General features: G+C 43.0%; 2 protein-coding genes across 2 annotated transcripts; one reads left to right on the top strand and one right to left on the bottom strand.

The window, feature by feature from the left end:
* The first annotated feature begins 42018 nt into the window (after nt 1-42018).
* LANCL2 (LanC like glutathione S-transferase 2) lies at nt 42019-71165 on the top strand. The gene is made up of 9 exons (XM_075705703.1): nt 42019-42222; nt 53510-53627; nt 56453-56660; nt 58887-59034; nt 59642-59788; nt 63382-63564; nt 65647-65823; nt 69194-69266; nt 71050-71165. The coding sequence occupies exons 1-9, from the start codon at nt 42019-42021 to the stop codon at nt 71163-71165; spliced, it is 1374 nt and encodes a 457-aa protein (XP_075561818.1).
* An 11417-nt stretch (nt 71166-82582) lies between these two features.
* VOPP1 (VOPP1 WW domain binding protein) lies at nt 82583-106676 on the bottom strand. Its single transcript, XM_075705016.1, has 6 exons — nt 106534-106676; nt 106049-106136; nt 104079-104137; nt 88291-88368; nt 86092-86228; nt 82583-82764 (listed from the first exon to the last, which is right to left on the bottom strand). Exons 1-6 carry the CDS (start codon nt 106674-106676, stop codon nt 82583-82585), a joined length of 687 nt encoding a protein of 228 aa, XP_075561131.1.
* Between the last annotated feature and the right edge of the window lie 29025 nt (nt 106677-135701).

Genomic DNA, 135701 nt, shown 5'->3' with positions numbered 1-135701 from the left:
GCTTCATAGTATAAATTAATCACAGCAGCAAAAGCTGCTACCCTTTCCAGAGACCTGTGATACAGAACTTCAGATTCTTCCATCATTAACATTTCTTATGAATGTAGGAGGACTAAAATGCCTAAAGTGTGAATTTAGTCAGTAATTTAGACTCATCCCACAAGCAGCTTGGCAGTGCTATTTTAATCAAACCACTAGATCAGAAAGCAAATGCACATTTGGTGATTTTGGTACAAAGGCCCTTTACTAGTTGAACACTGGCAACTTGCTTGAGGGTAGCATAAGCAGCTGAGTTGGAGAGGATATGTAGTCTATATTAAGTAGCAAGAAATAGTCAAATTTATGCCACCACTGTGTTTTGAATATATCAGTATGTGTTTCAGTTTAAGTATTGCATCTGGAGTCCAGGATCAAGCAGCAGATCCTCAGAACATTGTTTTTACAGATTTATTGAGGAACAGAGGAGAGGAACGGGCATGTGAAATGACCCCTTTTATAAGTAACACGGTGTAAAATGCATTAGCAGCTTGTGTGTGTGCAGTAGTTCATCAGCCACGCTGCAGTCTAGGGTTGAGCAGTATATTGGGTCAAAATCCAAAGATTGTCCTGCTTGGTACATCTGTGTCACCATGATCGAGTCCCAGGCACAGCGGTATGGAGGATGCAATGTTTGACTTTGATTATTACTGGGCTTGTGTTTAAAAAGCTAACCAAAATTCAGTTCCCACATCCAATTAGTGGCAGATTTCTCCTTGCGTTCCTGAGAGCAGATTTGTTGTGTTGCTCTCACAAGCGTGCAACATGTACGCACAGGCAGTGCTGCTTTTCTCCACCCACAGCCCCGGAGGAATGTACATAAACCCAAAAAAAGATCTTAACAGAAATCACAGATAATTTTCAATTTGCTAAATCTGTTATGTCTCCAAGCAGAACACTAGAAAATCACATAGTGCACGTTCTCCTGCAGAATCTTTCCAACACTATTGCACAAAAGAATTTATTGATGTTTTGGTTTAATCTATTAGCTAAAACAAGAAAGTGACTAAGAAGTAGCAATATGTATCACCAGCATTATGTAGCATGAACATTATTTAATAGAGGTTAATGTGCTTGCCCATAAAAATTTAGAAGGGATTCAGTAGCAACTCATTGCTAGAAACAGAGAGATTCATCTAGAAATTAAGCAATGTAAGTCTGGAACAGCATCACTTTTTGAATGTATTGCTTTTGATGAGAAAAGTAGGAAAGAGGATGTAGGACCACAAACTCTCGATACAAATGTACAGATTCCAGATCGATGGGATCAGCTATATTGTAAAGTAGTTCTGGTAAACAGGCATCCTGTAAGCCATGATTTGTAAATCAGCAGCTCAGTAATGATTCAAAAGCCAGCAAAAAATAAAAACTGGGCAGTGTGCTCTAATCTGTGGCCAGTGCCTGCAGGGGCAGATACAGCAGCAGTGGGAGTGGATGGGACCGCACAGCTGCATGGCTGTCGCTGGAGACACGGGTGCTACACAGGGTGATGCTTGTACGGTAACAGACGTTAGCGATGTACCAAATGATTTCCACTGAGATTAAAAAAAAAAATCAATAAGCAGCTGAAATGGTCTGGTTTTCCCACTGCAGCTCACTGACCATGTAACAGCAAGGAGCCTCATGCGGATCATAGGTGCTCATAAAGGTGAACATGGTTACATGGGACCTTGCTGATGCAGTGTTGCATGGAATTTAGGCTACTGAATGGGATGTAAAAGTTGTGGTTTTACAAATATTAGAAAAAAGAAACACACTGCATCTTGAGAGCTCACATAAATCAGCATCCAAAAATAACTTGAAAGTTCTGCTGTTGCCTCTCAGGAGGTGTGGGTAGAAAATGCTGATTTTTAAAACGCAACTAATTAGGGACATGTAGCAGGCCACAGCCACTTTTAAAAGCTAACAGCATCTTACCAATCAAGAAAACAAAAATTTTCCTTTTTCTATATTTCTTATGGAAGGCAAAATAAAACCACTCACAAGTTGGTGCTTAGTGTCTCTGAATCATAAAGCAGCAGTTAATATGGAACTGCTTTTGCAATAATAATTTAAGACTTTTAATAACTGCTAAGTATATGAAAATGTAAGTTAAGTCAAGAGTCTTCATCTTACTTTGATGTTTGCCAGTGATCTGTGTACAGTGTCAGCGCACTTGACTTCATTTGGGCCTTGGGTTGTTTTCTTCTGCTGCAAAGGGAATTGGCTTGAGAAATTTCCTTCATGTTGCAATTGGTCTTGTCGGGTAAATTCATCCGAGAGGCTGGGGGCTTGCTTTTGTTTCCAGCTGGCAGGCAACAATGCAGTGAGTTTTCTAGGGAGATGGAAACAGATGGTGGTTTCTGGAATGCCTCAGGGTGAATGCCCTGTCCCACCAGCGTCACGGTCAGACGGCCACATGAAGCCCTGGTGTTAAAAAATATGGTTTATTTGAAAGGAAGGGGCTTGTGTAGGGAGAGTAATGCCAGGGAAGTGGTGCAGCCAGCCAATCCATACCTGAGACAGCTGGCAAATTTGCCCAGGGACATCATGGAGGCCATTGACTGTTCCTACAGGTATGGGTGAGAATAAACAGGTGGCTTCTGTTCCTGCTCCTGGCTTGAAGCGAAGCCTTCTTGCAGAGATTGCTTCTGCAAAAACCAATGTACACGGCATTCATACTGTGGGGTGAATCTCTTCTCTTCCCTAGGAGAGGCAGTTAGGGTTACAACAATGTCACAGGACCCCAAACAGCTTAAAGAGGTCCCATCACAAGGCACCTGGGGTGTCCTTGGTCTGTCTGGGGTGCTCCAGAGTGCCAAGGAGAAACTTTGCATTTCCAGACAAGCGCTCATTTTTCAGATTCAGAGTTCAACATCGTCTGTTAGTACGACTGCTGCCTCTCCAAATAAGCAGTTAAGGTACTCTGGCTTTTGTTTCCCCCCAAGTTTCTCTGTGAGAAAACATCTGAATCAGGACAAAGTGTGAAAATATACCTGTGTCCTCCTTCCTGATGGAAACTGTATACTGATGAAATGTCAAACTCTGTATAACACTTAGCAAGAATGCTTTGTAATGTTTTATCACCACTGGTTCAAATTTTTATATTGGGATCCCATTTTCTATCTTTCTTTTTGTAAGTGTTACCTCTTTATTCTGACATAAAACTTTTAAGGAGCCTTTTTAAAATAATAAAAAAAATTATAGAAAAAAAAAGTTTATACAAAAGAGAAACACGACACCTTCAAGTAGCTTGTCAAATGGGCTGCATTAGGACCAAAGATGTAATGTCTTGTTTTCTTGCTTTAAAGGAATAGGGTATTGATCACCACTTCCACAGCCTCTCATTACAGGGAAAAGCTACAGATATCCACTCTTCATTGGGGCTGGGCCAGACCTCCACTGAGCCAAGAGGCCTTGACAGGAGGGTGAGGCCTGTCCATAGAAAACCAAACCAAATATCAGGACCAGGTATCGCTTCAGGGCCAGACCTACAACCTCTACTCCATTTTGATTCATTTTCTACTCAATGCAACAGCCAAACAGGGACACAGTCAAGAAAAAAGAAACAAATACGTGATGTTTTGGCTCAGTATCAGGAAAAAATACAATGATGTGAAGATGAGACATGATGAGATAACTGCTTTTTATGTGAGGAAGTGTGTAGGCAGGCAGTGAGACTTTAAACTGATAACATTTTTGGTTGTGTATTATTTTAATTATGTGGGGGAGTTAAAATCACGGCGCTTCCATGATAGGCTTTACTTTCTGCCACGTGTCCTGCCTCCATTCGACATTGTGTGTTTTGGCAGATCACCTGTATTAGCATGGTTACATCGGTTGGTCAGAGGTACCGCATGCAACCCCTCCTTCTTATACAGGGAGAGAACAGTGAGGCGATAGTAGGCTGTACCACAGTTAGTGGTCAAGCAAACCCTCAGTAGCATCCAAAAAAGGGTTTCCCAAGGAAAAATTGATAACTGGAGACCTAGCTGGCAAAATATCCACGGCTTGTTGCACCACTGAAGTCAGCAGGCAAAATGCCTTCAGCCAAGATTCGGGGCTGGTGCTCCACCAACTTTGCTCTCATCCTCTTACGTGGTGCAGATGGGGCTGTCTGGATGCACGACAGCACGGGCCTTGTGGTCTCTCTGTACCTCTCATCTTGAAGTAATGAATTTTTCTGATTAATAAGGTAAAAACCAGAAATGAAACCCACCGCTAACGACTGGACTGGCTAAGGTGTTGTTCCTATGTGGCTGATATGGTACATCATTTCCAGTCGCGCTGGAATTTATCCAGACCCTTCTCCTTACCTCTTGTAAGCTAGCTGGAGAGTGTGCATTTGCAACCACCATCAATGTTATCCTCATATTTTATGAAAGGGAATAAGTAAAGTAGTTGTCTACAACAGTAGGAGGCTTGGCTCACATACCTAGGTTGCTTTTTTAATCCTGTGTTCCTAATATCATTCCCCTTGAAATAATGGAATGTTTAACTTGATTACACTGAGAGTATAAAACAAGGCTAATGTTGAGTGATTTTTGAAAATCCCTCGCAATAATCTGAGATCCTATGGATCCATTGCCCGTTTTAGGCTGCTTTGTATTGATGCAATCAACTGAGTATAAGGTATAATGTCTTGGTTTTAATAAACTGTCAAGCAATATATCCATAGATACAGACGGTACCCTCGCAGCATTGTAAAGTTACTCAACTATGAAAGCACTATTTGTACAATAAGAAACTCTTGACTTTTATATGGTTTAATGGTTTATACTGTTGATCAAAGATTGTTTGTATATTGAGCGATAAAAATGAGGTGTATATTATTCTTTTTAATTGTTTTTAATTTTTGGAGAACTTTTATTGTAATATACAATATTGTTGTATTTGTATTTGGGGGGAAGAAAAATCAGTGGCTAGCTTGTAGGGTTTGTAGCCAGAGAAGAACTCACATTAAGGGTTCTTTATTGATGGACTTAGATTTTTTTTTTCCTGGTAAAAGTTTTCACCTTAGGGATTTATCCAGAGCTTAGTGAAGCTAATAACAAGACCCTTTCCTCTCTCCAAGACTCTTTGGCTCTCTGCATGCACAGTGCTGGAGTTTCATAATGTGAGCAATAATATAGCTGACACTTGTGACCATTGGAAGTGCAATATGAAAGCCCAGGTGCTGCTTGTCAGGACGCTAATAAAAGCTGTTCTTTCGAATTGCATGGCAGGTTCTCACTTCACTTCTATGATAATAGCAGAAGCAGAGTCAAAGCAATCCCTCAAAAGCTCATCCATGTGACATGTGGAGTATGAAACCATACTGCTGGCCATTTCCGAATTGCACAGCTATGAGCTGTGCAACAGCAACGCAGGACTCCCTTGTAAGGAAAGGCAAAATAAAGTCTCGACCAGAGTCACACTGGTGACTTAAATTGTTGTACTGCACTAGGCAGAAAGAGAAATTCTGTTAGCAAAGCCAGTCAAATGAAGCCCCGGCATCCCCTGAGTATTGGTGTTTAATTATCCAATTGGTGGAACACATAGCTGACAAAGATTAAAGGAATTACAGGGTCCTCAACATAACAGAGCAAAATACACTGGGTTGACAAGACAGTAAAGAAGAGAGGAGCTGGAACTGTCACTACACATTCAGCCTGGATAAGTCCCTGGTATCACGATTAGTAAATTAAATCATTTTCGTCTTTAAGGATGAACTTTGTACACAGAAAAAAAAGCCACTACAGCACCTTTCTCATTTTCGTCTTTCCATCCAGTCCCTTCCAATAAGTAGGCTGCATGTTTTACCAGCTCAACCTATTTTATGCAGAAATGACGTAGTCTTAATCTTCATATTACTGGTTCTCAGAGACATCTAATGCGTATTAATGCATGATATTTTTATTTTAATAAAAGTAATTAAATAAATCTTTGCTCTTTTGGCACATGATTTCCTCCTCCCTTCTTTAGTGATCAGCTGGCTTGGGAAGATTCTATATGAATTAGCATTGATATTATGAAGAATAATAATTAGTATTAATATCAAGAAGGAAACTGAAATATATGTATGTGAAGATCAGAAAACAACTTACAGGTTTGAAAGTCTTTATCAGACAGGAAACTGCTGTTCTCCTTATTTCACAGATAGGATAACAGCTGCAGAGCAATGCCTCTGTACTTACCCCAGAGAGGAGGGGACACTGATGGGGCTAAATCCCACTGTCAAAGCACTGAGAAGAACTTAAAATGAAGAATGGTGTAGGTATAGAAAAGCACAGGTATTTGGGAAGGACGAGCATTCAGAAATTCCACTGAGCTCAGTGTGGCCAACTTCAAATAAGCATAAAAGGTGACAAAGGGTGCAAGAGGAGAAGACAGACAAAGAAACACAGCTGCATTTTAACCCGTCTGCCTGCACAGGATATGGTAGGTTAAGATAAGATAAAGAAAATTGCTATTTAAAGATAGGGGAGGAATACAAGTCTCTTCCACATGCTCCGTCATTAGCAGCAGCAGCAGCACTAAGCGAGCCTCACCCTTTAGTGCTCCTGAGCTCGACCCAGGAAAGCAACAAAGCCAGCCTCTAGGGAACTAATCTGAATGCACAATAATTACATCAGGTCGTGTAAGAAATTTCCAAGGCAGCCAATAAAAGAGCCAATGTGCTCTGAGGAGGCCCGCAGCAGTAGTCGGACCACCTACCACGGCACCTGGGACAGACCTACATGCCTACTGCAGCACTGAACAGGGAAGGGTCTCACCGTTGCTCTTTGGGGCAGTCACGTTTCAGCAGTAACTGGTCACAGATGGCCTTGCTCATTGCTGTCCTAAGGCTGCTGACTGGGGCAACACTTCTGCAGCAGCATTTGATAAGGGGTATTTGTACTGGGCATGAGTCTGGCAAGAAAGAGGGACCTTGCCAACTACCAAAGGCAGGTGCTGGGAACTGCAGAGGATGTGACTCGGCCTCCTTAAAGGTGCATTATGTTTGCTGGCAGAGATAGGCTCAGCTCCTATGTCAGCACCCACCTGAGTCAGACCCAGGGCAGACCCCCCAGGAGGGGTGCCACTGGCACGACAGGTGCCAAGGGACATGTCCTGCTCAGGGTGCTCAGTGGGGTGGCTGATCTTGCTCCCCACATCCCTGCTTACAGGATGAGGTGGCCTGCTTGGAGCCCACCTGTAAGTATGTATGGGGGAGTAAACCCCCACTGCCACAATGTGGATTATTGTTGCTGTTTAGTTGAGAGAGGAGCTGGACTTACAGATCAAGTGGTGATTTAAATTGTTTGTTGGGAATTTAAATCTCTCTAATAAGTACCATCTGTGTGAAGTTCAACACCAGAGCTCCTGTTGCAGAAAGCATTTTACTTTAAAACCTGTTTTTTTTCTAAAAAGAGCAGAAGGAATGTTATTTAATGCATGTGTTAACCCCAGAGACTGCTGCCTGCAGTGAGTTACAGCCTTGTGAAACTGAACCAGTGCAATGTTTGTCATCTTTATCCAGCATCATATGGGCTGGTTTGCACTTCCCCCCCCCCCTTTTTTGGGGGGAGGGAGCACAGACTTATGGATTGCACTAGACTTCACTGGACAGTGTCACTCTCAGGTAAGAATGAGGAGCATACAAAAGATGGTTATTCTTGTCTCATAGACAGCTTTTATTTAGCAGTATTTCTACTGACACTCATTTAACAAGCCAAAGTACAGCTAAGAAGGGTCACAGCTGGTTGTACAGGTTTCCATCTAGCTGTTGGACCCTGTTAAATCATCAAAAGCAGAGGAACTGCATGTGAGTTTAATGCTCATGGATAAGAAATACAGCAACACATGATCACTACCACTGCGCATGGAGACCAAGCCACGCTAGGTCAAACCAGGCTGGGCTAGGCATAAATGTAACTAGGATTCAGCTCTGGCACAGCACAGTGGTGAGGTCCTCCAGGTGCAGCCCTCTCCCCTGCAGCCAGGCCTGCCACGAGGCAATCGTAGAAAGCACATGCAGCTATTTGAGATTTCCAAAACGAAAGCAAGCTTGCAAAGTCTGTGTAGCTTCTGGTGCCTGTGCCTCTGGCTCAGCACTTAGGGCGCAGCCAACAAGACTACTACAGTTACCTTTGCTTCAGAGAGCAACAGAAGGAAAGCTAATAGTGCCCTCTCCTGGAAGTGAAAGAAACTCTGTCGACAACATAACATAGCTTTAAAATAGGTCTCCCAGCAAACAGAGCAGAAAAAACGAGCTTGCATAGGCGATTTATTTTCCAGTCCATTTGGACTACAGGTTCATGGTACATTTAATCCAACCTAAGCCACGGGCTGCTGGTGGAAAGGGTCGCCGCACTGATCCGGTGGAAAATTAATCCTTCTCTTCGACAGTTTAGTTTAAGTAGACTTGCAATGCAATTGCATGCATGCATGATAGAGCTGCCATCCGACATGGCAACTTGCATCTGAAGGACATGACTGTACCCCTTGGTGACAAGAGGACAAGTGACAAGATTGTAACAAGTATGACATCCTCCTGCCCTCTTGTGCATGTTACTTGTGAAGCACTCAATTTCCCTAATGCTCAGTTGTTGCGTTTCTTCATGTCTTGCAAGAAAAACAATATTGTGCAGATGATGCTGTGAAGAGTCTTAAAATAACACAAATAGGCTGTGTCAGGACAAAGATATTTAGGTTCATTTTTGGATTGTGATCATTAAAATGCTGGTGGGAAATAGTCTTTCTCCAGCCTTTCTGTTTCATATGAGGAGGCTCCAGCCCAGGTTTAGCCCACTGCAGAAATAAAAAAGGCTATTTTCAGTGAATGGCAGTTTTAGAAAAGCCATGGTCTTGCCTAATGTAAATAATGCCTCCATATATGTTTCCAAATTCTTATATTGGTCCCTGGGGCTTACTAATGCACAATTATTTCTAGCACTTGTTTTATTGGTTCAGAATCCAACAGAGATTTGCCTAAAAAATCTGGTCGCTCTATGTTTTGCTGTGAATAATGATGCTGGAATAGTCTTGTAAATAGGTAAGGCTCTGAGTTGTTCTCGGGTTTTGGGTGGTCAGCCAAAAAAACCTAAATTCCCTCAGACATCAGTTGTGTAAGTGGGCAAAAGTAACAAAATGCCTGTGTACCAAAAACTGAGATCTTTGAGAGCTTAGCTTTCTTTTGTATTTATAGAGGGAAACAGGCATGCCTCTAAGGCACATCTCCCTGAATGATATATAACATTACAAGAGCACACACAGCTGCCTTCCTCCTGAAAGTCAGGCTGCTTTCTGCCCAGTTTCATATCAAAGCAAAATCATGCTGATACCCCTCCTGAGGAAGTCTTTGTATAACAACAGGGTGTTACCCCACCATGGGGTAGGCAGCAGCAAGGTACACCTTCAATAGTTACTCAACGGTGAGGCTACTTCTAAAGGGGAACTTGAAACCAACACCAAAAGACAGGTAGGCACCAGGCAGTTCCTGGGAGAAAGAGTGATCTATACATGATTAAACAAAATGTGATTAGGCAATAGTTATTAGAGGTAGCACTGATCCCAAATTCATCTTTGTAAGCATCCTTGTCAGAGTGCTAATTGCATTGGCTTTTCTAATGCTTCCCTTCAATAGAGGCTGGTTCAGACCAATAGGTCACTTCTCCCAGGGGGACAGTGCTCACTGGGAAGCTTGAAATCATTATTTAGCCAGACATGAGCCCATTCAAATGCTGGTAGCTGGGCCAGCTCAGAGGATTTCCACCAGGCTGGTTGCAGGGGCAAGCCATTAACAGGAGGCAGGAGGGTGGAGGTGGCACATTCAGACTAGCCAAAGTAATCCTGCAGAGATCTCCACTGTGGGCCTGGCTGGGTCATGGCATGTGACACAAATTTAGCCTCACAAAGACTCTGGGAGGTAGGAAAGCATATTACACACAGGTAGGGAAGCAAGAAAAAGGCAAACTGGGCTGGTGTGGAATGGCCTAAAGGGAGGGGGCAAATAGGTGTTGGTGGGGCTGCACAAAGGTCATCAGGATGGAAGAATAACAGCTTTCTTAAGGACAGAAAGAAAACTTGGAGGAGGGATGCGCTAAGAAAAGACATGTCAGAGGCTTCTTGACTGGCTTGAGAAAACTGGCATTTTCTTTAAAATAAATCTGCATCAAAATTTGGTCACTGTTGTTGAGTGTATTAATGCACCCACCCACCATTTTATTTCCTAAGTTACTAACTAAACCCCTTTATGCATGTTGTTATTTTGTTTTGTGACAAAGGTTTGAGCCTTCTGGAGATGTTTTGGACAGGTTTAGGTTGACTTGCTCTTCAGATGGTCTTTTGGACTTGTTTTCTTCAGTAGAGGAGGATGTAGCAAGTGGTATTTTGGGCAGTGCCGCAGGAAGACAAGTGCCTGTAGATCCTACCTGGAAGTGGGGAGGAGAAGCACAGGCTGTAGGAAGAGGCAGTGTGGAGGAACTACCTATAGAAGTCAATTTTTGAGCCCATGTTTAAGATTTCAGCTGCAGTGATTGCAGCCTTTTATACAGCTCCTTTAACAAAGGGCCAGTTCAATTTCACAAACATTAACGCTGTAGCTGAACTGCTGTTTTGTGTACTGCATGTTTCTTAGCAAGGTTTCTTAAGTACCCAGCTCAGTTAGGTCACTTTGAAATCAACCTGTTAGACTTTACAAGGAAAAGAAGACCCCTGTACCAAATGTGACTTCTACAAAGAGGTGCTGGATATGTGGTCTTCTGGTCTAAACTTTCCGTGCAAAGAAGTTTGCTCAGCAGGTAGAACAGGGCACAAGCACATATATATCCTCTTGCAGGATGCAAGTTCCTATTTAGCAAGCCTGTCAGCTGCATACATAGAGAATCATAGAATCATTTAGGTTGGAAAAGACCTTTAAGATCATCCAGTCCAACCATTAACCTAACATTACCAAGTCCGCACTAAACCAATCAAGGGTAGACTAGACTAAACCATGTCCCGAAGTGCCACATCTACCCGTTTTTTGAACACTTCCAGGAATGGTGACTCCACCACCTCTCTGGGCAGCCTGTTCCAATGCTTGACCACCCTTTCCGTAAAGAAATTTTTCCTAATATCCAATCTAAACCTCCCCTGGCGCAGCTTGAGCCCATTTCCTCTCGTCCTATCACTAACTACTTGGGAGAAGAGACCAACACCCACCTCACTACAACCTCCTTTCAGGTAGCTGTAGAGAGCGATAAGGTCTCCCCTCAGCCTCCTCTTCTCCAGGCTAAACAACCCCAGTTCCCTCAGCCGCTCCTCATAAGGCCTGTGCTCCAGACCCTTCACCAGCCTTGTTGCCCTTCTCTGAACACGCTCCAGCACCTCAATGTCTTTCTTGTATTGAGGGGCCCAAAACTGGACAGAGTATTCAAGGTGCGGCCTCACCAGCGCCGAGTACAGGGGCACAATCACCTCCCTGCTCCTGCTGGCCACACTATTCCTGACACAAGCCAGGATGCTGTTGGCCTTCTTGGCCACCTGGGCACACTGCTGGCTCATGTTCAGCCGGCTGTCAACCAGCACACCCCCAGGTCCTTTTCGGCCAGGCAGCTTTCCAGCCGCTCTTCCCCAAGCCTGTAGCGTTGCATGGGGTTGTTGTGACCAAAGTGCAGGACCCGGCACTTGGCCTTGTTGAATTTCATACAGTTGGCCTCAGCCCTCAAAGAGTGTTCAGTGGGCTCATAGGTGACATTTCACCCTGAATACTGGGTTACCAAGTATTGAGTTTATCATTCAAAATGTTTGCTTAGAAAACTTTCTTGTGTGAAAGACTTCTATTCTATTAACATATATTTCAAACTAATTTAATGACCACAACTTAAATTTATGCTTTCTCACACAAAGAAACATCAAAAAATTACCCAGAGGCTATCAGGAAATGAATAAATAGATTCATTACAAACTGAATTACCCCAAGAGTAAACTTGCCCTCTTTCTCACACGCTTTCCTTGAGCACCTACTTTTAGCCACTGGGAGAGGAAAGATATTTTGCTATATAGACCTTTGGGTCTGATGACACCCAGACAGAATTTTAATAATACTGATGGAAACCAGAGGGCAAGACTGGCTCCAGCCACCCTTGAAACACTTTTGGCAGTTCACTCCCATTCACCAAGCAGAAGAGTTATTCCCTGGTGCTGGGGCTGCTTCAGTTCTCCAGTGAGCATGAAGCAATGGGGTCCGATTGGAGCCCTGCTGATTTACATCCACTGAGCCAGCAGTGCTTTATATCCGTTTATGGATTTATGGCTTGTCCTTTATTATGTTGACTATGATTTTTGCCTTGAAATATGTAATAGGGACACTCTTTATATTGAAAACATAAATATAGAAAGAGCGACTGCTTACGCATAGGTGGTGAGAAATTAGTGCTCGATAAACTTGCAGTGATAATTTATAATATAATTTCAAGAAAAAGAGGGAGAATTATTTATGTTGTATAAATGCCTTCCCTCCAACACAATAAATATTTTAACACAAGTTGGGCTAAATAGGCTTCTGGGCCATGAATTTTTTCTTTGCTTGGGAAGTACATTGTTTTTTCATTTTGCAGGGAGCTTGTACCTTTAGAAAATTCTCACTCTATGCATTGTTCTGTCTCAGTACAAACTCTCTCAGTAACACTGCTGGTTTGCACTAATAATGGTTTTCTGTCATAATGCTCTGGATGCTTTTTGTAGGGAAGGTGCATTTCACCATATGGAGAAACAAAGCAGGCAAACAAAACAACAAGCAATCAAGTAACTAGCAGTGGCTAAGATAAAGTTTAACAGTTGCTATTTGCTCTTCTCAAGGTATCCTCATGTCTCATCTGTAAACACATTCGAATGTGTAAATGCCCCAAAACGTATTTGTACCAATAGAACCTATTTTGTAAACCTACTTATATTAGGTATAAAAATTTTCCAGTACTACAGTGGTCTACCTTAATGAAAGCTTAGTAAGTTAGGCACATCAAGATTGCTGGCAGAATAACATTAGCTAATTTTATTGAATATGAAAATATACTAACTTGTGTGATGAAGGAGACTGCTGTTTGCCTTGTTCCATGCTTCAGTTCCTGTGGAAGCGTATAGTAGATAAAGAACAACCTAATGAGTCTTATGAAGACAATGGGAAGTTTCTTTATTAAAACGGCAGAAAGCTTTGAGAATTAGATTCAAAGCCTATTGTTGCTGCTGAGCTCCTGTGTTTAAATGAATAAGATTCACTACTGCAGACTGTTTAGCACTTGGCTCTTTACTCTAAATATTGTCATTTTGTATGGGATTTCATGGAAAGATGGTTTTGTGAAACTTGCCAGTGGCAAAGCTGTTGTCACATCTTTTCTATCTTGCCAGGGTAGGATGTATTATGCTAAGCAGAACATCAGTGTGAGTTGCCTTTGTGGATGAAAAGAGTTAGACTCACAGATCTTAATTTCCTGGGTTGCAAGGTTATGTTTCTGTTGCTTGTTGAAGTCAAGGACAAACTCTGATGGACTTTAATGTTAAAAAGAGGAAGGTTCTTCCATTTGGCCCACAGTGGGGGTGTGCAACCTGGCACTTGAGCCCAGCCTCCTCCTGCAGCAGCAGGCACCCTTGGCACTGCTGGTCCATGGGAGAGGCAGCAGCATAACAAAAGACAGCAGCAGGTACACTGACAAAGCAGAGCAGGTAAACTCGCCACAAAAAAATCTGGCAGCAAACTGGATTCATAGCAAACCACTTCAGTGTAGCATGAAAAACAAGGAAGCTGTCAGAAATCCCACCTTCATAATCATCAGCTTGTTTAGCATTAAAAAAAAAAAAAAAAGAAAGAAAGCTTTTAATCTTCAAAGTCCTTTATAAACATTCGCTAATTAACCTTCCATGTCTCAGTATTGCAGCTATCGTGGGAAGGGCCTCAGGGGAACCAGTAGTAAAGTTTCTAAATATCCCCTTAAGATGTGGATTGAAGCACAGATTCCTTTTTTTAAACTCACCACTGAATGCAAAGCACTTCTATAAATACTTCAAATAGCACTAACAATGCTATTGAAATGTATATCTGTGTATACAACCTGTATAAAAACTCATGCATCATTTATGTCCCTTCTAAGTCTTTAAAACATGACTAAGGGCACATTGGCCCTCTCTGCTGGAGTGAGTTTCTCCAGGCGGGTCTGCAAAGACTTGCATACATGATTAACTTTGTAAAGTAGTCCCACAGAAGCTCAGTGAAGTTCTTCCTGATGTAATATAAGCATGCAACATTTGCATGAGCAAAGCCGTAATGAGTATAAATTGGCAGTTTGGACCATTATTCTTGTTGGCATAGATAGGCCTTTACACACAGGTAGGTCCTTCAGCCCTGCTGTGCTTAATACTCTCACTTGTTTTTTTCTGGGCATCCTTACATCCTGGGAAGGCAACTTTGCTGCTCACTTGGAGGCCCAAGCTAGAGTGTGCCCCAAAAAGCCTCACCGCAGCAGAGTTTTCTGCCATGCCACTGAAAAGAGCATCAATCATCTGTGCATGTTATAAAAGCTGAGTTCAACTCACTAGCTGATGATCATAATCCAAAAGGTAAAACCGCAGTAAAATCTGTATTTTTAAAGACACAATTCTGTGTATATATGCTCTTAGATTTATGGACATCAAAAATACTGTATTGCATAATGTAAATCCATTTATGAAAGCTCAAAGAAATTAACTTCTAAGTGGCTAGGTCTCTTTTACAATGGGATTTTTGAATAACCAGATCACTTAGGACCCAATTCTTCAAAGTACACATACACTTAGGCATTTAGATAGACTCCTAGCAGATGGATTGGATCTGACTCTCACTGCTTTCAAAATGTGGTCCTGATTGATTTATGGAATCTTTTCCTTGCCCCCTCATAAAACTTAAGCTGTTTTAGGAAAGTGGCCATAAAGTTTAGTTTCCCATAATTGGCTACAGTAAGGTCTGAGAACCCACCTAAAAATAAATACCGAGTAATGTGTTCATAGGAGGCATTTCATCCTCCTCTGAACTAAACTGTAGCTGATTTACGACTTTCTCATAGATTTCTGTGACTGCTTTAGTGTCGCACAACTTTGCTGAAGACTATATTACTTAGTTCATTTCAAATGCAAATTTTTAAAGGCTCTGCCACGCTAGACTCCCTGCATGTCTTCAGTTTTTGAGCTTCTGTGGTGACCACCATGACAGAGTGACAAAATTATCATAAGCAGGCATCACTGACAATTAAACAAGAGCAGCAGGATTTTCTATGTACTAGTCCAGTTGCAATTTTTACCAGTTTCAGCAGTTTCAGTCAGTCAAGGGTAACTGTGCAAGTGGAAAACTAGATCCATAAAATTGTGGGTGAGTGGAAGCATCATAAACTTCTCTTTGAGCATGGTTTGCTAACAGTGTTGGAAGCAAAGCAGAATTGTCCAAACAGGCTATGACCTTTTCTGTTTTGTGGTGTGGAAACGGTTGCAAGACACACACTGAAACACCAAATGGGCTACTATAAATGGGATTTTTCTCTTTAAATTTCCTGTGGAAGAAGGGTACATCTGTTGCTATAGATGAAAGCTTTCGTGCAGGCCTGCACAGAGGGACCTCAAAGTTCATGGTATTCACTTTCTTGAAAAGTTTTCACTGAAGCTTTTGTCTCAGCTTCACACAAGGCAACCTCCACATCTTTTACTTCTTTGAGGCATGTAACTATTTGTTTGAATCATATAAAGGGTTTCCTCATCCTTCAGGGAAACTTTCATCACCAGGAAGTTCAAAGAGAGCTTGAGTTCCTGTTGCACAGCTGAAGGGCACCTCCTTACCTCTTACAAATCCACACCATCCCTTCCTTCTGCAAAGCTCTGCGGGACTACTGAAGGTCCTAGACTACCAGCACATTTTCCTGTGACAGTTGTTTTCCACAGTAGGACAGTTTCACCCGACTTACAGGCTTGGCCTGGAAGTTAGCAGTGCTAATGTATACCGGTTGGGTATCTGGGAATATCTGAGTTAAAATTCCTCTCCCAGATGTACTCTTTTTAAAACTTTCAGGCCTTGAATAAGTCCATGTAAGTTTTGATCCACTGTTTCAAAAGTGCAGAGCTATTGTTTCAGAAAGTTCAGTATGGTACAAAAGTTTATGTTGATTTCTCACTGTGCAACAAGGAGCAAAACACAGCAAAGTTCAGAGCCCTATCTTCACTCCTTCCTCTAAGCAATTAAGCATTTTGTTATCAGACATATGCTAGCACAAGCACTGTGTGTTTCCTACTGTCTCATCAGCTTTCAGAATCTCATATTATCTACATTATCATTTTGGAGGCTTTTATTTTTAAAGCCTCTCCTTCCCTGTTTTGCCCCCTCATCTTCCAGTCCTTGAAGTGGTAGGTGAATGCTTGCTGTCCTCAGAGCTGCTACCCATTTATCAGCAGCACACACTGAAGCACACACTGCGCACAGCTACACATCACAAAGACAGCCCACTCAGGAAGCAAGCAATTTTAGGAAAAAAATCAAATCAGTGCTAATTCTGAAAAAATAAAGGTTCAGTAGTAGGAGATGAGGCTAGATAAGCTTCTTAAGAGCTTACTTCTTTAATCTGTTGAGGACACTTTATCCAGGTATTTACCAATAGCTAGAAACCACACAGCATTTCCTTTTTATTTTTTCTAAACCCTCCATCTGTATATATTCAAAACCAGAGATAGAAATAAAGAGAGAGAAATATTCATAGAGAGATATGGAAAACCCACGGAATTGGTAGGGGACTAGAATATATTTCTAAATTAGTGGTACATAGCAGCTTTGAATTAGAGTTTGCTGAAAGCTGTCTTCTGATGACTGTTTGCCGTATGTGAAGTAGGTAGATGGATATCAGTTTAATTGTTAGAATAAAATGGTGACATCACCAAAATGCTGGACCTAATCATCATGAAGACAGACCTGTCAATTTATCCCAGGAAATAGCCCTAGGAGACCTTAGTACCACAGAAGCTTGCAATGTCTGATTGTACCTGAACATGAAAGATTTCAGCCTCTGCAGCTACCAGAATTAACTTCTGTGGACATTAAGATCAATACACGATCAAGAAAATATACCTATTATGCCCACATCTAGGGTGGGAATGGAGGCATCAATCCACTCTTTCCTTTTTCCCATCCTGCAACATCTTTTGGCTCACAAATATCTGAAGTGGTACGAGGAAACAATTCTGGTGAGAGGAGCACACCTCTCCTTCCCATCCCACCTCGCCAGGCTTGGGCTGCTAAATCTGTACCACTCATGCCAGCAACATGTCTGGTCATCTTGTTCCACTTGACACCATCATCTTCCTCATCACATCTCAAACAGCTTGGTATAATCCTAAAAAAACCACTTTCTGCATCCATTATCTTATTCCCTGAGCAAGAAGCGCCTCTCTGGCAATGTCCCCAGGCTTTTCATTTTTCTCTCACTCCATTCACACCACTCATTTGTGTTACATGACCAAAGAACTCCTCCTGGCCAAGACCAAGGAACTTTTCCTGGCCAAAGGTAGGAAAAGGTTGGCGGTTTTCTTCTCTTCCCCCCCCCCCCCCCCCCCCCCCCCCCTTTTTTCTCCTTCACATCCTCAGTCTACTTGCTCTTTAGGCCACAATCATCATCTCCACCTTAAGGGACCCTGTACCCACTTCCCACCTTTCCTTCACCTCCTCAAACCACCCCCCAGCTCTTCGGCTTCACACCACTTCCCACTCTCTGACCTCAGTGCTGTGCTCTTTCATATTAACATGTAGCCCTAAATAGTGCCGTATGCTCTTAGGGAGGCCAAATCTGACACAGCTCCAAGGAGTGTGCACCCTGCTCAGGAGGAAGATCTCATAACCAAAGCTTGTAGCTATCTCCATCCTGTCAGCCACTGAATTTGTTATGCCCAAGCTGCCTTCTCCCCTCAGGGCTGCTTTTTTTGAAAGACTTTTTTTTTTTTTTTTTCCCCATGGAAAGCTGATAGCTTAAATTACTTAATGAGGCACTTTGCAGCCTGATGACTGTGATTTATTCTGCTTCCCAAATGGTTTAATTCTGCATCGGTTATCCTTGATTTGTCAAAAAGGACCAGTAATTGGGGGGGGGGGGGGGGGGGGGGGGGGGGGGGGGGGGCTTTTCTGGTTGTATTATTTTTTCACTGTCTGCCAAAAATACTTATTTTTGTTAAAATTTCCAGAAAAAATAGCTCAGCAGTTTGGAGCAAGAATGTTGTGTCAGAGGTGAAAGGAAGGATGGAAGGCATCTTGTGAGCAAAAACCATCTCATGCTTTTAACAGCTGAAAAACAAAGCAGCCACTGAACTAGGCTTTCCTCAGCTACCGTGCTTTTAGATCTCAGAAGAGAAACTGATTCTGAATGAGCATATTCTTCTGCTATGTTACTAGGCTGTGCATGTCAGAAACGGTTCACTGCACCAGACTGGATGCAACATTTACTGGGCTGTGAAGTCTGGCCAGATGCTGTCAGGACATGGAGGGCTGTTGGGAGACCTCCATCCCTTGGAAGGCAAAGAGATCCTCCCAGCATTTCATCAAGGTAGGTGCTGATTTGGAGATGTGCCCCATGAACATCACTGTGCAAAATCTAAAATAGGTCTTCTGTCACATATTGCTGCTGCGGGAGCCATCTGAGCACAGATGTCTCCCTCAGACCAAGTCAAGTGAGATATCACTGCTCATTGTTGTGACAGAATGAGGAATAATGGATTTAAACTAAAGAAGAATAGATTTAGACTAGACATAAGAAAGAAATTTTTTACAATGAGGATGGTCAAGCACTGGAACAGGTTGCCCAGCGAGGTGGTAGAGGCCCCATCCCTGGAAACATTCAAGGTCAGGTTGGATGGGGCTCTGAGCAATCTGATCTAGTTAAAGTTGTCCCTGCTTACTGCAGGGGGAGTGGGCTAAATGACCTCTAAAGGTCCCTTCCAACCCAAAGCAATCTATGATTCTCTGATTCTATGATTAGAGCCTGGACACCTTGGGGTGCTTTCTGATGGACTGGCTCCAGTGTAAGTGAGATGAACAGGACTATAAGAAAACTATTTTTGTTCAAGTTTGATTGTTTCACAGAAGTAGAGCCCTAATTCTGTTCATGCTCAAATACTCGAAGATTGAGATGGTACAAGTCCAATATTTCATGGCTGGGCATCGGTCAGTTGGTGGTGAGCAACTGTTTTCATTTGCATCACTTGTCTGTCTTGGGTTTTATTTCTCTCTCTTTGTTATTTTCCCTTTCATTACAATATTATTACTATTATTATTATTACTACTACTACTACTACCACTTTATTTTATTTCAATTACTAAACTGTTCCTATCTCAACCCATGAGTTTTTTCACTTCTACCCTTCCAATTCTCTTCCTGCCCATCCTGCCGTGGGGGGAGTGAGCAAGCGGCTGTGTGGTGCTTATTTGCCAGCTGGGGTTAAACTACAACAGTTCTTTCTGGCACCCTGGATAGGACTCAAAGGTTTTAAGATAATAACAGATTGACCAGAACGTATTAGAAGGGATTTATATCTGTTAACAGTTGCAGGACATGATATTGATTCATCTGTTCTCAATATTAGTTTATCTGATCTGTGCCATGCTCTTCTTTTTTGCTGTACATGTTAAAGATTGGTGTTGGCTTTTGCAGTTTGCTGTGCTCTGCAGTGATTAGTGATGTTTTGCCTGGGAGATTCGTTATTAAAACACTGACCTTGAGCTTAATCTGGTATTTGGGCTCTGTACTGAAGCCATTACTGTACTTTGGGTACCATCTCATGGAGACAATTAACAATTATACTTCTTCCTCTAAGAGGTTTTTTGTGGAGGAAATACAGGATGGCACCTTTGCTACCTTCTTCTGTGATGTTTTCTCCCTTGTTATAATAATGTCTCAGTATCTTGAACATCCTTGGGTAGTTAAAATATTTCTATTGGTATTTCTTGGGAATATTGCTTTGGTTTTGTTTAAGGTTAACAAACAATTTAGGAATATGACCCAGGCTCCACGAGAGTAAGGTCATGGCATGTGGGAGAATATGGACAGGTATCTAGAGAACTTCTCACCTCCAATAGTCTGGAACTTCACTTCTAAACAACTGCAGGGTCCTGATGAAGTGATAGAGTGCTTGAAAAAAAAAATGCCATGGCTATTCCAAAGAGGCACAAATTACCACACTGTGCTGGGCCGTGGCCAACATCTACCAAACACTGCTCAATATTATGCAGCAGCTTCAGGGAAAAGAGAGGGAAACATAGCAACAGACACAATGGGTAAATCAGACCTTATATCAGTCACCCCGATAACTAAAAAGAAACAATGGAAGGGGAAGTCATCTCATTTAGTAAGGGATGAAGAAACTTCTCCTAAGAGGGAACAGGAGAAAGCATCAGAAGAGGCAGACTGCTCTGCAGCAGAGCAGTCACAAGAACAGGAAGAGAAAGAGACTGATATCATAAATGAGACAGAAGCCATCCAATCCCTATCCCTAATTGAGCTGCGAGATACGTGAAAAGATTTTAGCCGTCAACCAGCTGAGCTGATTCTCAGCTGGTTACTCTAATGCTTGGGATATTGGGGTCAGCAGTCAGGAATTAGAGGGTAAGGAAGCCCGGCAGCTAGGATGCCTTGCTAAGGATAAGGCCATTGACAAAGGGATGGGAAAAAAGGCAGGAGTCCTCAGTCTTTGGCAGTGACTCCTGCCAAGTGTGAAGGACAGGTATGCCTTCAAGGAAGAACTTGCAAATTCCCAAAGCAAATGGACCAACATTGAGGGAGGTATCCAGTATCTGAGAGAATTAGCCATGTTGGAGGTGACCTATAACAACCTGCATGACAACCAGGCATCCAAAGCCCCAGCTAAAATTCAGTGCACATGGTCCATGAGGCGAAAGTTTGTATGAAATGCACCAACGTCATACACCCACACCCTGGCAATAATGTGCTGGACAGACATGGAGGCACCAACTATAGATGAACTGGCCAGACAGCTCTGAGGATACAAAGATAATCTCACTTCCTCCATGTGGGCCTGTGTCTTGGCTGTGGTCAGACTGACTCAAAAAATGTTCGAGCAAGCTGAGAAGGGCAGGTCTTCCTCATGCACTCCAACCAACGCCTCAGCTATTAAGAGTCAGCCTTTTTCTGTTCAAAGGAAAGGGTACTGGTGGCACACACCACATGCAAGCCTGTGGTTCATCCTGTGTGACCAGGGGGAGGACATGAGGAAGTGGGATGGTGAACCTACCTGGAGACTAGAAGTTCGGGTATAGAAACTGCAGCAAAAACAACAGCCAAAAAGCATCCATCCAGGAAAATTACAGCCCCAGTGTCTGTTGGGCAGAGTAGAAGGGCTGATTGTACTTTTGACCCTGATGAAGGGACTTCTGTTTTGCAGTTAAAAAAATCAAGTAATGAAGACTGTGACCAGGAATAGAGGGGCCCTGCCTTCAGCCAGGCGGAGGAAAGGGACAAACGGGTTTACTGGACTGTGTGGATTTGATGGCCTGGCACATCAGCCCCACAGGAATATAAAGCTCTAGTGGACACCGGTGCACAGTGTACTCTAATACCATCGGATTACAAAGGGGCAGAATCCATCTATATTTCTGGAGTGATGGGAGGATCCCAAGAACTATCTGTGTTGGAGGCTGAGGTAAGCCTAGCTGCGAATGAGTAGCAAAAGCAACAATTGATATTGCCAACACATTTTTCTCGATCCCTCTGACAGTAGAGTGCAGGCCACAGTTTGCTTTCATGTGGAGGGGTATCCAGTTCCCCTGGAATCAACTGCTCCAGGGTGGAAACACAGTCCTACCATTTGTCATGGATTGATACAGACTGCACTGGAACAAGGTGAAGCTCACAAACAACCAGCAGTATATTGATGACATTGTTATGTGGGGCAACACAGCAGAGGAAGTGTTTGAGAAGGGGAGAAGAATAATCCAGATTCTTTTGAAAGCTGGTTTTGCTATAAAACAAAATAAGGTCAAAGGACCTACACTGGAAATCCAGTTTTTAGGAATAAAATAGCAAGATGGGCATCATCATATCCCAATGGATGTGATCAATAAAATAAGAGCTATGTCTCCACCAACTAACAAAAAGGAAACACAAGCTTTCTTAGCTGTCATGGGTGTTTGGAGAATGCATATTCCAGTTTATAATCTGATTGTAAGCCCTCTCTATTGAGTTACCTGGAAGAAGAACAACTTTGAATGGGGCCCTGAGCAGCAGCAAGCCTTTGAATAAATTAAATGGGAGATAGTTCATGCAGTAGCATGTGGGCCAGTCCAGACAGAACAAGATGTGAAAAATGTGCTTTACACCTCAGCCAGCGATAATGGCCCCACCTGGGCCTCTGGCAGAAAGCACTTGGAGAGACTCGATGTCAACCTCTAGGGCTTTGGAGCCGGGGATATAGAGGATCCAAAGTCCATTACACTCCTACTGAAAAAGAAATATTAGCAGCATATGAATGAATTCAAGCTGCTTCGGAAGTGATTGGTACTGAAGCACAGCTCCTTTTGGCACCTCAATTGCCTGTGCTCAGCTGGATGTTCAAAGGGAGGGTCCCCTCTATGTATCATGCAGCTGATGCTACATGGAGTATGTGGGTCACACTGATAACGCAATGGGCTTGAATGGGAAACCCCGACCACCCAGGAATGCTGGAAGTGATCATTGACTGTCCAGAGGGCCGAAACTTCGGAGTGTCGCCAAAGGAGATGACTCACGCTGAAGAGGCCTCTCTATATAATAAATTATCAGAAAATGAAACGCAATATGCCCTGTTTACAGATGGATCCTGTTGTATTGTGGGAAAACATTGAAGGCAGAAAGTTGCTGTGTGGAGTCCTAGACAACAAGTTGCAGAAACTGCTGAAGGACAAGGTGAATCCAGTCAGTTTGCGGAGATGAAAGCCATCCAGCTGGCTTTAGATATTGCTGAACAAGAAAAATGGCCAGTACTTTATCTCTATACTGACTCATGGATGGTGGCAAATGCGCTGGGGGGGTGGCTATAGCAATGGAAGCAGACCAACTGGCAGCACAGAGGTAAACCCATCTGGGCTGCTGAATTATGGCAAGATATTGCTGCTCAGGTAGAGAACCTGGTTGTAAAAGTGCATCGCGTAAATGCTCACATACTGAAGAGTTGTGCCACTGAAGAACATTGAAACAACGAGCAGGTGGACCAGGCTGCTAGAATTGAAGTGGCTTAGGTGGATCTGGATTGGGAACATAATGGTGAGCTATTTATAGCTTAATTGGCCCATGACACTGTGACAAAGCGTTCCCAAGGATCCCTATGAAATTGCACGGCTTCTGACCAATGCTATTATGGACTACGTCCAAGTAATACAGTTGAGCTTTGGCAAGATTTGCAGCCAAACTCAGAGCCACTCATCTTTAGGTTAGAAAATGCTCAGAACAAAAGAAAACTAAACTACAAAATGTGCTGTGATCAGATACCTTTTATTAGTTTGAACATGATACTGACTTCCAGTGTGGTGATGGTAGAAAGCATTAGGCATCAGAAAACACCCACTTGAATACTGGGTGTTTAAAAAAACAAAAAGAATTGGCAAGCAGAACACATCTGACAATTCTGTTAAAACATAAATCACAAGTTCTGCTCGTCCTGTACTTAAGTGAACTCCTGTCTTGAAGAAAGATGTAATGAATATGTGTATTCCCTAGTACTCTATATAACCAGTAAGTCAATTCAGTCTGGGCTTGAACACAAATTCTATTCCCAGATGATATGCCTGTGATTCTTTTGCACCCTGAGGCGCTTGGCAAGAATCCTGACAAACAAGGTTAAACTCAAAAGAGACGCAAAATACCTGAGGCAGTGGGTTTCTAAGCCTTGATCAACTGGAAAAGAGGGAAGCATTTCTTTTTTCAGGGAGAGAAAAAAGAACAAAGAGAGGTCATTTAAGTAATGCAAACTCAACACAGATACCAAGAGTACAAAAAAAAAAACCAAAACAAACCAACATTGACAAACCAGGAGGCAGCACGCAGAAAATAACACATCACTAATGTTGTTAGCAGAACCAAAATAGCACAGGAATGAATTTCCTCCGAAGGCAAAGAAAAATCTGGGGATGGCATAGACTGTAACCAGCTTTAGCAAGCAGTGAACTCTGATTGGTCACCACCGATAGCTGTTTGGCATTATTAAGAAATAATGGTTCCTCTAAAAGTAATGTGATATCTTTGATAAGGGAGGGATTAAAATGAATGTCAATCTTTTCCACTAGAGGCAGATCTTTTGGAGAATAAATATCCTTTTTCTATATTTTACTTGATACTGTAAATTCTGGAATTGTTACAAGAACAGTATATCCATGATATTCTTTTATCAACATGTCTAATGAGAGGCCAGGCCACAGCAAAACAAGCTGCTTTTCTTGTTGAAGCAATGCCCTTCAGCTTTGACCCTAGATGAGAGGGTAGCATCACAAGGATGCCTGTGTGCCCGTTTAGCTTTTTCTTGAGATTGCTACTGGGGTACTACCAGGTGTGGAGTTAATTAATACCATCAAGATACTATACATAAAATGCACATCTTAACTATCATAAAGTTAATGTATCTTTTTATTTAGAAGACGAGTAATACATATGTATTTCAATGAAAGATATTTCTGTTGGCATATTGACACACTGCTAAAAGCCAAAATACCTACACATAAGGACTGAGGTAATTGACCAGTATTTACAGCAGAGAGAAAAGCAAGCCAGGATGCCTTTTTAAAACATGCTGTAATTCAAAGTTAAGTTCTCCACTAGCTGCAGAAATTGCTGTGTGATGCTCTTTCATTTGCATTACTTAGGAAGACTGATGCACCATTTTAGCCATAAAAATCTGAATCTCCAAGATTAATTGGTAAAACCTATAAGCAAAGAAAGAAGTCATGAAAAAAAATCTTACTATATCAAAATACATTCTGAGTCTTCCCAATTCTTTCTCACAATACTTTTATTGTCAGTGAAACCAGGAAAGTAGACATATATATAAGATGTTTCTTTATTATTTAGCTGGTCTTACACAGGCACATATTCAGAATCTTCTGTGCTGATTTGAAGGTAAAAATACTGTTGTTTGAATCTTAGTCCCATGAGCTCCAAAAATGCTATACAGCTAGGAAAGCACAAACCAGATTCTAACTTGCCTTGCTTTTCATTGAGACAACTGTTTCATTAAATCCCAGCCAAAAAGATTCTACAAGATATAGGCAAGTTTTAATCACTGGTGATGATGATTAAGCTGGGGAAAAAAGAAATCACGCTCAGTTCTTAAATACCATGTTGAATTTTTCAGGATTTACAAATTATCAACGTCTTCTTGTTACAAATCCTTCCTCCCTTCTCTGCAGCACTCCTGTTACAAAAGATGTTCAATTTATTGTTAGATAAATAGGGCTTACACTGTTTCAGTTTGCATCTTAGACTAGGCATCTGTTCATTTCAATAGCTCCTGATATGAGGAAGATAAGCAGACATGTTCTTCGGACAATGTGCTGCTGGGTATTGACTACATCTCCACCCATCTTTAGTGCCACATCTACACGTCTTTTAAATACCTCCAGGGATGGTGGCTCAACCACTTCCCTGGGCAGCCTGTTTCAGTGCTTGACAACCCTTTCTGTAAAGAAATTTTTCTTAATATCCAATCTAAACCTCCCCTGGTGCAATTTCAGGCCATTTCTTCTTTCCCTGTTGCTTGTTACTTGGGAGAAGAGACCGACACCCACCTTGTTACAACCTCCTTTCAGGTAGTTGTAGAGAGCAATAAGGTCTCCCCTCAGCATCCTTTTCTCCACGCTAAAAAACCCCAGTTCCCTCAGCTGCCCCTCTAGACCCTTCACCAGCTTCATTGCCCTTCTTCGGGCACACTCCAGCACCTCAATGTCTTTCTTGTACTGAGGGGCCCAAAACTGAACACAGTATTCAAGTTGCAGCCTCAGCAGTGCTGAGTACAGGGGGCAATCACTTCCCTAAAGGTACAAGATAAATGGTTGCCTTGAATAACATTTCAAAGCCTCAGGCATTAGAAGGCAAAGATGCTGACCTTATGACTGCTTCTGCTTCTTTTCAGAAATCAAGTGGACATATTTAAGACTTACAGGTCACTGCCTCAGGGTCCAGCTCCATTTCATCCCCAAGCATACACCACATGAGATTCTTGAGTCCCTGTAAACTAGAGTAGACATACATCAGATATTTCAGGCATTCTGCTTGTCTCAGTTAGATGCAGAGAAATCACTTTTTTTTTTTTTTTCCTTCCTTTCTCAGTAACAGCAGGAGTCTGGTTAAGGACATAGAATTAACAAATCCCATCTGCTAAGGACAGTTACCTCCCTCACCTGACCCTTATTACCCACCATCTATTGCTGTTCCTCCAGGGTGCAAGTCAATGGGTGTGTACACCCATACCTCTGCTCAGAAGGGTAAGAAGGGCATTTGCAGTCACTGGTGCTCTGAGGATAATGACTCCAGATTAATAGCCAGGAGATTAATGTGGAATAAAGCTAGAACTCATTCAAACTTAATTCCCTTTGCTTCTGAAGCTTTCTCAGAAAACATACTTTCCTCAGAACAGCTTTTTCCTTCCCTCCTATTCTGTGCCTTTTCTCAACGCATACTGCAGCAGATGCCAGGGTTTCTGCTAAAGAGTGGAAACCTCATTGTAATGGGTCTTTTGCTATCAGACATCAAGATTCAGGATGCAGTGGGGAAAGGGAAATCTTTGTGCCCCGGGCCATGGGGCAGCTCCATTTGCATCCCTGACAAGCTGCTTGTCTTGGTGGTCTCCACTTGCCTTCCCCATATGAAAGGAGGCATGGAATCCAGGCTCAGCCCCAGGACTCACGTCTGATGCAGAGATCCCAAGGCCCCTGTCCTTGGAGGAGTGCTGCTGCAGAAGAGGGGTTCAAACACATGTGCATGTTGCGATGGGGAAGCATATGGGGGAAGGAAGAGTTAGCACCAAACCGTAAGGCTCCTGGTTGCTGTGTCCCTAGGCAGGGAGAGAAGAGCTCTGTTCTTTTTGCTGCTCCATCAGCTCATCTCTGGGGATCAGTTTAGACTGGGGTGAGGCTGCAGTGCCTGGGGGAAGAGGAACCAGGAAGGACGTTGTGTCTGCACAGACACTTGTTCTCTGCACTGCACATAAAGCACCCCTAAGTTGGCTGGCAGAGGGCTGAGTTGGTGACACCAGCCAAAGCTTTGCCTCAACAGTGGCAGCAGTCAGTAAAGCCTCCCCCCTTCAAGGCTGTCAGCAGCATTCAGAGCCACTGAATGGTGTACGTGGATCCAGCAGCTAAGGAGAGCACTACATTTCCCAGTTTGTAGGTAACTCCTGTATTACATCTCAAGTCTGGGGCTCCACAACTGGCATTCAAAAACCCAGAGCTTTTCTGATGAATGCACAGTCTGTAGTAAATATCAAGCAATGCCCTTTGCTGCTGCTGCATTACAGACCCGACTGAAACCAGCACTGGCACAATCTTTACATACAGACCCTTTATTTGGGAGTGCTCTTACGAACAGAGCAGGACTGAAGTGACAGCATGAAGTCAGGTTTTACACTCCCAGCTTCCCAAGAGGATTAGGGTCATAGGTGTCCAGTGACCACTGTACTAGACCACATGGTTGGAGAATGAGTAAATTATAACTTTGGAAGCCTTTACAGTCTCTGCCTTGGTTAATAAACACAAAGCAGATTTGGGGCTTAAACATATTTCTCTGCTATTGCTTCTGGTTCTTGAGGTCTTCAGGATTCCTACAGCCTGCCCTCACCTCTTCTTGCCTTTCAGTTTCTTGTATGCCTGGTCTTTCACATTAAGGTTGTGTTCTGTCTTATCCTCCATTTCCTCTTCCACAATAATCATAAGAATAGTCATTCAGGGTACATGCAATTAGCCTGATTGCCAACCAGGATACCAGCAAGACCGGCCTGCTGAAGTTATTGGGATTTCATTATACACACCAGATTTAATTCTTTACAGGCCTCCCACAGTTCCTTAATTACATCTTTTTCTCCACATATCATTATTCTATTCCTTAACTGGCCCCAAATTAAAGTCAGTTTTAAAAAAATATTTAATCGCATTCCTTTCTTACTTGTGGTTGTCTAACATCCATATAAAACAAAAGAGGCTTTATAATAGCCTTGTATATTTGAAGCTTGGAACTGAAAATTATCTGCAAAGATAATAACAGTCAACCCTGCTGTGTTCCTGGTCTTAATTTAATAGAATAATGGCAATGCAAGCCTGGTAAGGACCTCCTGGGATCACACAGTCCTTTCTCTTCTCTGAAGGATAGGGCTATTAAACCTAAACCATGTCTAATAATTTGTCTAGCTTGATCTTAAAACCCTTCCATAAACAGTCCTCCTCTGTGCAGCATATTTAGGCACTGCACCACAGATACTTCCTAATACCAAACCCCAAAGTATCTCCAATGCAAATTCATTGAGTTCATGACAGCCTATTTGCAAGGGTCTTTGAGAACAAATTACCACATTTCTGTTTAACAGGCCTTTGAATACTGGATTATTATTACATCTTATCTCTATTCTTTTCTTTCTTATACCAAACAAAGCCATCTCCTTCAATCTTTTCTCAAAAGTCATGTCTTTGGGTCTTGTTTTCTGGCCATGTTTACTTTACACCCTACCTTTTTGATTTCCCTTCTCTGGACTCCTCCCAGTTTGGCAACACTTCAGAAGTGTGGTGCCCAAAACTGTTCGGTGCCAGTGTCAGCATCCCAGTGCCAAGCAGGGAAGAATAATTACCTTCCATATGTTACCTACAACACTTCTGTCAGCACCGCACAGCATGAGATTTGCTTAGTTTTGTAACAGTATCATATTATGACAATTTCATTTGTCATGGCTCCATTAGATGGCTCCATTAGAGCAATCACATATCTTCATTCCCTATTTTCTAATTTTTTTTTTTTATTTCCCTTCCCCAGTGATGAGTGTTTGTGTTTGAGTACTGAATTTTCCCTTGTTGGCTTTGGGCCTTTTGTGCTGTTTCTCAATATGGTTCTGAATTTTGATCCTGTATCTCAAAGAGCTTGTAATCCCTCCTAGCCTCATGTTGTTTGAAAACTTGTGTGTTTCATGATTCGAGTTGTTAATGAAAATCCTGAGTAGAAGTATTATTTCTGCAGACCCCTGCTTTTAATGCCTTCCCAGTTTAACATAAAACCATGTGAGCGTGTATCATATATCACTGTATCATGACTCTGGGTAGGTACACATTTCTTTCATTTCCTTAAGAGCATGTTAGGCCATGTCAGAAGCCTTAGTAGAGTCAAGACGTATCTACTGCTTCTCCTTTATCCATGAGAAAAATTATCCTGTCAAAGAAGGAAACAAGGTTAGTTTGACATGATTTATTCTCGACAAATCTACTCCAGCAGCTTTGATTAGCTTATTATTCTCTAGGTACTTAAACACTGATTCTTTAATAATTTAGTCTTGTGTATCTTTCAGGATAACACAGATAGACGTGTTATCTCCCTTAACCTTCCTTTTCCTCTTTTGAAGGATGGGTTCTGTGGGTTTTCTTCTAGTTCTTAGAGAACCTTCTCCTCTTTTCATAGAATCATAGAATCATAGAATGCTTTGGGTTGGAAGGGACCTTGAGAGATCATTTTGTTACCAATGAGTGTTAATGGTTCAGCTACTACTTCAGTTTCTTAGATATTCCAGGATAAATTCCACCAGGCCACTCTAACGTCAATATACATAACACATGAAGTATTTTCTAACCTCTTCTTTCCCTACTCAGACTTGTGCATCTGTGCTTTTGTAAACAACCTAATTGCTTTAGGCATTTGCTCACAATTTATGTCATGCCTGAAGCAAAGACGTCATTGAATATCTTGCCTTTCTCATTACAGCCTATTATTTGCAATCCTCCCCTATTAAGGAATGGGCCTGAATTTTACTTTGCCTTTTTCTGCTCTTTTAGCAGTCATACAATCTTTTCACATTAATTTTTATCACCCTCAATAGTAGTAAGTCATTGTGTACTTTATCTTTCTAGGCTCAACCATACACTTTTGGTCTACTTTTTTTCTACTCAGCATTAGCCAGATGTCCTTGTTCATAATTTGTAAATACAACCTTTTTTAATATTCAAGACTTTAAAGAGCTTCTGCTGCAGCTATTCCTTCTTCTTAGGCTGATTCCTTTGTCCTTCATAGCACAATAATTTGCTGTTGTGTCTTAAATACAGCTTCTTTCAATAATTGCTCTCTCTCCTGCACTTCTTAACCCTTAAATTATCTTCCCAAGAGAATCTACTTACAAATTCCCTGTGTTTATCAATGTCTGCTTTACCAAAGCCTATTATCTCTATTTTGCTTCTTTCGTGCTGTCCTTTTCTTAAAATAGTGAACTGTGATCAATAGCTTTGCAACCATTTCCTCCCCCTTAGTCCCTGGAATCAATCATTTTTACAGAAGTTGGGCCAGTGTGTTAAGAAACCCCTGTGTCTGAAAGCTGCTGTAGGTTCTGGTCAATCAAAAGAAATTAAAAAGTCTGCAAAGCATGTCCTGCTTGAGCCTGAATACAACAATACCTGTACTACTTGATAATAGTCAATATTACTGCAGAAATGTGCAAAGGTGATCTGCTTAATTCTGACATGATGTGGCGACCGAGTTGCAACACACACAAGGATAAGTAATCCATTTTGTTACTTAAGGAAACCTAAACGAGTCAATGCAGTTACCCCAGCAGAGTTTAGATTTTCCAAGGTGTTAGCAATCACCCCTCACATTATTCAAGCATACAAACTTCTGTACTGTATGACTTCTTCTTAGCATCTTTGTAACTGCAGAGGGATATTCATATTGGTATCCTTCAGCCTTATGGTGAACCACATCCAATCCAACACTGATGGAGGGACTATACAAAAACTAAGTCATTCTTCTATTCTGTGACCCAAAATGCTCTTCAAAGCTAAAATATCTGAGGAAAAAAGGGGCACACACCCCACAAATTCCTTACCTGTTGAGGTTAGGAAAAATCTAAATATGGCACTATTACTAGTCTCTTTTATGTCAGACTGATGGATTTTAAATGGCTTTCAGGAGGGCACCACTTTAATATTTCAGCTGTCTTCTCATTATTGTTAGACCTGGAAGCTCAGTGCTGGATGACAGAAATATTTGTACAGTTAAACACCAGGAGAGAGCTACGGAAATAAAAACACATGTCAGGAAACTGTCTGAATGGGGAGTTCACTTCAGACAGAAATCTCCCTTCAAGCCATAAAATGGAAAGCTGCCTAGATCCATCCATTTCTAACTTTCGCTTATCTGTCAGCCCAGTGATTTGGCTCGTCATTCCCCTGGCAGAATTTTAAGCAGGTTTAGACACCTGCTCTCCATCCCCACGTAAACAACACATGTGCAGAACTGTTATTGACAATTAGACTTTAAAAGCCTGCTGTAGGAAATCCTACCCAGAAGCTCAGTGAATATCACAACCATCTCACTTGCCAATATACCTCCCTCAACAGGAAGTTTGTGAAGGTGAAGAAAACCCTATGGTTTCTTAATCACTGGCCACTAGAAGCTGTCAATGAATAAGGAGAAGCTTTTTCACGTCCCCTGAGACCACTGTACTTCCCAGAGGCACAGGAATACGAGCATCTTGGTTTACTGGCTCACAACCACCACATTATAGCATTTTTTTTCAAGATGTTTATTGAGGTCTTTCTAAAAAGCCTCACCGAAAGGCTGCTTCAAAACCCTCCTCCTCTGATAGTTAAACCCCTTTCTGTTTTTAGCCTGAATTTCATCATGGGCAACATATAACCATTTTGTTCAGTTGCAAGTATGGTCCTTAATCATTCTGTCTCCTCCCTAGTATAGATACAGATGTATATTTATATCGCTCTCGTACTTATGAACAGCAACTATACACAATTTCAGCCTTCATTCTGCTAAAAAAAGCCAGTGATCTTGGTTTTCCTCATAAAACAGACTCTCCATTCCCATTTGATGCCTCTGCTCCAATTTTAAAGGATCTTTTTTGAGCATGACTGACCACCCCTATTGCAGGCAGACTTATTATGACCTTGGACTGTGGTCAATACACCCTTACCCCTATTGAAACTACCAACCCCACATTCATGGCTGCCCATTTCTATCACTTAAGTCTTCTCCTACAACATTCTGATCATTCTCTGCAAAATTAAGTGTTATTTGGTTCTTATTTTCTGTACAAACATTGTTAATACAAATGCTCATTAGGATCAGTCCCAAATCCACTCCATTACCTCACCACCAACTCTATTACCTTTCCTCTATCTAGCCCCATGCATCCCATTTGACAACAGCACATTGTTGCCTCCCCTTCTGCTAGATCCTTGCTTACTGTATGTCCTGGTTTCGGACGGGATAGAGTTAATTTTCTTCCTAGTAGCAGGCATAGTGCTGTGTTTTGGATTTAGTAGGAGAAGAATGTTGATAACATGCTGATGTTTTTAGTTGTTGCTGAGTACTGCTTATGCTAGTCAAGGACTTTTCAGCTTCCCAGGCTCTGCCAGGTACACAAGAAACTGGGAGGGGGCACAGCCAGAAGAGTTGATCCAAACTGACCAAAGGGCTATTCCATACCATATGATGTCATGCTCAGTATATAAAGTGGGGGGGTTGGCCAGGGAGCAGCGATTGCTGCTCGGGAACTGTCTGGGTATTGGTCGGTGGGTGGTGAGCAATTGCATTGTGCATCACTTGCTTTGTATATTATTATTATTATTATTATCATTATTCTATTGTTATTATTATCATTACTATTTTACTTTATTTCAATTATTAAACTGTTCTTATCTCAACCCAGGAGTGTTTCTCACTCTTACTCCTCCGATTCTCTCCCCCATCCCATCGGGGTAGGGGGAGTGAGCGAGCGGCTGCGTGGTGCTTAGTTGCTGGCTGGGGCTAAACCACGACACTGTATAATGATTGTATTAATCTGCTCTTGGGCTACATGGGAAATTACCAGTTATGCTACTGCAGCTGTACAAACGAGTGACAGCTACGGTGTGTCCAGATGTCCTTTAGCCACAGACCTGCTTTTCTCATCAAAGAATAGTAGTGAGTTTCTCCACCGTGAGCAATGTATTACAAACCCATGTTGTATTTTTTTCCATTACCATTTATCTCCATCTCCCCTATTAATCTTTTCAACATTTGTTTTAAATCTTTGCATCCTACTGAGGTCATACTAATGGCTGGAATGGAATGCTTCATTATTTCTCTATTCATTAAACGGGTCCTATATGTGCCGTTCTCCAACCACACAGTATTGCTTAATTTGATAACTGCACAGATAAACATCACCAAGGGAATTGCAGTTTCATTTGCCAACTTTTATGATCCCAGTTAAACTGGGTATTAAATAATTTAAGTTTTGCTTCAGCCCAAACCCAGAATGTGGTAATTTGTTCTCCTTCACTTGTTCCCATTACCCTGTTTCCCTACCACATTCTGTAACAGCCATGTTACTGAAAACAGCAAAAATATTCATTTTGATTTTCACTAGACCTAGATTACCCTTAATCCCCTTAATACTTTTTAATCTTCTCCTTACCTTATTAGAAAAAAAAAAACCCAAACATTTTTTCTTTGTTCTTCATTACTTATATAGCTAAAGGGATTTTACTGTTGTTACAGCAGTAGTTCATTTCTTCTGCAAGATCCTAGTCACCTTAATTTCAGGAACTCTGACTTTTTTCTTCATACTTTCTGACAAAACAGGGTTTTTTAGAGAGGCAGGTTACAGGAAGAATTCAAAAGATACGGTTATCCAGGCACATTTGGCAGAATGTTTTTTTAGGTTAGCATGGACCTGATACATTTCAGTTACTAATGGAAAAAAATGGAGCTGCCTCTTTTTCTGGCTCTCTTTTCCCAACTTCAAGATGCAGAAACCCTGGGAAGAGAGAGGCTAATGGTGCAAACTGTACACCCCACAGGGGCAGATGAAGCCCTGCACTGATTGCTGGAAGACAGCTGGAAGGGATAAGCTGCACAACCTTGTACCTGTGACTCCATCTTATAACATGTGAGCAAGAATGCACCAGGCAATGATAATAAGGGGGCTGTGACTCCCTTGGTCATCACTGCTTTCCTGTAAAAACACACCAGCTCCCCATGCTGTTCCCCACAAGGATAAAAGAGGGATGTGTTATACCTAAATTGAGAGACTGGTATTCTCATGGGTCTCTTCCTGTACGAGGGCTGTGTTAGGAACTTTTCCACATGAATGTGGTTCTCCTTTGGCCTTTCAGGTAAGGAGGGATAAATGCTTATCCTTTTGTTGACCCCTATCTATCTCCTTAATGCTGTGATTTCAGTTCAGGCTTGGACCCACAGCACCAGATGATACAGTTTCTGCTTCTGTGACTAAGCCTGTGGCATGGACCCCACAGTAAGGGATAAAAAGGGTACGGTCTGCTGCTCTCCACAGCATCAGGCAATGTGCAGAATGTTTCCACCAGCAGAAGTCCATCTAGAAATTTTATATTTCTATTAAAATACATGAGCAGTATACATGAGGACAGAATCCTGCTGAGTACTGAATGCTCCAATAACATCTTAGTAAATTGGTTTCTGATCCAGGCTTCTGAAAATTACATGCTCATCAGAAAAGCTCTCCACAGTTTGCAGGAACACGTCCATAACATACAGCAGAAAATGAGACTTTCTATGCTTCTGCAAATGCTGCAGTGGCAAGGGCTCTCAGAGCAATTAGTGGGAATCAGCTGAGATACACAAGTATGTTTGGCTCTTCTTTTACCTTAGATGCTTTCCTGATACAGCTTTCCAGTTAAATGCATGACCTGTCAGCCTTTTTACTGCTGGTGGCAAACCAGGTATCTTCAGGGCCCTTCTCGGTGATAGGTGCAAATAACAAAGGGAGTTGTAGCATGGTTATCTGGACAAGCCAATAGCTCTCATGCATGGCAGCCAAGGGATCTAAAACATCATGCTACAAAGGTGGGGGCAGGAGGGAAAGAGCAGGGTGTTGTTCAGCCATTAGGCCCATTTCAATCTTTGCACCACAACCCACAAACCCACACCATATTGAGGTAGTTGTGCCTGTGCTAGTTCTGATTTATTAGCAAGGCTGCAGAGGCATGAATCACAGTGTAAACTCCTCTCCACATGGTCTGAAACCGCAGCAAAGGACTTCCAGGTTGGACACAGGGAATAATTTGCTCATGGGAACAATAGCGGAGATAGCTGCCTGCAGAAGCAACTCTTCTTGGTGGTGGTTTTTAAAATCTGGTCAGGCAAATGTGTCAGGAACAGCCCTGACCTCTTGCAGCCAGAAGGTGGGTAAGAAATTTGTTTGTCGTCCCTCTTAGCCTCATGTTTCCCTCTTGGCCTCATGTTGCTGATTCTGAAGGCTGGTGACTACCCACAGTGACAGGCGGTGGATGGTACAGCCTGTGTTAGAGACTTTCTTGCCATTTCACTACTATAATTATCCAGGTTGTACTATCTTGAGCAATACTTTATGTATTTGGGCTTTCAGCGTCAGGGTAGAGATAAGCTAGCTGCCTCATTTAAAGTCAGTGAGATCTTTCTCCATTTCCTTTAGTAGGAGCAGCACGGCACTTCACTGGTCCTTGATTGTTTTATCTTTGTCTTACCTTCCTCGCATTCCCTTGTTTCCCCTTGTTTCTCTTCTCCCTTCTTGTACTGTTGTAGTTTGTTCTTATCCTGCAAAAGTTCTAAAGCTACTTTGCTTGAAGGTGCTTATGCTTTGCATGTTTAGTCCCCCCCAAAAACATTATCTCACTCTGTCCTGATGCGGTGAAAACCACTGAAGATAGAACCCAAACCTGTGAACTTGTGAGCACATTTTGAAGGATGCAAACCTCTCTAATCAAACCCTGAACAAACAGGACTGAGATCATTCAGTGCATTGCAGCACCATGCCCATTACTTCTGACGAATCCTGGGCCTGGGTCTTTTAGCTATCCTTACCTCAAGGTAGTGACTAGGGCTGCTCTTTAAGCCACACTGATACTGTGCCATTGAAAGGCAGAAAAAATAACAAAATAAGATGCAGCAGAGTTAAAGTCAAATTTGAACACCAGCTTGCAACAGCTTCCTTAGGCAAACGGAATCCTCCTGTCCAACACTTGTTCTGTTGCTCCTTTTTATAGATACGGGCCAGCCACAGGTATCCTAGAAGTACACATCTTTCATGTCTGTTCATCCTGCTCCTTGCCTTTGGGAGAGTTACATTTGTTTTCTACTAACTGAACTTTTCTTTCCCTGGGCTTACAAACCTTGTCAGGGTTGGAAATATCTCCTTTGAAAATCCAACACTAGACCAACAATTATTAAGGGTACATTTTAACAACAGTGAGCTGGTTCCATTTTCATCATAGACAGTAAAGACCTACAGGAACATTTACAGGCATCTTTGCATGATTTCATTATTAGCTGTATTCCTCAGGATATGCAAATCAAAAACCACGGGGATTAAGGGGATAAGGAAGGGAAACGTTTGATTATGACAAAATCCATTCTTTAAAAATAGGCTGAAGTGCAACAACTGCTGCTCAGGCTTATCATTTATTAGTGTGCACTCATCAAAACAGAGGTGCAACAGACTTGATGACACTGCTTTTTCTGCTACAAGACCAAAGATAAGAACAGAAAATAAGAAGAGAACTATATTAGATGTAGTTATTATAGAAACATATTTTTGCTGGTTGAGTAGCACATTGTCTTATCAGATTCATAGAAATCTCCAAGATCTTAAATAGCAAGATTACACTGTAATAGAGATCAGTTACTTACAGCAGCCAGAGAAATTTGTTGGTAATGAAAAGCAATATGATCATAACATATCACACAAGCCCATTTGTTCTAACATTGGGTTAGAGTCTACCTGAAGGTGAATTGAAATGCAGGACTGAATTTCATCCAAAATCTGTAAGTCTTTTGCAATTAAAATACAAAATTGATCCTGCAGATTTTATTTTGTAATATCATCTTTATTATAAGAAGCAGTCCCCCATAGTTTATTAGCCCGGAACAGTTTTAAAGAATTTAGTTGTAGAATATAATATTAGACAGTGGTAGAGAAAAAAAGAAATTAGGAAGTACAGCTAAGGGGATGGGATAGTAATGGTGAAGAGGGAATTAGGAAATCCTTATAGGCTATTATAGGCCTATGGTAGTGCTAGAGGAGAAAAAGGCTGGCTGCAGAGCACAAAGGATGCAGCGTAGACAAAGCGGCGCAGCCTGAAGAAGAGAGGAGCAGAGAGCAAGAAAGCAAAAGTCAGTACGTAAGTCTTCATTCATGTTGAATAAAGGTACGATCCTTGATTTGCAGCGGGTATTAAACTGCCCCATCTTCACTGACCTGCCGTCCTAATTAACACCAGCTGAGAAATTGCCACACTTCGTTTTTCCACAGGTAAATACTGAAGAAAGTGTACAGCCTTGTCCTCCATTACATATCACATTAGCAGGGTCCATTCCTGAAGCTCTCATTTCTCTCAGTTAATTTCAGCTGAATCTCATAGATCTATATTTAGAAATAAAATGAGATTAATGCCAGCTGCTACACTGGTTTCCCAAAATTTACAAGGCACTTTACCATGAGTGCTGAAGTCACATACTCATCCTGTCTCCATGCAACAAAACATGGACACGGCTGTTGCTTGCACATATCTGGAGCCATCGTGCATGAAAATAAATGAGTGCTATTATACTCTAAGAAGAATGAACACAGCTGCTGAAAGAACTATTAAACATGCCACAGCTAGAGCTTCGGAGATTCCTGATGGTTGCTCACACTCATTCTGCAAGCCACATCACGTTGCAATACGACGTAGCTCTTGTGGGGTATAGTGTGAAGGGCAGCTGTGTGCTAGCCCTGGGAGGGTTGGCTCTGTGATACACAAAGCTCTTTCCCCCCTTGTTAGTTAGGATAATTTACTATGCATACTGGGAATCAAACAACAAAATACATGGGAAAGCACAGCATCATTAATGGTTTATGCATGGATTCTGATTATCTACTCAGGGCCCAAAAAGTAACAGATACTTTATTTTACTATTTAAAAAATTGGCACTAGTCCCACTGGGAGCACAATATCAGACACTGCGGGATGTAAAGAGGATTAGAGGGAATGAAAGGCCAGAAGAAATAAAAGAGAGGGGTTTATGAATTCTTCCTGTGTAAAGAATGAGCAGCCCAATGATGTGTTAAGCAAAACTTTTCATGAATTATATGAAGAAACTGACATCTAAGTAGTAATCAGGCCTTGGTTAAACATTGATTGCAATATGTCCTGGTTTCAGCCGGGATAGAGTTAATTTTCTTCCTAGTAGCAGGCATAGTGCTGTGTTTTGGATTTAGTAGGAGAAGACACGCTGATGTTTTTAGTTGTTGCTGAGTACTGCTTATGCTAGTCAAGGACTTTTCAGCTTCCCATGCTCTGCCAGGTGCACAAGAAACTGGGAGGGGGCACAGCCAGAAGAGTTGATCCAAACTGACCAAAGGGCTATTCCATACCATATGACGTCATGCTCAGTATATAAACTGTGGCGGGGGTTGGCCGGGGAGCAGCGATCGCTGCTCGGGAACTGTCTGGGTATCGGTTGGCGGGTGGTGAGCAATTGCATTGTGCATCACTTGCTTTGTATATTATTATTATTATCATTATTCTATTGTTATTATTATCATTACTATTTTACTTTATTTCAATTATTAAACTGTTCTTATCTCAACCCAGGAGTGTGTCTCACTCTTACTCCTCCGATTCTCTCGCTCATCCCATCGGGGTAGGGGGAGTGAGCGAGCAGCTGCGTGGTGCTTAGTTGCTGGCTGGGGCTAAACCACGACACAATTTCACCTACATCACAGAAAGGAAAAGGACAGCTTTCAGCTAGATCAGCTTGCTGCAGGGCTGCACGTTTGCCAATGCTGCAGAAGGCAGGTTACAGGAGTGCATAGCTGGAGTGGGAAGGAAGGATGAGGACTCACTGCTTTCAGTAGCATTTAGACCTATTCTGGATGAAAGTGCCCAGGAAATCATGATTTCAGTAGATGAGCCCTCCTCCTCTGTACTGTTACAGGTGAGAGATGTGAATTTATTCTTGCTTAAAACTTATGTTAAAGGTTGTCACCTCACTCAGCCCAGTCTTTTTCCTCCTCCTTTATCAACGATTCCCATTCAGGCTGTGGGAGCTCTGTGTGTATCAAAGGTAAAGGAACAAAAAGAAAGCCTAAAATGCTTTTGAACTATATACCACCTACTAAGAACAAAAGAAGACCTTGTATGCTTGAGACTAAACATACCATGTTCCAACAAATGTGCAGAACGGCGAACATGTAGAGAAGTGCCTCAGAAATCTCAGGTCCACAGGCACAACAAGGTGTTAAACACAACAGTGTGCAGATAACCGAAAAGCGCCATGAGGCAACGGGCAAGAGATGCAAACCTGTCACCCCCCAACCCACGGCTCCAGAGGAAGAGAAGAACCTCCTCTTGTAAGGTGCCAGGGAGCACCTTCACTCCTCATCTGTAGGCCTTGAGGAGGCACCAGTTGGTATGATCTTGCTTTTATGTTCCCACCATTTTGATTGAAGAGAGTAGAAGGTGTAAGAAAACAGAAGCCACACACATTTGTACTAAAGGCTTAATTCTGATCGTCATTATGGGGATGTAGTTACTTGCACTGACGCAGCTGGTCTTCACTGAGGGAAGGAAACCATGTGAGATTAAAACATGTTCTTTGCGTAGCAAAATGTCTACACAGAGACAAGAGATTTTTTTAAAAAGGTTCTGCGTTTACCCTTTCAGGCTCCACAACACAGCACAAAAGACTTCCCCATTAAAGAGGAAATGATGCATAAAGTGATTTTTTAAAATTATTATAGAACAGGATATTTTATAAATGATTGTGTAATTTCTGAGTGGATGGTTATTTTCACTTACAGAGCAAGTATGAGGTACTTCTTGTTTGACAAGCTGTTTGGAATTTCTGCTTTGTCATCAGGTCAATTTGTAAAAATACATAAAATGAAGAAAGTACTTCCTAAAATGTATATCCTACCACAAGAGTACAGACATGTCCCATTTATTCACATGTATATCGCTACAAACAACTGTAAACTGAAGCCAGTGCTGGGAGAGGCATCACCTATATTTAATCTTACACACTGAGTATGTGTTTTGATAGCAATAAAATTACTCAGCCCAGAAAACTACAGATCAATAAGTCTGCACAGTGTCCAGATCTTGAATTAATAGTTTACGGTCTGGCTGACTTACAATTACTAGCAAAAAGCGATGGCATAGTTGGGAGTAAATATTTAATGGGATAATGAGGTCTCCCGTGCCCGTAGTTTTACACAATACGGTGTGCTGTGTTTGGCTGGATTGCAGGCTTTTTGTAGGCTGTTTCTACACAAGGGTGTTTCAGTACGCGATATGAATTCCTGAAGGCTACGACAATATTGACATTCATTTGCGACTAGAAAACATTTATCCTTGATTATTGTACAGTGCCCCTCCACCTAGGGCGCTTCTCCTAGTTCGAGATGCAGGCGTCCATAAAATGATGGGCTAAATTTAGGTTGACACGGTGCCCTGGCATTCGCCCCCCCCCCCCCCCCCCCCCCCGCCCCAGGGCTGGATCCCAAACAGAAACGCGGGATCCACAGGGGATGGAGCTGGTGCCGCTCCCGAGGCGGGACGCGCTCCCCCCGCACACCCGGCCCCACGCCTGGAGGGGGGACACCGGCTGGGGACGACGAGCTGCCGCCGCCGGCCCCCTCCAGTGCTGTGGGGTTTTGGGGGGATTTTTGCTTTTTTTACTATGTTTCGGCTTTGGGGAGCGGGTTCGCCGTAGGCAGAGCGGTGCCTGCAGCCAGCGCGGCCACAGTAAGGCGCCAGGCCGACATTTCAACCCGAGGGCGGGGAAGGAGGCGGCCCCCCCGCTTCTCCCCGGCGAGCTGCCTCCCCTCGCCGGCGGAGGGGCCACCGCCTCCCCGCTCCCCGCCGGGCGGCTGCCGAGGGCCGCCTCCCTCCCCTCAGGGCGGGCGCTGGGGCCGCGGCCGCCGCCTCCCTCCCGCCGAGGGTCGGCGCGCAGGGCCCGGGGGCTGCCGGCGGATGAGCGCGGCCCGGCGGAGGCTGCGGATGAGCCGGGCGAAGGAGCTGGTGGCGTACTGCCTGCTCCTGGGGCTCTCCTTCCCCCTCCTGCTGCTGCTGCCGTTCCTCTGAGATGCGCCGGGCGACGGCTCGGCCCCGCCGCGGGGGGACGGGCGGGAGGAGCCGGCGGGAGCCCCGCTCCGCCGCCCGGCGTGCGGCCGGCGGCAGCAGCAGCAGCGGCAGCAGCCCGAGGGACTGACGGCCCGGCGGGGGACGATGAGGAGCTCGGGCGGGCCTTGCAGCGGTGCCACCCAGCCTGCGCGGGCGGGCGGGCTGCCTCTCCCCGCGGGGGGGCCCGGCCGCGGCCCCAGCCCCAGCCGCGCTCTGCCCCTGCGGGTGTGATGCCGCCGCCGCCGCCGCCCTCGCCGCTCCCCCTCCCCGGCTGACGGGGCCGCCGGGCAGAGCCGCGGCGTCGCAGCTCTCCTTTCGCCTTCCCAAGTCGGGCTCCGGCGGCTCGGGGCCGGCGGCGCCTCTGCCCTGAGGCGGCCCAGATGGGCCAGCGGCCGCGGGCACTGCCACCGCAGCCCCCTCAGCGCGGGGCCGGCGGGCCGCGCCTCGCCGCCCTCCCAGCCCCAGCCCCAGCCCCTGCCCCTGCCCCTGCCCTAGCGCCGCGGGGTCGCCGCGGGCCCCTCGCCTCCGCGCCCGCCGGGCGGCGGCTGTAGCCGGGGGCAGCTGCCGGCCGCGGCGCTCGCGTTGCTGCAAATCCGCCGCTCTGCGGGGCGGAGTGTGTCCCCGCCGGCTTGCCGTGCGGGGAGGCGGGCCGGGGGCCGGCTGAGATGGGAGAGAGCATGTCCAAGAGGCTGAAGCTGCAGCTGGGCGGCGAGGCGGAGATGGAGGAGCGGGCTTTCGCCAACCCCTACCCCGACTACCAGCCCCACGGAGCCGGAGCTGCGGCCGCCCCCAGCACGGCGGACGCCCAGCGGGACAAGGCGCCGCTCCCGCCGGAGGAGGAGTCCCTCCCCTTCGGCGCCGACGGGAAGGTGAGTCCCGGGCGGCGGGCGGGCGCGCAGGCAGGCCCCGCGTCCCGGCCCCCCGGGCCCTGCCTCACCCGCGGGGCGCTCCCTCCCCGCAGGGGCGGCCCCGCGGCGCGGGCGGCCGTGGGCGCTGCGGCGGGGCGGCCTCCGGCGGGGCCCTGGGCCCGGCCGCGGCCTCCGGCGGCGTGGCGGGGCGGCCCGCGGCCTGTCGGCGCCGCTGCGGAGCGCTCTGCCCGCCGGCCGGGCTCGGGGCGGGCCGCCGGGCCGTTCCCGCCCGGGCGGCGGGGCAGAGGCAGCGGCCTGGGGGGCTGCTGAGGGAGGGAGCGGCAGCTCGGCTCGGCCCGGCCGCACGGCTTGGGGTCGGTGGAAGTGACTGCCGTAAGCTGCTCGTTTTCCCCCTGAATGCGAGTGAGCGCGGCGCCGGGCCCGGAGGTAGGGCTGCCTGTGCTGCAGTTACCACGGCGGTTCCGTCACACCACTTGTAAGTTGCCCGAGTTTGACCAAAGAAAGCACGCAGAGAAGGGAGGAGATCAGCGCGCATCTAGAAAAGACGAGTTTCTCCTCGGGTGACAGCAACGCTCAGGCTTCAGGTGATGCTGGACCGTTCTCTCCAAGGCACGCGTTCGCTGCCATACACGCGTTTATAGAATCAGGTGCACCGTGACAGGCACCTGGCAGTCGGTCGGGGCCAGCAGAGGGTCTGCCTGGTGGCACTGGTCACGCGAGGCTCGCAGTGCTTCCGGCTCTGCTTATCTTCTCGACACCACACAGAGCTGGTTGGGGAGCTATGTGCATTTTAGGATTTAAGCACAGAAGCTGCTCTGGTCTGTTACCGTGCAGGCTGGCTTATGCTGCAGAAGGAAGAGCAGAATATGGACTTTCTGTCATTTTAGCCCCTGAGCAGCCTCATCTTTCAGTAGTGTGCTGCTTCGTCATCTTTCAGATGAAAAACACTGCATGGTGACGTTGCTAAAAGCACAAATGCGCTGGGTGCGAACATAACTTTCCTAACTCGCTCAACTGTAAACTGGGGTGAATAGAAGAGAGCCTTTAATCTCAGCTCCGTATTTTCCTGCTTGTGGCAATAAGGGATTACCTTGATTTACTGATAGGGTGGGACCAGGTGATACCCAGCGGTGAGAGCAGCATTCTTCCTGTGCATTGTAAGAATGAGCAGGACTGCATCAGCTCACCATCAGTGTGAGGCAATGAAAAGTTTCACTAGTGTTGCAACTGAGGTTTATGAAGTTGTGTGTGGCTAAGCAGAGCACACAAAAGAGAATGCTTTGGGGGATTGGTGTCTTACTGCTACAGCTGATTGCAGCTGTCAAAAGCAGAACTTGGCACTTGAAAAGGGTTAAAAAGCAAAGGTAGGTTTGGAAGCGAAATCTGATTTGTTTTTACAAAGTAGTATACTCAGTGCTGGTAAAACTAATTTTTTTGTGAAAGAGAAGTGTGATTTCTTTGTTCTTTTCTATCTGGCTCAGTATATAAAAAACATCCAAGTATGATGAGTTGAAGTATGAAGGCAGAGTGGAGATGGCAGAACAGCTGTAGCTATGTATTGTTGTTAAATTGGTAAAAAACATACCAAGAACTTCATTCTAAGGCCTTCTGTAGGCCAGCCATCCTTCTTATGTACCTGCTTTAGATCCGACACTTCATGTCCATTTTTCTAAAGAGAAAATAAGCCTTCATTTACTGCTGATCTCGGTTGACTACAGCTTTCCAAAGTGAGAACTGGTATCCGACGAAGGTGAACTTCCTTAGAAAAATTTTTTAGAGAATACTAGCTGTGTTGCAGAATAGTTCAGCTCTACTTCAGATTTAATTCTTGAATTAATCCAAATTTAGAGACGTTGTTCTGTGGCAGAGCTGAAATGAGTTAGTCAATGAATTTGTAGGCCTAAATTCACATTAGGAATGTCTGTTCTGCTCTGCTGTAGATGAGTATGCTGTTTTACAGGGGGTGCAAATGTTTTTTCCTAGCATCAAAAGGTGGATGATGTTCCTTGTTACTGTGTGGCAGTTGGCAGCTATTTGTGCAGCTTTGTTTGGAAACTATCTTTGAGCACCCGTGTAGCTGTGTGTTTGATAAAGGGTGGTGTCTGGGTTTTGTTATGTTCAAAAGTACGAAGCTCCTCTGAAAGAACACATCGTCTTCTGTACCATGTTATTAAAGTGATGCAACTACAGGAACTTTCAGTGGTCTTTGAATTTTTTCAGCTCTGTGCATTTGATAGGAGAAGGCAGATACGAGTGTACATTTTCTTTTGTTTCTGCATCTGCAAAATCTGAGGAATTGTCCTACATATTTCTGGGCTAGAACATAGCTATGGGTGTATTTATGTGATTTATATCCTTTGCAGCATTTGCGTATTGTCAGTCCTAGTCCTATCCTCCTTTTATGAGACTTCCTGATAAGTGGGGTGCTTTTGTTGTTGTTTTTTTGTGGTTTGGGTTGGTTTTTTTGCATTTAGCAGGCTCCAATCCCATCAGAGAAATGTCTTTGCCTGCCTAAACCCGCGGTGAAGACAAAGGACTTTCCACATGTTAGGATGTCTGTTCTGTAAACCACTGTACACAATAGCACAAGTTTCCTAAAAATGAGAGCAGCTTTCAGAAGCCCTCAGTGCACTGCATAATTTCTTCCTCCCATCTGCTGCTGTGTGGAGCGGTGAGCATTGAGTGACTCACGTAATGACAGCTAGAGGTGTGTGGGGCTCTGCCGTTGTCATGGAAGGCAATGCATTATTAATCCCTCCATTTGATTTCATAAGCTGCCATGATTGCCATCTAAAATTCATCCAGCTGATAAAAGGACAAGAAGCTCTTCAAGTCATTGTCTGAGATGTGAGACAATTGGGACAAAGTGCTGCATATGGAAGCGTGTGTATGCATAAGGTACAGTTCAGGAAGCTAGAAGGTATGCGAGCGGGAGAACAGAAAACAAAGGTTGGGGCTGCTGATTTGCCTTCTTAAAAATAGGCACAGTAAACACTGCAGTTATCTAGGTGGGCTCTGCTCATTCAGTTGAAACTCCCTTTTTCTTAACTAGATTTCTTCACCGTGAAAGTATCGTGGGCTTGAATTGCTTCTCTAACTTGTCTGAGAAAGCTGAAGGTAATAATTCATCAGCCAGCATTAATTCTAGATTAATAAGAAACATAATTTTGAATGTAAGTGTTTAAAAATGACAAATCTTTCGATTAAATACATACGCTGTAGCCCTTTTCCTTTTGATGTGGATCCCATAGTGGTACCTTAGCCTGAAAAAGTACCTATAGATGCTATCTCAAAGTGGTCCAAAAGTTTTCAAAACAGAAATGTAAATGGTCAGGCAGGCAGAGAAATTAATAGACAGCTGTAGACTCAGAACAAAGTATATTCCCTAGTTCATGGGAAAATCAGTTTGTTAAGTTTAATTTCATTTTGAATTCACTGTAATTGTTTGTTGGGGAAAGTATTAATATTTGAAAAGTAGATGTTCTTCTGCTAGTTTCCCCTGCATGGTAGGCAACTCTAGTTATAAACTCACCTATTCTGAAATGTGGCAGTATCAGGCTATGGGCCTGTGCAGGTTGGGAACCAAAGAGGAACTCCTCTGAGCAGTATTGTGCTTTGCTTTCCCACCTGAACTGGAGCAGAGGCAACCTATAGCTGCAATTAATGTCAAGACTTCTTGGCTTTGTGTTGCCCATTAGCTGTGGGTGGGGGACTGAGAATGGGGAGGTCTGCACAGGTTTGCATAAAGCAGGGGCAGCCAGTTGTCCTGGCTCAGAAACTGTTTGTCAAAACCGTCATGTGATAGAGAGCTACGAAGCTGTAATGGATTTCCTGGGAAAGGGAAGGGTGAGGAGAGCTTGCTGGGTAAGGGGTGGCAATGGCTTGTTCAAGGACCTGGCTCTGTAGGTGACCCACCAATAGCAACCTCAGATTGCCCACCGTCCTCGGAGCCACCACAGCTCTGTGGCCAGATCCATAGCATAGTCAGGTGTGATTTGGGAGCCACCTTCACACATCTGCAGACCAGTGACTTGGGAACCAAAGGCAGGCTGATCTTACCAGCAAATCCAGGGGAAGGTGGAAGCAACCCCATGCCTAGGCAACCTGATGTGGATTTTGTGTTTGCAAGAAAAGCACCCCTGGCGTCAAGACTTTATCACATCCTAGCCCTCAATTTAAGATTGTCTAGATTTGTTGTGGAATCACAAGGGTGTAGTCGTTGACAGCACTGAAACTGGATTCAAACTTTATGATAGGTCACTAGGATGCCCAAACAGTAACTTCTTTTTTAGGCCAATTGTTTCTTCATAAGTTTTTTTCTGACTTGCCATAATGTTTTAAGAATAAAAGGTGGTGTGTTCTGACAAATGTATGCAATGTGTTTAATTAGGCTTTGCAGGGGGCTTCTTACAGGGAACCTGTTTTAAAGCTAATGATGCGTATTGGCAAAGATTATCACTTAATGGGGATACAGAATATTTACATAGATTATCTTTTGGGTGATTTAGTGGTGTTTAGTTTCCTGGTGCTTTCTCATCTCCTGTTAGTTCTGATAATTCCTTTATGTGGCTTTTCAGTCTTCCTCCTCTTCTAAAATATATCTAAAGTTCTTTGTCATTGCCTCACTCTTTATTCCCCTCCCTATGGTATTTTTTATATTTATTGGGTTGTCTCAGTTGGCACTTTAGTTGTCTCGCTGAGAGCAGCAAGTTCTCTCTGTCCTGGGACTAATTCTGCAACCACTTACACTACTGGGAATCATAGCACTCATTGCACTGGAGGCAAAATTGAACGTCTAGTAAATATTCTTTTCCGCTTTTTTGCTGGAGATGTGTGGTGGGGTAGCTGTGGTTCTTGAGATTGCCACTTTTTTGGCCGTTTCCTCACACCCCATCTCAGGTGCATGCTGTTTTAATAGAGGGTTCTGAGTATGGCAAATCATGTTTCCTTTGAAGGAAACTTTGTTTTGCTTTTTGTGAATCTTGGTCAAAATTGAGTCTGAGAATCAGTTTATGGTACTTCATTGTCTATGACTAACTCATGGCAGTTAGTGTACACAGCCTGAGAAGAACTGCTGCCTCTTTCCTACAGCGCACATCAGCATCAAATGTCGCTTGGTGCTTTTCTGAGATGCTTTTATATTGAAAGCCTCTCGTGTTATTCAGGACAACACTTTAACCACATGTTTAAGCCTATTTGGTTTTAGTCAACCAGTTCTGAATGAAGATACTTTTTAAAATCAAAACCTAAGTTCTGATTAAATTGTCTCACATCCATCCACCCTTCGCTGGTTTCTAGTTTTATCTTGCAGACCTATGTGTTAATGAGTTGTTACTCTGGCTAGTTGCATGGGCAAGTGCAATAACAGGTACTTATTTTCTGGTGAAAATAAATTATATGCGGGGTCTAACTTACAACACTGATACGCTGTCAAATTCAATATGTGGAATATACTGGAGGACCAGTGATTTTCAGTATTGTTCTTTTGCTTTATCAGCCTCCATTTTCCAAAACATAGGATAATGTTCCTCCGTGTCTGTTAATCATGTTTATTTTTGTTACCAATAATCTGAAGCTTTGTGATGATCTAAATCTTTAGGCTTTGGTTTTTTTGCAACCTAATCACTGATGAGACAAATACCTCCTTTTATGAACAAACCCATTAGAGGCACAGTCTCACTGTTTCTTTGTGCTCTAAACAATTCGTTCTGTAACTTGAATGGATTGCCTTTTAATGCTGTTTTTCACACCCTCATCCCCTCTGAGGTAGGGTGATGCCTGCATTTAAAACCTATTCCTAAGTTGGCATTTGTAGCAGTGTAGTAGTTTGCCTACAGCTATTGATTCCTTTCTCTTTCCCTCCCCTTCCCTCTTATCTTTTTTTTTTTTTTCTTTTTTCCCCCACTATCACATGTACAGCACTAGGTGCCAGATCACTGAAAAACAGAGCAATGTGTTCTACAGGCAGCAGTGTTTCAAATCATTTATTAAGCATGTGGTTTTGCAGAACTGGCATTTGTTTCTGGAAGGACCTAACTGAGTAGTAGCAGAGAGCTGTGTTTAACTGTTTCAGAGGCTGGATGATGATGTTTCTTAGTATCTGGTATTTTCAGAGAAGAAAAAAAAATCTGCTCTTGGAGCTGTAAGTCTTTTGATTTAGGTAAAAATAAAGTAAAACTTGTTTTTCTGAACAAAAAGACAGGTCACTTCCCAGCTGACCTTGCTAGGTTCTGCATATGGGATCCTACCACCTTCTGGTTGGCTGCTGCAGGAGCTCAGTGGAGGTGAGCGTTGAGACCTCATCCTGCTTCAATAAACCCATGCTCCAGCGTGTGGGTGTGAAACCTGGCTCCCTTACAGTCAGTGGCAAAGTTCCCAATGATTTCGGGACAGCCAGGATTTCTCATTTCAGTAGAGCTGTGAGTCGTCCCCCACCCTGTTCTCCCTTAACAGTGTCTGTCATGTCCCTTGTGTATTCTGTGCAAGTTTGGTTTTTGAATGAATCTTTGCTGCAGTGCCAACTTGAGCTGTATTTTTTTTTTCTCTCCGTGAAATGTGCTTTGCCTTAAAGCAAGCCCAGCACCATGTTATGTCTCCTGTTCGACACATCACCAGCAATAAAGTCACTTCTCTCTGAAATCTGCCTTCTTAACCTGATTTGAACTGAGATAAAATACAAGTGTTATTTCGCTTGTTCAGTAGGTAGCACTCTGTGCATAGCCCATCTCCTTGCTGCTTCTGCATAATCAATCACTTCCTTCTTCAGTCCCCCAAAAGGTGATGGGGTAAAATAGTGTAATGGTAAAACAGGGTTGACAGTAAGATGGTTGTTTCGGGAGCTGGTGGTGGCAAGAAAGACTGGTATGTTAGGAACTCTTGAGGAAGCTGAGCTCAGGTCTCCATTGTCTTGCTGTCCTGACATGAGTCTGCACAAGTTACTTGGCATAGATATGTCAAGATGCAAATAAATGCTTTGAAAAACATCTATATCTAAGTGTCTTTGAAAAGGCAAATGAAATAACTCACCCTGTGTCAGTAAAACCAGAGTATTACTTTTAACCACAAAAGGAGTGCCATGAAGTCTCACGGTTGCATTGCCAGACTTATGTAAGCACTGTGGTATCTGGTCCAAATGTGCATGCTTTATTTTAAAACTTGCAAGACTTCAAGATACAGGCTTCTCTTACCTACCAGACATCATCATAAAACACAAACATAGCAGCTGCTTATTGCCTCATCAGCTCCTGGTGCTCCTTTGTGAAGCCCCAGCTGTGAAGCTGGATACGGCTGTAATGGAGAGGTAGTTCAGCAAGAATTGGTATTTTATTGTAATATCAACTGCAAGTGAAACGTGCATTTCTTTTAGGAGGTTTTTATTTGCATCACGGTGTATTTTTTGTAACGTGTCTGTGTAGTTTTAGTGCTGGGTTTACAAAAGAAGATGATTTAAGTTCCTTTTTAGGAACCCTACAGATGGAAGAAATCACATAGGGGAAACAGGTATTGCTGACAACAGCATAATTTAGACACTATGTCATTAGTGCCAAAGGTTAGTGATGTTACATATATGCTTACATCCCTTATGTTTTTGTTGGCTCTAAAAGGCTCTGGATTGGGATGTAGCGTTGCATATCGCCTCGCTGCAATGGAAAAAGTGATATGGTTCAAATAAGTCACAAACCAATTAATTTGCAAAACCAACACATTTGTATTTTTCTGCACTACTTTTGTTTCACACTGATAATGAGCCTTTCTTGTTACCAGGATCAATATGGTGCAGGGTTCTGTTGGGGATTATGGGGAATAAGCTCTCACTTTTTGTGTTTTGCTGGTCTAAAACTTGAGCAATGTTTGGGATGATAGTGTTTGTTCTTCCTGCAGCAGCAGAGGAGTAATGCAGCAGTTGAATTCCTGGAGAGAGACGTTTGTACTTGTTAAAGATACTCTTCAGCTCCTGTTACCACACGGTCTGTTGTGAACCAGGAGTAAATGTGATACTAGATATCAGAGGTCAGGCTTCCTGGTTTTTGTTTTTCCCTGCAGGAATAACAAGAGTCACCTGCAGGAAAGGCTGAGTGCCAGCTGGAATCATCCTCATGAAATGAATATGCTTCTCATGAAAATCAATCTGTGCTCAACACGAATTAGCGTGCTTTATGCTCAGCTGTAATGCTGCCATAAGATTCCTTGAAGGAGGTTTATAAATCTTCTAAAGCTACCTTTCAACATTCATTTCTTTACGTCATTAATTTATTATAGTGCATGTAAGCATCTGTTAAAGTTTATAGTGGAATCTTATCAAATGAACAGTGATGGTGCCCTGTTTTTAAAGCTTCAGAGCAACCAAAAAAAAAAAAAAAGAGGCAATGGTGGAGGAGTACGTAGGTAGCTGGGAAAACTTGCCACTCATAACCTATTCACACTGGCATAAGCTTGGGATTAGCTTTGTTTGGGCTGATAAATGATTATAATCATAACCAAACAATCCTTTCATCTGCACTTTTCCAAGCACTGAATCAAGATAGGTAAGTTACAATTCCCGTTTTAGAGAGAGGGGAAATGCCAACCTGAGCTAAATTACTTGTATGGGACCAAGGTTACAAAGCAGAACCCAGGTGTCCTGATGTCCTAGTCCTCCCTTCCTGCCTCTAAGAAATTTAATCTGGTGTTTGATTAAAAAATATCCTGATTTGGTAACAGCAGGTGTATTGTCAGAACAAAAAGATAACCAGCCTGCTTGTGATGTGCTGTAGGTAAACAAACTGGGAGTCTGAAACCTTAGTTCACTCTTGTCAGGTACACTGAGCGCTATGCCTGGATGCATCCGCATGGATGTCATCATGCTGTTTCACCATATGCCTTAGCCTTGGCATAGCTGTCTTTTGAAGGAGAGACACTCTGCCCTTGGGAAAGGTTTTGCTTTGTGTTGAGACTTCACTGAACTAGTTAAAAGGAGAGGGAGTGTGTGTTGTGTTGTGTGTGCATGGTACAGTTTCCTACCAAAAAGTTGCTTAATGCTGTATTAAGGCCAAAGAGTAGACATCAGATGCTTACTGTGTTTGGTTGCTACTTGTAGAGTTACTGGAGAAGGTTAAGGGAGCTTAGTAGATAAATTGTGACGAGATATAGTGGCACAATTTCCTTTTTCTTTCCTATCCCACCATCATAAAGTGGATTTGAACCATTGACACTGGAGACTTCTGAGTGTGTCAGAGGACTTGTGTGATTCCCGTTACCTTTCTGATTTCTGAATCCATTGAATGGATGTTTGAATTTACTGATTTTTATTTGATGTTCCACTCTGAACAAGAGTACAAAGTATGGTATATTTTGAGTAATCAGGTGCATGCTGGCATCCAGGACCTATCATTTATCTGAACCCCCTTTTGGGATGTGTTGTAATCAAACAAGAACTTGCCTTCATAATGATTTAATTTCTCCTTCTCCAGTGAAACATCATAAATGTAGATGTGTTTAAGATGGAAATAAGCTTCACCAATCTGAAATTGTTCTGGCTGTTATCTGGGAGCAGGTTGGGAAAGCAAGTGATAGAGGGAGATCAAGCACTATTCAGGAAACAGTAGCTTATTCTCAGTGTGAGCTGACAGGTAGCCAAATTGTGTAATGCCCTTTTTCTGATGACCATTGCGTTGCGACTCTTGGTGTGGGAGGTGGGGAAGCTCTGCTGGCTTCCATGTTCCTAGAGAGTTTCTCTTCTAGATGTTCCTGGACAACTGAGACTTAGGTGACAAGTGATGTATGCTTGGGGCTTTCTGTAGATGATGGAAAAAGCACATTCACAAAATATTTTGGGGCGTCACAAAGTTTTTGTACATCACTATTTTGTCAGAGTGATGCAATTACCTGGTAATGGTAAAGCTTTCCCTATAGCTCAGAAAGGGAAGAGGTTTTTTTTGTTTCTCCTTCTCTAGCTCCGTAGTAGATTGTTCTATAAATAAACCTAGACCTTAGGCTCTATTTAAATATATGAAATAGCTTTTAATAAATGTGTTAATAGGAAAAGCTGATCAATAAGTGATACTGTTCATATAACAACACCCACCCCCCCCCAACATCTTTGAGTGTTGTTTCTGATGTTCACACTCAAATGTAGACTTGTCTTGTGAAGGGATTTCCTGAATACTCTTTCCCGTGGAAGTTAATAGGGCAGTAAATTCTAGTGAATTGACTATTTCCACATTCCATAGGCTTAAGGGAGTAATCAGTAATGTATCTTCCCATACAGTATGCTTAATGAGAGGGAAGTGGTGCGAAGAGTAATGTATCCTGTGTTATATTTCATATATAGCATCTATGCAAAGTTTCTTGGTCAAAAGTAAAAGCAAGCAGTGAATAAAATCTAAGGTTAGTTTCTTCAAGTTCATGCATGACCTGAAGCTGCCAAACTGCTTTTACTCATCTTCTTTGCATCTATCTCATTCTTCTAGGTAGCTGTTCTTCAATAGTTCACTGCATTTAACAACCTCTTCCTATGATAAAGCATGTCAATCCTAATATTGTTTTTGCGGGGGGAGAGAGCAAGAAGGGAGAGGAAGAGCATTTTATGGCTCTAAGTGACTTGCCTTCTATGTGGTGATCACAAACTGGGACATCAAAAAAAGTGTTGGATTTAGGGAGGAAATATGAATACATCATGGATGATGGATTGAGCACATCATTGAAGATGATGGCTTGACTTTGACTTGGTTGTCTCAAATACGAGCATTTATTTTCCTTTAACTATTTCCTGCTCCATAGTGCCACAAAAGACGTGCAGGGACCTTCGTGATGAGAGCAACAACTTATTACACAAGGCTCATAGGTTCACTGTGCTGTGTTTGTCCATAATGTGGTCTTGGTACCAGGACCCTGAATGGAGTATTGGCCCATGGAGTGGCAGCAGACGGTTGTCTTCTGTTTGTTTCTATTCACCTTTTACTCAGCTCAGAGAAGCTTTGCTTACTGTATTAAGAGCCTGAGGTAAGAGACAGCATATAATTACATACTGTTGCAGTGTCCATAGCTGCTCTTCATGTGACTTCAAAGCATCCCCAGATAATTTTTGTTTAATGTAGATACCAGTAACTTATTCTAATATGTAATCAGAATCCATTACATGGGACGTGCTTAAGATGAACCACTTTGACACTGCTGATTGCTGCATGTAGTATTTATTCCCTAGTTATTTTTGTTTGTTTTTTCCAAACAAGAAAGTGGAGCAGCTGGCTTGCATTCTTGGATTTTTCCTTTTCTGACTCGCTCCTTTTCTCCTGTGTCCTGTTTTCAGGTCAGTGCTTGGTTCTCAAAACGGATCCAGACAAAAATCAAGGACCTTCTGCAACAAATGGAGGAAGGGCTGAAGACGGCAGATCCACATGACTGCTCTGCCTATACTGGCTGGACTGGTGAGAAAGCTAGAATTTGAATGGTGTTTGTTAAATGGCGTAATGGGGTTTATTTACAGGAGGAGGTTCTGATATTCTCACAGGAGCAGCAGAAATACTCTGATACAGGCATTTGTGTGAGTTGGTTTCTTTTAGCTCTGGACCCTTGGTCACTACTCTCTGGAATGACTTGCATTGATTTCAGTGGACAAAGGATCTAGTTACAGAGAGGTAATTGGCTTTTGTATATGGAGATCTTTTTCTTGCAAAAGGAGCGGATTTTCTAAGGCTACTTGTTCTTTTGGCTTACCTCTAGTTTCTTTAATATTCTTTAATATTTTCTTAAAATGCGTTATTTTCACCTTTTTCTGTTCAACTGACTGATAGTTAGCCATTGTCTGATGGTAACAGCATCTTCTAATCATTGAGAAGGGAGTGTTCTGTGCCCAGGAGCTTGCAGCCTTAAAATCTTGAATAGGGATAATTTGGCTCTGCTTGTTCTGTCTACAAAAATGGTAAAATGAACGTGTGATGAGGGGGAGTATGGAAGTGGGGTTGCAAGATTGTGAAGTGCATGAAGATAAACAGGCGTGTGCAAGTGCTGGTTATTGCTAGCTGCTGTCGTTCATTTAGCATTGCGTCACTGATGCTGTCCAAATGTGAATGAGCCCTTCTAATCCTTTAGGCAGAGCCTGCAGTTTTAAAGCCCGATGCGGCCACTGCTCTTCAGGCTGCTAAAACGCTTTTCTGTCTTGGCCTCTTAAGTGCCACTTTGCTATTACAATGGCATAGTCTATTCCTGCTCTGTCTAGCTCACACTTCAGACATACTTATGCTTTTAGCACAGCGTATTTCAAAATGTGCCCTGAGGAGATCTATTCTTTTATCTTTGTGTCGTGAGGGGGAGCAGCTTGGAAAAACTCTCCAGGCTTTGCCCATGCTCAGGCTTAATTCTGGCAGCAAAAGGGTAAAATTTCTTTGCTTCCTTCTTAATGTTTCGGTACAGATGGTGCTGTGGGTGGATGGGTGGGGAAGTTTTAGACAACTCGCGCTTAAATGGTAGATGCCTTTCAAGGTCTGAAAGTGAGTGGCTGCTAAGTGGGTGCAGAAGATCTCGAGTGGTGGGCATTCTCCCGCTGACATTACAAAACGGCTCCAGGGGAGCCATGTTCCCTGCCTGACACTGTGACTGACAACTGAAGTTACGGCTGATAAACCAGAGCATGCTGAAAATGAGTCATAAGCTAAAAGTAACACAGCCATCGTTAGCTGAAACAAGAAGATAGATGAACAAGTAATGCAGTCTAATGAGAATCGGGTTTTTCCATCCTGCTTTCCTAGATCACTGCTACATCTGTTCCAAGTTGTACACTTCTTTCAAGGCTTCTGTGGAATTGACTCCTGAATAAAAATACTTAAATGATCTGGCTTTTAAAAAACTCAGTGAAGGTACTTTCTTCCCAAACTCGCTTCTTGCACATTAGCAAAATGCTGCGAATCAGAAGATAAAGCAATGCTGAAAATAACTGCCATGCTTGTTAGGTACCAAGTCTAGACAAATGTTATTGGCAGTGCACAGTCCTGAGCATTGGCTTGAGCTTTGTAAAATATCTTTAAAATCTTGGAGCATGTAGTGTTGGTACATAACAGTCACAGGACTCGTGTTAGAGTCCATCTTCTTATACAGGTACTCTTTGTATGTGCCAGGCATCTTGGAGGAGCCACTTCAAAGGTGTTGCACAAGGAAGGATTGGATGAACTGGGCCTCATGGCTACTTTCTGATCATCCCTTGATCAAGCCCAGATATCTACACGTTTGTTGCAACACAAAAAGGGTTACAGAAATCCCAGTAAATAGCCCACAAGTTCCCATGCCACTGAATTGGGCTAACCAAGCTCTGCAGCTCTCCTCTTTGACTCATCTAGAAAGGCCTGTTCAAAGCCAGTCCAGAGAACATCTGAGGATGTACCAGCACTCTTGTGGTGCTATTCTTCACGTACTCCTCAGGTGGCCTCTCTGTGGAGCTGTGGGCCTTGTGTGTACTCAGCTTTAGTTGTGGCTCAGGAGAGTGCTCTCCCTGTTCAGAAACGAGTTTGAGATGCAGTACAGTCTCGAAGTAAATGTTTTGCTTCTGCACATGTATGCTTGCAGTTGGCCCATAAACATCTACTTAGTTGTTTCACTTTCTTCAGTCTACATTGTTGCAATTTTTAAGGTTTGGTTTGGTTTTGTTTTAATGGAAAAACATGTAATGAGTTTAGTGGAGTGAAGCTTGATACTACGTCATTGTCTGAGGACTTGTTTGCTTGTGGGCTTTTACAAACCAGCCTAACTTGTAGAAGCTCATAATCTTGTGAAATACATTTAAGGGTTATAAAGAACTTGGCAAGTTGAATCCAAAAACTCGTCAAAAGATCCTTTTACAAATCAAATGGAAAATAAGCCGCTTCTTACATATAATAGATGAGTATTGTACAGTCAATGTACTTCGTCATACACATGCTTGTTAGCCCATGTTTTTGAGTCTTCAGTGATTTCTTCACCAAGCATTGGTGCCTGTGTCATGAATTTTCTTCATTCTCTGCAAATTACGAGTCTACCATTGGGCTACAGTCTGATATTTTTTTAATTTTATTTCTTGTCACAATCCAAATTGAAATGTAATCAAAATAGATGGCCTGATGCCTTCCCATTGCATAAGCTAGGACCCTTGACTGACATGTTTTAATTGCCCAAATACCTGTTCGCATTTGAGTTACTGGTTCAGAGGTACTAAAGAAGGGAATATAATATACTTAGAAGGAAAAGTAAGTGAAACTATCTCTTTTTCATGTGATTGTTCCAGGTATTGCCCTCTTATATCTGCAACTGTACCGTGTCACAAAAAAGCAGAGCCATTTGCAGCGATCTCTTGATTACGTGAAGAGAATCCTTCGGAATCTGAATGGCAGGAGAGTTACTTTCCTCTGTGGTGATGCTGGGCCACTGGCAGTGGGTGCAGTAGTTTATCACAAGCTGAAAAATGACAGTGAATCTAAAGAATGTGTTGCCAAGTAAGTGGTTGATGGTGGAAAAAGCCATGCCCTTCATTTGCAGAGAGCATTGGTTCAGTAACATTAGTAAGTGGAGTTTTGGAGGACAGGGTTAAAAAATGGAGACACTTTCTCCCCTGATACATTTTGAGTAGAAGAATACAAAGTAGGCTTTATCTTTATTAAAGCTGGCTTACACTTGAGTCATATTTAATGGGTTATCTTGAGTCCTCTATCACTGTAAGGACAGGATGTCCTGGACATATCTGTAGTGCATGCACGTTTTGATTTTGTCACATTGAAGTGACATTTAACAAAAGCCGCACACTTGTCATCAGCAATATGTAGTGCTTGTGTGGTGTGTGATGCTTTCTGTAAAGCGTGGGTCTTAATTGTGGATTCATTACAAAACATGTACACTGCAGGGATCCAGAACCATCCAGACAGAAACATTGTGCATCGGATTGATATGTAACAAAGATTTAATAAAACAAAGAGGAGGTATTTACTGAACTGTTAAGGGCAAGGGCTTTAATTAGGTCAGAGCATATGAAGAGTAGCCTGAAAAAATTCCAGCCCATTTTCAAAGTAATCTAGATGTAACAAATGTCTTGAGAAATTCCGTTTAGATGTAGAGCTTCTGCGGAGAACTAACTGTCCTTTTGCTGCTATGAAGCTGACTGCTGTCCCGGCAAGGGCTGGAAGCACCGGAGCCCTGTGGGGTTTGCATTCGGCACCAGCAATCTGCCTGCTAGCCGTCCAGCAGCATACCTTACGCTGCCAGAATTTGCGGACTAGCCTTGCGTCCTCATTTCCATTCTGGTTTATACTTGGAAATATAATTTCTCTCTTTTCTAATCTAGAATCCTAGTACGATTAATCTCTGCTGTTGTTCCTGAATGAATATTTCAGTTTTGAAATGGGTGATAGGTTTTTTTGCTTTTAGACCTGGCAGTAAACTTGGGCATATCATTTTGGATGCAGCTAGGAAAGCAGTGTTGCTGTAAGGTGTGAAGCATGAGTATAGCAAAATGAGATTAGCAATAAATCTTTTAGTCTCGCCTCTGCTTGGAAAGCCATTTCTAGGAGGAGGACTGAAAAGGACATTAGTTTGATTATTTGTTCCTTTTCTTCCTTTTTTGTTTACAAATGTATTCATGATACCAGCTGAGTGGTATGTTATAGATGTCAAAATGTAATCTATGCTTGCACTTTTAACTTTTTACCTTGTAGCTGTCCAGTTACATGATTTGAATAATAAAACTTAACAGTGGACATTTTAACAGAAAATAATTCAATTCCAAGTCCAAAGAGTAGTTCCAAGAGAGGAATGATAAGAGAAAACACATAAAACTCTCTTTTGTGAATGGCTTTTCCCTAGTATTAAGCAGTGACAGCATAAACAAGCCATTGAGGTCAGTTTTTTTGCTCCAGCATGGTGTTAGTGCTAGCATTTCTGCCAAGTAATAGCTGTTGGGGGGGGGAGCTGGGAATTGAATTTGGTCTTAAACCATATTGTCTTGCCCCCTCCCCCAATGTAAAATATGAACATTTCCCTGGTTTCATCTAATTGCCAATTTAATCACAAAAGATAGGAAGAAACAGGGAGGAAGTGGGCAGGAAAACAGATCTCTGCTCCACCTCAATTCTAATACAGAGTGCTGGAGTAATAGCAGGGAGTCTCTTTGTAGCAAATGAGAGTTACAGTGGCCAGCCCAAGGTTTTTTCCCATTGCTGAAGGCAAGCAAAACACTTACGCATAATAGCAGTGCCCTTTTCAAAATTGAGCTGCTAAACATTTGAGACAGCGTGTTGTCTAGGGAGGGGGAGTGCTGGATGGTGGTGTTGGGTTTGTTTGTTTGTTTTTGTTATTTTCCTCTTATACATCTACAGTTAAGGGTCCTTGCTTAGGCGAAATTCCCAGAGTCTTCAGCTGGTGCTCCCTATTTGTTGGAGCAGTTCTCCAGCCTCATCCAGCCCCCACCCTGCACCCATACATCTGTTTCTGTCTGCACAAAAACCTGGTAGTTGCACTAATACTCTCCTGGCTCTGGCTCCGAGTTGCCTGTCTGTCACGGATGGCAGGCACGTAGAACTTCTGTGTGTAAACCTGGCAGCCAGCAGAACTGGGGATGACTGAAGGGAAGTGGTGGGGCCTTGGCTTTGATTAATGGCTTGTGCAATACATAGTCCAGTATGGTCTCTAGAGAAGATGCTCTCTCTCCCCACCTTTCTTGTCTGATGCAGGTTGTTGCAGCTCCAAAGGACAGTCGTAAGCACAGATGCTGAACTTCCAGATGAGTTGCTTTATGGCAGAGCAGGTTACCTATATGCCTTGCTGTACCTGAATACCGAAATCGGTCCAGACACTGTCCCACAGTCTGTTATCAAAGAGGTAAGATACTTTTCTCTCTCCAGTGCCACAGCGTCAGTGAGGTTGAACTGGAATCACTCCTTCACATAACTCGAGGGATTAAGAGAGGGAGGCTGGAGAGGAGAGGGACCTAGAACCGGGAGCTCCATCTCCCTCCAATCTCTTCCCCCTTTCCCTGCTGCTCAGCTGGGACTGAGACAGGCCACTGTGGGTACATCCGTTTCCATGGCCGGCCATGGATCTAATATGTAACTAGTTCTGGAGCATTTGAGGATGAGAAATTGTTACAAAAAACATTAAGAAAGAAGTGTGGAAGCGTTTAAGTGAAAAGAAGGAGAATTCAGTGTGGGGAAGACGCACGACTCTTCTGTAGATACCAGAACCAGAGAAGGCAGGCCTGGAAAAAGGAAATATTTATATATTACATTTCTGTTCTTAGAAATATAAGTGATTCCATCATTTAAGAAAAATTCCATTTCTACCTCAACACTCAACTTCAAATGAATTTAATATCATTGTCCTATTGCTGTTTATTGTGGCTTATTCTTTACTGTGGTTGTAGTCATGACAAAGCAAAACCCTCTGAATCAAAGCAAGTGAGACAGAAGGGGTATGTTCTCTTTCTTAGGTAATAGATGCTATTATTGATTCGGGGAAAAACTTCTCGAAGGAGGAGCGGAAAACAGACCGTTGTCCTCTGTTGTACCAGTGGCACAGGAAGCAGTATGTTGGAGCAGCCCATGGAGTGGCTGGGATTTATTACATGCTCATGCAGGTAAGAGCATCTTCTGTGGGCTGGGGTGAAACACCAGTGATTTCGTGTTTTGCATCAGAGGATCTTATCTTCAGCTTTCATGCATGTGCAGTGTTGTGCTGGGTCAGGGTCTCACAATTTGGAGTTAGATTCTGCAGCACAGACCTGTGCAGAGATGCTAGCTCAGGCCCTAGTAGCAGAAGAGAACTGTGACTTGGGTATCCTCACATTAGAGTGAATTAAACCTTGAGTTGTGGTTCAGAGCACTGGCATTCCAGGAGCTGACGTTTCCTATCCTCAACAGAGACAGTGAGGTGCCTTCCCTCATCCTCATGCTTACTTCTTATGGTGCCTGCAGTTAGACCAGCTAAATATTCACTTACTCACCATCCCTCACTCTTAATCTTCAATTTTTTTGCCATTTTTAAATGAGTGCACCACTGGTACCTCCTGTCCTCTTGTCCTCTGTGCTCTTCCTCTCTTCTCCAGTGACTTTTTTTTTTTTTTCTCACTGTCTTGAAGCTTTTGGAAGACTATCCTTAATCACACATTAGTCTTCAGCATGCTTTTATTCTTTAGATGTTCTTCCTCGTCCGTATGCCCCCTCTCTCTCCCCCAAATGTCTGATGTTCCTTAGTGCATTTATGACCCTTGGTCTCACCTTTATGTTGTCCTGAGTGAGATTCTTCTCTTTTGTATACCTCCTCTTTCCCACACTTAAATCCATTCCCTCCTGCCCTTGGATTCTCCAATAGGATTTAGATGTTTTTCAAAACAGACCTGTATACCTTATTTCTCTTGTACAGTCTGGAAAAAGAGCCTTAAGATTCATTATAGAATATGGCCATAGAGCTGCAAAATTTGTATTGTACCTGTTTCTGTTTTTTAAAGGTGCTGCCAGTCTGTGCATCTTTGTAAATGTTAATTTTCTTACCAGCTCATGCAGAATGACATTCCTTCAGGCAAGTGGAAGGATTAGACATCCTCGCAGCGTGAAGCTGCGTACGAATATTCACTGCAGAAGTGACTGATCTGGTATTTGGTGTTGCCACTGCTCAGCTGTTCCTCATTTGCAAAAGATGCTGTGACTTCTCCCCATCTGTTTCAGATTAGCTCACACCACTTCCACAAGTAGCTGAAGCTAAAGCATCTGACTTTGCTGTGGAAGTTGCTACTGCTCTGCTACCTGGTGGCATGTCTTAACATCACTACAGCCATTTTGTGCAGTGACCACTGGGGCCTCAGGCTACTCTGATTTACTGTGCCCTTATCTTCACTTCCTGCTTTGTTCAACAAGGTGGTCTACACCCTTCCTGCTCCCTCATGTTCCCAGCTTCCATTTTTCCTTCCTTGGCTCTGCTAGATTTTCTGAGAAACATCTGGTCCTTTAAGGAAGCTTCTTTAAAGTCTCCATCCTTCATTTACTATTCAAGGCTGAGAGCAGAAATAATTGCACAGCACTTTTTGGTTTAAGCAGAAGCTACTCTGTCTACATGTTAAAATCATAACTATCTTTTCTTTTACGTATAATTGCTGCTTTTAAGAATTACCACAAAGCCATTGTTTATGCAGCATTAGATTACTGTCTTTTCACTGTACGTTAAATATTGTGAGTCATACAGAGTTGAGTCATCCACTGCAGAAGATGGTGGCATATTGGAGTCCATCCTTTCCCCATCCCTCCCACGCAAAATGAGGAGAATATTCCTGTATTTTCGGTGAAGAATTCAGGAGATGGTTCGTTGAGTATTTGTTTGATAACAAAAAAAGGGCATCCAGCATAGCATCTGAGATATGAAGGTTGCTGGTCATTATTTCTGTACAACACCTTTATGAGGAAACATGTATTGCTGGATTTACTTACAGAAGACTACTGGAAGAATAAGAGTTCAGCAGTGTTAAATAACTCATCCAGGAGGTAGAGGGGGAATTCTGAAGTGCTAGCTAGGAAATCTCTAATCCTAGCCCCTTTAACTAACCTTGAGGCAAAAAAGTCTGTTTGTATATCATTGCTCTTGGCCAGAGAGTCAGGGCACATACCTGTAGGTTACTTTTTTGCTGTTGGAAGTAGGGGCTGGGAACCTCAGCAGCTTGGGCAGAGAACTCACTTGTACTACAATCTTCTCAGAAGCACAAGGTGAGAAGGAGGTTTGTAAAAAGCTCTGCTTTTCTTGGATTTACCTCCCAAGGACAGACGTGCTGGACTGGGCTTGCCTTGCACAGCTGAAGGTATTTATTGCTGGTGCTGATCCACTTTGCCTTCTGCTGCAGGGGTGCAGCATGAAATCAGAGCCCTGAAACAAAGCTTCCCCCAGAGCTTCCTGACCCCACAGGTCAGCGTCTGAGTGAGGGTTGATCAGCTCCAGGGTGTTCTTCACGCTAAGCTGATCTGTATTCAGGTGTATTTCTGATTAGCAGCGTGAATGTTTCTGTTCCACTCAGAAAAGTGCAGAGGTGGAGTTTGCTTGAGGGACCTGGTAGGTAGAAGTCTGGCAAAGCTTTCCTGGCTGAGGTGAAATAGAGGTTTTTTGGTTACTGAAAATACAGCTATTGAAAGTCTTCCTCCATTTGGCTGTAAGACTGTCAATTGTAGCAGTGTGCTCACCTATTGAATACAAATGTGCTGGAGCTGGTGGGAAACAGTGAAATTGTATGACATCAACTCAGCAACAAAGACAAGTTATTTAAAAAAATAAGCTCAGTAATTAGGCTCCTGTAGGCTCCAATTTCTGCAGTTGTTCCCACAGGTTGCAGGAGTTTTAGAAATCATGTAGGCTGTGTAAAAATAGAGAGCTGTGTTATGAAAATACTGTAAAATGGGCTGGTAGAGGAGGGAATGCCAACTAAGAACAACTGCAGACCCAACAGATAGTTGGTTTCTAAACCTTTACTTAAAAGGAGCATGCAGGTTGATGGATATATTCTCCTTTTGGCAAGGATGTAAACTAAATAGAAGAAATGAGAAAGAAAATACAGAAGAGCAATCTAAGGATGGGTTTGTAGTACAAAGAAGTTTAGCTACCCAGAGAAGTAGCTGTTGCTTCTGAAATTGGAAATGCAGACTTATAGCCCATAGCTTCAGGGAGTTTTGTTTATGATGGAAAACTTTAACCTTCATACCTTTGCCAGGTATGCCACTACATACACCCATCTTCATTTATTGGGAAATAGGACAGGTTTGTCTACATTAGTTATTTTTAAAACAAAATGTGTAACCCATTGTGTTTTAAGTGTGTATAATGAGCAACGTATCTGTAAAACCATCTTTCTCCTTTAAGCGTTCTCTCTATTTTAAGGTATAAAGAGAGGCCTGGGACTCTCGAAATCCATATTCTGTTCTCAGTTCTTCCATAGTCTTTCTGTGTCACCTCCAGTAAGACAGGTAACAACTTGGTGCCCTGATTTCTTTGGCTCTACAGTAGCTGTAAAAATGCTCTTCACAAGGGTATTGTAAGCAGGCATTAATTAAATCTGTATGAAGTGATTCAAAGTATTTGGATCAAGGGCACATATGTAGGATACTTGAAAATAGATCATAGAATTAAGCGTTGATACACAATTTGTTGCTACTTCTATTTATGGTTTTGGTGGTGTTTTTTTAATGTTTTCTTTAGCCAATTGCAAATGTGGACCAGGAGACCCTGGCAGAGCTGGTGAAGCCAAGCATTGACTATGTGCGTCATAAAAAATTCAGATCTGGGAATTACCCGTCGTCACTGAGCAATGAGACTGACAGACTGGTTCACTGGTGCCATGGTGCCCCCGGAGTCATCCACATGCTCATGCAAGCTTATAAGGTGAATCATTCTGTGTTCATATAGACTTCTGTTTTTACAGAGAGACCTGTATGCAGGCCTGTTAGATTGTAAGGCTTGCATTTTACATCTTTCTAGATCTAGACTTTCAAACCATAACCCTAGGCTAGGCACAAAAATCACAAAATATTTACATAGATACGTTTGTAAAGAGGAAATAAATGGGTAAAATTTCTTCTCAGGGTGCTAGTAGTTACTTAGACTTTATGCTTTCTTGGAAAAGGGCCATGTATTTAAACAATTTGATGTTGGAGTCCTGGGGGTAAGAACATTGACCTAAATTCTTTGAATCTTCATCCCAGGAGTTTTAAGAATTATGTTGGTTTTCAAAAGCATAGGTTCACGTGTCTTGCCAAAGAATGTCTTCCATAAATTACTCCATTATTAAGATGTAGCTCTTGAGAACTTAACGTCAGAACAAAGATCTTAGGCCCCTTCTAGGGCATAAATATAGCTGCTGAGCTACCACAAACCTACTGTTTGCTCTTCTCCATCCTTAACTAGGTTTGCTATCTCTCTTGTGTTGTGTACTTCTGATTTGCATGCCATTTGAAAGTATGCCATTTAATTAAATTTATGCAAATTGATTCTTGCTTTTGACAGCCCTCCTTGGCAGATTCCCTGGTCGGCCTCTGGGTGGGCTGATGCAAAGCAGACTTGGTCTATGGAATAATTACACATGCTGCTACCTGAAATGTGAACTGTAAATCTCTTACAGCATTGCCGAATGTAGCAGCAGTCACAGTTGCTTTTTCTTTGGACTGTGGTAGGAGGTTGACATAACACTGCAGACTTCTCCCCCTTTCTTTGTCAGTGTGATGCTTTCCCCAGCACAAAATGTTTTGCAGGAGGTAAGAGGGATAGGACCAAGTTCTGCTTAGCAGTCTCCTTTCTGGCCTCTTTTTATGTTTAAGGTGATGGGGCATATGAGACTTTTCTTTTTATATTCTGCTTTTTGAAGAAGCGATGAGAAAAATTTGGAGTATGTTTTGCTGGCTGTGCTTTCATACCAAGCGCAGGGACTTGCGATAACAGACAGCAGTGTTTGTCCTGAAAATCAAATGCTGTTGCCAGGCCTTAATTTGAAATGTTACAGCTAAGTAGCTGACAAACCCTGTTCAGAGAGGGGGACTTTCTTTATCAAGCTTGTGGATTTGAGAATCTTGCATGTTAATTGCTTCTATTACCTCATTAAATAGCCTGGCAGGGGATGCAATCTCTAAAGGACTAAGTCTACAGTAGTGCATCAGTTACTGGTTTTTTTTGTCGTCTTGATCTGTAGAGTGACTTAGGCAAAGGGGAGCAAAAAAGTAGCCTTATAAAGATGGAAGTCTGGTGGTGTTCAGCTAAATTACTTGCTTTTGTTTTCTGCTCTCCTGAGGGGCAATCTGTGTCCAAAATGCACTTCAGTTGCAATAAACTTTGCAAAATTGGTCCTTTGCCCAAACTGACTAGTGCTTCTGAGTATTTCCAAAACAAATACTAATCAACGTAATGGAGTGTTCCTACTTGTACTTATGACAGAGAAAAGAGCCTTGTGCTATGCAAAGAGATATTCTTGTGCATTTTTGACATAGAATTGAAAGCAGATGGCGAGTAACCAGGAAGAATTACTCAGGAAGACCAGGACCTAGCGCTTTAGAACCAGATTTGATGGCCAGTATTCTGCGTTACATTTCTTGGAGGCAAGAATTACATTTCTGTATTTCAAATCAAATGATGTTGTGGTTTGGGAATGGAGGGGAGAAGCAAAAAAGGACCATGTACCCTTCAAATAGATTATAGGTTGTAGAACCAAGGGCCTTGAACTTGAGTTTTTCCTTTGGGGTCCTGATTTCAGAAACAAAAACTTGAGAAGTTCTTTCTTTTTCCATGCAGGGAAAGGAGAAACAACTTAGTAAGAAGAGAAAGGCAAGTCTATAATAAATGGATTATTAAAATTCAAAATAAATTGTATATGGAAAAACCCCACACCAACAGCGAAACATCTCTTAGGTCCAGCTTCCTTTTGTTTTAGTTAGTACTTCAATTTATGTGTGTTTATTCTCTGTTTTTATTCCACAGACTTTTAAAGAGGATAAATACTTGAAAGATGCTATGGATTGTAGTGATGTCATCTGGCAGAGAGGTTTATTGAGAAAAGGATACGGGATCTGCCATGGTACTGCTGGCAATGGCTACTCCTTCTTGTCTCTCTATAACCTAACTCAGGACAAAAAGTACCTCTACCGAGCTTGCAAGGTGAGCTCTGCAGCATCCCAATATAATTACTGTTCCCTTTCACATCATAACACCCATGCAAGAGTAGGCTGTTGTGTGCTAGAGCTGGAGCTGGCTGGCTGCACAGCTGGGTGGGACAGCAGGGTCCTGTCACTTGCTCCCCTTTACTCACACTTTGACTGGACAACTTCAGCTGTGTACGTGGGGCACACACCATCTTAATATGCAGAGAGAAACGCACAAATGTTCTGTGAGGGGGGAGGAACTAAACGTATTCAGAAGAAAAGAGTCTGAAAATCAGCCTGCCTGAACAGTAACAGACTAATGTTATGTGGTGCTAATTATTCCATTGAGACGTCCACTGTCATCCTCAGCTCCTCAAGCGGTACTGTTTGTAGTCTTTTGTAATTATTTGTTTTCAGACTAATGTCTGTTCAGGGCTTTTAGAGCTCTGAATTGCAGTTATTAAATTGCTCACGTAGATTGGGTTGGGTTTTTTTCATTGATACAAATTGCAGAGAAAGACACACTCAGAATTTTTCCACTGGAATTGTCCAGGTTCTGCTATCAGCACTGACTATGCTAGCAGTTACCAAAGGAGAAGGCTTTCTCTGCCTCTGTTTCCTCATCTCATAAGACTTTAGTTTGTTTTGGTTTTGGTTTGTTTTCTCGGTGTCTTTTTCAGCTTTAATTCATTGACATGAGGTTTCATATTGCATACGTAGCTATTTAGCTGAGGCCTTTTAAAAGTATTGCAATGGGAAATCTGATGAGTTGCTGCTTAGGTGCTTTCAGATGAGCACTGGCCCTATGTAAAGCTATTGTATTCATCTCCATTGTCAGCCTGTCCTCCATCAGCAGAGCTTTAAAAAGTTGCTGCTTGTCTCACACTTACGAAAGCATCACGCCGGCCGGCAAGGTGAGGACACCTGTAGGCATACCTGCATCCTGCAGAATGTAATAAACCCCTAGCACTCCCACAGCAAATGCATGACTTCATTACACATGGACTCACCCACTGCTGATATGTGAGCCACAGCACCAAGCAGGCATTGCTGTTGGCACAGCTGTCAGGCTCTCCCTGTCATCCTCCATGCTAGTACACCTTCTGTGGCTCTGTGCAGCGTTGGCAACTCCTGTTGGTGCTGCATTTCTGGCCCAAGAGAGCCCTGGTGTTCTTCCATACCAAGCTAGAGAAAAGCAACCATATCTATTTCAAAGCCAAAGAAGGAAGAGGCTCAGTTACGTACCTGAAATCCTTTTGAGAAGGAAAGATGTAGCACAGTGGCCAAAGACTGTTTGCTGGAGATGCCTAGAGTAGTCAGGTCTGGCAGCATATTTGCAGCCCTGCTGCATTATAGCATCTCCAGCACTCAGTCAGGCCCTTCTGGCTCTTGCAGGGGAAATCTTGAAACAGGCAGAGGAATTTGCTTGTCTGGCATTCTTGAAATCTTTTTGAGCCAGGGCATGCAGGGAGGCAAGCGTGCAGTTTTGTTGGTACCTGAAGGCATGTACCTAAGAGAACTGGATGGTTCCCCTCACAGGGGTGATTGCTCACACCGAAAGCATGAGGCCCAGGGGAAGGAGTCTGGCCAGGAATCGCTGGTTACCTCTCGGGAGCCATGAAACTGTTTCACAAATGAAGCAGAAGACCTTGAAAGGCCATGGCTCACAGAGACCCCTTGTTTGTGCTTCTCACTTTTGGCTTCACAACCTTTCTCCAGCATTATCAGACAGGCTCCCAGGAGGCTGAGCCACTCCTAGCTGGCCTGCCTGTGAGAGGAGAAAGGAGCTGTGACATCCTCGGCTCCAGGCAGCAGAGAACATCCAAGCCCTGTGCTGCTCAGCGTTGTGATTAAACCACTACTGATGGCAAGCATGCCCAGTCTATGTGACAAATAATGGCAGCTGTCTTCCTGCTAGAAGATTTTTTTTTTTTCCCCCCCTTGGTTTAACAAAGATATTAGCGTGGCTTACTGGATGTGTGAGTTGAGCTGAAGCTATGAACTTGTAAATTGTCGTTGTGCTTCAGTAGCCTGGGGTGCATTTTTTTAATTTCTGTTGCAGTTCCCAGGCTGGCAGTAATAATAAAGGCTAGCAATAAGATGTGGATGTTGCAAGAATGGATTGTAGTTTAGAAACAAGCCATAAACATGTTCTGTCCTCACATATAAGACAAGATTATGTGGAGAATTAAACCTTGGTTTGAAGATTTATACTCATGGGGGGCCCAAAAATGTTTCATCAGTTCTTAAGAACAGTGTGGACCACAATGTTTATGTTTGTGGGTTTTTGCTGGGTTCAGACATTCAGACACATGCATACACACCTATGACAAGAAGAAAAATCCATCCCCCAATAAACATTTAAACAGAATAGAGTGGGGGGAAGAAGGGAGGAGATGTCACCCTTTGTCCTCCTGTTGAACAGATTGATGGCTCTGGGGGCATGCTTACACCCCATTTAGCTCCAAGTCTCAAGCTGGGGCACCTTCTTGTTAGTAGGATGCTAGCAGTTGCTAGTAGTTTGCTAGCAGGTTGTCCAAATTGCAGGGGGAGTGGGGAAAGACCTTTCAGTTCTTTGCTTTGCAGGAATCTTTGCACTGTATTTTGATTAAACAGTGGTTTGCTTCCAAGCGCAGAAATGCCAGGGGAACTTGTGCCCCCCCCAATATGCTCTGGGGGGCCATTAGAGGAGAAATAGACGGTTGCTATTAAATCTATCCAGATGCAGTTCATAAGTCATATATGTCTAATGTAGCTGCTGCAGCAGTGTTGATCAAACAGAAGAAAGACACTGTTAACTCTTTTTAATGGTATTCCATCTTCTGCAACAAAATATTGGTGACCATAATTGTCTAACTGTATTTATAATGATTTTTCATAAGGCTTGGGGAAAGCAAATAAATAAAATTAAGTAATGGCAGTTGGAGATTTAATACTGTAAATTGGTGCACGAAAGCAAAAGAAAACGAAAATGCAATTAACAACCCTAAGTCCTGAGCATGTGGATAAATTAAGCACCAAGACAGATAAGAAACTGATATTATAGTATTAGAAAAATTTTGCTCTTGAAACTGAATATATCTGTTCTCACAGCATTTTTCATTGATGTGTAGCAGGGTTGATTTACACAAAACAGAAGTTAAGTACAGCCCACCTAATTAGTTACGAAACTGAAACTTGTGCTGCGGAAATACATATCCTAAAACCTAATTGCAGCCTTGTCACAGTTCAAGTGGGACAAATTGATCTTGGACAGCGATTTCTGTGTTGTGTCTCTGCTTACACTACTTTACATTTAGTACCTATTAAAGATACGCAGATACTCAAGCTTGCATTTAACAGTCTTAAATAAATTAAAAAAATAATCCTTTTCCCCCCCCTCCCAGTTTGCTGAATGGTGTTTGGAGTATGGTGCACATGGATGTCGTATTCCTGACCGACCTTATTCTCTCTTTGAAGGTAAAGTGATGGTGTTGCAAATGGTGTTGTATTATAGAGGAAAGAAGGGCAGCCTTGCCGTTTTGGCACATGCTTAGGAGTTGGGAAAGCTTTGGTGGGTTCCTCTGCTATTAAAAATAGACCCACAGCCTACCACCATCTCTGCCTAAAAGAAGGTGGGGCGGGGGGACAGAGAAAAAGACAAAATCATTCACTATCACGACTTTCACTTTTGGTTGCATTTCAGCAGTGTCCAATGTAAAGCCAGTGCCACTGTCATTCTTGAATAAAATTCTGCTGTGCTGATGCCTCTTGGCTTAAAGCAAACAGAAATCCGGGCAGCAGTTTTGTCGCAGGTGTTGTTGCAGAGGGACTGGGCAGAGGAGCAGCTGTGGGTAGGGGGTCTCAGAGTAGTTGCTGTCTTGTCAGAACTAGACCTTCTCTGCTGTGGTACTAAAGCAAGGAAAAGCTAGTTTTGATAGCAACCCAAATCACTTGAACAGAAAAGAAATGCAGAAATGCAGAGTTTTTAGGGGCTTTTCTGTAAGTTCAAAGATGTTTCTAAATACTTTCCTAGACCTTCGTATTTTTTTTATTTGTAGTTTGTTTTCTATTCACTATCTCATCCTTATGTTTTAGAAACACAATAGCAAGGAATCACAGACCCATGTAGGATTTATAGTAGCGCTGCTATTTCATGAACAATGAGCCTAGTGTGCCACCTATCACAAATATGTGAAATTACAGCAGACCGAATAGGATTATTTTACGAATAAACCAATCCAAGGTGTGAACACAAGAAAGCAGTAGTTATATGCGTCCCTTCTAAATACGGAGTTATTGTCTTAATGTTTAAGGGAGAAAAGTACAAGTATTCTTATTCCTGAGAGCTCACTTGCATGCACTTGTAGAGGGGAAAAAGCAGGCATGCAATCTGTGGTATAAGAGCTTTGAAGTTTGTTGAGAAGATTGAAGTAATGGCAACAATAGGATGATTTGTGCTTCAGTGCTAACATACAGCTTTTATTTTAGTTTTTAAATGTCAGTGGGGTTTTTTTGAAAAATCCAGAAGTCTAAAATTTGAGACAAAAAAGTCTTAATTTGGGGTTTTTTTTGTAGCCAAAATTGTGCTTGAAGTTGTCCAATTCTGCATGTGTGTGCACACTTCCAGTGGAAGTTGCATTGCATCTTACAGGATTGTCTTAATCGTTTCATTTGCATCAGGTGCTGTATTTCAGGAACATTCCTTTGTTGGTATGTGCTTAGCTGTTGAAAAAATAGGATTTTAGCTTGATCATAAAACTGAGCTTGTATTTGTATGCTCTCCCGCTGTAGGGTGCCTCTGTTGTCTCTCACCCTAAGACTTTTATTAGGTGATGCTTGTGTTAGTGCTTCAGTCTCTGGATGACCTCTTTATGAGTAGCAAACAAATGAATTTGTACATCACAACTATAATAGAGTTTTGCCTTTGTTTTTTAAGCAGTGAAATGATGAGCAAGAGCTGCTCAAATTCTGAGGGACAGTCCAAACTGGGATTTACTTTTTCTTAATGGAAGTAGCATTGAAGCTGTGCAGCTGAAAAGATGGTAGCAGAGAGATCTTTGTTCTTGCCTTTGATCTTTACAAGTGAAACTTGGTTTCCTGGGCAAAGTACAGATGAACTTGCCTTTCTATAGGCCTTAAGTTCACCTGTTCAAAGAAGATCTAGTGAGGAGGTGTTCAAACAGGTACTGTTGCCTTTGCTGTCAGCTATGCTATTTTAATGTCAAAGATGCACAAAGATCTCTTTCTCGTTATGTTTTAGGCATGGCTGGAGCTATTCACTTCCTCTCAGATATTTCAGTACCGGAGACTTCCCAGTTTCCAGCATTTGAACTTGGACCTCAAAGGAGGGAAAACAAAGTGGAACAGGACAGCTAAAAGGTCATTTTGAAAGGAAACTGATGCCAAAAGAGATGAGACTGTTTAGTGCCTCTGATACTGAACCAACTCAACCCTGAACCGACGGATGGATAAACCCCTTTTCTCAACCGCTCCACCCCGAAGGACCGTGAAGTCATTAGAGCATGAATGGGAGAAGCCACATTTAAGTTCTGTTACAGCGTAGGACAAGAGAAGTCAAGTTTTGAACTTTCTCTCTTCCGTTGTATTTGTCTTCTTCAGGTCTTTTGACATGCTCTGCATGTGTATTGGTGTTGTCTGTTGATTCAAGTCTTTTGTTGTTAGCAAAAAGCTGGTCTCTGTGTGAATCTCTGTCCTCTATCTTCGTGCATGACTCACAACAGCAGTGTTGTTTTCTGCAGCGTGGTTACCCAGAGAGCTCCACCTTATGCCAGAGAGTTCGCTGCAGGACAGTGGCTGGCTTCACTGGTGAGCTGGCAACTTTGAAAAGAAATGAAATACATTTTTATGTTCATATTTTTCTGCATTTTTCTCCACAGTCCCTAGAAGCTAAGGTGATGGAGATGAGCCTCTTTTGATGAAGAGGTATGAGGCCATCTCAGTTTTCAGAAACTTAGCAGGTTGGAAGGGACCTGACTTGTCTTTTGCTGCTGTTGTGGGTTTTTTTTTTTTGAAAGCCTGAAAGAGAGTCTCCCTTTGATACCTGCACCTGGTTAGTGTGTTAGGCACTTAGAGCAGGGTGGAGGTGCTTGTCCCCACCTCTGCAAAGCCCTGTCCCATGGCATGAGCTTAACAAACTGAAGGTGGAGTCACCCATACTAACCTCCTGCTGCTGCCAAGAGCAGAGCAGGGACAGCATAACTGCTTCTCCTTTCATGTATATGGATTTGTAATAAACCTGTCCTGCAGCATCTGGTATACAAATGAGTAAGAGTAAGGGAGGGCGTCAGGGCAGTTTCTCATCCTGGTAACTCAGGATGAGTGTTGCTTCCGAACCAAGGTGGTGATTTGTTCTGGGCCCTTCCCTCCCTCTCCCAGACCCACTGCATTTAGCCCATGTAGTATGATAGAAGCGATAAATACCAGCTGCTTGTGGAGGCTGTGGAAGGTTAATGAGCAATATGAAACCGTTGCTAGAGGCTGTAATCGAAGTTCATTTCATCTTAAAATCCAAACAGAAAAAGCCCTTTGCCCTTAGTTTTAACTGTGCTGCTAGTGCTTTGCTTCCCCTTGTAGTGTGGTGGGGTTGTGAAATACCAGACCTGCCTCCAGGTGCTCCTGAGTACCAGGCTCTTGGTCTGGGAGAAGCAGGACATAGTGTAAGTACACTTACAGCAGGCTTATGTGTTCCAGACAGTAAGTACGCTTACTGCTTGGGAAAGGTAAGTGAGCGTAGCACGCTCTCACTCGCTCAAGCTCTGTTGTCATCCTTCCCCCAGGTCTCCCTGTGCTCTGTCATTCCAGGTGCTTATTTTAATTGATGCCTTCTGTCAGGTGGGAGTGTGACAGATGGCAGAGACTTTGCCCTTTCAGGCGTGCATTGGGATTATATGTGACCTGTGGGCTGTCTGCTGAGGGTCAGTGTTTGCGGTCAGGCTTGGAGATGCATTGTTGTGCCTGCATAAATCTCTGAACAGTAGCGGGTGACTTCCTTGAACTTTATAGTATCTGTTGCCAAATCCAGTGGGATGTTAATAATCTTCATGTTCAGTTCTGCTGGGCAGCAGCAGCAGCAGCGCCAGTGCAGGGACAGCTTAATGTCACAGTGTAGCTCCGCTGCTGGTTTGTCAGGTAGGACCAAAACACAGGAGCAGCGGAAGGGACTTTTCCACCCCTCTGGCAAAGGGCAGAAGATGGGGGGCACCAAATCCAGCTGCATCTGTACAGCCAGGGAGGAGGGAAAATGCTGAAGGGCAGTGGGGGTGAGGGATGCTGCTTGGTAAGCAGCTGGGGAGAAGCAAACCAGACCAGAACGGCAGAAAGCGGAGGGATCAGTGAGGAACGGGGAGAGCTGATTACGGGAGGCAATGCACAGAATGGACAGGTAAAGGCCATCTCAAATGAGATGTTCCTCCGTGGCAAGCATGCTAAGGTCTGACTGCGTTTCTTTCTTCAGCCTGTGGATCGCTGATCCTGCCTATAGATAAGTCAGGGAGGAAACTTGCCCAGGGTGAGGTCTCACAGGAATTCTAACAAAGGAGGTAGATGGCAGCTCTGATTCTGTTTCACATCACCCCCACCCCTTTTTTCCTTCCCCTCCACTGTGACTGCAGAGCATTTGGGGTGGGTTAACAGGGAAGGGGCTTGCCAGGTTTGCAGGAACTGCCTGCAAACACAGAACAGAAGCCACTAGCCTTCCCAGCAAGTCCCAAGCATGTGTTGTACTGACTACTTAACTAGGGGGGTCAACAGGCAGGTTTTTTCATTCAGTGGTTATATACATATAGGCCTTCTTGGCTGCTGAGCTTGGAATGGCACCTGTGGGAGGTGATTTTGGCTGGCTGGAGCCCAAGGGGAATTAAAACTTGCTGGTTTAAAAAATACATAGGTATATACACACTTAGAACAGCTTAATACTGAGCAGATCTCCAAGATGCTTGAGTGTGCACCTGTTGAAATAATGAGGAAGTCAGCTACCAGCTCGTTCTGTACTATAGCCGGCCTTGTGCTGCGGTGGGGCCTGGCACCATCTTTCTCCGCAGAATCCTCTTGGAATTGAGCAAGACTGGAAGCGTAACGTATTGAGTCGGGAAGCCTCTGACAGTGCGTCTGCCTCATCTTCCTGATGTGACTTTCCCCGTGGCTCCTCTTTTCTGTTCGTCACAGCATTGTGATATCTAGGTGGCCCATTAAGAAAGGTTATTGTGTGAAGGTGAAAAAACGCATTTTATTAAGGCATTGTTTTCAGAAATCACATTGAACTAAAATGTGGGAAATGTCTTAGTATTCCCTGGTTTGCTTTGTCCGTGTGTAATAGTCCATCTGTTGCAAAAAGCAGTAGTGTTAAAAATGGAGATGCTCTTTGGGCAGAAAAAGAGGAAAAAAATGCTGATGTTTTGTTCTTTGGCTTTATTAGTAAAGATCAAGCTATGTGGTGGTAATTTGTGTGATTTTTTTTTTTTTTTTTTTTTTCCCCCTGTTGTACTCCTTCCTTCCCTCCAGCACTATGGTAACAGCTGTCCCACCAATCTGACTGCTGAACCACCTCCCAATCTCATAGTCCTGCAGGTTGAAACACATACCAGAGTGCGGGAAAATCGCTTTTTTTTTTTTTTTTTTTTTTTAACCTTCACCTTTTACTAGCATTGAAGACCTTTTTACTGCTGCTTTTCCCAGGTGATTTTTTTGTGTACATTGCTTAGTGCAAAGCGTTGCTTTCCTCTCTGGTCACATAGGTCCCGCTGAACAGTTTGCAACTAAAGCCTGACTCACGACTAGCTGGTTTTTAAGAACACATGTATGAAATGTCTCTGTCCAGCTGACTAACATCTGTTTTCCAGCTTTGAGAAAACTTGATGTTTCTCTCTAGCTAGGCTTTAACAGAAGAAAACTTCAAGTATGCTGCAAGCAAGGGGCAGTATTTCTGTTCCACAAAGGCCCCTGTGCCACTCAAGGCCCTCTGTCACTGAGAGCAACTGCTGCTGTTTTGAATTAATAGCATTATTTCTGTTCTGTACATAGGGACCTGAAGATAATCTATACAAATTCAGCTGTAGCTAGATAAATGTGTTGGGGCTTTTCTAGCACAATAGTTCTCTGTAGCATCAAAAGGGGGAAGAGAGAGGTGGGAGGAGGCACGCGTGCTGCGTGTCAGCTAAGGGCTAGGCAGCAGCGTGCTGCCTGAGCCCTCTCCCATCAGGGTATTTTGATGCACCAGTGTTTTTCCTAGGGAAATTGTTCACTTTTCCCTCATTTGTTTTCACTGGTTTCAGGTCAATTCACAGGCCCAGGAACCGAGTCTCTGCATGGCAGAGCAGCCATGGTTTGTGCATAGGGAGCAGTAGTGACCTGGCTTCAGCCACCGCTTCTCTTGAACAAGTGGGCTACTGTAAATCCAGCTGTAGCTATCAGATAAGCTAGAGTTAGGCAGCAGGCGGTAACAATATATATATAGAGATAGACACAGACACACACCCCTCTCCTTGTGATTTCTCTCACTACATAAAGCCAAAATGACACATGCAGCTAAGGAGCTACCTCAACCTGCAGGGGCTGGGGTCAGAGGGCTGCTTAACTTGTCACTGTTCCCTCTGCTTTCTCTGCTGTCCCCTTTGCCTTGCAGCACCTGGCAGCTGGGGACAGTGGCTGCCAGTTGCACTTCTCCTCTTTAATAGCATTATTATGTAGCAGTTGCTTTGTAGAAACTGCCTTATGCTGGATCTTCCCTCTGTAGTCACTTCCCTGTCAAAGAATATGAACAACCGTAAAATCCCAGAAGGCAGCTCAACCCCCCCAGCAACAGGGCAATCAGAGGGGAAGGCACCCACAGCCACAGGACCTGCAAAGAGGTCCTGGCCCATTTCTCTCATCTACTGATTTAGCAGTGATGCATTAGTTAGACCGGGGCGGCAGGGTCGGGGGGAAAGGTAAGGCTCCACTGTCTGACAAGGTGTTTTATCTTCTTGGCTGACCTGTGTGCCAAAAAGTGGCTTCTTGAGTATATCCTTATAAAACTAACCATCTGAGGCATTTGGGGTTGTTTTTTCTGTTTGTTTGTTTTAAGTAGGGAAGAAAGAGCAACACCTCCTTTCACATAGTCTGAAGAGCTTGTTGGAAAATGTAGTCCCAGCTGTTTGTTTTCACAGCAGTGTATGCTGTCACAGGGCTTTAAAAAAAAATGAAGGAAAAAAAACCCCAAACCACCTACAAAACAAAAAAAGCTTGTCACTACATTATTTCTTCTAAAGTGATAATGAAACACAGGCACAGCTGCCTGGCAGCCCCAAACAGCAATGGCAGGGTTGGTACCCTCCTTGTCAAGCCAGGGCCTATTTGCAGCACAACTGATGCGCCAGCCTGCTAATTACTGTGAGGCACAGAAGGTGCTGCAGGTGACATTTGCCTCTCCTGCGAGCCATGGGGCACCCAGTCACACCAGGGAGAAGGAAATGGAGGAGATGCAAGAACAAAAAAAAAAAAAAAAAAAAACCACCATGAATAAGATTGTGCTACTTTAGTGGCTTCAGCCCAACAGTGCTTGCCTTGACGGACTCCCTCGCCCGCACCTTGGCAGAGGTGTCTCAGGTGCCCTGGGCCTGAGAGCAAGTGCCAGGGCTGCATACTGGCGGGAAGGCTGAAAAAGCAGCAGCAAAACTTTATGAACCCTCAGACTGCAATGAACTTAATTCAGTCATTAACATGGAGCCATCCCTCAACAGCATGTAAAGTAGCACCTTGGAAGGAAGGCACCTTATGGGACTTTCCTAGGGAAAAAAAAAAAAAAAAAAAAAAGCACCTCCCTGGGTCAGGAGATGCTCTGGCAACAGCCAGCCCTTCCCTTCAGTGCGAGCCTGAGGCAACTAGAGCCTTGATTAGGTATTAGGAAAAATTTCTTCACAGAAAGGGTAGTCAAGCATTGGAACAGGCCGCCCAGAGAGGTGGTGGGGTCACCATCCCTGGAAGAGTTAAAAAAAAAAAAAACGGGTCGATGTGGCACTTTGGGACATGGTTTAGTGGGCATGGTGGTGTTGGGTTGATGATTGGACTGATGATCTTAGAGGTCCTTTCCAATCTTAACGATTCCTAGTTTTTACTTTCAGTATAAATGATCCAGCCACCAAGCCAGGAGGTGTGGGGCTGCTACTCTACCCTTAATTGAGCCAGTGGTGGACTTACTTGGTAATGTTAGGTTAATGGTTGGACTTGATGATCTTAAAGGTCTTTTCCAACCTAAATGATTCTATGATTCTATGTTACCAGTGGCTGAAGGATGAGCTTTAGCCTGACTGCTCAAAAGAGGCTTTACAGCCCTGCTGAAGGACAAAAAAGCAAGCCCCAGTGTTGCTTTTCTTTTTTTTTTTTGGGGGGGGGATAATCTTGAATGAGACATCATCACTCTCCTGCTGCAGGGCTGAAAGATTTGAGGAGTATACAAGGCAGGTCAGGGAGGATGGGGGGGAAGCTGAAGGAAAGTAATTCCCAAAGCCTCCTGGGACAGGCAGGACACAGAGCATCTGCGAGGCTGGTCCCATGATCATGGAGTCACTCTGCACCCCTGCATACTCCTGACAGTAGCTAGTTAGAAGAAGCTGGTATTACAAGAGTATTCTTCCTCTCCTCCCCACTCAAACCACAGCAACCCACCAGCAAATCCAGGTTAATAACCAATGTCCGCATAACCCCCAGGAGCTGACCACAGATGTAGAGCATCGTGCACAATGCTAACCAGCAAGTTTTCAGGTTGTGCCACTTCATGCCTTTACTGATGGAAGACAGCTCATTCCTGTCCCTTTGTTGGTGCTGGGTCACACCCACCCATCTGCCACCCACCAGGTCACCCACATTCCACCCCCCCACACTCAAAAAAAAAAAAAAAAAAATCTTCCTGGTGCAACACCTACCCCAGACTACATGCACTTTCTGCACCAACCACCCTGCCAGCTCTCCACTGCCACCACACAAGACAGGGCTGCAGGAGTGGAGGACAGCTGTTCAGGGATTTGAATAGATATTCTGCTGAAACCCATCAAGTTGAGCATTTGTGCACCTCCCAGTCTGCAATGCATTTGACAGGGGTTGCATAGCTTGCAGCCAGCAGCAGGGTGGTTCACATGCATGATGGAGGCAAGGGGAGGCAGGCGGTGCCTGCCCGCCCTCCTCACCCTCAGCTTGCCCCTTAAACTAAGATTTAAGAAGGTCTGTTCCACCAAAGAGGTATGGAAGAGTCAGGATACATCTGTCCCAAACATTTTCCCTTAGCACTCATCAGGCAGCCAATCCATTTAACATAATCCAAAACAAATCTCAAGGTGTTCCTGTATCTGTAGCCAGACTGGTCCAATTAATGACCTGAAAAACACTTGAGAAGTAAACTACTCTCTCCGCTTGGGGAGCAGAGTCCACACTCTGCATCACCCTGGCCTGGAAGACACATGGCTGGTGGGATGGAGGTAAGGCAGCGGTAGCTGAAGAGAGCATCAGGAGGCAGGGTGGATGGTGTTTTGGTCGCATGCAGCTCCCTACAGGTGAGAAACCCCCTGCCAGCTGATAGGAAGGGCAGCAAGTGGGGCTTTTCGGTCTCACCAGAGATGGTGGAAGAAGAACTGGCAGCTGGAACCTGCTCAGAAATGTGGCCAGGTCCATGGCCCTGACAACACTCAAGTCGGGAAAGTTTGCGGCACGAGGAGATGGCCAACTCCCTGTTGAGAGTTACAGAGTCTCAGGTATACTGCCTTTAATAGCCCTTCAGAGACAAAGCTGATGACAGTGTGCCTGGAAGCATGAGCATGGGATCCTTACAAGTCTATGAAGACCTCTGCTCATTCCCTCCTTGCACAATGCCCAAGGAGGAAAGAGAGCAGAGCATATCCAGTCATCCGTAACCTTTGCTGCTCTTCACTGAGACAGGACTGACAGCAAAACCTCTGGCTGAAAACCAACTGCCCAGCCACAGAAAGGGCAGGTTCCCTCCCCATCCCACAGCGCAGCCTGGGCTTGTTGCACAAGCCTTGGACATACGAAGGACTGGCCACACCAGAGCTAGGGGCAAGGTGTACCAGAGTTCCTAGTAACGCCTCTTCTCTCAAAGCAGCGTAGTTGGAGATTTCATTGCGGCAGAAAGGGACTGACGCCCTTATTCCCATTTCTGCCAGGGTCACAGCAGCAGAGACCTCAAAGGTTTCCTTACTCACCTAGGCATGTTCCTCCCAATCACTGCCTCCTCACAGGTACATCAGACACGTTTTGAGGATGCACAACTGAAGAAAGGACCTCAAGGGGGTATCATTAATGTTCCTGGCTCCCCCCCGGGCTCATTGGTTCAGCTTAAGCATCTCCATTCTGCCCAAGCCCTGTTCAAGGCATCTAAATCCTGCCCCCAACCCCCATCAAACACCTCTGCAAGAACCAGGAGACTGATCCCCACAACACATTAAATCAGCTTCCTGATGTAGATAGCAAGATCTCAAAGGCAGGTGAGGACTCAGCCCCGTACCCAGCTCTGGTGTCCCCAGAAAGGGGCAAGGGACTGCCCCACACATCCCCAGGGCTCCCAGCCACCAGCACCAACCTTATTTTGCAGTCAAAACACCACCCTGCCTCATCAGTGAGGCCCCAAAATCTCTGCTTTGTTACAGAGAGGACACAATAGCAGCACCCAGAGAATCTGACATGGGAATCCCAATGGATAAAGCATCAACACACCATGGGGAAGTTCACATTAGCGAAGCTGCAGCAGCTGGCAGCTCCTAGGGCATCACTACTGTCAAGTAAAATCCTGTTGGAAGATGATGTTTTCCTTCACCTGTGGGACCACACACCTGACCTGTCATCACTGCCTGCTGGTGAGAAGCAACCCTGTCCTTTCCAGTGGTACGCCTGTAGCCTGTGTTTCACATCTGTCTTGCTAAGGTGCTGTCAAGTACAAATCTCTCGGTGGCATTAAACCTGCCTTCTCTCTTCCTCTGCACACAAGAGGTCACACTCTTAACTCTACTCAGTAATATAAAGAACTTTAACATACAGCTCAGGAAAGAGCAATGAAGAGGGCTAAAGGTACAGCAACATCGAATCTTACTTTAATAAAACACATTTCAAAAGAAAGCCTGCACAAGTTTTATGAACAATAGAAGCCCCCGAGACTGTAGAAAGACCTACCTCTGCTCCATCCATCCTCCAACCCACCAACCCAGCCTCACAAAACGTGCAATGTACACCCCCAATCAACTTCATATTGTTGATACCACCCTACCAAAAGTTAAAGGGTTTCTCCCTTCTTTCTCCCCACTTCTTTTTTTCAAACTAAGAGGGAAAAAAAGGGAAAAAATAAAAGAAAACCTAAAAACTTCCAAAAGTGAGGCAACAAGAGGAAAGGCATGTAAACAGTTTGCAAGTAATTCATATGGATGCCCACACAGATGCTGTATTTTCAAGAGAAGACCAAGCAAGTTTGCTAGCAGAGGAGTGCATGTGTTCTAAGAGTAGTGTCACTAGCAAATAAACCAGCCAGACTTCAGGAAAACTTCACCAGAAGTTGAATTTCAATGCACAGCATAAGAATTCACTATAAAAGCCTTCTATTCAGTGTGTCCAGGAAAATGCCAGCTGTCGTAGATACATTTCATAATATAAAAGGATTTAACAACTTCTATCTACTAACATGAGGGTCTGTTGTCATTTCTATTGACAGAAAAACAAAGGTTGGATTTGCTTTTAAAAAATTGTCGTGTATACACAACTATATTCAGTGACATACACAGCTTTAAACTTCAAGTGCACGCTAATCTAGAAAATATATACAGTTGTGGTGTGCAGATGAACCTAATAACCATATATAAAACATACTTTTTTGTTATCTTAAGTGTCTGCCAAGCCTACACTGCATGCACAAAAGTACTTTGCTTTGTCCCTTATTATGATGCACAGTAAGGGAAAGCCTTAGTAACAATTTCACCCAAGTCAGGCCTGTGGGAATGAGCTCCTCTGCTCCAGATGACTACTAACTCCACCAGCAGCCTTTAGAAACAGTGACCCTTAATGGTTTTTCTGTTAGAGACTCATGTTCATAACAAAAGGGATGCTCTCTTCTGCCAGTTCTGCAAATCCAGCTTGCTGCCTAGGAACAAGTTCTCACAAGCCACTGGCATGCATTAACAGCACAATAAAGCTTTGGCTCCCCATGCAACACAGGTCTTCAGATGACTCCAAACCACCTCGGTGACCCCTGTGCCCTGGCTGAAGTGACACAGGAGCAGTCAGTGTATTGGCAGTGAGTAAGCATTCAGCCGGTACCCAAAGGACCATATCGGACTCCTAACCGTCAGCTATGCCGCTTCTACAGGTCCTTCAGCAGCAGAAGGCGATGGCATCTTCTTTTCGTCACTTGTTAGTGGCATGGCTCTGAATAGGCACAAAGGGACAAGGTCCCATTAGTATGTAGTCATGTCTCAGAGTAGCTTCACCTTTTTGCTAGACATAGATGGGTGTGAGAGTCCTCACAGGGAAAGGGGCTCTGTGTTTATTTGAAGGTGTTGACTTGTGGTCACTCAGAGAGTCAGCCACGAGCATGAGATGGCGAATTGGGAATCCTGGGGCCGCTCCCAGCAGAACGCATGAAGAGCTAAGTGTCACTGGAAACCAAATTATCTGCACAGCAGGTCAAGGAACTGCTCTCAAGCACTAGTCCCAAAAAGTTATTTATTTGCCTGACCTGGAAAGGAGAGCAGTTTTACAGATCTGTTACCTGGAGATGACAGCTCTACTTGATAGTCTTTGTGGCAGCAGTAAGACCATAATAAAAGCTACTATTTCTCAGGGACAAAACTCCCATCAATGTCAAAGGGAACCAACCTGGAAGTGTGCTCCCATTCCTTCTTATGGTACTTATTTTCCAATTCAGGGAAGAAAACTTACCTACGTATTTCAGTGTTTCTAACCACTCTGTCAAGAGGCACAAGCACAAATAGCTCTGAGGTTATAACACCTCCCTCTCACTACTGATATTAAGGTCATCGGCTGTTTCATACAATCACACCATTGGCAAAATAAGGGGAGTTAGGATGCCAATCACAATGGCAGAGTCCAAGTGCTGGCCAAGAAACGCTCAAGTCCCAGTCCTTTGCTTTTAGATGCATCATTTAAAGTAGTGAATCCCTCTTTTCTAGGGCACTTGGCAAAGCCTCTGGTATGACTTGACCAATGCTGGTGGCTCCAGTCACTCACAGGCTTCTATCACAGCATCTCTTTGTTGTGCATCAGAACCAAGTTTTACAAGAAAAACGTAAATGGAAAAGATGGTGGTCACCATTTCTGCTAAAAGCATTGCCCTGCCTCTTCTACTTCTACCCTCTTTCTCTGTCATTTCCCTTAGATGAGGGCATTTCTGCTGTGGGGTTTTATGAGAGTGCACATCACTCTGGGGTTGCATAAAGAACTGCTATCAGTAGCCTGCCACAACGCAATTAAACCCATGATTGGAACGAACAATAAATAAAGAGAAAGACATAGAGGTTTTAAATATAGGTTTCCATTAAAAGCATTACAAAGATGACTTCTCTCATTCTGAAGACAAAGAAAAAAATCCACTTCTACTAAACAAAAAAAGAAAAAAATTTAAAAATCACCCCTTTGCAAGTAACTTTAATGAGGAAAGGTGCAGGGAAGGGAGGGAGAGAGGACCTGGAGAACTAGCAAGTGTTCAAAAGGGTGGATGCCCTCCATCTTGGTCATTTTGCAATGGCACCTTCTTCTCACACAGTCAGGTCAGAGAGCCAGAGTCCTCACGTGGAGGATTTCACCACCTGCTCGTAAGGGGGAGGTGGTGTGTTGCAGTAGGAAGGTGGGGGTGGGTAAACTGGGTTTCCTTGTGGGGAATTGGGCTGGACATGGAAAGCCATAGCCATGGGATTCATCACAGGTCCACCTGGATCTGTGTAATACGGCACCCCAGGTTGTTGTGACCCTGAAAGAAAGAAAAGGAGAGAAAAGGTATCAACAACAGCAGAAGCATCAGGCAGCAGTCACGCTCTTCCAGGGCTTCTGCTCTGCACACTTGGACAAGTTTTCTCAAAGTGTTCATCAGAGCAAGGACAAGGAGCCACCTTTCTCCCATTCCAGAGAAAACGAAAACCCAGACATGCAGGACTACATTCACTTCTTGAGATTTCACCAAAATGTTTCAATTTTGCATGCAATGGAAATCATTTAGTGAAACAAAGGGCACCACAGCCCCAAGTGGCTACCATTTGAAAGGGAAAACAGTGAGCCCTGCTCAGTTCCCCTGACAGAAAAGCTGCGGTGCCTGGAGAGGAGAAGCGTGGGATCCTGCATTGACAAAGGGATTTCTACTTCAGCCCTGACTCAGATGTCAAATCTTACAAGAGGACTTCACAGGCTATTTTGTAATGTACTGGACCTGCTTGTATGCCAGGGTGCATCTCAAATAGATAATTTCCCTTCAAGGCACAATATGGCTAAGGAGTAAACATGTATGAAACAAAAACCCAAGCTGAAGCCAATTATGTCTGGCTAACACAATGGGACAAGATTGCTTTGCACAGATTAAATTTAGGAAAGGATATTGGAGCCTGCAGGGACAAGGAAAGGAAACATATGATCAAACGCAAAATTCCTTAGCCGTGACACATGAGGAGTAACAGAGACTGCTGCCATGAGGAATAACAAAGGTGGCGTGTATCCCTCCTCAGATATCACAGCAGGTGGTGGAAGATGACTTAATGCAATTCCAGCAATTAAAGTCATAGTTTGTCTCTATCTCAAGATGTAAACTAGTTTTCTTCTCTTTCTCTCTATCTATTGAAATAAAGCTGGACTGAAAAAAAAATGTTTTTTTTCTTTTGGTACTAGTCTGTTTTTCCTATAATGGCAGAGCCTCTAAGGGATTTTCCACTCAATCATTCCTTTCCATGACTTAGTGACACTAGGACTCGGTATTGCCACAATAGGAATACAGGCTTCTTGAAGCTTTAAGCACCCTTTAGTACTTCAAGCATTCAGGAAGGAGCTACATACCTGAACCCCAAAACACGTCCTTACAATATTAAATCAGACGGGCTGAGCCATAAGGCACAGGGATGAAAACTGTCCCAGAGCCTGGGGTGTCTGCCTAGGGAGCTTTGTTTGGACACTCGAGAGCACAGAGGATGGAAAACAGGTCGGGAACACAGCTATTTCCTTCTTAACACAATAATTTTTAACATGCCACCACAATAATTTTTCCTCTTGTCTGTCTAAGCAAAGAGGGCTGCTCCGCAGCCTCTCTTCTTTTGCCGCAGTGATGAGAAGCTCTTGTTCTGCTTCCATGTATAGCATCAGCACATGGCTGCAGGAGAGCCAGGCTGGGAACAGGAGCCGAGTCCTACCTCTCCAAAGTTTGGGCTGATACCCTCTTCTGTAGCCTTTTTCTTAAGCATTTTTGTTTTAAAGTTAAGCCCTGTCCAGCTCTGCATTTCTGCACTTTCCATCTGCATGGGGAAATGAGAGAGGCTGAGGTAGCTCACTGCAGCTTGCTCCTTAGGAAAATAACTGTTTTCATTGAAACTTCTGTGTATTATTGTTGAATTTCAGGGGGTGCAAGCATGGACATCAATCTTCAGCGATATTTTTTCAGTTCATTAGACCCAGCAGAAAACAACATCTGACTACCAACTTCCTTGTGGGATCAGCTCAGTAAGTATTTGTTAAATGTCTACAAAGGGACCTGACCTTTCCTAGCACCTGAACTGCCAGTCTGGGGCTATGTAGGCCAGACCTAAAGTGAAAGACACCACCAAGTCTGCAAACTGCTGTTTGTAGGTGAGGTGTTCAATCCATTTTCCCAGTCAGGCCCACAGAAAAAGCTCTCCCACCTCCAGGCTGCTGCTGGGATGGCAGAAGATGCTGCTGTTATCCCTGTAGGGAAGGAGGGAGATGGGCAAGGAGCCATGTTTCAGGGGCTCCACCTCAACTGTGAACCGGCTACTGCTACCAAATCTGGAAGAGGAGCTAGAGGAAAATGTGAACTTGATTGACTAGTAATGCTTTTGCTGTTGAATATTCCTAGAATAGCAATAAAGTTAGAAAAAAAATTTTGGTGGGGTTCGCTCAGAGCTCAAAGCTTTAAGAAACAGTAATCACAGTCTGGAAGCAGGTGGCATAAGCAGGTCACCAAAGGGCTTGTGCTTATTTTATATTTGCCTACAATTTGCATTCCATGAAAAACTAAAACCATGCTCTAAAATTAAATCAAGTATTCGCCAACGCAGCCAAAAATGCTCCCTGTTCACATAATCTTGAGGTTATTTCTGAGGCTTGAAAATATAGTTTAGTTAGTTTGGCTCCGTCCCCACTGCTGAAAAATAAATACTCTCTGTGGAAATGCTGTTCAGTCAAGCAGAAAAAAAGATGCAGAATGGAAGCCCTAAAATACCCCTTAGGCTTCAAAAAAAAGAGTGAATAAAATGTTAGTTTGTGTCTGTAACTTCTTTTTATCCATGTAGACCTGAGAGAGAGAGGGGGAAAATGCATGTCTATCTGTACATGCTTAAGGATGCAAGAAAGAGCACTTCCAAAGTCTGCACAAGGCACGCAGGTGTGCAGTAGCAGGCATGACAGGGGAGAGAGCCTGAATGCTGCATCTCTGCACAACGCTTGTAGTCACAGATAGCTAGACAGGGGTTTAGGACACTTTTCTAAGGAGGCTGTCTTGATGCAGCCACAGTAATTGCACAGAGATGTAATTGTTCAGAAGACAATTTTTGACAGAGGCACCAAATTTTCAGAGAGATCCCCCTTCTCATTACAAAATATTCAGTTGTATTTCCACTTCCAAGCCAGTATGAAACAAAAACAAATTGCCAATTCCAGAAAAAGATGTCAGAAAAGGTAATGATCCTCTGGCTCCAGCTCTCTCTAATACAACGTGGAATAAAATGACAGCCCAGGAGGAAAAGTGTCAGCGTACCAAGCATGCCTGCATGTATGTGTGTTTATGTGTGTGCCTTCGCTGGCACAAATTAGCACTGGCTTATGCAATCTGGAGAGTGGTTAAAAACGTCTCAGTTTGGCCTTGCTGAGGCAGGGAGAAGGCAAGCACCTGAGTGTGCACTCAGATATAATCTCAGCACTGCAGAAGGTCTTCCAACTAGAGACAGCTGGATTATGCTCCCATAAGGCACAAACACTTTCTGCTTACAGGGGAGTCTTATTTAGCAGGATTCTCCCAACTGGGACTATTTAACAGCCAGAGGGGAAGAAATTAGTGAAACTTGTTTAATGAGCAATCTCTGACCTGATGCAGTGTTGACTGGTTGTCTGGTGTAAGACACATTAAAAGTAGGTTCTTCTACTAGTGGAGGAGGGTACATCCGCCTTCGGATAAAGAAACCAGCGCCGCAACAGAACAAAACTCCCATCATCAAAAGGAACCTAGGCAAAGAGAAGAGGGAAGTCAAAACCCATCCGCATTCAGGCAGCTCTCAAACCCAGACTTCATTGAGAGAAACAAGAGTGTCATCTAGCAATCATCAGCCCATGACTCTTATCAGTGTTTCTTAAATAGACCTGCTGTCAAGAGACAACCTATGTCATTTGAGATAGCACTCATGGGGCACTTATAGGTGTATTATGGACACCTTCAGCGATTAGTACTATTGTCCGATGTTTTCTGGCATGTAAAATACAAATCTGAATCTAAAATGCCCTTGAACTTTTGGAAAGTTCAGGTTCATACCTGACCTTTCCCACTGGGATGCTGAACTGAAATTCCAGGCTAGTAGTTTCAAACTGCATATCTTGGACACAAGCCTTGCGCTTACAGCATCGAGGGTGGCCAGGAGGTTTGTGGGGGACAAAGACGAATACTATTCTGTAGTTGCCCTTAAAAGAAGATTCTTAGATGTTCTTAAATTACTCAACACTGTAATTTTGTGTCCCATGGGAAATATGGTAGCTGGCATTTAAGCTCAAGCCAGAAGACTGAAGCATTCAGCACTGAAGATGACAAGCTTTACTTTGTGCTTCCTAGATGGGATATACATTCTCAAGGAAAAGGACATAATTTTGCTTCAGTTCTCCTCTCAGCTACTTTCTGACCTCACTAAGCTGTCCTCATCATTCCCTTGCCCTGGTGCTGTGGAAACAGGCTCATGCAGCAAGGGCACTTCAGAAGATTTTGTTCTTCAGACTGCAGCTTTCACTGTGTTTCCTTGAGCAGACATGCTAGCAACTGACGCAAGCTCCAGTAAACTCAAATGGTTCTTCTGCCTGTAATTGCCACCTCATTTCAGGGCCCTTTACTGGAAGACAATGACGACTGCACTCTTTTGGAAGGGATGGAAGCTGGCCAGAGGCCACTGATGTTGGCCAGAGGCAAGCCTACACACCATGCTTACCTCCTCTGGAGCATTCCCAGGTGCCTCAGAGGAAGAGTGTGACAATGCATGGCAGCGAGAGGTATTTCATGCAAAGGGTCAAATTCTGTTCTTGTTTCTACAGTGGAAACGAGAGCAGAAGCAGGTCCTGTTTCCCTGAGCCAATATTAATACATTCCCTTTTGGCAGCGTTCCTGCAAAGGATTTGTTCTGAACAGAAAAACAGAGATTTACGACGTCACCCCAGGGATTGAGATGCAGAGCTCTTCAGTTATATCAGTAAGGATTGCACACTGAAATCCCACAGTCAGCTTCAGGAAATCTCAGTATTATAGTATATATCAGGCTTCTGTTTTTCAGTGTTTATTTGTTTCAATTTTGAAGGCTTTTTTTTTAAGCAGTCTTCAAATTCTACATTAAAATGCCTGAAATCAGATTTTCTAGGAGAGCTTCTGCTTTCTACTGTAATGAGAAGGTTTTATTCAGGTGCTTTCTTAAATTCCTCTCCAAAACGAATTTACCTTATTTTTTCATTATGCATATAACAGTGATTAGTTTAAGCCTTATCCAGATTACTGAGCTGCTGGTTTCACAAGCTCAAATCTTTCTGCCTTCTTTTCCCTTGCTGTCATCTCCAGTGAAATCCTCATAGTCATAAATGTACTTCTCTTCCTTTTTAATTGAAGCCTCAATTCGGCTGGCAAGAATGTCTTAGACACTGCCTAAATGCACAATCCTCCTTATACAATCCTCTTTTAAAACTGAGTGCCCAACAAAAACGGAAGAATGCTGCTGCTTGGTAGTAGCTGGGACAGGCGTAAGGAATTCAGCAATTTTGGATAAAAGTGGGACCGCTGCCCATACAGACCAGCAGGATGCAGAAGCAGGAAAGGTCAACCTGACACAAGTAACCTCCTTTTCCAGTGTTTTCTCACTACATCAGGAAAATTTTATAAGCAAAAAAACCAAAGTCCTCATATTTATATGTACACATATGCATTACTGCATACTTGTACCTAGTTTACTTTAAAATACTAGGGCTGGCAATACCCTGATTTAAGTCCTACAAACAAGACAAGAACAGGACAAACATAAAATTCCCGAATGCCATGACGTACCAAAAATACCATAGTCGCTGGATAGAGAGAGCTCTTACACAGCATCTTGAGCCACAGCAATCCTCATAGGAGCGACATCTACAGAGAAATAAAAAGGGCATTAAGGGAATGGTTGTCACTCAGATTAAAACGGCATTCCCAACTCTGATGTCATTCACCCCCCTGCCCGACACATTATTTATGACATCACCATAAGCCTGGGAGACAAAGCCTCCTGGTAGTGTTCAAGGTCAGGCTGGGTGGGGCTTTGAGCAACCTGATCTAGTGAAAGATGTCCTTACCCGTTGCAGGGGGGGTTGGACTAAATGATTTTTAAAGGACCTTTCCAACCCAAAGCATTCTGTGGGTGTATGAATAAGAAGAGACCACCATTGGCTGGATAAAGTTGTCAATCACACGTACACATCCATGGCACAGCTCCAGCACTATTCAGGAACTTTTTGCATGTTATTGAAACTAGCTTCCTATATACTTCTTTTAAAGCCACCTCAAAAAGACTGAACGTAGTGTTTAAGTCTATGTAAAAGGACACGTTATAAAGAAAAGCAGTATTACTGTGTTTTCTTTCACAGTAAATGAACACTGCAGACCCCAAACATGAGTCATTTGGGGTTTTATTCACTGCACCAAACAAGAATTGCAAGGTCAAAACTGCCAGATCACTCACTCTTTGAAATTGGCAGCTTCCAAATAGAGAAACCACCTAGTGCAGAGAAAACTTCAAGGGTACCATTATTTGCAAATTTAATGGCTTTTTTTTTTGCTTCTCTGAAGTTGCACTGGACTGTTAACTGCCAACAATTCCCATTATTGGAAAATAGGCTTTCCTCTAACAAAACCCCCACATTTAAAATCAATATTTCATATGGAACAGAACCATTTTAAAGGTATTATAGCACCAACCGATGTAAGCACAAGGTACCACTTCCCTAAAAGCTAGCACATACATTAACAGCCACGTCTGAACAATTTCTATGGTAACTGCCATTTCCCACACCAATGAAACATATTTAGTAGACAAAAGGACAGAGGCAACACAGAAACTATGGTATGTGACAGACTCAGATGAAAACATTCAGATTAGCATATCCACATACCAAAAGAAAAGAGTACCACAACTGGATCGATCTTTTTAAGGGTGTTCACATCTGTATGCTCAATACACAGATTTAATTAAGCATCTGGTTTGGGGAAATTTGCCCAACTGCATGACTGTGCTCCCATATTTGTATGCAAAGCTAAAAAAAAATGAATTGGATAATTGTACAGACAATTACACATTTACACGCTCAATTAACAAGCCTTCACTCACAAAATACGTAAAGTCACACAGGCTTCAGCCTCTAATTTGGGCCAGAGAAGGACGCTCTATAGATACATAATCGGTTGTTTTGCAAGTGAAAACAGTTACATGCTCTTCTGATGACAAGTAGGCAGGATTTACTTAAGCAAGCTGAAAGATCAGCACGACAAGGTCCATTAATATACTCAGGCACCCAGTCTGAGAGTCAGAGTAAGTTGCTCATGCCAAAAGACAAAACACCCACTTTGCCCTTCCTGAACCTGAAAGCGTCCCAATCTCCAACCTTTCTTCCTTAAAGTTTGTGAGGACCCTAACAACTGCTCATACTCAAAGCTACCAGATCTCACAAAACTATTAACAAGACTTAGCAAGTCATCATTAACTTCAGTCCCATTGGGACCAAGAAATTAAGCATCCTTCCATGCTCCCTAAGTGGATGAAACCAACAGGAGCTTTCAAGACATATGTTAAATGCATGGACAGCATCAGGCCCCTTGAAATGGGGTGGCAGCCGCTGCCTTCTGTTAAAACAGTGGTCATGGTACCCCTTTTGCTCTTTAACACATTCGTGGTTGCAGCACCTCATCCACATTGATGAGCACTTGCTCCATTTGCTGATGCTGCACAGCAAGGACTTTTTAAGGCTTGTTGGACCAGAAAAGGAGAGCCAGGGCCCTGAAACAGAGCCCGTAAATCTAGAAGGAAAGAGCTGGAGGTGGCAACTGAACATTGGTCTCTTCCTTTGTGGGCAACCTGTGCTAGCAAATAGAAAAGTTTCCCACCCATTCCTGTTGCTCCACGTTTTAAGAGAAAGAGCCGCACTCACATCCATGAAAGAAAGGGAATGGGTTCCCAGCATCACTGGAGGACTGCCCTCTTGTAGCCTTTCCTAAGGCAAGTAAGGCCAAATTATAGAAGGATTGTAGGGATGTGAGCAGTCTTTACCTCTGCCTCCACATGCTGTCTCTCTCAGCCCAGAGACCTACACCTGACCACAAGCAGGACAGGGAGTGGATGCACCAGGCAGGCCTCTGGCCCCAAAGCCATTTCCCACATCAAGCCCCAAGAGCTGAACTTGTACCCAAAGCTAAACTAAAACAGAGAGCCCAAGGAGGCTGCACATATGCCTCCCTCATGGCCACCCTCACCTCGCTTATTTTGCATCTGTTTTCTCCAGAGCCAGAAGAGATGGGAAAAGGCTATTTTAAAATGTATAGTTATGGTTGTTCAAAACACCAAAATTAAAACAGCATCTGTATGGTGAGTGTAGTACCTGAATTTACTTCTTATTTTTAATCTCCAAATTGTCTAGGCTACAAGTCAGCACCATTGTTTAAGCCTCAGTGGCTTAGCTTTTCTCCCTGCAAAAGACGACCAGCTGGAAGACAGTTAAGGCTCAACTGCTGAATGTTTATGAAGCTCCTGAGACCACTGAATGGCAAACAAACAGGCCATCAAAGAGAAGTCTCCTACACGGATGACTGCACTTTCAAATGGCTGAAAACAATGATGCTGGAGGAGTCTCTCACTATGGCTGTGTTTAGAGAAGCTCAATTTTAAAACAGCCAGTAAGCTTTCCAAGGCAACTCATCCAAGGCTAAGCACTACATTTGCTGAGTGAATCTGCGAAGCTAAATCAGTATCATGACTTGGAGGGAAATCCCTTTGAGATCTGACACTAGGAACTCTCTCACTTTTTGCCCATAAAACCCAACAGGGGCTTGATTTTGTATGCATACAAGTATGGACACAGGCACCCATATGTAGGAGCCTGGAACCAAGGATGATATCATGATAACAACCTGCTGTTTGTATTCCCCAGCAGCGCCAAAAAAACCTGGAAGAACAAGTGGCCCATTTGCTGATACTGCCATCAGGGTACCACAGAAGCTCTGCAGATCTCTCGTTCTTGATTCAATGCACTACAAAAATACAACACAACTTCTGCCTACATTGATCCCAATTACAAGAATATTAACCTACTTACAAAAGCTGTATTTATTAGCAGGCAAAAGGTGACAATAAAATCAGGTTATTAATGGAGTAACATACAAGCTTAAGTATAATCAGTCTTTGATGTACTCTCTCTTATTGCCTCACAGCAAATCCCAGCAGAATTAAGACCCTGGTTCAGAAAAAACAATTAAGCATACATATATTTATTGAATTCATATGCATATCCTTTAAATTACACTTCTGCTTTGGCTCTGCTTAGCAGTGGACTGGTTGTGCCCAATGCCAGCTGAAGAAGAACGAACCTTACTATTGATCTGAACTGAACTGAGCCCATCTCCTACAGAAAACATTCCTAAAGCCAATTTCCCTCTTTCACACATCAACAATGATCCCGAGAACTGCATTTCCCTAGGACACTTGTTTCATAGATCAAAATTTAACCCATTATGTAGGATAAGACACAATCCATTAGTTACTTTGCTAATCTACAACTCCACCAAGCATACAGTCCCTCTTTTGAAAGCTGTCTGCAATGTGATTTATGATTTAGAAGGTACATCTTTTCATTCATAATTCAGTAGAGTGAAAGGAATGCATCCGCATGTCCAACTACTTGTACTGCTAGCACACCAGGGAACTGCTGTGTCAGAGATCAAAGTTACACTGCGTGTCAGATCAAAGAGACAAGCTTTTTGTATGGGTTCAGCACTTAAATCATGACGCTGAACTTCTTTGGTCAATGGACAAACAAAGCACAAAGTTTCAGGTAAGGGTATATGGTATGACCCAAACCCCACAAACAAACCCCATACTTGCATGTGTTCTGTGGATAATAACTTCAATGAAACAGTCCAGAAACTCTTTTCCATTTATACCTGCATCTACACAGCTGAACAAGTCCCTTTTTAGCAGAGCTGCTGCAGGGAAGAACTGCATCTAAAAATAATTCCCTGATTGGCACTTGCTGAAAACTGGAGAAATTAAAGAGGTAAAGCAAGGAGTACAGTCTTCAGCAGACTGTAGAGCCACAGTGGTCTGTCAATATTCCCTGTCCTTACCCAAGGTAGGTATTCCCCATCAACACCATCCCTTTGAAATGCAGGCTCTAGTGTTCTTAGGTTTCCTCTCTGGACTGTTTGCATCATATGTGCCAAAACCTGATTTAACATTTAAGATGTTTGATTAGCAATGTCTTTCGGAAGAGTAAAACAAAACATAAACTGTTAATCCACATGTAGTGGCAGAAACCCTACTGCAGACACAGGGACAGAGGATGGGAGGGTGAAGAAAAACAACAAAACCCCCACAACAACCAGGTACAGCAAACTGCATGATTTCTAACCAGTGTCCTGTAGACAAGCATGACTTTAATTCCAAAAAAGGCTGCATATCAGTGAGAGGTTAAATGTTTGCTGCATGTATGTAAGGTCTATGAAGCAAACTGGGATTCACTGAAATACAAGAAGCACTGGCAGTTTTTTAAATGGGGAGGAACAAAAGGGAGCCAGGAAGTTCAGTAAAGGAGGATGTAGCAACAGACCAAAACTAAAAACAGAAGAGAAAGATTTTGGGGGGATGGCTGGTAGCATCAAATGAAGCTAAGGAAGTCCCAGCCGTGGTCCTAATACTGGCACAGGCAAAAGACCAGAAGGAGAACCACAAGTGCTCACAAGAACTGGAAGGGATGGACTGCTGAAGACTGGGTCATGTCCAGGCAGACTCAATGCTGAGCCCTCAAAGCCAGAAGGCTCAGGTCTGCTACCATTGAACAGATGAAGGCAGACAGCTGAAGTGTGCATATGTATTTACTTGTTCTAGGACAAAAAAGTTTAAAAAAAAAAAAAATTAATCTGCTTAGAAGTCAGCTGCCAGGATACAGTGATGCTGAACAGAGAAAAATTAAACGAGCCATGAGACAAAAAGAAAAACAAAGCAGGCAACCACCACAAAGTGACTAGCAGAAACAATTCTGATGAAGCTCAGTCTTGGCTGTGCTATGAATGAGGAATAATGCCACTGACTTCAACAAGACTACACTGCCATAAGACTCAGAATTAGACCTAAAGGATGAGGAATGAGGAAAAGGATCAATTCAAGGTGTACCAAGTAACTGAGAGGGAGTTATTTTTCTAGCAAGTTTATTTCATCATTGATTAATTAATTTCAGACCATTCTGTATGTGCATTTCATCTTTCAATAAAAAGGCAGTTTTCAAAGCAAAGCCATTGCCTGTACTGCTACGTAAGGAAAGACCCAGGTTATTGACTGCATACATGGGGAAGACCACCAGACAAGTGGAGGAGCTTAACGCTACAGGCATGGTGGGGAGGTTATTCCAAGGAATCCATTTTGCTACAGCAACCCACTGAATATGGAAATCAAAACACAGAGTCCAACTCTGCACTCAGGAGTCCCACCTAAGTTACTATTTCTGAGTCCCAAAGTGGTTTACTCTCTCTCCAGAAACACACTGGAACACAAAGGCCACATCTCTCCACTGGCATTCACTTAAATGTTTGAGCATCAGTAACACAGGCAAGGTGTTTGGCTGGTGGAGCAGAGTGATAGGCAGCAACTGCCCTCCAGCCTCAGTCTTAAAACTGGTTGTGTCTCCTAGGCATGTCTGCGTATATGGCATAATTTTCAGCAGGGACACAACTCCACCACAGTTACCTGCAGTCACAGGTTCTCAGCACCCAAAAGCATTTCTCCTCTTTTCTTATACATAGCAAAGGTGATCCCTCAGCGCCTGCAAGAACAGTGCCTTGTAAAATGTAGTCTGATATTGGTGAATATATATATAACAAATATAACTGCTTCACAGATGAATGCAGCCACATGACCTCAATGGGACATCTGTACTTAAGAGTAAAACACTGCTGCTGGTACCCAGGAGAGCACTAGAGATATAGTTACCCAGGTACTGGATAAATCACTCAGCCCTTAACTACATAAGAAAATGTAAGGCAAAAAGGAGGGAAGGGGCTGTCAGGTCATTTTTTCTACAGAGTAGAAACAACAGAGACAGAAACACTATTTGCTCAGGTTAGATTCCTATTTGCTCAGGTTAGACTCCTGCCTGCTTTGACGCAACTAAAATCTCCTACAATAAGAGAAGATACTTGGCTCCTGTCCTTCACACAGACATGAAAAACTAGAGCAGGCAACAGCTGAAAAAGGGATTATTTCTCAATTATTCTTTAGGTGAAGAGCCTATAAACACCATCTCTGTGCAAGAACTCAGCAGAACATAGTAAATCCCCATTTCTGATGGGATGAGAAGTATTTGCTCAGCTGCTTCTATCATACCCAATGGCGTGCCATAACCCCAGTCGTCTCTTCTCAGACCCCAAGAGGAAAGCCACCCTTCAGAAGGAATCTCCTTGTTGTCTGTAAAGGCAGCAAGTCTCACCACATGGCTTTCTGGCCAGCACATATCAATCTAGAAATTTTCTCTGCTCCTCCTGTAGCAGAACCTAGCAAGAATTGCTGTGGTTTGGTCTTTGTCCAGGGGCAGTATATGGTACCTTAAATAGCCATGTTTCAACATAGGCTGCAGGCCTTTCTTTCACAGAACAAAGCAGAGAAACAGCATAGCTGTGGCAGAAGTAAGCCATAGATACTCTGTATGACGAGTTTTAATTTTCCGGAGGTGGAATTGTAAATTTCTCATACCAACAGGAATGAGGACTTCTAGTTAATCATCAGGCCCCTTAAGCACACGATTAGCTCTTCATATCTCAAGCTGCTCCCAGTGGGCGAGCAGTCCTACTGCATCTAATCGCTGCTTTGGGAGATTATAAGCAATCTGCTGGCAGGGGGCGATGGGTGTCCATGAATTTGCTATCTGCCTGAATTTAAACATACTAATACATAGCAAGTCTTTTTTTCTTCATCAAGCCAGTGCAGGATCACACACAGAAAGACATAGGTACTAATGGGCAACAGTTAGGTGCCACCAAGTCTTTCACACAGTCTCCCTACCCAGAAAGAATTAGAAGCTTCAAGATGACGTTGGGGTCAAGTGCTCCTTGATGCTGTCCACTGGAGGTCAAACCAGGTACAAGCCTTCCTGTCCCACTGACAGGAAGTCAGAAGAAATTGCTTCTCAGTCTCACATTAGGGTTCTTGCCCAGGACATAGAAGAGTTAATGCTGTGATGAATATTTCAAGTCAAACAGCCCCATCAGGAAAAACTCATGATAAACCACAACTGTGGTTATTGCATCCTCTGGAAATGAGAGGGGGCTGGGACTGGGTTCCCCTCCTCTGCATCAGCCAGAGCAGACAGAGACTGCTCCCCTTTCCTCCTTCCTCTCCTTTCTCACAATAGGCTGCCTATGCCTGGTCAGCCTCCAAATCCAAAATCATTCAGAGCTTCAAATCTCAAATTAGGTCAGTCACCTGCTTGATTGCCTGTGAAGGCTAAGATTAAATCCCTCTCCACTCCTCGACTCACTCCTAGCAAGTTGAGTTGGTTGTTAATTTGGTAACGTAATTCTCCCCAGGTTGTGCATCGGACAACCCATCCATCGAAGCAATTTCAAGTGCTTGGCAAGGCATCTAATGGCTGGGTGATTACAGCAGTAGGGACTACAACCTCAACAGATCCATCAACACCAAGGGAATCTACAGCCTCTTATTTGAAACAAGGTGTCATGGTTTAGCCCCAGTCAGCAACTTAAGCACCACGCAGCCGCTCTCTCACTCCCCCTACTCCGATGGGATGGGGGAGAGAATCAGAGGAGTAAGAGTAAGAAACACTCCTGGGTTGAGATAAGAACAGTTTAATAATTGAAATAAAGTAAAATAGTAATGATAATAGTAACAGTATAATAATAATAACAATAATGATATACAAAGCAAGTGATGCACAATGCAATTGCTCACCACCCGCCGACCAATACCCAGACAGTTCCCGAGCAGCGATCGCTGCTCCCCGGCCAACCCCCGCCACAGTTTATATACTGAGCATGACGTCATATGGTATGGAATAGCCCTCTGGTCAGTTTGGATCAACTCTTCTGGCTGTGCCCCCTCCCAGTTTCTTGTGCACCTGGCAGAGCATGGGAAGCTGAAAAGTCCTTGACTAGCATAAGCAGTACTCAGCAACAACTAAAAACATCAGCGTGTTATCAACATTCTTCTCCTACTAAATCCAAAACACAGCACTATGCCTGCTACTAGGAAGAAAATTAACTCTATCCCAGCCGAAACCAGGACACAAGGAATATACCACCTTAAGGGCACAAACTACTGAAGCTAGTTGTGATGTTTTGTACCCTTATTGTTTAAGGCCACACAGGACTGAGCAATGGTGGTGGGTTTTTGTTGCCTTTGTACACAGATGGTCTGATAATTACTGCTGTCTTCCTTCATGATACAAACTGTGCACTTACTTTCTTGCATTGAACTACATATGCAAACAGGCCGTTCCTGTGGCTGCTCACTGCTAAATTGGTGGCCCTAGCCTGAATCCAGGTCTCCATTTCTGTATGGTGCCAGCCATTCCAGGTGCCTGGAAGCATGCAAAACTATTACGCTGCCTTCCGTCTTCCTCCTCCATGCTGGCTTCAAATAAAATGGAAGAATAAATCAACAACTAGATTACTGCCCTAAGCACACACCTGCTGACACTTCATGCAGCTGTAATTGCAATGGGAAAGCTAAGTGTATCATCAGGAAAGCCAACTTAATTAAAAGCAGTAAACATAACAGGATGTGGAGCACAGAAAGTAGCTCCCATCATGCAACATGCCCTGCGTCTAGATCAGGGGGTTTTCTCAGCCTCTTGTACACACATTTATGGAAGATGCTCTCTAAGCTATCTGAATAACAGTGAGAGAAAAATCACTTTTTTAAAAATTGTTTTCATCTGGAACATTTTGCAGGTTCTTGGTAATGCACAACATTATTAATATAGACTGGCCACCAAGCACATAGGGGCTTACATTCAAAACCCAGATGAATATGACTGTGTGATAAATACAGTAACATTGAATCTGCAAAGGAAGTGTATGGAAATGCACAAGAAATTTATTTCAAAAACCATGAAAAACCACAAACAGAATAAAATCAGCATTCTTCTCCAAAATAGGGAAAAGAATTGCCTGTTCCCATGTAGGGCAGAAACATGTTTTAAACATGAAGAATATTAGCAAGCATTGCTTTTTTTAGGTTCACATTAATGTTCTTATACTAATTCCAAATGAAAAGTTAAACAGATTTAATCAACGTAAATGTGTATACGTGCAGCTGTCTGCTGTATGCAGTAAACTACTTTCTATGGCAGAAACATATTAGCCTAAAAATACAGCACTTCCATCTGCACACTAATTCAGGTCCTGCTTTGGATAACAAGAATTAGAAGAGGTTACAAGATGGCATGCCCCTATGTTTCTTCTGTTCTTCACATACTTGCCAGCAGCAATGGTAACATTTTCTTCCAGAGAAAGTTTCCATGTTTCTTTCTGGAGGTCTTTCACCTAGTAGCACAACAGTGACCAGTCAAAACATACTTATATAGGGAACCCACAGCTGAGCTCCAATGCAAAAAGTCAGTATTCAGGAGGTGGAAGCAGTTACAGGCTACCAAGGAGCAGTTTAGAAATCATCACATATATGTGTAGGTGTGATGTTAGGAAGGCCAAACCTCACCTACAACTGATACTTGCAAGAGACACCAAGTGCAGCAAGAAGAGCTTCTCCCACTACACTGGCAGTGGGTGGTATCTGTGGACAAGCTGGAGAGCAGCAGATAGTCAACGTCAGCAAGGCTTTCCACACTGTCTTCCACAATATTCTTGTACCCAAGTTTGGACATTATGGTCTGGACAAGTGGACAGATAGATGGGTAAAAAGAAAAAAAACTTGGTTGGATGCTCCGAGGTCAGTGGTCAATGGGTCACACTCTTCCTAGAGAGTATGAAATAATCACTGGTAGTACCACAGAGGTCTGGACCTGCCCTGTTGACAAGCGTGTTGCTGGAATTAGCAATAGAGTACTCTCACCAAGTTTGGACATGGCACCAAACTGGGGATCAATGAGCTCAAGGGCAGGGCTGCCACTTAAAGATCTAGACAGGTTGTAGGAATGGCCTGACAGGAACCTCATGAAATTGAACAAAACCAAATGCAAAGTCTTGCCTGTGGGAAGGATGAATACCTTGCTGGCTATGGAGCAGCTCTGCTGAAAAGGCCCTAGGGGCCATGGTAGACAGCAAGCTGAACAGTGTGCCACAACAGCAATAAAGGCCAACAGCATCCTGGACTGTGTCAACAGAAGCCTAGCCAGCAAAGGGCCACTAGGATAATCAGGGGCTGGGGCACTTGCCCTATGAGGAGACGTTGAGGGACTTGGGCTTGTTCAGCCTAGGGAAGAAATGGCTTTAGAGGGACTCAAGAGTAGCCTGCCAGTACCCAGGAGAAGGTTACTAAGAAAATGGAGCCAGGATCTTCCCAGTGGTGCAGAGTGGGAGGACAACAGAAAATGGATGTAAACTGAAACAAAAAGAGGTTCTGACTTAGTGTGTGGAAAAACTTATCCACCATGAGGGCAGCCAGGTAGCAGAGCAGGTAGAGTTGCCTGGAGAGGTCATGCCATCTTCTTCCTTGGAGTTTTCTCAAGACCTAACTGGTTAAAGCCCTGAGCAACCTCGTCTGACCTCATGGCTGACCTTTCTCTGAGCAGGAGGTTGGACTGGAGGTCTCCTGAGAACCCTTCCCACCTAAGTTATTCTCTGATTCTCTAATCAGAGTTACTCTCTTTTCCTCACCACTTCTCTTAGAATATCACATTATTAAAAAATTCAATACACAATAATCCAACAGGATGAGCTGAAATAATGCTAACTCAATACCGCATAGCATCAAAACTCTTTTCTCCCTCTAAGTCAGCCAACCCCCTCCCCGTGGGTGACTACTTCACTGACCCAGTGACATCAGCCAAGGTATTTCTATTGCTGTGGACCCGTGCCTACCACTCATATTCAAAACCACTTGTACTGCTTTATAAACATGCCACAGAGCCTGGAAAAGAGAGGATTAGAAACATGCAGGTTCTAGCATCTGGAATCTATCACTTCATTAAAAGCTCCAATGCGATGGTAGCTAACAACAGGAGGAAAAATAAACAGAAGAGACCTATGGGATTGGCCAGTCATACTGGGGAACATACTTCACCCCGCAGTGAGAGGGACATTCACAATCATTCTAATCAAACTACTCCTCATCAGCAAAATGCAAGGCAGTCTTTCCTCTACTATTCATTCCCAATTCAGAAGTGGAAAAAACAACTGGATTATCTTAAGTGCTGCTGGCATCTGCATACAGAGGCGGTGGTTTCGCCATCTAATGCATTCACTATGTCATTATTCACATTATTGCCAAGTTAGGAGAAGTATCTTGACCATCTCTTCCACCAACCATCAGCACTTCAGGTACATCTAGAATAAGACTGAGCTGGCTTATTTAAGAGAGAGTACGATGAGGATCCTTGTAAAGAATCAGTCAAGTCCGTTGAGACAGCTTTAATTCTGAATTGCTTTCTGTGCATCCACACAAGGAGATGTATGATCTAATTCTTTAAACAAAGTCAAGGATAACTTGGCTCCCTGCTTTTCCAAAGGGTAAAAATTAGACTCCAATGACTAATTCCTTTCTCCACTTTATATTTGTTCACTTATTTTTCCAGGCCACATAAGTAAATGTTTTGCTGAAGCAGGAGAAAGGTATCTATCTGACAATATCTTGTGACTCAGGCAACTAGGACACGGAGAAATGGTTCATTTGGATAGTGAAGTAAGTTAAGAGCAGTCTTGGAAATTCTCTGTATTAACATCAGTAGACCAATGTATGTCTCTCAAATTCCTGGGAAGCTTTCTATGATGGCTTCTGGTCTGAAATAAGCTATATCTTAAGTTAACAAATTCACACAGCAGAGGTAGAAAAGTTTGGAAAATTATCAATTCCTCAGTCTAGCCTTAAGAAATGGAATTATATTTGGAAGAAACATGTTTGAAATAAACTAAAGCTTACTGCTGATCTATGAAGGCTAGAACAATTACGTCCACTGGAAAAATATTTTTTAAAAGGAACTAAGACCATTAACTACTTGGACAGAGAGATGTATCATTAGTTCTGTAACAGAGACCTCCAACCTTTGCCCTAGCTGTCAATATAGAAAGCAAAACCAACAAGATTTAAGAAAGCTTTGAGCAATATCTCTAACAGCTTTTTCTTTTTTAAATTATACTGGAAAACAGATTGAATCAAAAACTAAAAAAATTTAAGTTCCAAAAGAAGAACAGTCATATCACTACTAGTTTTACCACCCAATCTAGTTGAATTTCCAGTACACTAATTTTAGCACAGTGATTTCTTACCCCATGCTCCTCTTGCTTAGCAGACACAGTCTTATCTCTGTCTTTGGATGGCTGAAGTGGAGCCTTTACAGGAAAGATTAACTCAGCTATCTTGCCTTTAAACTTCCAATAAAAGCAAACAATCATTTCACGTGACAGTCCACCTTGGACTTCTATTACTCTGGGCAACTGAAAGAGAAGCAGGTACCTTCAAGAAGGACGTGCCTACCCAGAAGAGATAAAGCATATGGACATGCCAGTCCAGGGATGCCTTGGTCTGAGCATGCCATACTAGATCTGTGAATAGACACAGGACTTGGAGCTGACAAGCCAACCTTTTCATTATAATACAAAGTGTCTCCAAGAGAGATGTGACATACTGTCAGCACTGGACTGAAACCACAGGGAGATCATTAAAAAGGATTGCATTGCTGGGCTTCATACATCTCCAAAGATAGTCTCAAGACCAAAGGACAGACTACATATGTTAACAGGGTAGAAAAAACTTCTCTCAGAAAACCAGTGATAGAAAGGAATGCAAACTATTGCAAACTCATTTGATTAAATATATCTGCTTCTTATGGACTGTTGCTCTGGAAATTGTAAGATAAAATAAAACCTGTTTCACTACAGCACATTCCAGATCTAGATTTGTACAGAGGAGACACTCTCAGGATCAAGTTACATATTATCCCTTTAGAAGATTTAACATCTAACCATACGCTAATGGAGAAGATACTATTCATGCCTCCTCCCCCACAATATGCAGAATACTCCCTCCCATTTCACCAGTGATGGCCAAAAACTGTATTGAGCTGACTCAACACTGATTCAAATATGCTAAAATTAACAACCTTCTGTGGGATTAGCAAGTTGAATTAACTCAGTGAAGGGTCAAAAGCAATGGCACTTCACCCTAAGATATTGGGATTGGTGTTACGCCTCTCCTCCACCATACAGGTGCAAAAAGACAGGTAGGAAGCAGCTGGGGATCCTAGACAAGAGAAACTGAAATTGCATAAGTAACAAAAGTAGGAAATCTCAGGCACCACAGACATCAATGACCTTCCTATCGTTTTGATGCATGCCCCCTTTAAATCTACTGGGCTCCCATGTATGCACTCAAATACCTTCTCTCCCCTCCCTCCCACATTTCTTCACTTGTCACACGTTATCTATCCTCTGAGCTTTACCATCCCTAAATCTTTACTGTCTTTAGTGTTTCTTCTTCCCCACTTAAACTTATAATCGCAATAAAAACAATAGCATTAACGTGGCACTCATCACCATCACAGCAATCGCTGAGCACACACATCTCACCACTTTCCCCTTCCTTTTCCATTTACTTACACTATCCAGGAGACCGGCAATCGCAACAGGTTTATGCAATGACTCAGCTAACAGGGTGCTGCAGTAACTACCACAAACACATACAACTACTAGTAACAGTCTTCTGATTGACCTGACATAGCCAATATACAACAGTTTTCCCTCCACATTAAAAGATCTCCCAAACCAACAACCCACCAACACCACAGCCCCTCTCACAACTTGCTTCCTTCCAATGTTCAAAGCTGTGTGCAATTCCAGTTAATCTGTTTGATGGGTTGGAAAATAAACACACTGCTTTTCTACAAGACACTCTGTTTCAGCACACAAAGAAAACAGTAAACTAGTTACCAAAAGGAAACCAATTAGAAAGCAACCTTGCATGCATCAGATCTATTGCAGATAGCAAGCCTCCCCTTTGTATCCCTTGCTTTTGCAGGACTCAGTATTTGTTTACCTGTGGCATGAAGAGTCCGAGCTAACACCCAATATCCAAGTAGCTACCGTTTGCATTACCAAGGGAGACAAACATTGGCTGCGAGAGCACGTGGGCAGAAACGTAAGCAGAACACCGAGGTGATGATGAATAACGTGCTCCTGAATGTCAAGGTACAGTGGGATTGTCATAATTTCATAACATCCCAGCTTCTTTCCCACATTGCAGCAAAACAAAATAAAATGTAGGTGGAACCAAAGTCCTGCTGTTACTAGCATGCAAAGAAACTGAACTTATTTAAATTCACCCATCTGTTCTGGCCACCCTTTTATGAGTAATTCTCAACATTTCAGTCACCTGAAAAAAAGACAGGAAGTGTTTGTGCCTAGAACTCGCTAAGCAGTTAATATTCAGTATCACAGATGATTAAACCGCACAGTGTTTCATTCTTTCAGTGAGCTTTGTTTCTCGCCTGGCTTCCTGGCTGTTTTTTGTCTCCAGCAGTTCTCTCCCATTTCTGGCAGATGAAGCGGAGGTGGAAAAGAAAAGGGATGAAAGTTCTTGGGTAGCGTATTACAGTAATTTCCAATCCTTCAGCAATGAAGAGCTTGCTCAGGGAACAGCTGACCTAATGAGGCTACCTACTCCTCCACCCCACTTTTTTTTTTTTTAAACTCATGTTTACAGATGTTTGCAATTATAAAGTCATGCAACCCAGGAACAAAGTTTAGTACATTTATCTCCTTTCTGTCCCCAAATCCACAGGGAAGATACCTCCCACCCACACATTTCCTCCTCCTTTTTGTTGTTGCTGTGGGCAATTTAAAACAGAAAACTGCAATTCAGAGAGATCCTCAATCATGCACCTACAGGTCACTCACATTTGGTTCACACCCAAGCCTGATGTGAATGTAGATGCCGCTCATCAAAAGGACAGTTACACCACAGATAACAAGTCATCCCAACTCCCCAAATTAAACAACAGTATTAGCACAGAGACAAACTTACTTTCAAAGCATTCTTGGTATTCTGCCTGATTACCTGCCCTTGTTCCAAACAAAGGGAGAACTGTCCTCACATGGCTCTACTTATGTTTCCTTTCAGCGTTCTGAAATAAGAGCTGTTTAAGATCTTGCATTTTGTTTTCAATTGGAAGGGTCGTCTGGATTGGTTGGCGAAAGGAGTCTGTACACTTTTTTTAATACGGAGAAAGGGAAAGAGATGGGACATGGGGAAGGAGGGAAAGGAAAGTTTATTGCATCTTCATTTTTAAATTAGAAAAAGTCTCAGAGAATTTATGGAAGAAGTATAATTAGTGAAAGAACAACACTCTAAGAGCCTACAGAATCTAATTCTCTTTTGAGCACTAGAAAACGCAAAAAGGAAAGTTATGACTACTTACATATAATATGTAGGATATAATCCTTCAAAGTACCAGCAATGTTTTTTGGCCTCCGTACACTACAAAGAAAGAAAAATATGGTATTAATATTTACATAGGACAATGTACTATTATAAACACAAGCACAGAGTATTTATAAATACTGTGACTTTGAGCAATTAGGAAAGGTTTATACTCCCAAAGATTTCCCAGTCCTGATACACACAGCAACTGGGAAGTCAGTTCATGTGAATGGCAGTATGCCCTGCCAGGGTTCAGACCCCTCACGCAGGGCTTTGTCTGTGGGGCTCCATAGCTTCCCACGATTCAGGAACAAAGTCAGTACATTCGGTGCAGGCAAAGGATCCAGCTGCATGTGCTCCCTGGCAGAACTGCTGTCTTAAAAGACCACAGAGAACTGAAGACCCCATTCATGGTTATAGTCACTTAAGAGCCCTCCAAGGCATAACCAGTTTGATGACACTATGCATGTGACTACGCAGTAAATTCAATAACCACAGGGAATTATTCATCTTTCTGGAAGTCTCTGGCATGCGGAGCCAGGCTCAGAAAGGAGTAGAACGGAGAACTCATCCATCCCATCTCCTCTTCCTACAGCTTGGAAATATCTCAAGTGTTCATTAAAGTACCGGGGAAAGGAAACTGCTTTCTGTAGCCGTGGGGTATTGTTCTCTTTTGCAGATTGCCAGCATATTCTTGTTAAAGGATGGCGACAGGCATTTTCTCAGCGTTTGTGTGCAGGCAACGTGGGAAGTGCACATCGTTACGGGTGCTGCCAGAGTACAGACAGCAGCTCAGAACAATAGCAGCGCTTAAAAAGGAAAACCAGATGTCAAGCCCAAACTCTATATACAACGCACAAAATATTTCTGTGTATCCCGCTGACATCGCTAGCATAAAATGCCGTCTTCATTGCAGACATAGCTCCAGGAGCTCCACCGCAAGCTGCATTATCCAATCACGCACAGCCAGGGCATTGTGGGACACCCTCCGCAGAGCCGTGAGGAATATCTTGCTGGGGTTTTAGCAACAATTCCCTCTGCTGCTCACACCTGACACCTGATGTCAGAGAGCGCTCGGCACGCTGGCAGTGCTTGGATCATCCTTCATGTTCACTTGGCAGCTCACCTTTAAATAATAGCTCGTATAAGTTTATTAGCCTCCCTGAATCCCAGAATACTAAATGAATCCAGTTAAGACAAAGACAAAGTGGTTTTGGATCCCCGACTCTCGCTCCTCATGAATAAGAAAGGCTGCAAGCTCTTTAATGAGCATCTGATGTGCTAAATCACAGACAGATCAATTACAGCCCATGAAGACAAACTGCTGTGGATTAAATTGTTAAGAGCGGTACAGGAGATGGCAGGGGGGAGGAGGAGAAGATGCTTTTGATGAGTGCTATCAGGCCTTTCCACTAACACAACAGGCTCACACCAGTCTTCAAGATGCACAAGCTTTAGCTTCTGTTGAAAGGACTGGAGCTTTTTCCTTGAGATAAACACAGTGGAAGCCTCGTTCCCCTCTCAAATCCATGCCACGGTCCAGGCAGCATACGCAGGAGGGCTCCGTAGCTGCTGCTAGAGCAAGTGATATTCAAAGATCCATCTCCACATTTGCTCTATTCTCCTTCGTTGCCCCCCCTTCAAAGCTTCCATCTTCTTAACCCTTCCTTCTGAATATTTTCATCAGCTGGCTGTCTCCTCTTACTCTAAAATTAGACGTATGCCAAGTTTCTCTCCATAACACCCTGCAAACATATATGCATTGTAAACCCAGCAGGTCTGCTGCCAAGTCAGTGAAAAATACTTTGGCTCTTCACCTTTGAAGGCCACAGATCAGCAGGCCCTGGCTAAAATCCCAGTGCCTGCAGGTCAGCCCCTTAGGAAGCCTCATTTCAGAGTCCAGCTTGGGGTGTACACCATTAAATGTTTTTCCTTCCTGCTTCTCAACCAGCATGAGTCACTGTTTACCTCAACAGCCTTAAAGCCTTCGTCAGTCTTGAGCATTTTAATTGATGTTTTCCTAGCAATGTTTCTCAGCACGTGGAGCCTGTGTACCCTTTACAAGTGTAAAGGGAACATTTATATTCCGCACTCACTCTGCTTGCCCTCCTCCCCATATTTTAATCTGCTTCACAAGTTCTAAAATGAGTTGGGAAGATTCCTCCTTCCCACATCTCCCAGGTTGTAAGATTTCTGTTTCTGCCTCTTAACAACTCTGTTTCAGACAGCCAATATGCTTACCACTGTCAAAAGAAAGGCTCCAGCCTGGGGAAGTTTTGCAAGTAACAGTTCCTTCTAGCTTTACAGGGTTTAGATGCCTGCACTAAAAATCCTTCGGTGCCCAGACTCTGTTTTTATATGGACCCTGGAACAGCAGGTACCAATCCCGATTCTGCCTTTTTTAAATATCACAGTCCTACGAATACTGCATGACAGTTGTTCAACTCCCCTACACGGGAATCAGGCAAACAAGCAAGCAGACCTCAAACGTGAGCAGCACCGCCGAATCCGATACACATAACATGTCAAACAGATTTACACGCACAGGGCGAACCGCTGCGGTCCCCACTCGGTTAAAACTCCTACTGATCTCCATGGCAACTTTACGCCAGTAAACCCCGACATACAGCAGGCAGCTACTAACCACCGTCTCTGCTGCTGGTTAGCAGACCTCGCAGGAATTCACTGCTAAGAATAAGACAAGAATGTCATTGTCTCTAAAGATTTGAGCCTCTTTAGCACCCAGCTACCAGAGAGATGAACAGAGTAGTCAGGGCACGGATGAGTTTTTCCCATCCCACACACATCCCCTGAAGAGGAGAGACCATCTGTCTCTTGCCAAGATCCAAATTATTCTTCTGAGTGGTACTGGTCTCTCAGTTAAGCTGGTGGAGGGCCATACAAGCGTGAGAGGGGATGTACACCATGAGCATCAGGCTCTCATCCTCACAGAGCCTTTGAAGGATGATGCCCTTGTAGTTGTTCGAGACTATTAAACCCTCAAGAAACCACAGCTGGCAGCAGCTCACTGCAGTCCGCAAAACAGCACAAAGGGAAGATTACTCATATTACCGCAATACAAAAGGACTTCAAGACATCAGAGTTGGTGCCCGCTCCGCTAGCTCCTGTATGAAGACAGGCTGTATCTCAGAGTTTCTAACAAGCATTCATTCATTCATATCTTTAAAAAGCCATTTACCCATTCACTAACAGCAAAAAAAGTGTGTTTATGGTTTTTAAACTAAGCTTAGGTATGGCCCTGCTGATGCTTTCAACTTTTCTAGGAGAAGGGCTCTGCACATTTTGCTTATAAAATTCCTCCTTCTATGTCCTTTAGCAATTTGGCACAGCTATAAAATATAAATATGTTCATTTTTTAAATAAATGATGCAGGTCTAATTGGGCGTGCATATGTAATCTTTAGAGAATTAATGGTATGTGAATTAGCCAGATGCTTGAATACATTCCTTAAGATTGCGTATTTGGAAAGAGAAAAAACACAAGACTTGGGTTTTTGTTTGTTTGTTTTTAAATAAATCAGCATCTGTCTTGTAGCCTGTTTTCTTTGACAGACTGCAGCAACACGAACTGCAAGCCATCCTTTTCTGTGGCCTCTAAATTAATTCAGATTTCCTTTAAGAAAGGAAATGTGCTTCCTGCCACAGATTGAAATTGCAAATGTTACTGCTGCTAGTAAGAACAACGAGAAAGAGAAGTTACTAAAACATTAACCAAAGTCTGGTTTTGATCACACCATAAAATACAGAACCCGAGTACATACGTATGCACATGGCGTGGGGGAAGACAGAGCAGGCAGCCTGCTCAGTGGATGTCGGATGGTACTCTACAGATCATTACAGATCATTAGTTATGCTTTGCAGGATTTGCAGAAATACTATCTCTAGCAGGAATATCCTCCACATTGCACATCATTATCCTTCAGTCCACAGGATAGTAACAAGAAAACAGATCTGATCAATTAATTACTCTTTGCAATCAAGGGAGCAGTGGATTCATGCCCAGTGCTTTTACTGGATGTTTTGAAAATAATAATAAAAAAGTAAAAACAGTTACAGCCCCATCTGCAGATAGTAAATACTTTCCAATACGAGTACTGTCCATTTTTGTTACGGGTACCAATGAAAAAAGCAGCCTGCTGTGGACGGACGTGTTTGTGGAGGGCAAGGGGAAGGCAATTGCTATCTGTATACTGAAGGGACATTCAGAGCAAGTTTGTGACATCTGCTTAAAGCCAGATACTGTAGGAGGCACAGGTCTGCCATTGATCACAAAAGTCAATGAAACCCTATCAGTTATCAGTAACCAAGGGTGTGGCTCGCTCTTTTTAACCAGACAAAAAGCTAGATGCTACAGACAATTTCCATTATGCATTACAGTTATAAGGATCCAAATAGGTAGATTCAGAAGGGAAAAAAGTGGGGAATTTAACTGAGTGACCTGCCATACTGATATGACAGAAGTGGCTCCTAGTATTCTGGGATGACCCACTTAGTGGCTGTTACCTCCCATTCAGCTGGGTACATGCTGTACGTTAGTAGGGTGCAAGTCAATCCAAATGTCATTCTTGTGGCTACAGCCTCTGAGACTCTGCTAGGATTAATTCATAGATGAACAGGAAGAAAGAGTTAAAAGTATCTAAGACATGGAACAAGTCCTCAACATTTCTGAGCATCGCACAATTCTATTCCAACATACACCCAGAACTCTGTCTTCCACACAGCTAGACCAAACTAGTAATTGAGGAAACGGGAAGGACAACGCCTTTCTCACCATATGGCTCCATAGCATTTGAGAAACAACTGGCTATGCCTGCTGCCTCTGTTACAGAAGGCCTCTTGCAAAACTGACCTGCACAGATCTCTCCCAGTTTTACTGGTCACTGCACCTGGCAAGTACTCGATCGAGCCCAGACAAAAGGATGGGGCAGTCTACAGCGCAACTCCAGGCTAAATAATCAGTTCCAGAAGGCACATTATTGGCTAGAAATCACAATGTTTTCTAGGATCTGACCTTTAAAATTGTATCAGTTTTCAGAACACTATCCATTTCAGTGCCTAGACAAGAGCGGAAAGCATTATGAGATACAAGCCACTCGTTAGATATGGTGCACTGAAATGAGAAGGACTTCTGTATGCTGCAAGTTTGAAAGATTGGATTTGCAGAGACAAGATATGCGCATAGTGTTCTTCCATAGCCAAGAAAAGGGCAAAATATCATCCATTAGAGTTAAGAGACAACATATACTGAAACTGAAAAGTGCAGCCTAAGGGTGAAAACAATTCTCTACAGAAAATACATTTTGCTTTAGCCTTGCCTGAATCCATCCAAATTCATCCCTACTTCTTCCCTGGTGATGCTAACAGCTGAGGGTAAAAGTAGCCCATCTCCGAACTATTCTAAGAAACTGAGCTCGCAGGCCACATTACCAGTGATTTCAACAAATACTCTTGTCACAAAAGACAGAAGCAACTCTCACTAAAAATCAGGATTATGTTAATGTATTTTTATTTACTAAGGTAATGAGGAAACAGCAGGAAACTCTTCTTTAATAGGATGCTGATCCTTTACCAAGCTTTCCCTCCCATGTAACAGTAAACAGAACAAATACTATTCCAGATATAAGGTTGTTTCACCAAGACCAAGATTACAAAGCCATATAACTCATAGTGTGAAGAATGATTTTCATGTATTTCAGAAGGAGTTGTTTCTGGCCAGTCTTTCTGGCTATTCTCTAAGAAAGAGGGAATATTTGCCGTATAGGATTCTGAAAAGAAGCAACTTTTCCACCTTGAATTAATGAGTCTGTGTTTTGCAACAGTAAAAAAAAAAAAAAATTCAGCATAAGCAGCTAATTCTTATTAGTTCTTCTGGTGCTCCGAGCACATGCATTAATCATCATATTTTTATTTAGAATTAATGTGGGTTTAGCATTAGACAGCCTCCCATCACAAAGCATTACTTTACATTTAGATCGATTAACCTTTCCCCACAAAAGAAATACAAAATATCCCTTCCATGAAATTTCATTTCAGGAGCCTGACTCTTTTTGTTTGTTTGTTTGTTTGTTTTGTTTTGTGTTTTGGTTTTGTTTGTTCGTTTGCCATTGTGCAAAGCACAAATGCACTTCAGTGCTAGAACGATACAATTTCTAATGAATATAATCCTTTCATCAGTTTCGGGGGGGGGGGGGGCAGGGGGGAAGGGAGTTGGGGGAAAAGGGGAAAAAAAGGAAAAAGGGAAAAAAAAAAGGAAAAAGGGAAAAAAAAAGGAAAAAGGGAAAAAAAAAGGAAAAAGGGAAAAAAAAAGGAAAAAGGGAAAAAAAAAGGAAAAAGGGAAAAAAAAGGAAAAAGGGAAAAAAAAAGGAAAAAGGGAAAAAAAAGGAAAAAGGGGAAAAAAAGGAAAAAGGGGAAAAAAAAAGGAAAAAGGGGAAAAAAAAAGGAAAAAGGGAAAAAAAAAAGGAAAAAGGGGAAAAAAAAAAGAAAAAGGGAAAAAAAAAGAAAAAGGGAAAAAAAAAGGAAAAAGGGGAAAAAAAAAGGAAAAAGGGACCCTCAGAGCCCAGAAGCATCAAGAGGCAGGGCTGGCCCCTCCCGCCCCGGCGCCGGGCGCCCTCAGCACCGCGGACAGCGCCCGCCGCCCCGCCCCGCCCCGCCCCGCAGCTGCCCCCTCCACTTCCCGCCCGCACTGCGGGGGGTAAAGCCGGTCGGTGTAATAAATCGCCTATGTATAACCTCGCCCCCACACATCACCTTCACTCGGTCCTCGCGTGCGTGCAGCGGTCGCGCCTACTAAACCGCTCGCGGCATGCACGAGCGCTAATGCGAGAAATTAACAACAACAATTGCCTGCCTTGGATGGAACAACCGTATTCAACCTTCAGAATGTTTGGGAAACCATAGTTGTGATAGTTATTGTTGTTACGTGAAATATCCAGCTTGGATCTATGTCAGAACGTCAAGCCAGATGCTTATGAAAGTGCCAAGAGACCCTCAATACCAGAGACGGTTAGGACTTGTTTTACATTCTCATTTCTACACCCATGAACTCAGCAATATTTGTACAAACATAAAAGCTGGGGTGTTTTAAACCTTCCTGGTGGAACTGACCCCTTACACTGAAAGTTCTAATGGCAGATCTGCAAGAAAGCATGAGGCATGCCACATATTGAAAGCATTTTCACCCAAGAAAAGCAAAAAAGATTCCACATTCCACCGGAGTCTCCGCAGCTTCAAGGGGGTAGCGGTAGCCTTTTTTGTTCCAACTGGAAGGAAACAGATGTAACATTTTCCCAACTCCGCTAGAAGCAGTTGATCTGTTCCAAATGGTACTGGGCAGGTTCCAGTGCTCCAAAAATGAATTTAGCTTCTGCAATTGCTCTGTTTCCTTTTATATGTGCATGAGAAATAAAAGCAAGGTTATTATTTGCATTCTTTAACTACAGAGTAAGTCATAAGTCACCTTATAAAATAACCCATAAAGTAGGGTGTGTGGGGAAGGGGTCATTTGTCAGGAATTGAAAGGAGGACCATGCCAAGAGCGAGGATATTCACTACTTCCACCCTCAGTCTCTTGAAAAACAAAACAAAACAAATACTAGTTTTTACAGATAAAAGGATTTGGTCATACAATGATTTTACTTTTAAGCCTCTAACAAACATAGGTAACACTTTCACAGTGTCACCATCAAGACATAGATATCAAACTTGCTTTCCTTTGACTAAAAACGACTAAAAACTGTAAACTTGGTTCATCTCCAGCCCTAACCTTAGGTAGGCACCTGCTCCTCATAGGAACTGATACGATCTAGAGTACTATGAAGAGCAAAGTCTAGATTTGGGTTTCCCCTATTTTTATCTAAAGCCATGCCAGCATTCATTCCCTTCAGTTCATGCTCAAATGGCAAATTTGTCCGTTTCCTACGTACGTTTCATTCTTCTGCTTTACCATCCCAAGAATGAAAACAGCCTTTAAATTACTTAGTACTTAAATCCTCAGGGGCCATCTTTCATCTCCCATAATAATAAAACCAAAGCAAAGAAAGCCTGAGCAAAGGAAGATGGATTCAGAACTCAATTTTCTCAGTCATTTGCAGCGCAGACAAGATTGAGGCAGTAACAGCATTGTGCTACAGATGCTGGTTGGTTAAGCTATGACATCCCATCAAAGGCTGCAGGAGGATAGATTTCTGTGATGGTCGCCAGGACTCAGGGCAGTTGCTTTGGGAGTTCCCGGGCTTTGTTCTGTTGATGTTATGCATCCCCCACATGCTCATTTGTTCCGCAGAGAGAGAGCGAGAGAGCTGACAGGGCAGAGCACAGCTGCATAATCATAGCAACTCTTACTCCCCTCCCCAGTACCCTTATTTTTCATTCTTGACATTTAATCCAGTGATACACGCCTTCCTCAGATCCTTCTTATGAGGAGTCACTGGAAAACAAAATATTTGTTTATTCAACTATGACTTTTCCCTTTTCAGTTTTCTGAGATATTTATTCCAAAACTGCAAATACTGGATCAAAATCCTTTGTGCTTTGAAGTCCTGAAAACAACTGTAACACTGAAGGCAGTGACTCCTCAGTCTCAAGAAACAAGATGCAGAGTCCACAACCAATCACACACCCAGTGCAGGGAACAAAAGAAATCGATAGTCATGAAATATCATCTAAGTGCTGTTCCCCTGCAAGGTATGCAAGGCCAAGGCAAGTTCTCACCTTCAAGAGCTTATTCTGGAAACCCAGCATGGTTAATGTTAGATTGTTGTAAGGAGCATCTGTTCATTTTAAATCAGATTACACACATCATGTGTGTGTTAAACAAGTGAGCATCTGAATATAGTGGAGATTAAAGAGGTTACCTTGGAAATATTCTGATATTTGAAAACCAGTTTCTAAAAAACCCTGGCAAGTCAGAATCCAGATACTTCTTTGAGAAGAATTTACTTCAGCACTCTGCTGGGGGAAGCTTTGTTCTTGGTCAACTCCCACCTGCTTAACAGTGAATTGTAAGCCCCACTGTCAGATACTTACCTACAGATATTTCCATTAACAGCCATCATTACCATGTTGTTCACATCCTCGCAAGGCGTCTCAACCTCTCAAGGGAAAAGCACAGATGTATAATTTATGGTACAGGTCCAATCTGATTTAATGACCACACTGGGACTGGAGAAACAGTTCTAAAGAAAACTTTAGTTCATTTGGTCCAGCTACATTAGGCTATCTACCTTGAATTAAACACTGAAACTCACATAGTAACACAGCAAAGGTGAGCATGGTCTGGTATGCAAGGCTAGCTCATTGAGCAGGGCTGCGTTAGTGTGAATATTAGAATGCTGAAATATGATCATCTCCATGTTGCAGTCCAGAAAACCATTTGCTTTGGGACTCAGTTCCTGGAACACTGGGAGGAGTTTATGGGTTTGGGTTCATCCAGGCTAATAATTGGATTTTTCTATTCTTGCACACAGTCAATTAAAGTTCCTACTGATTGGCAGCAAACACATATCTTTCTCAGGCCAAAACTCTCCTCAAACAAAGAAACAGCAGAAGAGTTTGACTGAGTGTAATTTGTATTTGTTTAACAAGTCAATTCAAACTTTCAGGGAGATGCTCTATTGTGGCTTTTAGGCAGACACTCACCAGGTAGGCTGAAACATCAATGCCTTTTAAATTAAACTAAGAACCTAAATTGACTTCTACTCAGACAATCCAATACACTGCCATAGTGATAGCATATGATTATTAAATTCCAGCGACACAAATCCAACAGCTGTACCTCATAACTACCTATTTGAGCAGGAAGAAATACTAAGCATTTGTCCTTGGAGTATTTCCCATGAAAGGACTAGAATAGCAAATAAATAGTCAACCCTTTCTGGCAAGTAATGATGCCTAATAATGGCAAAGCATTTTTCCAAATGAAGTAACTTCCTACATAAGACCATAACATTTGCTGTTCTTCTATTAGGGGCCTGAATGTACCTAAACAATAATCTCCAATGTCCCAGTTTGTCAAATTTCAACATAATCCACTAAGAGTGTTGACAAATCTCTTCATTTAAATCAAAAGCATACCAGCATTTGGCATTTTTCTAAAAGGATCATTTCCTTGGTTTGAGTTATCACCCGAGTTTTTCCACATTCAAAATAGCTTCCTGGAAGGAGGAAAAAAAAAAAAAAAAGAAGAAAAAAAGAAAAAGAAAAAGAAAAAAAGGATCTACTGCAGGTCCCAAAGATGACTGTCTAGATGGAGATATAGACACATAACCAGACAAATTCAAATAATCTCTTCGTATAGGAGCCATGTCTTGGCTCATACCACTTCCACCCCTCAAACCACCCACTTCACAACTTGATGAAGGATATGCTGGATGTGGGTAGCTTTTTACATGCCTCCCCTCTTGTTCAATCAGTGCATGCTCCTTGCTCAAATATCTATCCATACACATGGATTTTCTTGGGACCCCATCAAGCTTTCAGCTTCCTCTAGTAATAGTTACAATGCAAGTTTCCTAGTTATCACTGTTGGACCTCTAGTTACCACTCTTGTGGTCTGTGGTTCATCTGATGTTACACTCTTTATTCCTGCTTGCAGATGATAGATCATATTCACATGTGTGTTATTTGACAAAACACAAAAAAAATTTGGGATGCTGCAATGAACTCCACTCCTCCCTTTGACACAGACATCAAAAATCTCTTTACTAACGTTATTTCCTCACAAAGAATATCTGAGGTTACCTCAGGGACATTCTGCAACTGAGAACTGCTAGAGTGAGATGAGGTATAAATGAAACATTCGCTCTCCATTAACACGTGGTGTACACTCCAAAAAAGCTCAAGATCCCTGCCTGGAAGTATTGCTATGGATGGATAATAGCGTGAGATATGGCCATAAATGTTTAATTTATAAACCCAGAAGCTAGAAAGTTATTCAACTAGACTGAAAGTGCTGAGGATTTTAATAGCGCCTGCCCACATTAACAGATGGAAACAGCACCAATAGCTCAGACACTCACATATTTGGTCAGCGTTGACAACGTTGCGTAAATCAAACTTTCAGAGAAAATTCAATCCCTGTGCAAGCAGTGGCCAACTCCAGAGGTATCAAGGGCATTGCTCCTGCTTCCATAGGACGTGGCTTGGCTTGCTGCCCCTCTTTTCACAGGCCTGCCAGCTGCTCTTCTAAACACTACAAGGTTCATCACAGAGGGGAAACAGCACTGCAGAACGAAGACACTAAAGCAGCATCATTGTTCCTACATTTTTCCAGGGCAGTTCCATGCAAGCAAAGGACGCTTTAGACTGTAACCACAAATGTAAACTCACAGACAGGAGAAAGAAATGGAATAGGAGCAGCAGCACAGAGAAGCAAGCAAGAGAATGATGCATCCAAGACAACCAGCAAGATGAAAAGTGGAATAAAAACAGGCTGATTCAATTCTTCTTTCACCAGGGTGCATGCCAGCTGGAGATAACAGGTAAGAAGTGAAGAACCAAACCAGAAATCATGCCAAGTCATCTCCTGTGACCCTACAGGTGTAGTTTTCAGGATGTGGATTACCCAGAAGGAGATCAGACCTCAGTCAGGTCACCTCCCCTCCTCCCTCGCACTCCTCAGAAACAAAACCATTAGGCAGCAGAAGAGGCTAACTGGAACAAACAGCACCAACTCGGAGCCACAGTCAAGACTTCTTCCCAGCACTTTTCCAAACAGGCTTCAGAGGTCAGAGACCAACAGGATGGCAGCCAAAGAAATCACAGAGGCAGGCTCTAACAGGCCACCACAGAGGAATGACAGCATCTTGCTAAGGGTATTGGTGAGGGGACAACTCCACTGGCTTTGTCATTTTTATACTGCAGACAGATGGCACGGCTCTCGTCCATGCAAGGCAGCAGCTCCCATTTTTCACCTACAACCAAGTTTCAAACCAGAAGCCCTTTCTGACACAGAAGCATGACACCATGAATTAGCTACAGCTCCTCACACCAGCCCAGGGTGGAAATCTTGTTATCATCTTCCCACAGTGCAAGGCAAAAAAAAAAAAAAAAAACCAAACCAAAAAAACCCCACCACAAAAACCCCAAACCTTTGTTTTGTAGTGTGCTTAGCCTCTAATTCAGGAAAGGAAAAGCCTGGCACCTCACCATTGAGAGGATGCTTGCTCTTGGCTCACGCTTGCCATGACATTGTTCTTTTTCAATGAAAAGATGAAACTTCTAATTTAAATGCAGCGGTGTCAGCTCATGTCAATAAAGCTGTTTCTCTATAGCAGCAGCAATCTTTACCCCAGTTTACAGACTCCCAAATCAGACATAAGATACCAAATAAAGCCTCAATCCTTCAAATATGTGAATAGGACTCTATATACGAAGAGGACCCTGTGTTACTATTCATGGTAGCGATGTTAAGCACATGCACAAGTGTTAGGGGGAACAGGTTTGGCTTTGCCCTTAAAATTTTAGGTTACTTGAGTAAGAGCAGCAAACCACCTCCCTTATTTGTTTCCATTCAAATCCAGAAATACACCAACATATTTTTCAGTGTTTTTAAAGAATGGCTATGAATTCCTACAGTGGTATGCATTTTTCTAAAATGATGTCCAGCCTAATGAATGGATGTCTTGCCATGAGTTGGGTCACATAAAAAGACAAAAGAATTGGAACACCTCTCTCCTCAGTTAAAGGAAAAAAACCTTCTTGCTAAATTTCTTACTAAATGGCTTTTCAAATAAGCAATACACTTCTGTGTGATTCCTACAGTTGCTCAACAGCAAGGCTGCCAAGGAGCATCTTCTTGAACCTTCAGAAAGGGTAATGCTTCAGGATGGGCTTCCTCTCATTTACTCCTGCATTCACCAAGTGTTTGGTCAGAATACTAAAAATGCCACAGATTAAGCAAAAAGCTCATTTTTCCCATCAGTGACCCTTCCAGCTACTGTTTCTTGCTACGTTCCAAACTTCAAGACAACCACCTAACTTCTTGTGAGGCATATTAATTCCAGGTGCTCCAAAAAGCACCAACAACTAGCACTGTGATATCCATTCTCTGGGTAGGACCGTAAAACATAAATAACACAGAAAATTGCTTTGCTGGCACTGACCTTTACGAAAGGCTAAGACAGATGCTACTAGCATTAGGACTTTTAAAGGAGCGGGGCTGACCATGGAAGGTGCCGGTTACCTCACCAGGTGCCGAGGTGCCACTAAAACCCCCAGAAACCATACCAGCAACCAGACTAAGGGGCCCATGTAACACTGAATAAACTGCCAGGCTGCCCTCGGTACTATTTGTTTTATAGATGCTTTTGTTTGGCAGGGACTTTTTTTAATTAAAACCAAAAAGTCAGCCTCTTGAGGGATCTATTTTCCTTTCCTCTTCTGACTTCAGCACAAACACACTAGAAAAGTTATAGCCACAGTACAAATAAAAATAGCTGAAGAGCTTGCAGCTGTTGTTAATTTCCCAAGTATTCAACATTGCCTATCTAATGATGGAACAATATGCTCCAGTTTCAGTCCTGGCACAAGGCTATCTGAGCGGGAGGCAGATATTTGAGCTCGTGCGAATGCCAAAGGCAAGTCAACAACTACAGCAACCAGAGAAAGGGCAAGAGGACAACATAATGTAGACCGCTGGACATTCACACCAAACATTTTCTCCTGCCTTTTCTTTCTCATTTAAAATTATTGGTTGACTCACCAGCTGACTAGATCAGGCTCACAGACTTACTAACATGTATAGCAGGAAAAAAAATAAGTGTGCTTAATAAAAATTTATGAAGTGGAAAACATTTTTACAGCTGAAGAGCTGATTTTTCTTTCTGTTTTAAGTCTCGAGTGTTTCTGGTATGAAATGCATTACACAGGGATGTTTCACTTGCTTATCTCCCTGAATAAAGTCTTTAACCAACTTGTCTATAGTCTGGATGAGGGGATTTCCCTAGTTTAGTACAGAACAAACTAATAAAGTACTTCGTATTTGTAGGGAAGAGAAATGAAACAAAACACACCTCTTAAGCTTGTCAAGGAGAATCTAAAAACTAAAACCACATCTAAATACTAAAAACATTTTTGAAGCGCTGAAGTCAGATGCAGCAGAAATATTTAGTTACATCTCTTGCAGCTCTGTCTTCAGTTGTTAAGTATCTTCTCATGCTTACTTGCTTACAAACTAGACTGAGCAGAATTAGTAGAGAGACAATGCTTACAAATTCACACACAGTATCCGTGAGCAGCGATGAAGTATAAAAGACAAATTAAGACATAGGTACAGGAGTAAAATTCAAAGGCTCAGAAGTGACAGGGAAATTGGGAAATTGTTGATTATAATTGGAAATACAGAGCTTCTATCTCTGTTGGGCTTCATTTGCCTCATTCACATGCATAAAGGCACAGTTAGGGGTCATAAAGCCAGAGCACTCAGCAGGTAATGTTTAGTGAAAAAAAAAAATCTGTTCTCCTCTTGTTAAGGGCCCACTGGCAGAGCAAAATTTAAAACATGATAGGTAACAGTTTTAAAGAGGGGGGAAAAAGAAACTTTAAAAAAAGTCAAAGCTTGCAACATTGCCAAGACACTTCCATTATGCTCAGATACAGTTTTAATCTGCTCCAGAGAGAAAAAAAAAAAAAAAAAAAAAAACAAAGGCCCCAACAACCCAGCCTTTGGCAAGACTCCCTGGCTGCTGGCAGAGCCAAGCAGCACTACCCCTCCTTGTGAAAGCAAAGGCTCAATACAACACTCAACACATCAGAGACTCTGGTTCGGATCTCTCTATAACAAATAAACCGCCTGGCAAACATGATTGAGGTGGGGAAGAAAATGGGTTGGTTGGGTTGAAAACCAGGCGTAAAGAGTAGTTTCACACACAGCCCTGTGCCTTCCTGCAGGTAAAGCCCAGGATGAGTTTAAGTCAACGGCGACCAACAGCGCAGATGCGTCGAAGCATGCCGCTGCTGAGTGCCTAAGGGCAGGCAGCACCAACAGCAACAACAGCGCTGTGCTCCTGCCCTCAGCCCCGGGGTGGAGAAAAGCAGCCTGGTGAGTTTGGGGGAATCTTCTGCAAAGGGACAAAGCAATGGTGACACCCGCAGAGAGCCTGCTGGAAACAGCTCCGTCTCCAGCTGTTCCTCAGGCTTTTGGGCTCTCCCCGACCTCATCCTGCTTGTAGAGGGTGCCTTGGGTCCTTCCTGCTCTCTTGCTCCCACTGTTTAACGGAGCAAAGTCATATCCCTCTGGTGTCTACAGAGACAGCAGTAATACAGCTGAACTCATTATTCATGTTAAATTAATTGTTCTGGCTGTCCGCAGCTTGCTCCCTGCATGCATGTCTGCTCCCATGACAGAAGATGCTTGTGCGTATTAGGTCACATCATGGGACAACACATATATGAAGGCATACAGGCACCTATCCAGCCAGGTAAAGACCTATAGGCTATATTCCCCATAGCTAAAAGACCGGGCCTTCATGCATTGAAGCAGACGTGGCTACTACTCAGCACTCTCAGAAGGGACCCATTCAGTGCATATTTCTCTGAGAAGATACTGGCTAGCTGAAACATTTCATTTTCTCTCCAAATAAACAAACTAGACCATAGAAGTGATTTTATTCAGCTTTTATATTTAGTATTAGAACTACCAATAATGTAAGCACCCACCTGTGCCACAAGAGGAATTGCAGAACTAGGTAAAATGAAACAAACAAGGAAAACAGAGGAAACATCTCCACAAACAGAGTCACAGACCTGGCATCACAGCAACGTTTCTGCATACACTGCAGCTTGAAGGCGATGCATGGAAAGGGTGAAACAAGACCCTGGTCATCATTGAGCTCCAACAACCCATTTAATACAGAGATTTTGTGAGGAGAACCTTGCTGGTATTACACCGACATGAACAGATCCTACATGTGCAAAAGCAGGTAGTATCTGCATCTGTCTGGACTAGTTCATGTGCCATCAGTGGTACTCGTATGATAGCGTGGAAACCTTTACACTAGAGGATGTTCTTCACACTTACAGCGCTCTCCAGCCAGAAGCTGTCAGTGAGACTTCAGGGCTTGCAACTATACTACCAGGTAATGCAACTGAAGGGCTAAGTGTGTTTTCCTTTCACTAGTGAGTGAGGGGCAGGGAAGAGATAAAACCCCACACCACAGAGCTGTTTTACCATGGCCCCATGTTCACAAATTATTGGGGGGGGGGGGGGGGGGGGGAGGAACAAACGACAAACTCAAGCCCTACATCCAGAATGACAGCATCTGTGAGATGACTCAATGACTTCTAGGCACATCCACCTGGACTGCTCTTGGAACAGTACCATGTTCATTTAAAGAAAGGAAAGGAAACATCGTCAGGAGAAACTCTTCACTTTGAAACTGAAATTAGCAGGGTTTTGCACCAGAACACTGTTGGAATTCTTTACATGGTACTTTTTGTGTTCACTTTTTATAATTCTGTTCAAAAAGAATGAAATGCCAGACTTTTTTGTCTGCAACCATCAGGCTACAAAGCTCCCTGTTCATTTGTAAAAGTATTCATAACCCCTTGACTCTAGCTGCTGATCTTGGCAGGGGAGGGAGATCACCAACATGAGATTGACAACTAAATGGCAAAGATTACTAAAAATAACAACTCCACAATGCACCGAGAATCTAAGGATGATCATTTGGAAATTCTTGTCCTATTTCAGAACAGCTCTACAAAAAAAACCCGCAACTTTAGAAGTCTAGCTACCATAGTAATGGCATTCGTGATAGATTCGAAATACCTCCTTTTAAACCAGAAGCTACATCAGGAGACCAGAAACAACAGGATGAGCATTCTTCAAAGGTTCACAACTAGAAAGGTCAGTCAAAAGAGACAAGGAGGGAAGCACATGGGACCAGGATACCAGATTGTGAACTCTTCAATTGTTGCCAATGACACTGCTGAACGCCATGAATCACAATATAATATAAATTAAGAAAATGTATACATGCAACCACATCCACCTAGATGACTGGTAGATGTTCTGTAGGGACAGCAAAACAAAACAGAGAAACAAGATCTGGACAAGAAGGAAAGGTGATGATGCTGTACTGTTCATGCAGTTCTGCAAAAGCACAGAGATGGAAGGGAAGAATCCGTATGAACTTATTAAATGCTTTTCCAGGTTATAGGGACAGGAAGAAGTCTCAGTTCCCTTATTTGTACCTAATGCACAACTAACTAAACTAGAACATAATACACAATAGAGGCAAATTAATTATTTTCCCCAAGCTCTGTTTTGGGATAATTTCATCCTTTCTCCTATCCTCTCACTCTCCCTGAGGTTATCTACATCTCTCTTCCAGCATCTGTCTTGTTCTAGCTGATACTGCATTTTTAAATTGCTCCAGCTGACCAGCTGTTTTTGGGAACGCCCATACTCAGTGAATGTCTTAGGACAGTCTGAAATGCTGAAAGCTTTTCCTGGAAAAGAGTGATCATGACAGCTGTAAATTCAGCAAGTGAAATTAAGAGGCGGGGTTTTTTCAGCTTGAAAGAATGAAAATGAAGAGACAGGGAAGAGGGGTCCAAATCTCTCAGAACCATGTACTGACTTTGCAGAGGGCTTAGGCAAAGCCTAACCACAAACCATCCAAAAAAAGGGCATCAGCAGAGCTGAGGTCTTCTGACCTCAGCTGGGAGTTTTACCATTCATAAGAAAGTACCAGGCTGCAACCATCCTGACCCGTAGCCATGTCTGAAAGTAGACCACTGGCTGTCCATGCAGATACCAAAACTTGAACAGTGCTTTTGTTTTTTAACACAGCAAAACACTAGAGAATAATGTATAAGCGGATGGTACTAGTTTATATTTGATGTGGGCTAGTAGGTAATTTTACAGTTTCTATGTACTTTGAAATACACAATATACGAATTGTATAGGCACACTTAAACTTCAGGTAAATAGAGGGCTCCCAGGATTTTTTTCTTGCTGTCCAGTACAGAAAGCTCCATGTGCTGGGTCCCATGAGATGGGCATGCTTCCTCTCCCACTTCCCCATAACCAGCAAGGTATCCAGGAGCCTTGTAGCAGGGACATCTTGGGGCTCCTTTGGGCCTTACAGGGAGACTCCTGGTCTTCAAAGCCAATGCACTGTACCTGGCATGTGGGGTATCATGCTGCAAATACATTAGCTGCTAGTATTGCAGGGGGAGAGCATAAGAGGCCAGACGAGCCAGTCTCGTGCATAAAATGCAAAACCTGTCAGGTCTCCATACACGCAAGTTAACTGGAAAAGCTCCTTGGGCGCTTGGGCAATTGCCAGCATTGCTGAAAACACTGCAAAGGATATTTACAGAAGACAAAGAAAACGCCAGAATATAAAACAAATTATGAGAAAGTGTCGACTTCTCAACCTCAAACAAAGAGCTCACGGCAGCCAGCATGCATAAGAGTGGGTCTCTGGATTCACTGTCACTTGATTGACTTCTTTTTGGAGCCAATTCTTGGTTTTGTCACTGCTGGTTTTCTTTGTCAAGAGCAAGTAATGTTGATTTGCTAATGGCTTATGCAGGAGTACTGGAGCCAGCAGCTTGTACACTGGTTGCTTTTATTGGGCTATTAAAATGAAATGAAGCTGGTGCTAAAGCTTTTATAATCATTTAGGATATTTCATTATGAGTTCAGCGCAGAAAAGCAAGCAACAGCATGTTATACAACTGCACAGGCACAGTGTATCTGCCCCTAGGTCTAAGGAGAAATCCATACGGACTGAAGGGAAAACGAACAGTGGGAAAGTCAGTTTTCCCGAGTTTCTGCTGGTAGGAGCAGCTGTTTGCTGTTCTTAGCATCACAGAAAGAAATAAAGGGGAAATAAATTCACCAGAAGTAGAGTTTGATAGAAAGTATGTCAGAGTGACTTATTTCATATTTACCATTTGTTGCATCTAGAAGTCCTAATCAGGAACCAGGACATTGCTGCACAATCACTAGACAGAAAGGGAGCAGATACTATCAAAATGCAAAACAAAAGAAGCAACAGAAAGCAAGAGGCAAACAGAAGGTAAAAGCAAACAATGAAGCAATATTCCTTGTCATGACAACAAATGATCTTGATACAGCTGCTCAACTGCTGTCACGTTTTGCATTTGTGGCATAGAGTCCACAGTAGGACCTGCAGAAAAGCAAGGGAGGAAATTGCAGGTGTTTACTGAAAGCCTTTACCAATCGTTAGGGGAAAAGGTGGCATGAAGGACACTTATTGAGGACTTCATAGATTTATTTGAAGATTAGGCTGGCTTTAGAAAGAAAGAACTAGGACCAGGACAATGGGACAGGGATGCAAAAAGTCTTCTTCTGACCACCCTATTTACATTTTCATCCAAGCAGCAGCAAAGCAAAACCATCTTGCAGCATCAGGAACACCAAGAAAACATCAGGAGCATCAAGAAATCTCACACCAGCTTCTTTTCTGATACTACATCCAAACTAAACACTACTGTTCATGTCCCTGTGTTTCTGCAAGTCTTCCTTGGAGTGTAGCATCAACAAATACCAAGTACCCACAGTGAGTGCATTAGCCTCACAAGCATACAAATATTTTTGTTTGGGATCTAGTTCTCAATATGTCACCACTATCAGCGTTCTTACAGAAACGGTGGGGGTTCTCCCCCCCCATCTGCACTGACAAGTTTGCTACCTGATTTTCTGGCCCCATGTAAACAGACAAGACTATTTTGGCATTAGGCTGTCAATTAATCATTTGCCTTTTTTTTTTTAATTTTTAAAACCCTATCAAGTGACAATTTGTAGAACAATTTTGAAAAGATCCTGGAACTAAGTAGAGGATTGGTGGTATACTACTATTCCCAATTCGTCACAAAGAAAAAGAGTAAGTGTATCCATGGTCCAAAGTCTCAGAAGAACTTAGAACTAGGATCAAACCAAGATTTCTATGATTAAATTTCACATGTCATTCATTCAACTAGGTCAGGCCTAAAGCATGGTAGTAAACTATTTTTCACTTATATGACACAGAAACCATAGGTCTCTGGCTTTAAGTATCAGGTATGCTTAAAACAGCCCTTCTCAAAAACCACGCCTAGCCACACATAAGAAAAAATGTAGGTAAACCAAAGTCTACAAAGACCTGCAGTGAAACAAGACTGCATGTATCTGAATTTAAAAGAATGGGGAAACAGGAGAAGCAGCATGCCTCTGAGCAAGCGGCACCCAACTTCTTGTGTTTTTCCACCAGGAACATTAAAATCATGGACATATGATTTATTAAAAAACCCTCTATATTGATGAACAATGTTACAGTTACTATAGGCCTACACCTGGAGCTCATAAAAAAAACACCTACCATGTACAATCCCTAGCAGTTGAACTTTGATTTACAATATTTAATGTAAGACACACCCATTGAAGCATTTGTTGTTAAGAACAGCCCAACTATGTAATCTGTTTGATACAACACAGATCAAAGCATATAATCCAGTTCTTTCTCCAGCAGTTTGTGTCCAGGTAACCAAATTAAGGCTCAAAAGGATCAATTTTCTTTATTTATAGCAATACTGAAATGGGTAAAACTGAGATGGATGTGAACGCTAACAATCTCCAGATGATTTTTGGTTCCACCTGTATATCTCACCACTGTGACCACAGCAGTACCACTGTGGTGACAGGGTTAGATAAGAAAGGTAAATGGGCAGCAGCATGTGTTTTGAGGATTTTCCAATCATCTCTGACTCACCATGCACATCCACAACTTGTTAAATTTGCCTGCAGTTTCAAGGGCAGAGCACAGTTAAGAGACCCCAACAGCTTGGAGGTCCCACTTCATCCTGCAGACTGTCTTAGCACGGATGCCTTTGCCATCTCTCAGTTAAACTACAGCACTAACAGAGATGTATGTGATATACCATAAAGGCATCAATGCCTCAGAAAATCCAAGAGGCACAGAGTATCAGAGTGCATTCCCACCCAGCTAGGTGATCTTTGCCCAGCTGACTCTGGGTCAGTATCTTCACCCACCTGGCACAAGGCTCTCTAGCAGATCATCTTAGCTCATCTTTGAGAACGTAGGGGGAAACAAGCTTCCTCTCCGAGAGCAGCCCAAGTCTAAACTCTATGATGTCTCAAGTCTTACTGAAAGAAGACAAAGAGAAACCTTCACAAACACTGCTGTTTTTCCTTCCAAATGCACAACACATCTCTCTCTGCCTTTTCTCATAAATGTGCACAATGATATGTACATTAAAAAAAAAACACACACCCAACCAAACCAAGAGCTCCACCCCACAGCCTTCTCCCAGGAGGTGCACGAAAGCCATAGGACAGATGTTAGCCATGTTGCTTGGAAGACACTGGGACAGTACAGCCATAAATGTGGCATAGCTATATAAAACAAAACTTCCTCCTAAACAATAGTGTGAGCTAGAAATCACATGATAAAACTTTGATTTACGTAGTACAGCTCTCAGGAGTCAGTCATGATGATAAACAGCCTTCCTTCTGATGCTCATGCCACAGAAGGGAGCTGAGAATTTGCTGCAGAAGCAGTACATGTATGCCAACCGTCTTCTGACAGCTGCACTTACCACAGTCCTTCAGGCTAAAAATCTGTCCATCTCTTCCTACAGGCATGCTCAAGCAAGCCTCTCAGCACTGAGTTTTGAAATTATGCTAGACTAGTTTCTCTCTTTCTCAGTGTCAGCACAGGAGGTGAACACATACTGAACACACTACCTACTAGCCAGCCCTACCAACAGTAATGAAGCTTCATAAAGCATGAGTCAATACCTACTTTTCAAGGTAGGTTTCATGGTCTTTAGTCCTCTGTGTTGAAAAGTCCTTTACTCCACTAAGAAACCTGTGCATAGTATGTTATAACTGCTCTGGAAGTCAGTAACACTACTGAAATCCAACCCAAACCAATGAGTTATTTTATCACAGTTCTTTAAAAGCTTAGAAACTAAAATCAGCTTAATTTTAAAGCTCCGTTTGAGCTCTTTTTCCATATAGGAGGGCAATCCCAAATTTTCAGCAGATACTAGTGACAAATCTCTGCCATAGAATTTCTGGTTTCCAAGAAGTGCTCATAGCTAGGAGTCAAAAACACAGAGAAGGGCAACCACAATGAATAATGAAATGGAGCAGCTACCTTTCAAGAAGGGTCTAAAAGGTTTGGGAGCCTTCAATTTGGAAAACAGATGCATGGGTAATGGGCAAGAGCAAGGTTGAATGAACAGCTGAATGGGGCTGAATACAGAACTATTATTCGTCAAGCCCTGTAACATTAGTTTCGATTAATGCCCCTTATCCTAGCAGGAAATTAGTTTAAGAAGTATTTCTTTATGCAGCACGTAGACAAAATCTGAAATCTGTTGCCACAGGAGATTGCAGAAGCAGACAGATTCAAAAGGGACTAGACAAATTGATGGGAAGACAGATCCAAAACAGTAACTAAAGAAAATAAAAAGGAAGCTTCACCCTAACGTCTCTGATCCAAGTGCTGCGTATGTTGAAGTATGAAGGGAATGGACCTCAGACAGTGGGCAGGCTCATGGCCTTTTCTGGCACAGCACCTGCCACCATCCGAGAGAGTGTACAGGTACAGATGGACCCTTGTCTCACCCATCTTATTTCTTTCAGTCTTGCAGTCACATATAATTCTCGATGTGCAATTAGCAAGAGCTGAACTAATAGACAGTGTGAACAGAATACGACTTTGGTCTGTATCTGAAGGTGACAAGGCAGAAAGCTTGTAAAAAGGTGCCAGAAGCATCCTTATAAAGCAAGACAACACAATCCCTTTCAAAAAGTCCTCAAAGAAATATTTGTATTCTCCCAACAGAATAAATTTAGAAGACTGAACAGATTTTGAACGTGCTAGTCTTGATAAAGTCTTTTGAAATAAACCAGCATGGCAGCAATATATTTTATTTCCTATTTCAAACCAAATAAATGAAATATTCATCATTCAGTATAATCACTGCATAATCACCACTTAATTGAGTTTTAACCACTACCACATATCTCAGGGGCAAGCATAAAGTATTAATTACCTAAAACCCACACAACATGTATAAAGTATTTCAGACACATGATCTCTGACCCTACAGAGAGTCTGAGAAACAAACCAATCAAAACACCTTCTGCAAGTTCATACATGGAAAAGTAATACAGTATTCAATACGCCATTAAATATTCAGGCTCTCCCTACATAGCTGTAGACAAAGAATACAAACTATCAATATGCAGATTTAAGAATCCATAAACAACCACAAAGATGATCTTTATACTTGCAAGACACAGACCACCCAATTTAACATAACAGCTCTCCAGGTAGGAGGAGCATCTCCTCCTACCCATGCAAAAGTCCCATTGAACTTCATGGCCTGAAAACTGGCTAGATGAGGATTCAGAAAGGGGTCCGATTTTGACCAACACCTCCCAAACAGCAACTAACATATGGATGGGTCTGTGTGGTAGATTATTGAGGGTGCTTTTCATGAAAGCATCATGATAAAGCCACAAAAAGTATTTTAGATTTCAAGACAAACCAAAATCTCTGGAAGACTCTTCTCATTTAAAAGATTTTCGGACAAACTTGGGCAAGCATCTGGAAAACCATGGGGAATCCATAATTTTGAGATAACATTATGACTGAACTTTGCTTCATTCGAAGACAAATCTCAGATCAAAGCTGCATGGATTTAAACAGGAGGAGTTTACTTTTTTCTTGCAAAATGATGTATACAAGTTCCAGAATCAAGATGCAACAGAAAAGGACAGCCCTGCTCTGGTGAACGACGGCGGAGAGTTTAAGGCTACTCAATGGCAATGTCTCTGGCTCCTTAAGGCAGAACCCTAACTGTATCAGAAGTCAAGCATTGCCTAGGGCTTTTCCAGCCAAGAGGAAAGTTGATGTGACCGAGGGCATGAAAAAAAGGGAAAAAGAGAACCCCAGAAAAGATACTTTCTCAACAGAGGGAATGAAACCAATACCTAGATTTCTTTTTTTTTGCCCCTTTTCTTTTTTTTGGAGTTTTGTTAAAGACCTTTAAGTTCATTAGCAAAAAAATACAAATTATGAAAGAGAGGACCTGTGGCGAGGACCCCCCCACCCTGTAGTCAGAGTGAGCGTTGCTTGATGCGAGAACCAATGACACTGCAAGTTATAACTCTGTGATCTTCGGTTCTCCTCCTCAGTACTCAGCAAAAGGCTATCAGAAATCCCTCTTCCTCACCCCTGTTAATGGTAGAATCTGCTCAGTTTTATTTAAACCAGCTTTTACTTAAACCAGTTCAGTCAAACTTATCTCTGTCTTTCCTACAGCTTTTAATCCATAGCTTCCAAGACTACCTATGAATAGAAGTTGATCATTTCTTAAGCGCTAATGGAAGAAAATGGAACAGAGATCACAAAGAAATGTGCCCAGGTCTGGCAGCAGAGCCAACAGCAGAATCCAATTTCTAAGTGCCACTGCTCTAGCCATGGGGCCATAGTTTCATACTGCTCCCTGTGAAGTACAGTAGATCACACATAAAAACTCTGGTTGGAAAAATATCTTCAAAGAGGTGAAGAAATGAATGAGGTAACTGATTATTTCTAACATAAGCTGAGCTCTAAAGGAATGACATGGGTTTTTTAACTGTCATATCACCATACTGGGCTCTTCTGCACCCACCAAAAAAAAGAGTCATCCCCATCACAAGGATTCATTATCAACTTTGCCAACAGCCTCAGCTGAGGGACAGAGCACCGAGGAGGTTGGAAGCCTGGGCTGTGTTTTCACCCATGGACGTATTCCCTCCAGGTCAGGTTTGAGGCGTATTTGCAAGGCATAAGTGTAGGAAGCTTGCTTCGACACTGCCTGCACTGTGTCTGCCTGATGGTGGAAGAGTCTTCAGGGATGTTGTACAATCTAGCACTATTTATGTGCATAAAATTGTGATCACAGGCTGAAATAACAAAAATGCAGGGCTTCCTCCAAGCCTAAATCCACAGTGTGCAACAAGAAACCTGGAGTGACAATTCTACACGTTGGTACAAGGAACTTTAGGATTGAGGTTGCTAATGTGCACACCTTTATTTGAAAACTGTTCATCTCTCTTCTTTTAATTTCATTGCATAGAGCCCTTGTATTACCTCTCTTGACAAAGAGCTGCCAGTGCTAAAGCAATCCTCATTTACCAGCCTTGTCACTGGCCACAGAAACATAAGATTGGAAAACTGGACTAGTCCAGAAAAAGTGTAAGTCATTGGATTTTTTCAAAATATTAGGGAAAAAACCCCAAACAAACAAAACCAACACAAAATCAATTAGAGCAGCAGACATATAACACACTTACACAGGAATGTATAAGCTCACCACTTTATGTATTAAATATCCAGTTCCAGGGACATTTCATCAGTTCATATAAACAAAATTTAAAGAGAGTATCTAAGATTGCCTTAAGATTTTCATTAAAGGAAAAGGACAGCCCCAAAACCAGCCTCAGCATAAATCCCCTACCCCAGCCCCTATCAGAGAGGCAGGAGCTGAGGAAGGTACCGTGAACTGGCACAGCAAGGTCAGCAACACCACAGCCCACAAAAACCTGGTGCTTCGAAAAGACACTACCAACACCCTAAGTCCAAATGTTATACAGATCTGTTTTACAACAGTCTTTAAGGTTGGGAAAGGCATACTAGGTGTTGCCTTCTTTGCAGTCTTCACTGTATCACCTTCCCCAACCCCCTAGTTACTGAAGAGGAACAGTGATTATTTGAAATAAATCTCTCCAGTATTGTCACGCTCCTTGCCTGGATGTGCAATAACATTCATTGCTACAAGACCCTCTCACTGTAAAAGGAGAAGGAGGAGACAGATTTTTATGAGCTAATTATTAAATATAAATATTTCATATCAGCATATGAATTAATTACATAGAGGCAGGTAAACTCCAGATGGTGCCAGCTTGATCTGAAACGTTAAACGGAAATCTTCTGAGAAACCTGCTCATATTAGGGAGTTGGGCACATATCTGGTTTTTTGTGGTTCTGAAACTAATAGTTTCCTGCATTCCTAAACCAAAAAAAACCTTCGTTTTCTTCGCATCTGTTACGTTTCCCAACAGACACATCTGCAGAACAGAGAGGTAAGAGAATGGAGGTGGTAGCGATTGTCACCTTGCAGTCAAGACCCACCCAAACCGGTTAACGTGCTCTGCCAAGATATGGCAAATCTGTGTTCGAGTCTGTCCCACCCAGAAGGATGCAAACCTCTCTTGCTCTCCTGGAAGTGAACAAACATCAAGCTGCAGGTGATCAGACAAGACAACATCTCAGATTTTTGTGCTGGCAGTGTTTCTACTTGAATGAAATGCATAAATACAGGAGCAAATGCCCATCTACACCAGCATCTTATCTCTACCAGGAGACAGTAGCAAAATTTGGGGGATATCACCTAAAAACCAAGGACAGAATTACCTCCTTCTCCAACAGACCCAAGCAGATTCCCCAAATCCCCCACATAAGCACTTCCCAAGTCAAGGCCATGCTGTTTAATAGCAACCAAAAGACCTAGTGTCTCATCCTTTTTTGTCTTTAATTTCTGTGTTCTTCCATCTCTGAAGGGGTATAATCGGAACAAACACTGCAAACACAGGTCTCCCTCTTCAAAGAGCACCTAAACCACTGAGCTATGGTGTAGCTTTCCACCTAGCTTAGTGCATATTTTATACAGTGGAGAAGAGGGATAATGTCAGCGATTGACATAGATTAATTCCAGTATACCCTATATCTTGAAGGCTAGGAACTCTTCCAGGAGAAGAGTGATACACACTCAAATCATCCTGAGGACATAAAGGAGAAAAAAACGGCTCCCTGGGTGAATGCCAAGCTTTTCAGAAAAAAAGTTCCACTCTCCTCTGACCACATACTGTAAACCTATACTTTCAATTCCTTAGCTTTCGGAAGTATTTAAACAAAACCAGGCTTTTAAAGTGCTGAAACTGTTTCAATGTGCTGTTATTTCTGTTTTGACTAAAACTACTCAGTGGCATTGACCCAATTTCACAAAACTTTAGACTGTCCTAGGACAGCATTTTTCAGTGAATCATTAATTAAAAGCAAAAAAACAAAACCAAGAAACCTCAAGTCCAAGCATTAGTTCTTGTGGTATTTCAGTGTGTGTGAATGCAGCACTGAAAAGACAACAGTAGGTTAAACAGATTTAGTCAGCTATCCAAAGAGGTGGAATGCAGGTGAAGACTTTTGTTAGTTCATATTCTACCCAAATAAATATTGCCATCACTAACAGCCTGAGGCTAATTAGATCAACAGAAAGTCATTAAGTGAAGTATACAATCCCAATACAAGTGTAGCTCAGTGGTAAACGTCTGAATGTGTAAATCAAAAGACTAGGATAAAGATGCATATAGGATAAGAGTCTGGATGTATCTATTCATCTCGGATTCGCTACTAACAGGATGCACTGAACAAACATTAGGGTGACAATTTGATAATTCCACAAGGACAGTAGTCCCAACCCACGAATTTTTCCCCCAGACCATTCACGTGCCTGGATGGATTCATTCCATCTGCAAGATGTCTCGCATGGGACTTCCAAAAATGCCCATGTTTAGAAGTCCATGAAAAGGAAGGGCTCGTTGCAAAGCATACGCTTACCTAAGCCAAAGCAAGTGTTTTCTGTGAAGTCAAAGCAGTTTCCTTGTACTGCACTGGACTGGGAAACCATGAGTCAGAAATATTAAGCTTCTAATTCTGCCACTGACACTATGCATGACATTTTCTGCCCACTTACCCACCAGCACAATGGCTATGCATCTGGCCTGGATGTGACTGGAAAATGCTACGGCATATTTCATATTTCTTAAGCGCTATGAAATCCTTCTGTGAGAGGTGCCAGATGAGCACACTTATTGTCATTACAAATAATTGCAAAAATCTGGTTTCCCATAAAAATCTAGGTACTAACTGTCAGAGACTTCTGAAGCATGACAGCCTGATTTGTTCTTTATTTGATTACTTCTGTTTGAATAAAGCATGAAGAAATACCGTAAATGTACAAATAGGTTTAATCTAATTTGGAAGCTAGATATTTGGAGAAGCCGTTGCCATGAATACAGTAGATATCAAAGTCTAAGACATCATTAAGAAAGAGTTGCTCCTCCAGAACAACATACAGCATTGAAGGAGAAAGGAGCGGTGGGTTTTGGTTTGGTGGTGGGGTTTTTTTGGGGGGGGGGGGGGTTGGGGGTTTTTTGGGGGTTTTTTTGTTTTTTTTTTTTTTCCAGTTAAAGAGCCAGGTATTAAAGTCACATCCATGATTTAGTTTTGCCACCTTCAGTGCGTGTTCTAGGAAGAAGCACCTGGGCGTGAGCACCACCCCTGTCCCTGCAGGGCCTGGTACACCCTGCAGACAGAAGCTGTACACGGCAGAGCAGCAGGATGCCAGCCCCGCCGGCTGTAACCGTGACGCCGGCTCCGCAGGCGCTTCTGTGCCACGCTGACACACGTACAGCTCCCGGGCACAAAGGTAGCACATCGCCGTCATCGACTGGCTGCAAAAAAACCCGCCAGCCTGAGGGAGGGCCAAGTCCAGCCAAATCTGGCAAGCCTGTGTAGACAGGGAGATCAAACACCTTGGAAGAGTCATTTGCTCATGCGGACAGCTTCAGCCAGGTCTCAGTCCTTGCTCAAGACCCACATGTTTACAATCCTTACGAGCGAGGTAGTCCCCTTCGAGCACATGTCCAGGGAGTCATTAGCAGTGCTAGAATAACACTTGCAAATGCTGACGATGAAATTACAAGAGCCATTCCTACCGCTGTGAATAAGGCTGATGAGCTTTCTCTAGGCAGTATCAGGAAACCCAGTATTAATTGTCCCTTCATAACCTTGCTTCACATCGTGTTTAAGTGTTCTTGCTGAAACGAAAGCCTTTTTACAAAGGCTCCCTGTTTCCAACCCTCTCTGCATCTTTTAAAAAGCTTGCTGCAGGAACATTTCAAAAGGAAACTTCTTATAAGTCGTTAATTTGGCTCCATCAGGCACTTCCAGACAGTGGGACATTTGCAGACACTGCTCATTTTTTTTTCTCCGTCAGACTTGCTTTTGGAAATCTATTTAACTGAATCTATTTAACTGAACTTGAACCTTCATAAGAAATTTAATATCTTTACAGTCTATTTTCTTGCAAGGAAGTAAATCACCGATTAGGATCAGAGTTAAAACTCAAAAACATGTAACCCATTATCCTCCTCCCCACCAGTGAGAGTGCTGCCACCAAATTCAGTATAACTGGTACATTCTAGCTGAACATTCCAGCTGAAATCTTGTACAGCATCTCTGCTCCAGATCTGAAAATTGCCCTCATACCTGTTTGTACCATATGTATATACCTTGAGCCCTCCTATCCATTTGAAACTAAGAAATAATGTTTTCCTTTGATCCTAGGCAGGAGTTTACAGACATACCTCTCATTAATGTTGATGTAAATGAGATTTCAGTTTCACTGGTTTTAACAAGTTAATGTAGATGAATTCGGTCTTCCTCCTCTTTTCACTGCTTCACACTTGCCCATCAGTCCCGTTAGGATTATTCTTACTGTATCTGCACAGTTGCAAATTAAACAGTTTTCACGTTACAGAAGCTCCCACAACAGCTCTCACGCATCCTTACATGCTCTTGCACAAAAACTCTCAACTCACCTTTTTTTCCAGATGTGTCGTTTGAGACTGACAAGTTAAGTTCATTAAACACCTAAGAATTTACATGATAATTTCATATTACCCATGGCCTGTGCCTGCCCATGTCCTCTACAGTTCACAGAAAGCTTACCAGCCGCACACAGTTTCCTCTGCCTACTTTCCATCTACATTATGCAACAACCCCATGTTTATTAAAAACATTCCCCTAACACTCCTTTGCCCTGACAGCAACAGCAGCTTATTCCAGGGTTGATACCCTACTAAAAAGAGGGGGCATAAATACAAAGGACAAAGGGTCCGTACACAGGGCAGCATGCTGTAACAAAGGGTCACCCATGCTGCAAAGGGAATTCTAGGAAGAAGTAGCAAGCTGAACCCTCAAATCTTTATCCTAACATACAAAAAGGAAAAAAATGCAAAGAAACACACATTCAGGCAAAAGGGACATGATGGAAATCTGTATTTCTTTCAAGTAAAAAGGAACATATATAAAAAATATAATTTTTTAAAATCTTTATCAAACGTTTAATTGCAACACATGAGAAATGGATTTACAGGGCACTTCTAAGTGCAGATGGTACGGCTTCAAGAATACACCTCTGCAAACAGGGGAAAGTAAAGAAATGACGGGAGAGGCAAAGTCCATGCGGGAAGTGGATATGCCAGGGTTGAATGATAGATGGGACTCATGAAAGCTTAGAAAAGAAAGAGAAGAGAAAAGTACAGAAAAAGCTAAAGCCTTTTAAAAAGAGAACGGGGACTCAGCAGCCAAGGAATTGGAAACCATTGCAAACCGCATCTCTGCTAATCATGAAATCAGTAATGTGCAAAGAGAGAAGAAAGCCACCCTTGGCCAACAGGGGTGGAATGACAGTCTGGAGCAAGGCCAGGAGAAGAAGGAAACAAGGTGAGAGCTGTAGGTGGAGAGAGGATTATGTCGCAGCTTGAAGAGAAGGTTAAACTGCTTGAGCTTCAGGCAGCAAGAGATCAGGAGTCAATAAAGCAATTCAAGGTAGAGAAGATGGTGTGACTGGAGCAACAAGAAAAGGTTACTACTATACTGTCAGGACAGCATGCAAGGCAGGGAAAGAGAAAACGCACACCACCAAGAACAATGTAAGCCAAAGAAAACAAAAACCCAACCAGGAGTTGCCTAGACTCCAGCAGTCGAGCTGAGAACTGCACGAACATTTTCAGAGCCACGGTTGATGTTCCCAGATGAATCACCAGCACTCAGAGAACTCCTTTTGCTTGCTTCCTCTCCCCACTGCAGCCTCTTGCCCCCTTCCCGCCTTCTCGCAAGCTATCCTTAGCTTACCCTTGCACCGCTTTCTCAGGGTTAAGAGACTGCAAGGAACGGCACCCATCTCCTCCCCCATCTCTCCCTGAAGACTTCAGTTAACACTACGGGAGCTCTCGCTGGCTTTGGCTGCATCTGATTTTTTCATGATTCACCTTCGCCTCTGCAAGTGAGGGATAAACCCATGAGCAGAGACACAGGTAGGAGCCAGGCTGGAGCACATGTGGTCTTCTCAGTTGTCTCAAAGCAGCCCAGAAGGCTCCTTGCTCCTCACTAGGATCCTGGAAATTGTCCAGCCCTGGAAATTGTCCAGCATCCCCCCAGATACCTCATGGGGGGTACTGGCAACTTCAGCACAAGAAAGATACTCTGGGAAGAAAGAGAAAGCAAAAGCGGCCCAACTTCACAGAGAAGCAACACGTGTTCCCGCCTCCGCATCGCGCACCGTCATAACGATGCCACCAACAGCTAGCACGGGTTCATCAAGAGCCAAAACAACTTACAGTCAGAGCAGTTTTACACCTTCACCATACCTGCACAGCAGGTCACACCACGCTACAGAGCTGACGTGTCTTGCCAGAGCAGCATAGGGGCCGCAGAGCTGGGGATTCT

The sequence above is a fragment of the Pelecanus crispus genome, chromosome 2 (assembly GCF_030463565.1).
Source record: "Pelecanus crispus isolate bPelCri1 chromosome 2, bPelCri1.pri, whole genome shotgun sequence".
Taxonomy (NCBI): Eukaryota; Metazoa; Chordata; class Aves; order Pelecaniformes; family Pelecanidae; genus Pelecanus; species Pelecanus crispus.
The sequence above is the reverse complement of the archived record's forward strand: the minus strand, read 5'-3'. Positions and strand labels throughout refer to the sequence as shown.

Coding starts and splice junctions, on each gene's coding strand:
- LANCL2 (XM_075705703.1), top strand. CDS start 42,019: ATGGGAGAGAGCATGTCCAAGAGGCTGAAGCTGCAGCTGGGCGGCGAG. Junction 59,789..63,381: donor TTTATTACATGCTCATGCAG/GTAAGAGCATCT, acceptor TGTTTTCTTTAG/CCAATTGCAAATGTGGACCA. Junction 69,267..71,049: donor ACCTTATTCTCTCTTTGAAG/GTAAAGTGATGG, acceptor GTTATGTTTTAG/GCATGGCTGGAGCTATTCAC.
- VOPP1 (XM_075705016.1), bottom strand. CDS start 106,676: ATGGAGATCAGTAGGAGTTTTAACCGAGTGGGGACCGCAGCGGTTCGC. Junction 106,137..106,533: donor CTTGTTTGCCTGATTCCCGT/GTAGGGGAGTTG, acceptor ACACTTGTAAAG/GGTACACAGGCTCCACGTGC. Junction 88,369..104,078: donor TTATATCCTACATATTATAT/GTAAGTAGTCAT, acceptor ATTTCTCTGTAG/ATGTCGCTCCTATGAGGATT.